This window comes from Drosophila gunungcola, unplaced genomic scaffold (genome assembly GCF_025200985.1).
Source record: "Drosophila gunungcola strain Sukarami unplaced genomic scaffold, Dgunungcola_SK_2 000053F, whole genome shotgun sequence".
NCBI lineage: Eukaryota > Metazoa > Arthropoda > Insecta > Diptera > Drosophilidae > Drosophila > Drosophila gunungcola.
The window spans coordinates 358495-502673 of NW_026453217.1; positions in this window are offsets into that span (position 1 = coordinate 358495).

Sequence of the window (144179 nt, forward strand, 5' to 3'; positions counted from 1 at the left end):
TGTATGGTACTATTTGCTGGGTTGATGTCGGCGCTGCTGGCCGTACTTCATATCTTCCCTGATTATTAGATTTTCTTAAAGGTATTTGTCTCAATTACAAGAATGTTATTACTTCGGTTTTAACCTATCTTTATGTACTATCTGCTGTTTATTTTTATTGTCTTTTATTTTTATATTATCTTTTGGATTGATTTCAATTACTACATAGGGTCCTAAATACTGGTTATCTAATTTATGATCTGTTTCGTTTTTTAATAAAACCTTATGTCCTACTTCTAAGTTAAAATTTTTAGTATGCTTGTCATATATTTGTTTTTGCCTTTTTATAGTTAGTTCAATCATTGATCGTGCTCTTTTATATGCATTCTCGAGTTTGAACTTTGATTCCTTGGCATAATCATCTATATTATATAGAGGTGTAATATTGTCAATAGTGTTAAATAAAATGTTTAATTTAGGCGTTTTACCAAACACAAGCTCATATGGACAGTAGTCATGTACCATAGAGGGTGTAGTGTTAAAACAATATGTAAAGTATATAAGCTAAACATCCCAATCTGTTTTGTCGAACGAAATGTATTATATAACGTATTCGTTAAATGTTCTGTGGCTTCTTTTGATTGTACCTAAAGTCTGGTGGTGGTGTGCGGTAGAAGTTATTTTTCAATGTTTAGATATTTACATAAATCATAGATTACTGAATTCTTATATTCGGTTACCATTTCCGTAATAAATGTATTCATTGGACCGTAAGTTAGAATAAATGATTCTAATATATATTTTGGTGCTTTTGAACTTTTATCCGGGATTGAAATGGCAACAAGATACATATTTTGTTAAGTCACAAATTAAGGTGACTGCGTATTCATTTCCTTGTTCTGATTTAGGTAATGGACCGATCGTATCCACTAACACTCTATCAAATGCCTTAAGAGGTGTTTCTGTAATGGTCAAGGGCGTTTTTGTATGTTTCGTTGTTTTGGCCTGTTGGCATTGAATAAATTTTTTCACGTGGTTTGCAACGTCACGTGTCATGTTTTTCCAATAATTAATGTTGTTTAATTTTTGCCAGCGTTTTCGTAATTCCTGCATGTCCACCTTGTATTGGATTATAGACAGTATAGCTTCTTTTATCATTTTTGTTATTTATTGTGGTCACCGGCTTGAGTAGCGCTATGCTTAAACCCATTAATATTTTGTTGCCCATATTTCTGAATATATCTATTGAATTAATTTCGAAGATTTTCTCGCTCGGTGCCATCTTAAGTTGGTTTATCTTATTTATACCGGCTGTTTTTTCAAGCATTTGGAAAAATTGATCTTAATCGAATATTCCATTGTTATATAGATCTTCAACTTTTATTCTTGCATATATCTTTTTTCCTTTTTTAAAGGAACAATTTGATGCTATTAAATGCAAGGTCACACTTTTTAACATCTTCATTGCGAATAACGTTAAAAATGTTGTGCTTAGAAGCTGTCGGTTGCTTTTGCAAATTCGAATCTGATTTTGAAACTGCGCAGTTTTTATTTTTCTGTCTACTTTGTAAACTTTTAGTGACTTTTAAAATTTGTCTATTAATATCTTTAAGTTCTTCGATGCTTATCCTTGACAAGCCATCTGCCACATAATGGTTCATCCCCTTAAGGTACTCTGCCGTAAATTGAAATTCTTCTAGATCTAGTCTCATTCTTGTTAATTTCAAAGTTGGGTTTTTCATTGAAAATAAATTTGTTAAGGGCTTATGATCTGTTTACCGTAAAAATATGGTCTGAAATGATTTACAGCCCAATGTATTGATTCTAATTCTTGTTCAGTTGTTGACTTATTATTTTTGCCTTTTGTAAATGGTCTAGAGGCGTATGCTATTGGGAGGTTTACCCCATCATATGACTGGGTTAAAACTGTTCCGCAAGCTTGCTTATTGGCATCTGTTGTTATACTGAATTCTTTATTGAAATCTTGGTATTGTAAGAGAGTTGGTTGAATTAATGCATTTTTTAAGATATTACAAGGCTTTTTGACATTCAGGTGTCCAATGAAATGTAACATTTTTTTTGCAAAGGTGAGTTAAGTGTCTTGAGTAGTGAGAAAAATTTGGTATAAAACGTCTGTAATGTTGCAAAAAGCTACGAATCTTCTTGATTTATCTGCATTAGAAGGGACAGGGTATTTAATTATTACGTAATATTTTTTATCATCAGGTAAAATTCCTCTATTTGTGAATTTATGACCCATGAATTTGACTTCGTGCATAAAAAATTAACATTTTACCGGGTGTAGTTTGAGATTGTGTTTTCGGCAGAGGTTAAATACGTTAGTAAAATTTTTGATCATATGATTTTAAGAACAACCTATTCCTACCAGGTCTTCCGTGTAAAGGAAAGCTTGTGATGGGTTTAGTATCGAAAAGGCTAGTGTCCATTCCTATTATACCATCAGGGTATTGGAAAGTCGTAATTAACTATTTGGAATTTGAAAGGGATTATAAATTTTCCTGTTTGTATTTCTATAAATGTTAAACCTTTTGATTTAAGAGTACCTTCTCCTATTCCAGACATTCTGACGTTCGAAAATTGAGAATTGGAATTCTCAACTTGAGGAATTACTCATTTTGAGTACTGATTTTGCCCAAAAACTCACATTAAGAATATTTGTCTGAGATGTCCGGACCAGGAAGCCAACACCCAAGGTTTTGAGGTTTCAAGTTCACTTCGAGTTGTGTGATTCTTTTTTTTTGTTTATCGTTGTTTTTGCTTATATTTTTTTAATGCTTATTTATGTAACTCTTTATCATTTTTAAAAAATACCGCAAATATTTTGCTTAATTTACGAATTCTTCTTTTGAAATAAAATAGTTGTGCGGCTTTAGCTAACTGACAAGTTAGAGCGGTTAAGGCTTAAGGTTAAGAGTTGCATGAAAAAATGTTAGTTACATTTTTGGCCGATTTATTTTTGTAGATTCTCATTTTCAGTTTTTTCATTCTTGAAAATTTGTACTCAAACTGAGTAAAATGGTCTCAAAGTGAGAATTTTTGCTCTTGGATTTTTTTTGAGTACGAATATTCTCAGATTGAGTGCAATATACTTGATTAATTTTCTCTGTGTAGTTGCTTTGTGTGGCCTTTTCTTCTTAAGGGAATTTTTTAGTTTTTCTGTTCGGTTTCAATAGATCTTATTTGAGCATTTGAGTTTCCTCTATTATTTGAGTTATTTCGGAAAGAACCTCGTTGGTTTCCGCTGTTATTATGTTGGTTTTGGTTTCCGTATTAATTCTGGTTTTGATATTGGCCTTGGCCATAATTTCCTCGATTATTATTATATTGGTAATATTGGCCTCTACCGCGATAATTTTCTTAGTAGAAGTTATTTCTACCGCGTATGAAATTATTACCTCGATAGTTTCTACCATTGACTCTAGAATAACTACCTCGGTTGTTTGTGTACATTACACTGTGGTTATTTGTTTGTTGGGTACTGCAGTTAATGTATTTAGTTATTGCGTCATTCATATTATTGAATGAGCTAGCTTTCAAAATTGTTTTGGTTTTTCCGCTTTCGTAACTCAAAGTTAATATTGCTTCTTTTGTTCTGAATTTGTCAGCCTGTTCTGCATTTAGCCCTTCGTCGATATAAGATGCTTCTAGTAATTTGCGAAGGTAATCAAGTTCGTTTGTGAATAGAGTGGCTGTTTTTTTCTCTCTCCTTTTTGGTAGATATTTGCCATTTTAGCTTTTAGTACCTCTGAGGTTTCCCCAATAATTGGAGTTTAGTGATTATAGCATCAATTGTAAGCTCATTTTGAACCTCGTAAGGCGTTGACCCAATTATTTTGGACTTAATTACTTCTATAGCAATTTGTTCGTATGGTCCCTTTGTCATGTTGACTAATTTTATTGTAATTATGAATCGCTGAAGATTTATTATTCTTCCATCGAATTCAGGTACTGCATTTTAAATATCTTTGATGTACGCCCTTTGGGCGGCTGCTTCGTTCGGATGGCGGTAATTGTTAGATCGTTTAAATATTTTTAATTTATTTCCGCGTTATCGGAATCAAACTCTTCTTGTTCCTCTAGGTCAATGTCTTCGGCTTCTATTGATTTCGGTTCTTGTTCCAAAGTCAGTGGTGTGTTTAGGATAGTCGGAACTGTTAAATCCAAACTATATTTTTTTTTTATACTTATCAAATTTGATCAAAAATGTAGATACTTGGGACCAATGTGCGTTTTCTAACTTGTCTCGTTGGTAATATATTAGTGAACAAGCTTTGTAAAAGCAAGTTAATAATATTTCTGCATGTTTGTTTATGGTTTTTTCTGAATCGACCTGTTATTCGTCATAGACTTATAAGATCTATCAAAAATATTTTTTTCTTCTCTTAATAATGAAAAAAAATTATAGCTTTGCTGTTTTTTAATTTTGTTTTTAGTTCTTCGACATATAGTAATGGTTAAATATTTCAGAATTACGGTTTAAATTTCATCAAAATCGGACGACTATAGCATATAGCTCCCATAGGAACAATCGGAAAAATAAAGAATATTTAATAGCTGCACGTGTATATGAACTTCGGCTTGCCGAAGTTGGCTTCCTTTCTTGTTTATAATGATTATAATAGGTGCTGTTTTTGTTCTGCAATATATTTTTTTTTAGATTTTGTCAAAATCTTTAGCTTTGCTTTGGATTCTTTTTATCAGGCATTTATTGTGAAACAAATATAATTTGCAGATCAAATTTTTGTAATTTTTGGGATGTAGCCCACGCTGGAGGTGTTGAACTGCTGAAGAGTAACCACTTTATGTGTGCTACCCATTATCGCACTCTACTCACTCAGATATTTTTCATTCCGTTCCATCCTGTGCCGTTTAATTTATCTTCTTCGAAGGTGTATAGATGTTTTATAGCCCAGCCGAAAATATTTGAATCAATTCCAAGTCATCTTCATAGGCTATGTTGGCCGGTGGCTTCTATTTTGCAGGGTTCTTCTATAGTTGTTACTCTGTCACGGTCGCCATGTTCACACCAAAAATATTGTCTAATGCAATTTTTTATATTTTATTGAAATTAGTTTTTTATTCTGTTTATCGATTCGATATCTTTCTTCGAGTACCACGCCTCTGTTCTTAGCTTAATTTAGTTTTGTCTTAGTTTAATTGTTGCAGTCGCCAACTTTGGGAATAAGCTGGCGCGACTTATCACTCGCTGATGGTGTGTGTGGTCAGATTACGTTTGCACTTGAAGAGTGCTGATCGTGCAGATTTGGCTAACATTGTTGCCGATGGTAAGTGTGTGTACTCGGTATGCATGCACACTACAAAATATTGTTACTGAGGACCCTGGAAATGTATCGCCGCGAGAGATAACAACCACTTACGCTTAAACCAATGGGACTAGACTCTGAAGTGCCGTTCTATATAAATTAGCAGCTATTCAAGGATATCATCTGATATTGTACTTTTCGCTTTTATTTTTTCCTATACCTTATAAAATTGTAGAGTTTTACACATTATGTCAACTGAGATTACTGAAAAGCAAGCACACGGTTTGACAATTATTCACATAACTTTCTATCAACAGAGTTGTCAATTCGAAAACCACATTAACAATTATATGACTCTGGTAATTTAACGGTCTATAATTTGTATGTATTCTCAACGTATCTTAACCATAAATTTAGTTTTTAAGCAATCTGGTATTGTACTTATCGCTTTTATTACTATTTTTTTATACCTTATAAAATTGTACAGTTTTTCTCATTATGTCAACTGAGATTACTAAAAAGCAAGCACACGGTTTGACAATTATTCACATAACTGCACAAAGCCTGGTTCCTAGATCCGAGATTGACATTATCTGCGTGTCAGAAGCCTGGTTAACAGCTGAAATTATGTCGTTTTTTCCACGGCGGACTAAGGTCACTTTAAAACGATATAAGTCCGCCACAAGCAGTTTTAAAAGGTCATAATTTCGCGCGAACTAATGTTGTTTAGCGGACTTATGGCGTGGCGCGGCTGGTGAAATTATGTCGGTTTAAAACGGCGGAATTAAGTCGTTACCCCCATCCTAGTAATATGTCGCATACATCTGCTAATTCGTTTGAATGTGTCAACCTTAGATTTGACCGCTAGGGTTAACACAAATCGCTAGTGGCGAGACATCATTCCCGTATCTAAGTTTCTGGACTTATATTCGTGACACTTCTCCCTTTGAGATAAATTCCTCATCGACGAAATTATCTCAATTACTTTGTTCATCGGGCTTCCAGTTTCGTCTTTGCCTATTCGCACCACTACTAGAAGACGGAAAATTCCATGCGGCAAAACCGTTAATCAAATCTCGGTTGTTTTTGCATACACAATTTGTATGCGGTGGCCGCTTACAAGAGTAAAAAGTCTACAAAGCAATAGATGCAGTTACTTTTTGGTACCGCACAGAAACAACGCACAAAAGAAACGTGTAAAAAAAACAGGTGTTTTGACACACGAGCTTAAAAAAACATTGTTTGTGTGCGGTGTACTTGTTGTTGCCGTGCACCAATGCTGATCTCTGATACATAACTTGATATGTATCGTATATTTGTTTTGCGCGCGAAATTCACCAGACTTTCATCAGTACGCCGATTGCAACGAAGTGTTTTTTTTGCCGATGATTTGGTGATTAATGGTTTTATTGATAAATATAAATCACATGCCCATATTAAAATGATCTCTATTTTGCATTTTGAGGATATTTCATGTATTGTCTGTATATGTATGAATGTATAAGCTAACACGGAACCCAAAAGTGTTGCAAGACCGGATGCAGTTCTCGAAATCACCGGTCTGTAAGAATAAAATACAAAACCTGAGGCGCTGAGTGGTAGGGGAATGCACCGGGCACGAGGCGCTAAGTCAGTCCCACGTTAGACCCGCTGACCTAGACGGGAAAGTAATGCAGCGGGCTATGCAGCGGATGCGAAGTACAAGGTTAGCACTCTGCCCATAGCGCTGCCGTCAATTCTGCTCATCGCTGCCGACGTCGGGCCTTCTGCCCAGCTTTCTTTGAGAACATTTAAGTTAGCATTAATTAGTTCTTAACAGGCTCGAAAGGAATCCAAACAGATAACAATAAACGGGAGTAGTTGCAAAAATACGGATTTCTAATTAATGTCAATCAGCGAACGGGAGTGATTCCAATAAATAAACATTAAAAATTCTAACGAAAAATAGTCTTGTCTTCACTTATATATCAAAATAAATAAATACAAATATGTTAATGAATAATAGTAAAAATTTTGAAGTGAAATTTACGTATTTTTATATATCCATCTATTTACATATACAATATACAATACAATATATAAATACATAAATAAATGTTGATAAATAATAGTAAAAAGAAGATGGATAAGTCAGGAAAACCGAAGTGTCGATTGGAAGTGGATTTTACGAAGCTTAACGAGAAAACGGTGAAGGATAGATAAGCCAGTACTTGATAAGCTAGGTAAGGCAATGTATTTTTCGGTATTGGATTGAGCAAGTGGTTACCATCAGGTCGATATGGAAAAAAAAGATATCCCAAGGACTGCATGTACTGCAGAAAATGGAGATTTTAGATACGTGAGGATACCGTTTGGGTTAACTAATGCTCCGGCTACTTTTCAAATTGTAATGAATAATATTCTGGGAGAGTTAGTTGAAAAAATCTGTTTCGTATACATGGATGATATAATAGTTTATTAACCGTTATTGCTGAGCCACATGCAAACGGTATTAAAACAATTTAATGAGGCAAGATTTAAATGACAAACAGACAAAACGGAGTTTCTCAAAAAGGAGATAGAGTTCCTGGGTTATGTATTGACTCAGGAGGGGGTTAAGCCAAGCCCAAGGAAGATTGAGGCCATAAGGTTTTTTCCATTACCAAAAACATGTTAAGCGGTAAAATCATTCTTGAAATCGATTGGATATTACAGGAAGTAAATAAGGCATTTCGCAAGAGTTACAAAACCCATAAAAAAAGGATTATAAAGGAAGCAACAAGTTGTTGTCGATGACGAATATATTCGGACGTTTAATTACTCCAAGACCCTGTTCTATAACTACTCCCTCCTAAAATACGCAGACGGATGCTAGCAATTTCGCCGTGGGTGTAGTCCAAAGAGGCATTGGGTAGTCCAACATTTGGCAGCAGAACCTAGAACGACGCAGATGTCAACTACTCCACGGTGGGAAAATAAATGTTGGCTATAGTTTGGGATATAGAGCATTTAAGTGCGTACTTGCTCGGTCACAAATTCACAATAGTCACAGATCACCAATTGCTAAACTGGTAAATGACCTTAAAGGAGCCCAATTCCAAGTTAGTGAGGTGGAAACTGCAACAATTGGAATATGATTATAAAGTGGCTTATGAGAAGAGTTCGCAAAATGTAGTAGCAGACGCTCTTATTAAATAGAGCTACAAATTAACAATAGTGAGTTGGACTCACTATGGTCAAATGTTGGTCTGAAGAATGAATTTAAGGGGCAGAAAAGACGCTGAATGATATTAATATTCAACTAATTTTTGAGATCGGTCCGAAATTAAATAGGACGGTAACATCACCCTTTAGAAACAAGACTAGAAGAGTGTGTTCGTTACACACTCATCGAGCGTTGTCCTTTCTAACACACTCTACATTTTTGACCGGCACGTTCAGGGAGAGTGGTGGTGTACTTATGAGAATGAGATGTGTTACAGAACTAACATTAGAAGACAAAAAAAATTATAGCAAAAGATAACAGGCTCAATAAATAAAATCGGACAAAACCGTGCACCTATCGAATATTGAGAACCAGATGCCTCATTCTACACACACCCTACTTGTGAAATCTAATTAGATTTAACCCGTTTACAACCACTGCACTTCATACCCGAAGGGTATGCCCTCAAAAAATTACAATACGAATTAATTCAGTTTAAACTTCATTTACTTAAGCAATTTAATTAATTTAGTATTAATTAATTATTTATTATTAATAAATATCTAGAAATTAAGCTTGCGCCCCTAATAAGTCTTAAACTTCAAAATGTTGGGTGAAACAGGTGGTTCCATAACTGGTAGCTTGATAAAAGTAATTAGCAATTTCAAAAATGGTTTAAAAGTTGCTCATATCAATGCACAAAGCTTATTAAGAAAAATGTATGAGTTTACTTCAATTTTTATTCAGTCAAATATGGATGTCATATGTGTGTCAGAAACCTGGTTTACGTCTGATATGTGCGACTCGTCAATTATGTGTGATGGCTTTCATGTTTATCGTGCTGATCGTGCTAGTAATTCTGGTGGTGTCGCGATCTATGTCATTAACAAACTTAATATAATTTTTACTAGTGGAAATCTCTGGCATATGTAATACGAAAACACTGATTGGCTGTATCTATCGACCGAACAGTACAATACCATACGATTTCGTGCTTGATTCCATTGCGGATTTATCAGCTTTTTTTGTGGTTTAAGTGGCCGCAACACCCGTAAGTGCCGTGGAGTTATTTGGCCGCCCTCGCGAACGTGGAAATCGCCAAGCTCTTGATTTGGTTACTGGTTAGTTATTCAGGTGCTAATCTTAATTTTTTCCAGATATTCAATTATAATTTGGTATGAGTTTGTTGGTTCGTGTTTAAAGAAATGGTAAATGTCGTGGTATTTTTTCAGTGTTGGGTAATTTTGTCTTGCAGAGTTGTATTTGGAACAGCTGAATATGATGTGCGATGCGTTATCGAAATCGTTGTTATTGTTTACTACGTGCATTTTGTTTAAAGTATAATTGTCAAAAGCGTTACCGCTCATTAATCTGTTTATGATTTTTATACCCGAAGGACTGAGGTTGCAGTTCAAGTTGTTAAACCAAGGTTTGTTTAGCGTTGTTGGAAAGAGTTCGCAGTAACCCCGCTGTTTACCACTAGCGAATTCGGCGTACTCCTTGTCCCAGTCCTCCTGTATTAATCTGTGTATTTCAGCTGTGGCATCTTTTATGCTCCATCCCACTACAGTGAAGATACCGTTTGAAGGAGCGTTTTTGGCAGCCAAGTCCACGAAATCGTTTTGAGGGTATGCCAGAGTGGCTGGGTATGTAATGGATTTCAACCGCCACTAGTTGAGGATGATTGGCAATTTTCTTTCTTATGTTGCAGCTTATGTAGTTGTCGTGACTGGACTTAAGAATTGCAATTGCGCTGTTTCTGCTATCCGCCATGAAAGCTACGCGAGTTATGCCCACCGAAACGACATGGTCGAGGGCCTTGTCAATCGCTAGCAGTTCGGCCGATAGCGACGACAAAATCTTGTTCGTATAGTAACTGGCTGTAAAATTCGAGCTATTTACTAGAAACGCTGCGCTTGAATACCTATCTGTTACTGACCCGTCTGTGAAAATGATGTCGAAGTTCCTATTCCTAAGAGATCCCATTTTTTTCCTTAAATATTTGTAAAATACTAGTTGTATTCATATCACATTTGTATTTGGCTGTTCCCTTAAAGAAATCTAGGTCTACCCTTATTTTACTATTATGTACAGGTAATGGATCACATATTTTGACTTGATCTAGGATATGTTTAAAGTCTTTATATAGTTTGGCACAACTAGTATTAATTTCACTATTGGATACAAGTGTATCTTTGGCTGGCAACTCATGGGCAAAAACTTTTATCAATTCTTTTGCCGTTTGAAAACAAATTCTGTACTCGGGCGGAAGCTCCGCTGCCATGTGATATACTATCGGTACCGGTGTACACTTTATTAAGCCGAGTACGCGTCTAAGACTGAAATTTGTTTGTACTTTTATTTTATCCATAGCTGTTTTGGACATTTTGCTAAATGAGGAACATGCATATTCTAGCCTACTTCTGGCAAACGCTTTGTATAGCAGAAGACCTTTCCTGGGATTTACCCCGAAAGTGCATCCACTAAGCAATTTTAAAAATGCACATGTTTTGTTTGCAGATGATATTGCGTGTTCAATGTGTGCGCATGGAGAATTATTGGCGGTTACTATTCGTCCTAGATATTTGATTTGCACTACATCTTTAATTGGGATTCCCTTATAAAAAACTTGAAGCGACTGTTTGCGCAGATTAAAGCGAATAACTCTGGACTTAGACGGATTAAAGGATAAATTTAGCTCACCACACTCTGTTTCAAACTCCGCTATTTTTTCTAAAAGTATATCCCTTGCTCCTGAAAAGGTAGCATCGAAGCAAACTAAAAAGAAGTCATCTGCGTATTGAAACAATTCGCAGTTTTCGTCATTCAAACTGTCAAGATTTGCAGTGTATAGATTAAAGAAAGTGGGGCTAAGGGAACTACCTTGGCAGACTCCTCTATCAACTTCAAGGCGAATTTTCCCCTTGACAAGCACTCGCTTCCTAAGGAAGTCAGTTAACCAGGCAACGTGATGTTGATTGAAGTTGAGATTTTGGAGTTTGGTCTCTAAGATTCCTATATCGACACAGTCAAAGGCTTTTTGCAGATCTAAACAAGCTGCCACTACCTGAAGTCCTTCTGCTTTTAAAGCTTGCACTTTGTTTATTAGATCATTTATGCACATGGATGTGGATCTGTGTTTCCTAAATGCATAAGATCTATTTGGAAGCAGCCTATTTTGTGAGATGTGGTGATCTAACTTGAGTTTAATAAGGACCTCTGTTATCTTAAAAAGTACGCTTAGCAAGCAAATTGGCCTATAGTTATTTATAACTGATGAGTCTGCGTTTATTTTTGGAATTGGTACCACGTTTATCTCCCTCCAGCTTTCTGGTATCTGGCCTGACAGCCATACATTGTTAATAAGATGAAATAATTCGGATTTCTTTCCAGGAGAGAGCATTTGTATCATTCGGTACGATAACTTATCTAGTCCCCTTGCTGAGTCAGGCTTTCTCGAAGCTATAAATTCCAAAAAGTCATCTAACTCAAACGGATTTCGGACATGGAATAGCTGATGCCTGTTAGGGTTGGGAGAGACTCCTATTGTAGATGGTGTATTTTTAATTGCATGTAAAAACTGTTCGTCTTCTTCTTCAGACCAAGTGTTGCCAGTTCGTTTTATCTGTTTATATTTTTTAAGATTTTTAATACTATTCCAGATGTTTGGGCTTTCCGAGATTTCATTATCAAATGATTGAAAATTGGATTTTCTTTTGTTACTTATATAGTTTTGAAGTGCCTTTTCTGCCTCTAGGGTTTTTCGGGCGTCTTCAAACTTTTTGGAGCGGTAGAATTTCCTGCCAAGCAGCATTTCTTAGACGAAAAAGTTTTTCAGCTTCCTTACACCACCATTTTTTGGGTTCGTAGTTATTTTTTCCTGTTATTTTCACAGTGTTTGACTTGATTGACGCTTCTAATGACTTGGTTATAGCTTCTATGCTGGTAAAGTTGGTGTTTTCGAAATCAATTGCCACTTTGTCGTGGAGAATTTTAAAAGTATTTACTTCAGTACTGACATTATTAATAACAATTTCAATCGGGAAATGATTGCTGTTGGTAATTTTAACTTTGGAGGAACTCCATGAGATATTTAAGTCCCTTCTGTTGCAAAAGGTGAGATCTAGTACCGAGAACTGAACAGGACTGAGCGAAAAGGTTGGCGAACCATCATTTAGGCAAACAAAACCAGTATCAAGGGATACTCTTTCCAATGTGTGACCCTTGGCATCACTGGTCAAGCTGCCCCATGTTGTTGACTTCGCATTGAAGTCACCACCAATAATGGTGGGGTTGGCCAATGTAGAAGCGTAGTTAAAAATGTTTTTAAGACCCTGTTTCAGATCGGATACTGTGGTGGTTGGGGGGATATATAAGCTAAAAATATTAACATTCCTCTTAAGGTTAAGAGTTTGAACGCCAATGTTTTCTATTAGATCAAATGATTTTAGAATTCTAAACTTGATGTTGTTGCGGATATAAATCCCAACGCCGCCATAGCCGTCATCTCTTGGTTTGCAATGAAATTTGAAATCTGGGATACTACAATCGGTATTATCCTTAACCCAGATTTCTGAGAGTAAAGCTATGTCAACGTTGTTATTTATTAGATACATATTAAGTAAGTGCTTGTTGTTAAGTTTGTTCAGGCTTTGAATGTTGATTTGAAGAATTTTCATTATGGTATTACAGTTTGATGGTGAGATTCAAAAGAACTGGCAATCTGAAGTGCATCCAAATCCGCGTTGCTTTTGTTCACGAAGTCTCTGATCTCAGTTAGAAATTTTATAACTATTGTGTTTGTACCTACTTCATTTCCTGTGTTACCAATAAACTCCGTGATTTTCTTGCATAACGCATTTAGTTTGTCCTGAGCTACATTGGAACAAGTCTGAGAAATGGAACTCAGATTGTTCATCCCGTTCCCTTTGGTTGTACTGGCATATGAGTTTATAGAATGAATACCCTTGGCTGATTCTGCTGATGAATTAAGAGTACTGTTTGCCTGAATTATTTGCCATGATGGCGTTGGGAAAGATAACTGATCTTCCATTGCAGGCGCTCCTCTGCGAAATAGGGATGGGTATTTCTTACGCGTCTCTTGTATAGTTAGGTTTTCTAAAGTCCTAGTTTTCTGAATGGCATACGCTTTCTTTCTGGCTGAACAAGATGGCGATGTAGCCACGTGGCTTTCCTTGCAATTAGCGCACTCAACTTTTGTGCATGCTTCTTCTTTGTGCACAGAACCGCACTTGAAACATTTCTTCTGTCCCTTGCAATGTTTTGCAGTATGTCCAAATCGGAAACACCTGAAACACTGCACGAAATACACATACGGCTGAACCTCCACCTTTGAGTACAAGAATTTAATCTCCTTTGCTGCCCATCAAAAGTTATTTTGACCCTGCCTGTGGGAACAAGTTCATTCTTGTTGTTTTTATCCTTTTTCATAATTCTGCAAACATCTAAAATAGGAATCTGTGAGCTAAGGAGATCTAAGAGCTCTTCATTTTTTAGATTGGATGGAATATTAAATATTATGCCTGTCCTGCTTGTGAAATGCTTAAAAATCTTCGGAATATAACCCTCTCCATCTAACTCATTACAGCTTGCTAGATTGTTCGCTGAAACGGCCGAAACACACGTGATCTTGCACCTCCCATAACCGATTCTGGCGACTTCCTCAATCCCGCCAATTTTTAACTTTTCCAAAGAAGCCGACAATTGGAATTGATTAATGGCTTTCCTTTCTGCAGTAATGCTTAGCTTGTCTATACAGACCACGAACGGTCCTTTATGATTTTCGTCGTAGCAGTTCTGAGAAAAACTTTTTGTTGAACTTACAGTTTGCTTTGGGCTTACACCCGGTTTTTTTCCAATCTTCTGTTCCCTTATAGTTTCCATTTTTGGGGCGGTTTTCACGATTTTCTTTAAATCCTGTGGTCCTTTGCTCCTTGTAGCAATAGTTGATGCGACATAAGTTGATTTGACTTTCGGGATGGTACCACTTGGTGGTGGCTTTTCGTTTTTCTTTGTCAATCCCATTTCAAAGGAATTTTAGGCGCGTTGGCTCTTCCAACGAAAGCGCGAGCTTCCTGGAAATCCAAGCGTTCTTGGAAAAAAAAAAACTGTCAGAAATTTGGCGGCCAAATAAATTCACACGGCTTTGAGTCAAGAGCGCACAACCTTCACCACTGACGGCTGAAACGCGAGGCGATAAAAAAAAATATAAAACAAATATAGGGACTAAAAAATATATAAAAATAAACATATACATTAAACTATTATAAAATTCTTTCAAATAAGATAGTTTATAGGTGTTAGTTTTAAGTCAATAACGGGAATATTTAATATTTTCATAGTATAATGACCAACAATAAGCATATGCTTGTAGCGCTGGGGTAAAATATTGAATAAAATAAAATAAATAAAAAAACGAAATTCATGGTGCTTAAATGTTTAACATTTACTAAGAACTTAAATCTAGTTAACGTTCTTTGTTTTGAACTGCTCTATTTGTGTGAGATTATATTTGTAGCAGTCTAGATAAACAAATTTTGCTTTACTTTGACGATTGTCGTATGAGACTACATTGTTTATCTAATTCTCAATTAAAAGTAGTGTATATAAAATAGGTTATATTTGTTGGTTTTAATGACAAAACTAGCGCTAGACCTACCTGAGCCCGGGAAACACTCCCTAGGGAATGCTTGTGTGATTAAAGTTGTCAAAAAAAGTTGTGTTATAAAGATTTAAAACCAACTATGACCTCGAGTTTTTCACTTCGATTTATGTATACAAAATATATTTTCCGAATTTACATATCGGAAAGCAGATTGCTTTCAAATAGGCAATGCATTTAATTTTCACACACTATAGAAGCTTTAACGACAAAAGCTGCATCTTAGCTAAGGAACAAAAAGTGTACGGCAACTCCAAAAATTGCAAAGCTTCTGATCTGAGCCTAAGAGAAGTCTTCTTCGTTCAGCCGCTGTACTCAGAGATAGCTGATGAGTCTGCGGTGACGTGCAGACGAAACTAGAGCTAGTCCTATCTGAGTTGTGTTATTAAGATTTATAACCAACTATGACCTCGAATTTTTCACTTCGATTTATGTAAAAAATAGTTACGCACGGTCCAACGATGTTCTCAGGACTGGCGACTGTTGAAGCTTTGCTGTAGATCTTAATAAATGCGCATACGAACACATAAAATGTAATGTCAAGAATGCAGACCAAGTTTTACACTTTATTAGGAGCCGAATTGGTTTATGAGTAAGAGTCCTTAACTATGTAAACACAGGAAATCAAATTTAAGCTACTCGTCGATATGATTACGCACGCATGAGCGTTGGTCTAGCAAACCAAACACTCCTCAAAGCAGTCGCGTGATGCCTGCAGTAGGGAGTGGCTGGATACTGTCTTTGAATGTATGCGGCGACTACTCCTGTTGTATGAAGATCGAAAACGGAAACGCAATGTGACTGCTCCTGATTCCTGCACGTGGATTGATCACGCTGACAGAGCCTTCTAATGTATAAGTTTCAAGCCCTGGCTGAGATGGTGAACCTAACGTTTCGATTCGTGCAAAGACTGCTCATGACTCCTGCACGCAGAGCGAGGACGCTGACAGAGCGGTCCTATGTATGCGTTACCAGCCATGGATGTGATGGTGACGCTGGTCTCTGCTGGCAATTAACATCTTACGAGTTCCAGGAATGTGCTTGAGGTTATGATATACGCGTTAGACATTGAATGCACCACAAGATTAAGTACAATTCTAGTTTTGAACATTTGGCAACTCTTCTTGGAAATGGTATATGATCTTGGTATGAACACTGACTTTAAAAAAATTTAAGAACAAATTAACTAGCTCGCAGCAAGCTTTCAAAAAAAGAGACCGGAAAAAGCCAACTCAGATGTGGCGGCTTTTTCATTTTAGTATTTATTGACTTATCTGGTATTTAGTCAATATCCGATCCTCGTTATAGCAAAGGGGTTTTAATAGGGATGCGGTTAACAGCACTGAATATAAGCACGGAGTTTCCAGACTTAATATTTTTTTTTCAAAAAATTTTGTGGGCGTGGCAAATAACTGCTTTATCAAATTTTGAAAAGCCACTATTTTTCTTATTCGACTCTGACAGAAATATACAGACTAATCTTAAAGACTAGGAAAGATTTAAAATTTGAAAACTGGAATGTGACCATTAGGAAATTTAGGACGAGGTGTTTTTTACGTTTAACAGTTCTATTTATGCAACTATTAAATTAAAGCCATTTGGACCCTTTTGTGGGTAGGAAATAAATATCCTTTGATACAGAACACGAATACTTAACAAAGCTTAATGAGTATCGAGAGGAGATTTATAAAAGAGTTCGGGAGCAGCTAGATGAGGTAAAGCAAATGAGAACGGATAGATTGAACAAAGAAACAAAAAAAAACCACTTGAGTTGCAGGAAAGAGATATTGTTTATAGAAAGGAACACAGAAGAAATAAGTCAACGCCTTGCGAGAGTTGTTGTAAAGTCAAAAGTATTTAATGATGTCATTAAACTTAAAGGTTGTGAGCTTGACATAGATCAGATGGAAAGGCAGTTCTGGATCTGTTGCGGTTAATTTATGAATTGTTCAATGGAAATAAATGGACTAACTTACAGTGACCAAACTGTATACAAAGGGAAGAGAGAATAAAATTAACAACGACAATTTTGAAAGAGTTAACCTTTAACAATACCAAAATGGACCTAAGTCTTGAGACCCTCTATCTCGAAGATATAAGACACACCAAGAATGTTATTGTTTTTCGAAGAAATCAGGAACGACATCTTTCTGCCTTGGAGTGCTTTGGAAAATCAGGAAGTCAAAGACCACGTTTGTTCCTAGCACCATACTACACAATGTCGCTCTGGATATACCACAGATGTGGAAATCGCTCCATTCTCGAGGGGTAGGAGTTACCGTATCGGTTCCTCCGCCTAAACCTCCACGAGCTACCTCGTATCTGGACGATGACCGGCAGCTAGCCGTTCATCGCCCCACATAACATTCTGGCCAAATTGTACGACGAACATTCGCTCTAGCAAAGACACAGAAAACACACATCAAGATTTCCGCGCTGAGGTTCCAATTGGACCGACACTCCACAATAAAATTATACTGAATTTCAATACTAATGAAGGCAGACGTTTATTTTAAATTAAAAATACATTAATTGGAAATCGAAGTTACCGCAATACATCTCTAAAGAGAACTGAAAGCTATTTCGCGGCCTTCGAGCACTGGGAATATTGCAGCGCTCCATTTCTAGTTGTATCCCAAGCATTCGATCGGACTTGGTTTATAAAATCAAGATCCTTCTGCCACACAACACTCACAGTTTGCTTGATTCGTATCTCACATGCTGACTCTTCCCTATAAGATGAAACACTTTTACAACTAACGATCATAACATCAAACTGGAGTACCCCAAGGAAGCGTACTAGGAACGATCTTTGCTGCTGACACTGCAATTTGCTGCCGACAAAAATCTCAAAAAACAGCAACCGAACCCTTAAAAAACCATCTCGTGGCTGTAAAAAAATGACTAGCTGACTGGCGTATACACCCATCTTTAGACCTCAATATAACACCAATTCCACAAGTAGACAAAGTCAACTATCTTGGTATGCACCTGGACAGGCGACTTACTTGGAGACAACATATAGAAGTAAAGAAGGCCTGCCTAAAACTGAAGGCCAGCAGTTTTCATTGGCCTTATTGATTCCCGCTCTCCGCTTTAACTTGAACACGAAGTATTACTTTATAACTCCAGTTTAAAGCCAATGTGGACCTACCGCTCTGAGCCAAGGGTCAATGCAAGCAGCAGTAACATAGGGATCATTTAACGAGCGCAATCTAAAATTCTCAGAACAGTCACTGGGCCCCCTCGGATATCCGGAACGCCACAGATACCTGAATATAACACCCGTTAAAGATGAAATAGAGAGTATAAAAGTTAACTACCAAACTGTCAATACATCTAAATCAATTAGCCAGACAGCTATGTCGGCTCAACAGCCATACCCGATTATAGCGAAACGTCCTTCCCCCCTTCCTAAGCTAATACCATTGCTATGATAAGATTTGAATATTTTTAAATTAAGTATTATAAAAAAACTAGAGAGAACGCTATAGTCGAGTTTCCGGACTATTAGATACCCATTACTCAGCCAACAAACTTCAAACGAAGTATTCCTCCAAGAAAACAATCGAAGTTTAAGTGGCGCCATCTGTCGAACTGCATAGACAACACTAGAAGATAAGTGCGTGCAGCACACCCACCCCCCGCTTGCAGTTCTTTCTTGCAGCGATTACCGGCAAGCAGCGGCCGAACAGCCAGAGTCACGGCAGAGCGACGGCAGAGGACTTCAAAACCCTGGTTTTGAAAATTTTTTAATGTCTAACATGTCTCAGACTGACAGTACATACGATTTGTGGGCGTTAGAGTGGGCGAGGCTCCATTTTGAAATAAGCTTGCGCTGCGTAGGAAGTACTAGAGTCTGCAAGCCAAGTCTGAAATCCTTAGCTCTAAAAGTAACGGGTTTAAAACACATATACATAATTTCCCCATGCTCGATTGAAATAGAAATTAGTGGCTTATAGCCTGATTCCATTGCCGCATTTATGGACTTTTTAAATGTGCCTGATTCCATTGGCGCATTAGCATTTAGCTAATGCTACTCCGACATGTGAGTGGCACGAGCAGCTGATCTGGGTTTGTTTACTTTTGCATTTTGGCAAATCCAAAAGAAATTAATCAAAATTAATGAACATGAGAGAGTTTACTAAGTAATGCATTGTGGTGCAGAATTTGCAGCGTGCGCTTAAGTTTTCAGTCATATTTTTACAAAATAGATTTTATATTCAAAAGACATCAAAGATTGCGCCAACCTTGCATATAGAAAACAGCTGTTGTAGTGGTGGCATGAACGAAATATCGTTCAACATCGGTATTTTCCGGTATTTTTTCCAAAAACGTTCGTGGCGAATGGTTTTTAGTCGCATTTAAAAATCGCATTTATTTTAAATGCGTCATTTAGCCTTATGGGATTTCCTGTGTAAATAAATGCGCATTAGGCTAAATGCGTTTTAATGCGCCAATGGAATCAGGCTATAAGTTAATTGCGAAAACCGTACTTCATACACCTCCATTTCAAAAATATAACACGAAGGAACGCCATAGTCGAGTGCCCCGACTATAAGATAATCGCTATTCAGCTTATCAATTTCAATACATTAAATATATCTGTCATGTATCTGTCATACTGACCTGATCTACGCCGAATTTTCGAGCATTGTAAAAGATATTTTAGTTCTATAGATGTCATCTGTTTATTAACGGTCTGCACGCTGTCATAAATTTTCGGTATGATGGTATTATAGGGTATAAAAACATCAACTTTCCGAAACTATATGCAGTTCTAGTATTTTTAAAAAGTTTAAGCAATATTAAAATATTTTTCTTAGGACCGCATGAATATTTAATAACGCAAAAACTAGTCTTAGAGTTCCATCTGTATTTCATGGCATACAAGTTTTTATTAAATTTTGTGTTTTGAATTTATAAATAAGAATTATTTAGACACTTAATCAGTTCCCGTATTTATAAAACGTTTAAGAAAAATTCAAATATTTTTTTAGAAAATATTTGAAATATATTTCATCAAACGTTTTAGGACCGCATGAATATTTAATGACGCAAAAACTGGTTTTAGAGTTTCATCTGTAGTTCATGGCATACAAATTTTTTATTCAATTTTGTGTTTTGAATTTATAAATAAGAATTATATACACACTTAAGTTAAGCTTTAAGAAATATATATATATTCCTGGTGGATTTACAAACTCCGGAACGTAATAATATATTTTAATTTACTTCTGATATTAACAAAACACACAGAAAATAAAGTCGTAAGAATCATTTTTGTTTAACAGTGAAATATCGAAATCGAGGTACTTGGCTGTTTTTTCTGTGTATCTCGAAAAGTGAGAACATTCTGGCAAAGATCTTCATTATCATCAAACGAGAACGCCGATCTCCATGGCCAGAACCATCTTCATCTCCTCCACTTCCACCGATGGCTTCCCATCAATATGTCGTTGTCATCGTCGAACATAGCGGCCCATAAAAAGTTTGCTTTATGCCCGCCGACCAACTTGCAGGTGGTCACATAGTTTAAAGCCGGGCAACCGCAAGATCACACACCGATCCCCCCTGATTTGTTGTCGCCATTCCGCATCGAAGATATATATGATATATATATATATATATTTATAAATGTATTATAATATAAACTATGGTAAAAAACATTTACGAAAACGAGTAACTAAGATAACCTTGGCAAGCCTTTGTTTCTATACCCTTGCAACTATAGTAGTAAGAGATGTAAGATATAGCCAATTAATTTTGGGTTCAACTTGAAAGATTGGCCATTGGTAACAATAACATAAAATACAAACAGCGAGACTTTAAAAAACCATCTCGTAGCTGTAAAAAAAATGGCTATCTAACTGGCGTATACACCCACCTTTAGCCCTCAATACTACACCAATTCCACATGTAGACGAAGTCAACTATCTTGGTATACACCTGGACAGGCGACTTACTAGGAGAAAGAAGTAAAAAAGACCTGCCTAAAACTGAAAGCCAGCAGTTTTCATTGGCTTATTAACTCCCGCTCTCAGCTTTAATTTGAACACGAAGTATTACTTTATAATTCCAGTTTAAAGCCAATCAAAATTAAATATTCTTGAAAACATTAAAATTATGATTTACTTGCGTATATGTTTAAAAGCATTGAAGCTATGATGATTTGCAGCTTAAAGTTTCGATAGTTCCTATAGCAGCTATATGAAATCGTTTTCCGATTTCAATGAAATCAAAAGCGTAACTCTGAACTGTCAAATTATTAATAAGTCAAAAAGAATTAAAAAAAATAACAAAATAGAAAAATTACATTTAATAACTACTTTTTTGTATATACATTTTATTGTTTTCATGGGAGCCATATGATATAGTCGTCCGACTGTAATTCTGAAATATTTAACCATTACTAGATGTCGAAGAACTATAAAAAAAAATTATAAAAAATCAAAGTTATACCCTTGCAGTGGGTATTATATTTTCAGTCAGAAGTTTGCAACGCAGTGAAGGAGACATTTCCACCCTATAAAGTATATACATCCTTGATCAGCATCACTAGCAGAGTCGATCTAGCCATGTCCGTTTGTCCGTCCGTTTCTACGCAAACTAGTCTCTCAGTTTTGAAGCTATCTGCATGAAACTTTCCCAAAAGTTCTGTTTCTATTGCAGGTAGTATATAAGTCGGAACGAGCCGGATCGGACGATTACAGCATATAGCTCCCATAGGAACAATCGGAAAAACTAATAAAAAAAACAAGAAAGCAAGCAAACTTCGGCATGCCGAAGTTCATATACCCTTGCAGCTATTTCAAAAACTAAATCCTCTTGAAAAACTAAATACTCTTGAAGCTATAACGATTTGCAGCTTATAGCCTGATTCCATTGCCGCATTAGTGGACTTTTTAAATGTGCCTGATTCCATTGGCGCATTAGCATTTAGCTAATGCTACTCCGACATGTGAGTGGCACGAGCAGCTGATCTGGGTTTGTTTACTTTTGCATTTTGGCAAATCCAAAAGAAATTAATCAAAATTAATGAACATGAGTGAGTTTACTAAACTCTGTAATGCTCAGCAGGACATCTATAATGCGACCGAGGCATTTGCTAACTTGGACGATAAGGAAGAGAAGCTGATTACGTTGTTATGACGGGTTTGCAATGGAGACTACCACAGTTTCAAAAAAGGGCTAGGATCCCCGTCTATGTGGGAGTTATTTTATGCCAGAGATCCAGCAGTAATGCATTGTGGTACTGCTAGCAGAATTTGCAGCGTGCGCTCTAGCTTTCAGTCATTTTTATACAAAATAGATTTTATATTCAAAAGACATCAAAAATTGCGCCAACCTTGCATATAGAAAACAGCTGTTGTAGTGGTGGCACGAGCGAAATATCGTTCAACATCGGTATTTTCCGGTATTTTTTCTAAAAATGTTCGGGGCGAATGGTTTTTAATCGCATTTAAAAATCGCATTTATTTTAAATGCGGCATTTAGCCTTATGGGATTCCCTGTGTAAATAAATGCACATTAGGCTAAATGCGTTTTAATGCGCCAATGGAATCAGGCTATTAGTTATAGGTAGTCGATAGTTCCTATGGCAGCTATATATTGTTCCTATGGGAGCTATATGCTATAGTCGTCCGATTTTGATAAAATTTAAACCGTATTTCTAAAATATTTAACCATTACTATATCTCGAAGAACTAAAAAAAAATTAAAAAACACCAAAGTTATAATTTTTTTTTATTTTTTTTTATGATTGTTCCTATGGGAGCTATGGGAATTTAAACCGTAATTCTAAAATATTTAACCATTACTATATCTCGAAGAACTAACAAAAAAATTAAAAAACACCAAAGTTATAATTTTTTTAAATTTATTTTTCCGATTGTTCCTATGGGAGCTATATGCTATAGTCGTCCGATCCGGCTCGTTCCGACTTATATACTACCTGCAATAGAAAGACAACTTTTGGGAAAGTTTCAAGCAGATAGCTTTAAAACTGAGAGACTAGTTTGCGTAGAAACGGACGGACAGACGGACAGACGGACATGGCTAGATCGACTCTCCTAGTGATGCTGATCAAGAATATATATACTTTATAGGGTCGGAGATGTCTCCTTCACTGCGTTGCAAACTTCTTATTTAATTTTTTTTAGCTCTTCGACCTATAGTAATGGTTAAATATTTCAGAATTAGGGTTGAAATTTCATTAAAATCAGACGACTATATCATATAGCTCTCATAGGAACAATCGGAAAAATAAATACAAAAAAAATTATAACTTTGCTGTTTTTCAAATTTTTTTTAGTTCTTCGACATATAGTAATGATTAAATATTTTAGAATTAAAGGTTTAAATTTCATCAAAATCGGACGACTATATCATATAGCTCCCATAGAAATAATAAAAATATTTAAAATAACTATCTAATAATTGAGTTGCAAATCATCATAGCTTCAATGTTTTTATGCATATACGCAAGTAAATCATAATTTAAATGTTTTCAAAAATGTTTAATTCTTGCAATATCTGCAAGGGTATATGGACTTCGGCTTGCCGAAGTTTGCTTTCTTTCTTCTTTTTCTTTTTAATTCTTTTTGTCTTATTATTAATTTGGCAGTTCAGAATTACGCTTTTAATTTTATTAAAATCGGAAAACGGTATCATATAGCTGCCATAGGAACCAGCGGAAAAATGTGCTGCAAATCATCATAGCTTCAATGTTTTTAAAATTTACTTTACTTTTAGATTATGTTGTTTTCGAATAACATTCCTTATCTGAATTTAGTTATATATATGTCATCTATGTATATATATATATATACATAATTTTTTTTTTTTTTGCTTTTTTGTTTTTTGCCATAGTTTATATTATATTATATATATAGCATATAGCAATGTTTAATTATTTCAGAATTATGGTATAAATTTTATACGTCTATAGCATATAGCTCCCATAGAAATAGTAAAAATATATAAAATAACTATCTAATAATTGAGCTGCAAATCATCATAGTTTCAATGTTTTTCAGCACATACTCAAGTAAATCATAATTTAAATGTTTTCAAAAGTATTTAATTAATGCAATAGCTGCAAGGGTATATGAAATTCGGCTTGCCGAAGTTTGCTTTCCCTCTTGTTATACCCTTGCAGAGGGTATTATAATTTCAGTCTGAAGTTTGCAACGCAGTGAAGGAGACGTTTCCGACCCTATAAAGTATATATATTCTTGATCAGCATCACTAGGAGAGTCGATCTAGCCATGTCCGTCTGTCTTCGACATATAGCAATGTTTAATTATTTCAGAATTATGGTATAAATTTTATCAAAATCGGACGTCTATAGCATATAGCTCCCATAGAAATAATAAAAATATATAAAATAACTATCTAATAATTGAGCTGCAAATAATCATAGTTTCAATGTTTTTTTTTAGCACATACTCAAGTAAATCATAATTTAAATGTTTTCAAAAGTATTTAATTAATGCAATAGCTGCAAGGGTATATGAACTTCGGCTTGCCGAAGTTTGCTTTCCTTCTTGTTTTTTAGATTATGTTGTTTACGAATAACATTCCTTTAGCTGAATTTAGTTCTATATATGTCATCTGTCTATTAGACCGTTATTACGCTGTCATAAATTTTCGGTATTATGGTATTATTAGGGTATATAAACATTAACTTGCAGAAACTATAATCAGTTCCCATATTTATAAAACGTTTAAGCAAAATTAAAGTATTTTTCTAGAAAATATTTGAAATATATTTCTGGGAAAAGTGAAAACTGGAAAATTTATTTAGTTAGCGTAAAAACTAGACCTTTAGTTATATTCGTATATGCTGACAACCAATTTTTTCACATATTAGGCGCCGGATTTTTATACCCTTGCAGAGGGTATTATAATTTCAGTCAGAAGTTTGCAACGCAGTGAAGGAGACGTTTCCGACCCTATAAAGTATATATATTATTGATCAGCATCACTAGTAGAGTCGATCTAGCCATGTCCGTCTGTCCGTCCGTCTGTCCGTCCGTCTGTCCGTCTGTCCGTCCGTTTATATGCAAACTAGTCTCTCAGTTTTTAAGCTATCTGCATGAAACTTTCCCAAAAGTTGTCTTTCTATTGCAGGTAGTATATAAGTCGGAACGAGCCGGATCGGACGACTATAGCATATAGCTCCCATAGGAACAATCGGAAAAATAAATGAAAAAAATTATAACTTTGCTGTTTTTTAATTTTTTTTTAGTTCTTCGACATTTAGTAATAGTTTAATATTTCAAAATTATGATTTAAGTTTTATCAAAATCGGACGACTATAGCATATAGCTCCCATAGGAACAATCGGAAAAATAAATGAACAAAAATTATAACTTTTCTGTTTTTTAATTTTTTTTTTTAGTTCTTCGAGATATAGTAATGGTTAAATATTTCAGAATTACGGTTTAAATTTCATCAAAATCGGACGACTATATCACATAGCTCCCATAGGAACAATCATAAAAGTAAATAAAAAAAAATTATAACTTTGGTGTTTTTAAATTTTTCTATAAGTTCTTCGACATATAGTAATGGATAAATATTTCAGAATTACGGTTAAAATTTCATTAAAATAGGACGACTATATCATATAGCTCCAATAGAAATAATAAAATTATATAAAATAACTACCTAATAATGAGCTGCAAATCATCATTGCTTCAATGTTTTTAGACATATACGCAAGTAAATCATAATTTTAATGTTTTCAAAAATATTTAATTCTTGCAATAGCTGCAAGGGTGTATAAACTTCGGCTTGCCGAAGTTTGCTTCCTTTCTTGTTTCAAACTTAAACCGATTTTTTGAAAGTGTAAAAACGATATGTCTCAGAGTGCCTGACTATATGTTTAACAAGAAAGATCGCTATAGCCAAGTTCCTCGACTATATTTACTCAGTTAACAAATTTCAAACCAAATATTCCTCTACAAGCTAGAACTTCCCGCTTACAGTTCAGAGAACGCCTCTCTACATCAGCGGTCACCGTTTGAGCAGCGAAACACAAACTTAAATTCTAGCATGTCCCAGAGTGATGTGAAATAATTTTCGATCTCTAGCTTGTATAGTTTCCAAGATCTCGACGTTCATACGGAAGGACGGACGGACGGACAGACAGATCGACTGGGCTATTGATCCTGACCAAGACTATGAATACTATATAGGGTCGAAAAAGATTACAATATACCCTTTTACACTTCGAGTAACTGGTATAAAATATCACGAAAATCTATATGATAAAACAACATTTAAATTTTATAAAAACTAAAATAATACAGCTACTGTTGGAACATTTGACAAATATTATTAAAATATTATTAAATATGTAAATGTTAGTTTTAAATACAAGTCAATTTTATTAATACATTGCATCTACATTCCTATTTAGTTCAAAGTAATTGGCTTAGCCTCAATGATTTTTAACATAAGTCAATTAAAGATTTAAATATTTATTAAAAAAACTGTTTTTTTGTAGCTAACGAAAAACAATTTCATAGTTGCAAAGCTTACAACAAATGAACTGAACTTTACAAAGGAATTCGAATTCTTCTTTTATAATTTAGTTATTGTACATATGTATTAATGTCTATGTTTGTATATACATCTGTGTCTGTAAGAAAGATTTATTTAAAATTATTGTATACATACAATTTATCTGGGGTTGCAACATTGCTAAAAAGTGAGAATCGATACGTTTTGAACGATTTAGACTAGTACTTGCTTTTTATTATTTGTTTACATCTACATAAATACGTTGATAAATTGTTATCCTACCTATTAGCAACCTATTTTCAATTTAAAATACACTTTTCAAGCAAATTTCTTACAGGTAGGTTTTGGTAGGCTATACCTTACAAGTAAGTTAGGAACAGCTTGAGGCCAGCGCTTCTTTTCCACAAAATAAATGTGCCGCTCGCCCCCAGGTACATGTTATGTTAATAATTTTAAAAAAGGGAAAAACTTAATCAATTTTTTTCTACATTTCAACAAAAATTCACTTTCAATTAAGTTTAATAATCTAGAACGGAATAATATAAAAACCGAATATTCATAAAGAGTTAATGAAACTTATAAGTATACGCTTCCATTGGTAGGCGCGCCACGAAATTCCATATTTAAGTTAAAGAGTTGTGTTGACCAACATGCATTTGCGTCTTTAATTCTTTTATAAGGAAAATTGCAAGGTATACCTCACAACATTGTACTAGTTGACTACTATTTTTACTATGTTTATAATGAGTCAACGTAAATTTTTTGATAAATGACAAATATTTACAAACATTTTCTGATGAAAGTTAAAAAAATAATATCTATATTATTCAAAGCAAAAGGTCAAAAGAAACAAACGTTGTCTTTCTATTGCAGGTAGTATATAAGTCGGAACGAGTCGGATCGGACGATTACAGCATATAGCTCCCATGGGAACAATCGGAAAAACTAATAAAAAAATGATAACTTTGCTGTTATTTAATTTTTTAGTTCTTCGACATATTGTAATAGTTAAATATTTCAAAATTACGGTTAAAATTTCATCAAAATCGGACGACTATATCATATAGCTCCAATAGAAACAATAAAAATATATAATTTTTTTTTTTAACGTAACTTTTCTTTTCTGTAATTATACCCTTGCAGAGGGTATAATAATTTCAGTCAGAAGTTTGCAACGCAGTGAAGGAGACGTTTCCGACCCTATAAAGTAAATATATTCTTGATCAGCATCACTAGGCGAGTCGATCTAGCCATGTCCGTCTGTCAGTCCGTCTGTCCGTCCGTTTCTACGCAAACTAGTCCCTCAGTTTTAAAGCTATCTGCATGAAACTTTCCCAAAAGTTGTGTTTCTATGGCAGGTAGTATATAAGTAGGAATCGACGGATCGGACGACTACAGCATATAGCTCCCATAGGAAATATCGAAAAAATAAATAAAAACAAATTATAACTTTGCTGTTTTTTAATTTTTTTTTTTATTATTCGACAAAAAGTTTTGGTTAAATATTTCAGAATTACGGTTTAAATTTCATTAAAATCGGACGACTATATCATATAGCTCCCAACAATCGGAAAAAAATACAAAAAAGGAATAACTTTGTTTATAAAAATTTTATTTAGTTCTTCGACCTATAGTAATGGTTAAATATTTCAGAATTACGGTTGAAATTTCATCAAAATCAGACGACTATATCATATAGCTCTCATAGAAACAATCGGAAAATAAATACAAAAAAAATTATAACTTTGCTGTTTTTCAAATTTTTTTTAGTTCTTCGACATATAGTAATGATTAAATATATTAGAATTACGGTTTAAATTTCATCAAAATCGGACGACTATATCATATAGATCCCATAGAAATAATAAAAACATTTAAAATAACTATCTAATCATTGAGTTGCAAATCATCATAGCTTCAATGTTTTTAAACACATACGCAAGTAAATGATAATTTTAATGTTTTCAAGAATATTTAATGTTTGCAATAGCTGCAAGGGTATATGAACTACGGCTTGCCGAAGTTTGCTTCCTTTCTTGTTTTTTTAGTTTTTCGACATATAGTAATGGTTGATTATTTTAGAATTACGTTTTAAATTTCAGCTAAATCGGACGACTATTTCATATAGCTCCCATAGAAACAATCGGAAAAAAAGTATAAAAAAATTATAACTTATCTGTCTTTAATTTTTTTCTTAGTTCTTCGACATATAGTAATGGTTAACTATTTCAGAACTACGGTTTAAATTTTATCAAAATCGGATGGCTTTATCATATAGCTCCAATAGAAACAATAAAAATATATAATTTTTTTTTTTAAATGTAACTTTTCTATTTTGTAATTTTTTTTTTAATTCCTTTAGACCTATTAATAATTTGACAGTTTAGAATTACGCTTTTAATTTTATTAAAATTGGAAAATAATATCATATAGCTGCCATAGAAACTATCGAATAATTATACTGCAAGTCATCATAGCTTCAATGTTTTTAAACATATACGCAAGAATATTTAGTTTTTGCAATAGCTGCAAGGGTGTGTGAACTTCGGCTTGCCGAAGTTTTCTTCCTTTCTTTTTTTTTCATTTAATTTTCCGATTGTTCCTATGGGAGCTATATGTTATAGTCGTCTGATCCGGCTCGTTCCGAGTTAAATACTACCTGCTACTACTACTACCTAGAAAGACAACTTTTAAGAAAGTTTCATACAAATAGCTTTAAACTGAGAGACTAGTTTGCGTGGAAACGGACGGACAGGCGGATGGACAGACGGACATGGCTAGATCGGCTTTCCTAGCGGTGCTGATCAAGAATATATATACTCGGGTCGGAAATGTCTCCTTCACAGCGTTGCAAACTTCTGACTGAAATTATTAAACCCTATATAAAAACAAGAAAGAACGCTATAGTCGAGTTTCCCGACTATTAGATACCCGTTACTCAGCCAACAAACTTCAAACTAAGTATTCCTCCTTCAAAACAATCGAAGTTTAAGTGACGCCATCTGTCGAACTGCATAGACAACACTAGAAGATAAGTGCGCGCAGCACCCCCACCCCCCGCTTGCAGTTCTTTCTTGCAGCGATTACCGGCAAGCAGCGGCCGAAGAGCGGCAGAGGGGTGGCAGAGTCGCGGCAGAGCGGCGGCAGAGGAATTCAAAACTTCATAACTTTTAAGATATTAGCTCGGTTTTGAACATTTTTTTTTTGCCTACCGATAGATATGGCCGAATCACACACACAGAGTCCAATACCTACGGTCTAGCATGTCTCAGAGTGACAAATAACGGGTATAAAACACATACATAATTTCCCCATGCTCGATTGAAATAGAAATTGGTGGCTTAGTTAATTTGCGAAAACCGTACTTCTTACACCGACCAGACGACTTTATCCCATAGCTGCCATTGGAACAATCTGGTAAAATTTATAATTGTTATATGTCCTTTTTTTTATTTTAATGGTTTTAATCGTTTCGGATCCATTCCTTGTCTATAAGGGAATTAAAACTTCGGCTTCCCATCGGACGCCTATCTCCCATAGCTATGAATAAAACGACTTAATATAAATTTTAAATTAAATTTTTAAATTTACTTTTTATACCCTTGCAGAGGGTATTATAATTTCAGTCAGAAGTTTGCAACGCAGTGAAGGAGACGTTTCCGACCCTATAAAGTAAATATATTCTTGATCAGCATCACTAGGCGAGTCGATCTAGCCATGTCCGTCTGTCCGTCCGTCTGTCCGTCTGTCTGTCTGTCCGTCCGTTTATATGCAAACTAGTCTCTCAGTTTTTAAGCTATCTGCATGAAACTTTCCCAAAAGTTGTCTTTCTATTGCAGGTAGTATATAAGTCGGAACGAGCCGGATCGGACGACTATAGCATATAGCTCCCATAGGAACAATCGGAAAAATAAATGAAAAAAAATTATAACTTTTCTGTTTTTTAATTTTTTGTTTAGTTCTTCGACATATAGCAATGTTTAATTATTTCAGAATTATGGTATAAATTTTATACGTCTATAGCATATAGCTCCCATAGAAATAGTAAAAATATATAAAATAACTATCTAATAATTGAGCTGCAAATCATCATAGTTTTAATGTTTTTCAGCACATACTCAAGTAAATCATAATTTAAATGTTTTCAAAAGTATTTAATTAATGCAATAGCTGCAAGGGTATATGAACTTTGGCTTGCTGAAGTTTGCTTTCCCTCTTGTTTTTAGATTATGTTGTTTTCGAATAACATTCCTTAAGCTGAATTTAGTTCTATATATGTCATCTGTCTATTAGTCCGTTATTACGCTGTCATAAATTTTCGGTATTATGGTATTATTAGGCTATATAAACATTTACTTTCAGAAACTATAATCAGTTCCCATATTTATAAAACGTTTAAGCAAAATTAAAATATTTTTCTAGAAAATATTTGAAATATATTTCATCAAACGTCTTAGGACCGCATTAATATTTGATGAAGCAAAAACTGGTTTTAGAGTTTCATTAGTAGTTCATGACATATACATTTTTATTAAATTATGTGTTTTGAATTTATAAATAATAATTATATAGACACTTTATTGAAGCTTCAAGAAATATATATATATATATATATATATATACATAATTTTTTTTTTTTGCTTTTTTGTTTTTTTCCATAGTTTATATTATATTTATATATATATCGGAAGTGAAAACGGAAACAGGTCTGGGAAAAGTGAAAACTGGAAAATTTATTTAGTTAGCGTAAAAACTAGACCTCTAGTTATATTCGTATATGCTGACAACCAATTTTTTCACATATTAGGCGCCGGTTTTTTTTAAACTTAAACCGATTTTTTGAAAGTGTAAAAACGATATGTCTCAAAGTGCCTGACTATATATTTAAAAAGAAAGATCGCCATAGCCAAGTTCCTCGACTATATTTACTCAGTTAACAAATTTCAAACCAAATATTCCTCTACAAGCTAGAACTTCCCGCTTACAGTTCAGAGAACGCCTCTCTACATCAGCGGTCACCGTTTGAGCAGCGAAACACAAACTTAAATTCTAGCATGTCCCAGAGTGATGTGAAATAATTTTCGATCTCTAGCTTGTATAGTTTCCGAGATCTCGACGTTCATACGGAAGGACGGACGGACGGACAGACAGATCGACTGGGCTATTGATCCTGACCAAGACTATGAATACTATATAGGGTCGAAAAAGATTACAATATACCCTTTTACACTTCGAGTAACTGGTATAAAATATCACGAAAATCTATATAATAAAACAACATTTGAATTATATAAAAACTAAAATAATACAGCTACTGTTGGAACATTTGACAAATATTATTAAAATATTATTAAATATGTAAATGTTAGTTTTAAATACAAGTCAATTTTATTAATACATTGCATCTACATTCCTATTTAGTTCAAAGTAATTGGCTTAGCCTCAATGATTTTTAACATAAGTCAATTAAAGATTTAAATATTTATTAAAAAAACTGTTTTTTTGTAGCTAACGAAAAACAATTTCATAGTTGCAAAGCTTACAACAAATGAACTGAACTTTACAAAGGAATTCGAATTCTTCTTTTATAATTTAGTTATTGTACATATGTATTAATGTCTATGTTTGTATATACATCTGTGTCTGTAAGAAAGATTTATTTAAAATTATTGTATACATACAATTTATCTGGGGTTGCAACATTGCTAAAAAGTGAGAATCGATACGTTTTGAACGATTTAGACTAGTACTTGCTTTTTATTATTTGTTTACATCTACATAAATACGTTGATAAATTGTTATCCTACCTATTAGCAACCTATTTTCAATTTAAAATACACTTTTCAAGCAAATTTCTTACAGGTAGGTTTTGGTAGGCTATACCTTACAAGTAAGTTAGGAACAGCTTGAGGCCAGCGCTTCTTTTCCACAAAATAAATGTGCCGCTCGCCCCCAGGTACATGTTATGTTAATAATTTTAAATACGGAAAAACTTAATCAATTTTTTTCTACATTTCAACAAAAAATCACTTTCAATTAAGTTTAATAATCTAGAACGGAATAATATAAAAACCGAATATTCATAAAGAGTTAATAAAACTTATAAGTATACGTTTCTATTGGTAGGCGCGCCACGAAATTCCATATTTAAGTTAAAGAGTTGTGTTGAGCAACATGCATTTGCGTCTTTAATTCTTTTATAAGGAAAATTGCAAGGTATACCTCACAGCATTGTACTAGTTGACTACTATTTTTACTATGTTTATAATGAGTCAACGTAAATTTTTTGATAAATGACAAATATTTACAAACATTTTCTGATGAAAGTTAAAAAAATAATATCTATATTATTCAAAGCAAAAGGTCAAAAGAAACAAACGTTAATAATTGGATTTTTTAAACCCTCAATATTCACTTAGTCTTATATGCACGTGCGTTTTTGGTAGATTTTGATTAGTCTCAACTGTAATTCAAAAATTTAGGCAAATATTTTTTCACACATTATCATCCCTCGAAGAAAAATTTATTCCTGACGTCTGGTGGTGTCGTTAAGCATTAGGTGAAATGATTGGGCAGCAACAACAATGTGAGTATTAAAATCAAAAGCGATAGCAACGCTCTGCTTAAATAAATATACTTACCCCCAAATTGATGCACGTGGCGAAAGACACGTGCGCACAATTCAGGTTAAGCCTACGATTAAATTAATCGCTGATTAGTTACGGACAATATTACAAAGGAGTTGTAAAATGCTCAGTATAATAAACAAACACAGTCAACAAATTAAATCGTTTTCAGTAGGCAAAAGCAATAAAGTAGTGGTAAAATTATGAGCAAGTATAAAAAAACAAAACAAAACACTTATTAAAACTTAACTCAATTTATGGTACAGGAACGTATTTTATATTAGATTAATTTTGTAAATTAGGTAAAAGAGATGTCGCATTATAAAACGGTACGTACTCGGATCCGACTGTTATCAGTTATTCTCTTTGCACTATTTTCTGTTGAAATTATACTTTAAGAACTTTTTTGTGTTTCCTTATCTCAAGTTTCAATCAATTTTATGCAATCGTCTCAAGCAGGTGACCGAAAGTGAATTTTCCTCAATTTGAAATTTAATTGGCTTTGTAAAAAAAACACTTTTATCGCTAAAAATAATTTACAATATTATTTTTATTCTTTTTTTCATAATAAATATAAATTGTCCATGGGTAAGCATCTAATGTACTATTTTATGCAAAAATCGTTAAATATTTTACAACTAGGGTTTAAATTTCATTAAAATTGGGCGAATATATCATATAGCTCCCATGGGAACAATCAGAATATTAAAATTTTTTTAAAATAAAACTTATCTTTTTAAATTTATTTTTTTTAATTCTTTTGGATAATGATTCGCTAGCTTAGATTTACGATTTTAATTTAATTCAAATCGGACAACGGTATCATATATCTGCCATAGGAACGATCGAATAATTGAGCTGAGAGTCATCATAGCTTCAATGTTTTTAAACATATGTATACTTGAAAATGTATTTCCTTTGTATTTTTTACACCTCTGATATCCATATGAGCAATTTGCAGTTGCCAAATGTGAGGTTGGGATCTGAAAAGTGAAATTTTAGTGAAATCGCGCAAAACTGCACTTTTATACTAAAAAACAGAAAGAACGCTTAAGTCGAGTTTCCCGACTATTAGATACCCGTTACACATTTTCAATTTTCAAACAAAATTCCCCCATTAACAATCGGAGTCTGTGTGGCGCCGTCTGTCGAACTGCATAGTCAACACTAGAAGCTAAGAGCGTGCAGCACCCCCACCCCACACCTAACAGTTCTTTCGTTCTCTATCTCTCGCTCATATGCTACCATTAGCAGAGCAGCGGCCGATTAGTGGCTGAGCAGCGGCAGAGGGGCGGCATAATGGAAGAACTAAAATCTGCATGCCAAGTCCCAAATCTCTAGCTTTTATAATTTCCGAGATCTCGATTTTCACACAGACGGACAGACAGACAGACTTGGCTAGATCGACTCGGCTATTGATTCTGATAAAGAATATATATACTTTATAGGGTCGGAAATGTTTCCTTCTACCCGTAACATACTTTTCAACGATTACAATATACCCCATTACTCTACGAGTATATATATAGTGACATATCCATAATCCCATATAACTCTATGCCATGTCCACACGCCCATACACACCCTTAGTACCCCAATTAGCCAATATCTAATTGCAAATATATCCAAAACTTAAACTAAACATCCAGAACGAATCAAATTACATTATCAATCCTTCCCACACTTTCGGACCCTCAATGGAAAATTACCATGCGAATGAATCCCCAAGATTCTAGACTAAACAATCGGATTGAGTAGCTGGTGCATTATCAATCAACAATCCAAAGGGCAACAAAAATCGAGTTTGGCCAAAGAATCTAGTCTAATTTTCGCACGCAGAAACAAAATAAAGAAGATCCAATTCGGTCAATACGCGCATAAAAATTTAAAACAAAAAGTGTCAATATTGAAAACAACAAACAAAGAACATTAGACATGGCAAATCCACCAGTGCTACCGCAGTTGTCTGAGACTGATCTAAATCAACTAATCGGACAAATCAAATAGCTACCTTATTTCGACGGAAATCCATGGGAATTAAGCCGCTACATTTCCAGAGTAGAGTATTTACTGCAACTTTACCCTACTCAAGATGCTCGTCAAATCCACATCATCTATGGAGCTATTGAGTGGACCATCATCGATTCCGCGTACGCAGTCATCGAAGAGGAAAAATCTAATACATGGGGAACAGCAAAAGTGGCCTTAATTAAAGCTTTCAAGGATCACAGGCCATACGAGGACATCATACAGCACGTTCGTGACACTCCTTATCAAGCAAGCATCAGTAAGTTCGTAAACAATAAGTTAGAATTAGAATCAGATCCATTACATCAAAATTATTATTATCAGAGGAATAATTCCCATTCTTATAGCTATCCAAGAAACAACAATAATAATTATCCAAGAAATAAAATTAATTCAAATTCGACAAATCCTCAAAGTTCACCAAAATCAGGGAAATTATCATGAGTATATGAGGAACCTAGATCAAGGTAGGTCCCAAAACCCCTTAAATTTCCAGGCATCAACTTCCAAAAAAAGGAAAACTTCTTAGAGCTATGATAGATACAGGGTCATGTATTAATATTACGACGAAAAATTTAGCAAATAATGAAGAACAAGATGAGAAATTAAAAGTATTCTTTATAAATGGATCACTGGAATTAAATAAAAGTATAACATTGGATTCATGCAAAATCTGCCCAGTTTTAATTAAATAAATTTTCTGAGAATTATGACATTTTAATAGGTAGAGATTATTTGAAAGAAAGTAAAGCGAAAATAAACTATGTAGAAGAAACAGTGACGTTTAGAGACACATTACTCTGCATAAAATATGGTGAAAATAATATGGAAAAGGACAAGACCGCAGTAAAATGCCACCATCAGTTAAAAAAGAGTATGAAGAGGATAAGACCGCATTAGAATGCTTTAAGCCGCCCTTATCAAAGAATCAAACATTTAAATTTGCCATTAAAATTGAATTAAAAGAATGAAATGAATACAGATTAGAACATTTGAAAGAAGAATAAAGAGAAAGTTTAAAGAAAGTTTTATTTGAATAAAATGAAATACAGTACCAAGAATGTGAAAATTTGACTTTTACAAGTACTATTAAACATTCAATACAAACAAAACATGAAGACCCAGTATATAGGAAGCCATACAAATATCCTTTGATGAAGAAGTTAATAAGCAAATAAACCAAATGATTGAACAGGGAATAATTCGTAAATCAAAATCTCCATATTGTTCACCCATTTGGATAGTTCCAAAAAAGAGCGATGCATCAGGCAAGATGAAGTGCGCAAGAAAATAACGAGAACTATATTTCCATAACTGAGAGACCATTTAATTATTTTCTCGACAAGTCGAGTTAATTAAAGGAGATGAGGATATAACAGAAGTAACGCATTATTTTTACGAATTAAAAATTAAAATTATTTATAAAGAAATGACTGAGTCGATATATATTCATAACGATTCAGACTTCCTTTTATTCCAAAACGCTTATGTGGAAATTATAAATGCAGGTCACTTGACGAAATTCGTAAGATGTACGGCAAAACTTGAAGGCATACTGGCATATGCAGACTTTAAAGAAAAAATATTGAAACGACAAAAAGAACTACCAAATGGTTTAGAGAAAAATATTATTTCCCCGACTAGCAAAAATTAATTCAGAATATAATAAATGAATTTAAAACTTGCAACATTGCTAAAACGGAACATAGAAATACCAAATACCAATACCATTTGGACTTACTCAAGAAATTCAAAATATAAGAGAGATATATACCTTGGATTTTTATATGGTGGGTGATCACCAATTTTTATTATGTATCGACGTATATTCAAAATTTGCTACCCTAATAAAAGTCACAAGTAGGGATTGGTTATAAGCTAAAAGAGCTATCATGCAAGTATTTAACTAAATGGGAAAACCACGGGAAATCAAGGCAGATAAAGATTCAGCATTTATGTGAGTAGCTTTACACAATAGGTTAAATTCAAACGGTATATCAGTCGTGGAAAGATTTCATGAAAAGGTTAATGAGAAATTGCAAATTATAGGAAGTGAACCAAACATTGAAAATAGGTACACCTGTAATAAGTTAACATTATTAGTATATTATTGTTTAGTATATAAAGTTAAAATACCATTTTAGTATATTACTATCGATAACTATTATTATTATATAATTAGGAATATTGTGCCACACTTGATAAAAGCAGACGCGCCACGATATCTAAAACGGATATCTTGTATTTAAAACAGAATCAATAGATATCCCGATTAATTATGAATATCATTATCTAAGTGTAAACATAACAAAAACTGAACAAACCTTCGAAAGTCTTTTTGAAAGAAGCTAGTGAATTTAGTGACAATAAAAATCTGATATCTAGTAGAAAAACTTAAAAGAGAAATCAGTGGAATTACTTTAGCAAACGCAGTAAGAGAGGTTTATTCAATATTATAGGATCAGTTTATAAATACCAATTCGGAACATTAGAACAAAGATGATAAAGATGAAATGAAAGAAAAAATTAATACTTTAATAGACACTAGTGTTCAGAACACCGATTTAAACATGGTTATCGATGTCATAAATAATGGAATTGAGGTAATCAATAAATTAAAGGCAGACGGAGAAAGGGAACAACAAGTCAGCGTTTTAATATTTAATTTACAACACTTTACATAATATGTAGAAGATATTGAACTAGGAATGCAGCTGACAAGATTAGGTTTATTCAATCCAAAATTATTAAAACATGATTATTTGAAAAACGTGAGCCCTGAGAAATTGTTGAAAATCAAAACCTCCACTTGGCTTAAAACAGACACAAATGAAATTTTGATTCTTTCCCACATTCCTTCAGAGATAGTTAAAGCTCCCGTTTTTGAAATTATTCCTTATCCCGATGAAGATAATAATATAAAATATTTTAATAGAAAATATATTCGACAAATATTTCTTATATGACAATAAAGTATTTAATAAAGAAACAGAAAAAATTGTATTTGACGAATGTATAAATGGAATAATTAAACAAGAAAATACTAAATGCAAATATACCAAAACATATAAAAATTTCCAAATTAATTATGTTGAACCAAATATTTTATTGAGCTGGAATATCCCTAAAAATTATTAAATCAAAATTGTATTAATAAAGAAATTTCTATAGTTGGAAGTAACCTTGTTAAATCCTTAATTGTTCAGTATGCAATCGTCTCAAGCAGGTGACCGAAAGTGAATTTTCCTCAATCTGAAATTTAATTGGCTTTGTAAAAAAAACACTTTTATCGCTAAAAATAATTTACAATATTATTTTTATTCTTTTTTTCATAATAAATATAAATTGTCCATGGGTAAGCATCTAATGTACTATTTTATGAAAAAATCGTTAAATATTTTACAACTAGGGTTTAAATTTCATTAAAATTGGGCGAATATATCATATAGCTCCCATTGGAACAATCAGAATATTAAAATTTTTTTTAAAATAAAACTTATCTTTTTAAATTTATTTTTTTTAATTCTTTTGGATAATGATTCGCTAGCTTAGATTTACGATTTTAATTTAATTCAAATCGGACAACGGTATCATATATCTGCCATAGGAACGATCGAATAATTGAGCTGAGAGTCATCATAGCTTCAATGTTTTTAAACATATGTATACTTGAAAATGTATTTCCTTTGTATTTTTTACACCTCTGATATCCATATGAGCAATTTGCAGTTGCCAAATGTGAGGTTGGGATCTGAAAAGTGAAATTTTAGTGAAATCGCGCAAAACTGCACTTTTATACTAAAAAACAGAAAGAACGCTTAAGTCGAGTTTCCCGACTATTAGATACCCGTTACACATTTTCAATTTTCAAACAAAATTCCCCCATTAACAATCGGAGTCTGTGTGGCGCCGTCTGTCGAACTGCATAGTCAACACTAGAAGCTAAGAGCGTGCAGCACCCCCACCCCACACCTAACAGTTCTTTCGTTCTCTATCTCTCGCTCATATGCTACCATTAGCAGAGCAGCGGCCGATTAGTGGCTGAGCAGCGGCAGAGGGGCGGCATAATGGAAGAACTAAAATCTGCATGCCAAGTCCCAAATCTCTAGCTTTTATAATTTCCGAGATCTCGATTTTCACACAGACGGACAGACAGACAGACTTGGCTAGATCGACTCGGCTATTGATTCTGATAAAGAATATATATACTTTATAGGGTCGGAAATGTTTCCTTCTACCCGTAACATACTTTTCAACGATTACAATATACCCCATTACTCTACGAGTATATATATAGTGACATATCCATAATCCCATATAACTCTATGCCATGTCCACACGCCCATACACACCCTTAGTACCCCAATTAGCCAATATCTAATTGCAAATATATCCAAAACTTAAACTAAACATCCAGAACGAATCAAATTACATTATCAATCCTTCCCACACTTTCGGACCCTCAATGGAAAATTACCATGCGAATGAATCCCCAAGATTCTAGACTAAACAATCGGATTGAGTAGCTGGTGCATTATCAATCAACAATCCAAAGGGCAACAAAAATCGAGTTTGGCCAAAGAATCTAGTCTAATTTTCGCACGCAGAAACAAAATAAAGAAGATCCAATTCGGTCAATACGCGCATAAAAATTTAAAACAAAAAGTGTCAATATTGAAAACAACAAACAAAGAACATTAGACATGGCAAATCCACCAGTGCTACCGCAGTTGTCTGAGACTGATCTAAATCAACTAATCGGACAAATCAAATAGCTACCTTATTTCGACGGAAATCCATGGGAATTAAGCCGCTACATTTCCAGAGTAGAGTATTTACTGCAACTTTACCCTACTCAAGATGCTCGTCAAATCCACATCATCTATGGAGCTATTGAGTGGACCATCATCGATTCCGCGTACGCAGTCATCGAAGAGGAAAAATCTAATACATGGGGAACAGCAAAAGTGGCCTTAATTAAAGCTTTCAAGGATCACAGGCCATACGAGGACATCATACAGCACGTTCGTGACACTCCTTATCAAGCAAGCATCAGTAAGTTCGTAAACAATAAGTTAGAATTAGAATCAGATCCATTACATCAAAATTATTATTATCAGAGGAATAATTCCCATTCTTATAGCTATCCAAGAAACAACAATAATAATTATCCAAGAAATAAAATTAATTCAAATTCGACAAATCCTCAAAGTTCACCAAAATCAGGGAAATTATCATGAGTATATGAGGAACCTAGATCAAGGTAGGTCCCAAAACCCCTTAAATTTCCAGGCATCAACTTCCAAAAAAAGGAAAACTTCTTAGAGCTATGATAGATACAGGGTCATGTATTAATATTACGACGAAAAATTTAGCAAATAATGAAGAACAAGATGAGAAATTAAAAGTATTCTTTATAAATGGATCACTGGAATTAAATAAAAGTATAACATTGGATTCATGCAAAATCTGCCCAGTTTTAATTAAATAAATTTTCTGAGAATTATGACATTTAATAGGTAGAGATTATTTGAAAGAAAGTAAAGCGAAAATAAACTATGTAGAAGAAACAGTGACGTTTAGAGACACATTACTCTGCATAAAATATGGTGAAAATAATATGGAAAAGGACAAGACCGCAGTAAAATGCCACCATCAGTTAAAAAAGAGTATGAAGAGGATAAGACCGCATTAGAATGCTTTAAGCCGCCCTTATCAAAGAATCAAACATTTAAATTTGCCATTAAAATTGAATTAAAAGAATGAAATGAATACAGATTAGAACATTTGAAAGAAGAATAAAGAGAAAGTTTAAAGAAAGTTTTATTTGAATAAAATGAAATACAGTACCAAGAATGTGAAAATTTGACTTTTACAAGTACTATTAAACATTCAATACAAACAAAACATGAAGACCCAGTATATAGGAAGCCATACAAATATCCTTTGATGAAGAAGTTAATAAGCAAATAAACCAAATGATTGAACAGGGAATAATTCGTAAATCAAAATCTCCATATTGTTCACCCATTTGGATAGTTCCAAAAAAGAGCGATGCATCAGGCAAGATGAAGTGCGCAAGAAAATAACGAGAACTATATTTCCATAACTGAGAGACCATTTAATTATTTTCTCGACAAGTCGAGTTAATTAAAGGAGATGAGGATATAACAGAAGTAACGCATTATTTTACGAATTAAAAATTAAAATTATTTATAAAGAAATGACTGAGTCGATATATATTCATAACGATTCAGACTTCCTTTTATTCCAAAACGCTTATGTGGAAATTATAAATGCAGGTCACTTGACGAAATTCGTAAGATGTACGGCAAAACTTGAAGGCATACTGGCATATGCAGACTTTAAAGAAAAAATATTGAAACGACAAAAAGAACTACCAAATGGTTTAGAGAAAAATATTATTTCCCCGACTAGCAAAAATTAATTCAGAATATAATAAATGAATTTAAAACTTGCAACATTGCTAAAACGGAACATAGAAATACCAAATACCAATACCATTTGGACTTACTCAAGAAATTCAAAATATAAGAGAGATATATACCTTGGATTTTTATATGGTGGGTGATCACCAATTTTTATTATGTATCGACGTATATTCAAAATTTGCTACCCTAATAAAAGTCACAAGTAGGGATTGGTTATAAGCTAAAAGAGCTATCATGCAAGTATTTAACTAAATGGGAAAACCACGGGAAATCAAGGCAGATAAAGATTCAGCATTTATGTGAGTAGCTTTACACAATAGGTTAAATTCAAAACGGTATATCAGTCGTGGAAAGATTTCATGAAAAGGTTAATGAGAAATTGCAAATTATAGGAAGTGAACCAAACATTGAAAATAGGTACACCTGTAATAAGTTAACATTATTAGTATATTATTGTTTAGTATATAAAGTTAAAATACCATTTTAGTATATTACTATCGATAACTATTATTATTATATAATTAGGAATATTGTGCCACACTTGATAAAAGCAGACGCGCCACGATATCTAAAACGGATATCTTGTATTTAAAACAGAATCAATAGATATCCCGATTAATTATGAATATCATTATCTAAGTGTAAACATAACAAAAACTGAACAAACCTTCGAAAGTCTTTTTGAAAGAAGCTAGTGAATTTAGTGACAATAAAAATCTGATATCTAGTAGAAAAACTTAAAAGAGAAATCAGTGGAATTACTTTAGCAAAACGCAGTAAGAGAGGTTTATTCAATATTATAGGATCAGTTTATAAATACCAATTCGGAGCATTAGAACAAAGATGATAAAGATGAAATGAAAGAAAAAATTAATACTTTAATAGACACTAGTGTTCAGAACACCGATTTAAACATGGTTATCGATGTCATAAATAATGGAATTGAGGTAATCAATAAATTAAAGGCAGACGGAGAAAGGGAACAACAAGTCAGCGTTTTAATATTTAATTTACAACACTTTACATAATATGTAGAAGATATTGAACTAGGAATGCAGCTGACAAGATTAGGTTTATTCAATCCAAAATTATTAAAACATGATTATTTGAAATACGTGAGCCCTGAGAAATTGTTGAAAATCAAAACCTCCACTTGGCTTAAAACAGACACAAATGAAATTTTGATTCTTTCCCACATTCCTTCAGAGATAGTTAAAGCTCCCGTTTTTGAAATTATTCCTTATCCCGATGAAGATAATAATATAAAATATTTTAATAGAAAATATATTCGACAAATATTTCTAATATGACAATAAAGTATTTAATAAAGAAACAGAAAAAATTGTATTTGACGAATGTATAAATGGAATAATTAAACAAGAAAATACTAAATGCAAATATACCAAAACATATAAAAATTTCCAAATTAATTATGTTGAACCAAATATTTTATTGAGCTGGAATATCCCTAAAAAATTATTAAATCAAAATTGTATTAATAAAGAAATTTCTATAGTTGGAAGTAACCTTGTTAAAATCCTTAATTGTTCAGTACAATTAGAAGAATTCACAATTTCAAATACAACGTTTGATTACACACAGAGCGTTTACGTAAATAATAATGTAACAAAGATAGAACCATTATCTTATATTCAAACAAAAGTAATAATAGAATCACAAACAAAATATTATAATGTATTCCAAATAATCACTTTAACAACTTTTGTAATCATTGCTATAAGCATTTTATTGTACTTATTGTATAAATTTAAGAGCATTCCAAGAAAACTTATTGTAAAATATGTAAAATCAAAGAAAGAAACACAAAAAAGTACAGAAATTGTAAACGATCTACCAAACTCAGTTAACATAGAAGAAAATGTCATGTTATTTCCAACCCTTTCCACCTGAGGACAGGCCAAATTCAAAGAATGGGGGAGTGACCTATCCATAATCCCATATAACTCTTATGCATATTTCATACCCCAATCAGCTAATATCTAATTGCAAATGTACCCAAGCCTTAGACTAAACATCCAGAACGAATCAGCCGATATCTAATTGCAAATGTACCCAAGCCTTAGACTAAACATCCAGAACGAATCAAGTTACGTTATCAGTTCGTTCCCACACTTTTGTATCCCAATGGAAAATTACCATGTATGATCGTCAAAGAAGTTTAAGTTAAGAAGCGAGTTCAGTTTAAGACTTGTTTCAAGACAGTCAGTGTTCTTCCAAATAAAAAATTATTGTAACCAGTTTAAAATAAATTAAATAAAGTTTTTTTTATGTTAAACTTATGGTTCGGAAATTTAATTATATATATGCAATTCTTAATCCTCTAAAGCCCATGATCCAGGGCGTCGAGATCTCATGGCCGGATAAAAGGGGAAGTTTATCAGAGCACAAGTTATATTATATGTACGTAGAGATATTTAATTCCACAACAACACTGGTTTTCTTATTTCTCACTAACTTCTTATGGAGAAGCACACGACCTTCCTCTGCTGAAACTCATTCTCTTGCAACGTTCTCTGTTAAAGTTATGTTAATAAATATGGTATGCTTAAATGCAATTCTCTGGCGTTGCCAATCCTACATTCGGCTATTCTGACAAATGATTCGTCCCGTATGTGGATGACCTCAAATTCATGAACTCCGCAGCAGTGTTAGTTTTAAAAGGACCTTCATCATTGCCTCCCTTTTTGACAAGATATCTTCCGTGTCTCACTTGCGAGTAATTGCATAGGGTCCTACAAAATTATTTTTCAGCTTCAACCCGGCTCCAAACTGTGTTCGTTAAATAGCGACTAAGTCACCGATCTTATCAAGAAAAATTAATCAAGTCGGTCCAAAAGCAATTTTATTATTTGCTCTTTGACAGCTGAATTGGGACCCGGTGACCCGTTTGCCACCTTACTCGTCAAGGTTAATGTTAATTGATTTAAAGTCTTTAAAACATCGTAGAATGAGCAGCGGAGTAATTTTTTTGCATAAGCTTCTCATAGGTGAGGTGAACTCTGGGGTCCTCCTTAGCTATATTAACGTCGCTGTTCCCTCAAGACTTACTCGTACTTTTCGCCCTATTCACTTGCCAATTTGTAGATCCAACTTTGCTCTTTATGAGCCCTTTCGGATGCTTTGTTCAAATTATAATGCAGTATATCCTGTTAGTTAGCAGTTCATTGTTAACTACCAATCAATAAATAAAAAAATTATACTCGGATTTTCTAAATCTTTATCATATTAAGCCTCATGCTCTTTCCAATTACAATCTTGTACGGCGCTAGCCTCGACTTACAAGTGCTAGATATTATGATCTGTAGAGGTTCGTCTGACCTGTTTATTGTATTAAGATATCCCTCTTTCTTCCCGTACTTCCCGTATATCACCAACTATGCACTCTACATATAACCTGACGTTAGCTTGAGCTCTCACTTCTTGCTCCAGGATATAATAATCACGCAGCACCATATAAATCGTTTTCTTGACGCTAAAGTGTCCTTGACGATGGGCTGTGCTGATAATTTCGCCTGTCATTGCTGAGGAAATCACTATAAGTTTTTTTACCGGCTTCTTATGAAGAATATCATGCTTCAGATAGAAATAGTCGTAGGTGTTTGGGTCTAAAACCTTAGAAATTGCCTTGATCCACTCATTCTGAAGTTCAGCCTGATTGTTTTATTTTTTATATATAATTTAACACCCCAAATAATACAATTTCCCAGACAGAAGAAAAGAGTAAGCATCGATTGCACGGCAATGCCCTCAATAATACAATTTCCCAAACCGAAGAAGAAAGCATTTACTGCACAACTAACAGCCCTCAATAAAGCTCAAACGAACATAGCCACGTGCGCTGAGCTTGCACCTTTTGGTCAGCGATCGTGGGAATGCAGAATAGCCAATTTGCAAAGTTGATCGAACTTAACTAAGTGCATACAATAAAAACAATAATTAAAATGCACTGGCCAATTACAATTAAGTTTGGTCAACGGCAACGGAGACCAAGAGCAGCAACCAATAATATGAAAGAAAGTCAGCAGAATCACCAACAGCGGCAGAGACGGCGGCAGCAATGGATCGAGGCGTAGCTATAAAAAACAGTTGTTTAACCTAAGTAAATCAGTTCTTAATCCAACTCAATAAAGAAAAGTTTAATTTTTTTTTATATCAAAATCATAATCAATCTTTTAACTGGCGAAACCGCGAAAGGATAACAAGTTCCGCATCTCGCGAAGTTCAGAAAGAAAAAATTCTGACGTTTCGTTTCGAATCTCCGCCTAATCAGTGAGAAGTGGAAAACCAAAAATCTCGAGATTCGGAGCAAAAGTGCCGTTTAAAAAACGCCGCAAATTGTCACTCCTGAAAAAAACAGGACTTGTACCCGGTGGAATGATCAGGCAAAATTTTATCGCCGTGATCCCTTTAGTATTTGTTCGAAGGGAACGTGAATTAAGGTACAGAGAGGCCCCTTAGTAAACTCACACTCAGGAGAGATCGTTGCAGTGTGGGATAAAACGGAATCTGCCGAAACTGTCATCACGAGAGCACGCCGAGATATGTTACTACTATTATTTTTACCAACATGCTTGGGGATAACTACAGTCCTCGACTATTCCAATTCACAAATCATCTCACTCGAAACCGGATTAGCGGCTAAACAAGACGGAACATTTAAAATCATCCACATCTGTAACCTACAAAGCTATGAAGAAACTTTGGCGAAGTTAGAAGAATCATATCACCTTTCTGCACCTTTGAATAAAACGAAAAACCCACACGAACACTCTCAGAAGCTTCAGGTGCGACGAAAAGGACTGTGGCGCGAAGATCCAGGAAAGAGTCATCCAACCGAAATTAAAAGTAATCTTCAACCGGTAACCAAACCACGCCAAGGGTCTTAGTTACGTCTGAGTCTGCCATAATTGGCATTACAGGGCTATCAGATGCGGATAACTCTGGGCAGTTTGAAAACCACTTTGCCAATTCAAAGCCTGCCTCTTGCAAGACCTGAGAAACTTCGTCTCGAAGGCTTCGCAGGTCCTCAACGCATCCGGCGCCAGTCAACAAATCGTCAACATAAAACTCAATCTGAATAATCTTTGCGGCTTTTGGATGAGTTGCTTGCGCCATCTCTCCTAGCCGCATTAAACACCGAATCGTCAAAAAGGATGCTGGCGAAGTTCCATATGTAACGGAGTTTAAATTAAAGAATTTCAGGGACTCGGAAAGATCTCGTCTGCATACTATAAGCTGGAAGTTTGGGTCAGCTTCGTCCGCCATCACTCGGCGATACATCTTTTTGAACGTCCGCAAGGGCAAACTTATGCATTCTAAACCGAAGCAGAGTACAGCTCCTCTTGGATAGTTGGGCCTACCATCAAGATGTCATTCAACGCTACATGCGTGGAAGTACGGCTCGATGCATCGAAAACTACTCTCAACTTAGTTGAAGTACTTTGTGGCCGTAGAACGCATTGGTGCGGAATGAAACGTTCCGTTACGTTCCGAAACTTCGTATGACGAACCAAGTGTATTTGGGTCAGATTTTAACGGCAAACGAACCGAAAATCTACCGGACGACAATTTTTGAGTATTTTTCTCAAAGTCTTGTTTACAGAGTTGTTGCTGAGGAGTATGGACTTTAGCATTGGGCGGCAAGTCCTCCACAGACCAAAATTTCTTCAGGGTTGTGTCAATTGACTCCAAACGTTTCCTCCAGGCAGCTGAGATGTTCCATTTTTTCAGTCTTTACTTTATTTTCAGAGGCATATCTCCTTGACACTATCCAGCCGAGAACTGTCTTTTGTAAGATGGGGAGTTCAGGCCCCTGCTTTATCTGGCCAATAGATAAAAGTTCAAAGAACGTATCAGCGCCGATAAGCTTATCTATTTTTTTGGGGCTTGAAGAAGAATGGATCTGCCATATTTTCAGGCACCCTCCACCCGCTGGTGTTCACCACTTGATCCGGATGATAATCAGAAATATTTTCCATAATCCAAAAATCGGAAGATCACTGGCTGTACCCTACTCGCGAATTCACAATCGTGTGTATTTTTTTTGTGGCTTGGGCATTAGTTCCACAAATGCCTCGCAAGCTCATGCACACGCCCTCTCTTGTAATTTTGAGCCTCTGCGCGAACTCATCGGTTACAAAGTTTATTTGTGAACCAGAGTCGAGCAACGCTCGAGCAAATACAAACTCGCCGCTTTTGGTTTGGACGCTCACAACAGCAGTTGCAAGAATGCATGCAAGACATGTGAAGTGGATGGAGTCTCCTGGATGAGCGTGCGCTAAGACGGAGATTTGTGTTTGGGGAATATATGAGTAGCAACGTTAAATGTGAGGAATTGCACACTCTGCATATGTTCGATTTGCATTTTTTGACCGTATGACCCATTCTTAAGCAATTAATGCACAAGGGTGCTCTTTTCGCGAAATCGAATCTTTGCTGAACTGTTAGGGCTGGGAGGGAGTTTGAAAACTGATGTTCAGCTGAGTTGCAATTCACGCATTGAACAGGGTCGTTCCTGCAGCGACAAACGAAAAAATCCTATTTCCATTCTTCTAAGGCTTAGATTGGGTCTGCTAAACAGTTTTGGGCTTGGAAGCATCTTCCGCTATCATGCGTTGGTATCGCCTTTTGAGAGCCGTCTCACATTCGCTCCAAAGTGGAAGCGAAGTATAATTTAACTGTTCTTCTTCCCATTTTCTTTTAGTTCCTGCATCGACCTTGCTCATTACCAGATGTATTAAAATAGCGTTAGTAATGCGTCTATCATCTCCAATAGACAGCAAGGAGTCATACAAGGCTCTGACTGTGTCGATGAGGGTTCTCAAGGCTGAAGGATGGGAATTTGTTGTAAATTAAACAGTGTCGACATGTTTTTTTAAAAAAAAGACAATCATTATCGTACACCCGCTTCAGGCTAGCAAGGGCTTTGGGATAATTGACCGCAGTGACTTGAAAGGCCCTAACTGTCTCAAGCTAAACACGAAATTAAATGATTGAATTTTTCAATATCGGGTAAGGTGTCGTCTTTGTCAACAAAAGTTTCGAAAAGGCTTATAAAATTTTTAAATTCGGACTATTTTCCGCGGCGGAATTGAGGCGGGCGATTTGCTGGCGGAGCGGATTTCTCGATATTATTTTGTTTGCACTTATTTAAAATCGAAATCAGCAATGACTTTGTCATTACGGCCCTCTCTCTCTCTTGCGGTATACATCTTTTGTATCTTTCACTTCTAATTGGTTTTGCAAAAGTGAAGCATTTTCAATGTGCGTATTTGGAATCTCTAATCGACACTCAAGCTCAACCGGATTCACAGATAGTTCAGCTTCTTTTAAATTGCGACACTTTCGGTTAATGCTTTTCATGCAAACATCTCGTTGGTGTTTAAGCTCTTCAATATCTTTGGTTGCCATTTGTATTTGTTTTATTGGTATTGTATTTGTATTTGTATTTGTTTTGTTGGTATCGAAGAGGTGGTAAATATTTATATTATGTTTATTTATATAATTATAATATAATAATTATTTATTTGTTAAATAAAATAAATAAATAAACCCTGCGACAGTAATATGCCGCACGCACGCAGTGTAGGGAAGCGAACGCTTAAGCTCAAGCATACCGAAAAAACGAACAAGCGTTTAAGCAGACCGAAAATTGCACTGCTGCAGCGATCGATAACGAAAACGACCAAAAAAAAACTCGAAATAGCGGCAGCGGTGTCGTTGTGCGTGTGTATGTGTACGCGGCTAGCGGCTTTTCCTAGGCAAATGCTAACGGAGAATGATACACTGACCGATTACTAAGGGCAACGAATATATAAGCCTGATGCCGAAAGGCGCTTAAAATTTATGAAAAGCGCGGAAAAATTGTAAAAGCACGGGAAAATTCTAAAAGCGCGGGAAAATGTTCAGACAAACTGCGGCGAAAGTTTTTGCCGCTAATTTTTGACAACTACACTTTTCACAATTTGCACTTTTTTCCAGCTGGTTTATTTATACCTAAAATTGGGGGAATTAAGTTGGCACTAATTGGGTCGACGACCAATATTTTATTTGCTTGTTTATGGGCCAAATATATTATGTTTATTGCAGAATTTTGGTTGCTAGTACATGCAAATTTTTATTTCTTGTTTAGAATGCTCACTATCTACCGATTTTTACATGAAAGCGAACAGTTGAAAGATGGGCCAAAACGCAATTAAAAAAACGCCACGGATTAACTTTCCACTTTTAGCACTCCATACCTGGTTGGCCGACTCGATAATTGCAACTTCCTTTTTTACATCCATGTTCCAGCGGCAGCAGCAAATTTAACAATTAAAGTTGCAGCGGCGGAAGAAACGTCTTGGGCAACAACCAAGGAACGGCAGAAAATTTCCAGCGACGAAATTTATTTCGGAATTTAATTTTTTGGCCGAACCGACATAAATTGTTTTTGTGAGTTTGTTGGTAATTGTTCTAGTTTTTCACAGAAAATAATTGGTAAACAAATCGCGAACTCTACTGCGATCACGTTGGGTCACCATGAAAATGTAATACTATTTTGTATTAACAAACGCGAAACTTGTGTGACTGCAGTAGGATTTGAGATAATTTATTTGCGATAACTTGTGTAAAACTTGTGCGAATTCGCAAAAGCGAACGGACGAAAGCTTTCTTGGCTCCCGCTCTCGCCCTATAACTAGTGACTTAAATTTAAATAAAAGCGCCAAGTACGCAAACACCCATATTCCTTCAGAAATAGTTAAATCTCCCGTTTTTAAAATTATTCCTTATCCCGATGAAAATAATAATATTTTAATAGAAAATATATTCGACAAATATTTCTTATATGACAATAAAGTATTTAACAAAGAAACAGAAAAAATTGTATTTGACGAATGTATAAATGGAATAATTAATCAAGAAAATACTGAATGCAAATATACCAAAACATATAAAAATTTCCAAATTAATTATGTTGAACCAAATATTTAATTGACCTCGAATATCCCTAAAACATTATTAAATCAAAATTGTATTAATAAAGAAATTTCTATAGTTGAAAATAACCTTGTTAAAATCCTTAATTGTTCAGTACAATAGAAGAATATCAAATACAATTTTAGATTACACAAAGAGCGTTTAAGTAAATCATAATATTACAAAGTTAGAACCATTATCTTATATTCAAACAAAAGAAATAATAGAATCACACACAAAATATTATAATGTATTCCAAATAATCACTTTAACAACTTTTGTAATCATTATTATAAGCATTTTATTATACCCTTGCAGAGGGTATTATAATTTCAGTCAGAAGTTTGAAACGCAGTGAAGGAGACATTTCCGACCTTATAAAGTATATATATTCTTGATCAGTATCAATAGGCGGGTCGATCTAGCCATGTCCGTCTGTCAGTCTGTCTGTCCGTTTCTACGCAAACTAGTCTCTCAGTTTTAAAGCTATCTGAATGAAACTTTCCCAAAAGTTGTCTTTCTATTGCAGGTAGTATATAAGTCGGAACGAGCCAGATCGGACGACTATAGCATATAGCTCCCATTAGAACAATCGAAAAATAATTTAAAAAAAATATTACTTTGCTGTTTTTAAATTTTTTTTTTAGTTTTCGACATATAGTAATGGTTAAATATTTCAGAATTACGGTTTAAATTTCATCAAAATCGGACGACTATATCATATAGCTCCCATAGGAACAATCGGAAAAAAAATACAATAAAATACAAAATTATAGTTCTTCGAAATGGTTAGTAATGGTTAAATAATTCAGAATTACGGTTTAAATTTCAGAAAAATCGGACGACTATATCAAATAGCTCCCATAGGAACAATCGGTAAAAAATACAAAAAAAATTATAACTTTGCTGTTTTTAAATTTTTTTTTTAGTTCTTCATATAGTAATGGTTAAATATTTCAGAATTACGGTTTAAATTACAACAAAATCGGAGGACTATATCATACAGCTCCCATAGAAATAATAAAATTATATAAAATAACTATCTAATAATTGAGCTGCAAACCATCATTGCTTCAATGTTTTTAGACATGTACGCAAGTAAATCATAATTTTAATGTTTTCAACAATATATAATTTTTGCAATAGCTGCAAGGGTATATAAACTTCGGCTTGCCGAAGTTTGCTTCCTTTCTTGTTTTGTTTTTAAAACTAAACTACTTAAAACTATTCATACACTAGTAACATATCTCGGCGTGCTCTCATGATGACAGGTTCGGCGGATTCCGTTTTATCCCACGATGCATCGATCTCTCCTGAGTGTGAGTTTACTAAGGGGCCTTCTCTGTACCTTAATTCACATTCCCTTCGAACGGGTACTAAAGGGATCACGGAGATGGAATTTGGCCTGATTATTCCACTGGGCATAAGTCCTGTTTTTAAACGGCCGTTTTTAAACGTCACTTTTGCACTTCCAGGTCTCTGGATTTTTGGTTTTTCACTTCTCACTGATTAGGCGGAGGTTCGTAACGAAACGTCAGAATTTTTTACTTTCAGAACTTCGCGAGGCGCGGAACTTGTTATCCTTTCGCGGCTTTAATCAGGTCCCTGTTCGGGCGCCAGTTTTTTTGACACGTCGTTAAAGACTTGTATTGGAGTATCGTTGAGTGACCTACTTCTGGTGTGACAAACAATACAGAGTGATCTGTATACGTTGCTTATTCGCTTTCGGACCTTAAATATGCCATTCCTGTCGATGTTGTCAAGATGTTTAGACAGGTTTTAATTTGGAGAGACTCACCAGAAAAGTATTAACTGACGTATTATCTTTCTATGCGCAGCATGATCTATCTGGCCGACTTGTACGACATTGTTCTATATGGACGATTTTCTTTGTGGTCATGATACCGTAGACTGACTTAAGTTACTGACTTTTTGAATGGGGTTGTTTCGAGCGATTTTTTACTTGAAAACTCTGAGCATCGAACAAATTACGGTTACGAGTACGCTGGCTATAAATTGGATCCAAACAGATGATGTATTTCTTTTTGAATTCACACCTAAAAACCCAGTTTCGACCCTCTGGGATTAATTTCGCCGATCATTATAACAGCAAAGATTTCATTACAGGAGTCCTAGTTGATGAAGCTAAACTGAGATAAATCGGTTCCACAAAGAATTGAACGTGGATGGAAATCATTCATGAAAGGTTCCCAGTGCCTAGATATTGCTTACTGCCAAATCAGGAAGGATTGGAGCTGCATGGACTTAGCGATGGCTCGATCCGAATGGCAAGGTTACTGTGAGATTGCTTACATCGAAATGCAGAGTGGCTTTGACCCGAAAACTGTCTTTGCCAAAATTGAGATTGACAGGGGCACATCTTTTGGCGAAGCTGATCTCAAGAATCCGTGATCTCCTTACAAACCATCGGTACAAAATATTTCTATGATCGTTCTGTATTGGATTGGACAGCACTCTGCTGCATTATGACCAATTGTGGAAAACCGTGTGTTCGAGATACAGGAGCTCACTGCTGATTGTACTTGGCGATACGTTCCGATTAAGGTCAAGCCGTCCATAGGTCCATAGGGTGCACCCTTTTAGAACCCTAAGACCATCTAATTTAGAGCAACCAATATATTATTGGCGAAAGGATAAACGTGGTCAGGTAGATGACGAAGTAGTCTCATTCGAAGCAAAAACAGATGACAATTCCGTGCACAACTTAGTGGAAAACACTAGCTCTCATCTCCGTTGCTTTCCTATCCTCATTAGAGTGGGCGTGGCTCCGTTTTGAAGTAAACTTGCACGGCCTATGAACTACTAGAACCTGCATGACATGTCCCAAATCTTTAGCTCTTATAGTTTCCAAGATTTCGACGTTCATACAGACGGACAGACGTATAGACGAACGGACAGACAGACAGACTAGCCATAACCGTCTGCCCCTCCGCCTGCCCCTCCGCCTGTCCGTCCGCCCGCCTGTCCGTGAGATTTTACGCAAACAAGTCTCTTAGTTTTAAAGCTATTTGCATGAACCTTTCCCAAAAGTTGTCTTGCTATTGCAGGTAGTATATAACTCGGAACGAGCCGGATCGGACGACTATATAATATAGCTCTCATGGCTGTTAGCTGTTTTTAATTTTTTTTTATAGTTTTGGAATTACGGCTTAAATTTGATAAAAACCGGAAGACTATATCATATAGATCTCATGGGAACAATCGGAATATTAAAAAGAAATGGTAATTTTATAAATTCAAATTTTTTTTATTCTTTTGGACATAGAAATGGTTTGGTCATTCAGAATTACGGTTTTTGTTTTATTAAAATCGGAAAACGCTATCATATAACTGTCATAGGAACGATTTAATAATTGAAGTGAAATTTTAGATGTTTCATTTTTGCAATAGCTGCAAAGGGATCAGTATTCTTCCTGTCTTCTTTTTGTTTAATTTCCCGGTTGTTCTTTTGGGTGCTATATGATATAGTCATCTGATGAAAGAGTTCCGACATATGTACTAACTTCAATAGGAAGACAGCTTTTGGGAAAGTTTCATGCAGAAAGCTTTTCGACTTTACCAGTAGCTTAAGGACAATTCTTATTTAGCTCTCATCTTCGTTACCTACCCATCGTCGCATGGATTCTTCGCTTCGTATATATATCAAGAAAAATACCACATGGGTCCAAAGGCACTAGTGGCTATCATTCGACTTCGTTTTGGATTGTAAGTGTTCAAGAAGCAGCCAAACGTGTTGTTAGATTGCCTGCGTTATAAGCCAAACTTGCAGCGACAAATCTTTTCCCATGATTTTCTTCCGATGGAGCGTCTAACAGTTTTAAGACCATTTGTACGATGCGGAGTTGACTTCACTAAACCAGTCACATATACATGCGTGACGAAGGGTTATATATGCTTCGTAAGCTTCGAGGTCTTTGATTACTTATAAAAATTTTTCTGCGACATGGTAAAATCACCAAAGGTCTTCCGCGACATTCTTAAATTTCATTTCGCAAACAAAATTTGATGGCACTTGACTGCTCAATTAAATCAGCCATTGTAAAAATCTAAAAATAAACTCTACATCGTTTGGTAAACACAACCGTAAATATATTACTAATAATGACATTGACATGATATTTGGGCCAAATGTCACTAGCAGGCCTGAAAACTTAAGAAAAAAAAAAGAAACAGCCCGAAATGTTAGGCCAGCGAAGTTTAAATTGAAAATTCACCTTACCTAGTAAAGTCTTGGCTATATAAGAAATCTTTAGAAATCTGCTTTTTTTTCGTGTTCTTTTGTGTTTTATTCTGACATCTTCTAATGAAAGCAAAAACGCATTCGTTGATTTTCCGAAACAAATTCGTTATGAAATGCCTTTGATGAAACGCATACAAAGATCGCACATCGCTGCGTAAAGATTAGTTTCATGTTAAAATTCAACATAAAGTTTGGTCAGTGGATGTTTCCTGGGTAACAAGGCAAGAAAATTTTCCGTCGAGCGATGTATCAGCTTATGCTAGCTTTTCCCCAACTCTCATCACACACTCTTCGACCACATTGAACAACAATTTCTGTAAAATGGCTGTAAATTCTAACTCCTTTGCAGTGCTACAATTTCAGAAGTATATAACTCTTGCCGAATTGCTAAGATAATTTCGGTTTGATAAAGTAAATGGAGTATGTTCTCAACCTTTCCCTATTGTTCCTATGGGAGCTATATGATATAGTCGTCCGATCCGGCTTGTTCCGACTTATATACTACCTTATGAGAAAGTGACCAAATTTGATTTTTTGAACCCCTTTAACTTCCGTAAAACTTCGAAATTCTCAAAACCGGTCCAAATGTATTTTTGTTGTTGTTTTGAGCCCAAAAAGCCAAAAGGTTCCATGAAAATCTGACCTTTTAGTATTATGTGGCAGATTTTCACTCTTAGGCAATTAAGAATCTTTATAGTAAATTCACATGATATAGCTTTTGCACACATAACAATAAAAAAATGTAACAAAGAAGCTCTACAAATATATGAGAGCCATGTTAAAAAACTAAGGAAATTCCAGCGTTATCCGTCGTCGAATTCTTAGAGCAACGATTAAGTTCGTTGAGTTCAGTTCAAGATGAAAAGCCTGTTAAAAGAGTTTTCGTAACAATATGAAATAATTGTCTACTAAAAATTCTCCTATGTGTAAAAGTATATATAAATTATAGTTCTAAACAAAAATTTAAAAAAAGTTTACACTTGCATGACGGCGGAAGAAGCGTTGCGTGCTATAGCACGCGGCCAAATTAAATCCTTAATTGGAGGTTTTTCAAATTGTAGAGCTTTAAATGTCAGTGGTTCTCAAAGTACAATAATTTCAGAAAAATCTACGCTGATTCTGAAATTACCAAAACTCGATCTGAAACAAAGATCAGTGGAGTGTCTTCCACAGAAAAGTGTATCTTAAAGCACAAGATAAATATTTTAGTTAAATGTAATGGTTTCCAAAAAAATATTAAAGTTGAAGAAAACTTCCAAAGTTAATGAGAGCTCTCCCATTTTATACGGTAAATTTTGACAAAACAAAATGGGAAAAGTAAATTTTGGACGACCCAGACTTTAATAAGCCGGGTCGTGTAGATTTAATCTATACACATTCTGCAGAGTGAAGAGGTCAAAATAAATGGACTCCCTGCCCAAAAAACCGATTTCGGGTGGATTGTCTCTGGGTGCAAAACTCGTAGCAAACACCAGAGAGTTAAAAGATATAGATTAATATTAGGAAGTCGAAAATATTTTCACAAAAATTACAAAGATAGATTCATAGGGGCGATATATTGTGTCAACACCATATAAAAATGACTTCACCTTAGGAGATTCAAAGAAACAAGCGATAGCTCGTTTCATAAACCTAGATAAATAATTAAAATGAAATAAAAAACTAAGGGTAGACTATAATAAATTCATGAATTAATATATGGATTTAGGACATATAGTCGAAGTACAGAACAAAGGTAAGTATTTCTTAACGCACCAAGATGTAATCAGAAATTCGAGTCTGACGACCAAATTAAGATAAGTTATTGAGGCTTTAGAAAAAACTACTAAGAACAAAAATTTGAACGACATAATGTGGAATGGTCCACGAGCTTAAAATTATAAATTATAAATTGACAACAGTCAAACATGGTACAGCATTTGCAACATATTTAGCTACCAGAGTTCTTAAGAAATTGCTGATAAATGTCTAATCAAATATCTTAGTTAAATAATTAGGAATGAAAATATCGCTGCGGTGACCGAAAGTATCGATGACAATCCGTCGACGTCAACTCGGCACCGTGCTCAAGAGTTGGACACTTCGCGCACTTCACTGCTACGGATTTTAACCAAAGACCTTTGTCTAAGGCCATATAAGATTCAGTTGGTTCAGCAGCTTAAGCCGCATGACCATCCAATGCGTTTTCGGTTCGCGGAATGGGCTCAAGAGCGCTTAGTCGAAGATGACCATTTTTACCGAAAAATCGTGCTTTCTGATGAAGCCCAGCAGAACGGCGCTACGTGCCACACAGCCAACGTCACAATCGATCTTTTTCGCGGTACGTTCGAAAATCGCATAATCAGCCGAAACGGCTATGTCAAATGGCCGCCTCGCAGTTGCGATTTGACCCCGTTGGACTATTGTTTGTTGGGGTGCCGTCAAGGATAAGTGTTTCGCCAACCACCCAGAGACGATTGACGACTTTAATGGGAACCTCAAAAGGATTTATATGAATTTAAAGTCCAAGAAATACTAAAAAAACAATAGTGTCATCGACATAATCAAAAATATATGATCCCTCAGGAAATGTTTTTATTCCAAAATTTTGGATAAATAAGAATTTCTTGGCTTAGGAAGTAGTAATTGAACAACTTAGTAGTAAAAAACTGCTAAATGAATAACATAAGCATAAAAAACCGAGACCATGGGCGCTTCTTTAAATTCAGTTTTAGAATGGAATCGAAGAAAATGAAATTTGGGAATAAATTTCAATTTTAAATATTTATAACACAGGAAAACAAAATGGGACTTTGTAAAAAGTGGAAGCCTCTTTGTACAAAAAAATTTTAGTATTGACTTTAGCATATGTGAATTTTGCATCATATGTTAAGTAAAATCAAAGTTTTCAATATTTTAATAGATGTGTTCACCTCTTTTCCCAAAGCATTTCAAAAGGTGAACAGGTTTCAAAAAAATATAGAAAATTGGCTACAAGTTAATATTTTACATACGTGAAGAGACGAAGATAACAATCACCATTTTCTCAAAAAGTGACAAATTTTAAGGACCCAGGAGCCAATGCTTTTTACACTCAAATATGAGCGGGCTGTTGAAGGGGTATTCTAAATGATTATTCATGTAAAATATTATTGAATCTTTACACGCATGTAAAATATTTGCATGTAGTTATTTGTCTTTATATTTTTCAATGCCTGTTTACCACATAAAACGGTTTGTGATAAGAGGTGTTTCACTTAAGATATGATGGGAAATTCAATACAAATATAAGCAATTACATCTAAGAAATTTAATTTTAAGAGTCACAAATTCTTTAGCAATTTTAGCAACTTAATTACAAACGCGCAATATTTAATTTTTCGTAAGCATTTTTTACTTTTTTTATACCTTTTTGAAATTGCAAATATTACGATTAATAATGGTTCACAACTGTGTGCTTGGGTTAGGATGTTTTTTTGACAATTGTTACAAAATTTGAGGCAACTTTTTTCCAAATCTAGCCATTTTTGCTTCGTGTATTCTGGCAGCACCGCCTGTCACTGGATAATTTGTAGAACAGCCCGGTGGCTCAAATGATTTCAGCCAACTGTTTCTAATAGTACTGCGTGTTCTGGAGTACTCCCTTCATCAGAAATTCGGAGTAAAAATGTTCAAGGGGTTTAAGGTTGGTGGTGGTAAAAATAGTCTTTCAGTTGTTACCAAAAGAAACAAATATTTGTTTCTCGATTTACCCCCGAATCCACATCTGATGATGTTATGGAGTTTATTCAAAAAAAAAAAAAAAAAAACATCTTCACACATAACAGTTGAACAACTTAAATTTTCTTACGCTCGCAAGATATCCTCTTTTAAAATATCTGTTCCTCCAGAAGCTTCTAACGTTCTAAATAATATAAGTTGTTGGCCTGATGATGAATTAATAATAAAATAATTTGTTCCTAAAAGACAAAGAAATAAAAACCGGCCTCCGATTTTCAAAAAACTGAACATTTCTATATTTCAAGTCTATCAATATGTAAGGGGACTTAATATGGAGTTACCTAGGCTGTTTGTTGACTCCTCTGCATTTAATGTCTTCACAGGAAATTGGCTGAAACCAACTCCGAAGTTTTTCCAAACAACATTAACATTTATAGAAATGATTGAAATTTGATCTGGTATTTGTTTTTGATCAGTCTGAGGTCGTTGTATCCAGAATTGACTCTCTGCTTGTCCCAGAGGACCTTTACCATCTTACAATGGAATTGACAATTTCCCTGCCTGGCTGTGATACCTGTTCCCATTTAGTTTCTCAAACTAAAACGGAATGCGTCCGCAAATGTGACTTTAATAAGCTAAGCTACTTGATTTCCGAAGTCAAAGTGGAAAGTGTCACTGCAATATTCTATAGCGATTTCAACATGTTTTTAATGATTGCGTTCCTGACAGACTTCCTGCAAGACATAAAAGACCTCCTTGGTTTACAAAAGACCTTCAAAGACTTAAAAACCTCAAAACAAACACTTATAAAAAGTACAAAAGGACGGGCAAGCCATCTGACTTTTTGAAATATGTGGTCGGATTATAATGCTCTTAACAGTCAATGCTATTCTATGTATTTGAACTGGTGTAAAGTGGAATTTCCAAATGAGCCGGAGCAATTTATTAACTTTGTTTATGTCAAGCGAAAAAAATTCCGCCTTGCCTTCATCACTACGATTAAACTCAATTTAGGCGTCTACTGACTCTAAAATTGCTGAAATATTTGCCAAGTTCCTCCAAACTACCTACAGAGCGGATTCTTGTCTAAATTAAGTTTACCCTTACAAGTTAAACATATCAAATTGTATTTTTTCCCCGGTTATAACAGAATGTCCTCTTCTAAGGGATTTGGAGACCATAACATACTCTCTATGGCCGGACGGCTTCCTGGGTGCTTGCATAAGTTTTGTGATTTGGGAGATTTTAGTCTCCAAGATATATCCCGGATGTAACAGAACCTATCATTACAACAAATTAGATTTGTCCGTAACTGTTTTAATAGGCAATTAGATCTGGTATTTGTTTTTGATCAGTCTGAGGTCGTTGTATCTAGAATTGACCCTCTGCTTGTCCCAGAGGACCTTTACCATCTTACAATGGAATTGACAATTTCCCTGCCTGGCTGTGATACCTGTTCCCATTTAGTTTCTCAAACTAAAACGGAATGCGTCCGCAAATGTGACTTTAATAAGCTAAGCTACTTGATTTCCGAAGTCAAAGTGGAAAGTGTCACTGCAATATTCTATAGCGATTTCAACATGTTTTTAATGATTGCGTTCCTGACAGACTTCCTGCAAGACATAAAAGACCTCCTTGGTCTACAAAAGACCTTCAAAGACTTAAAAACCTCAAAACAAACACTTATAAAAAGTACAAAAGGACGGGCAAGCCATCTGACTTTTCGAAATATGTGGTCGGATTATAATGCTCTTAACAGTCAATGCTATTCTATGTATTTGAACTGGTGTAAAGACTAATTTCCAAATGAGCCGGAGCAATTTATTAACTTTGTTTATGTCAAGCGAAAAAAATTCCGCCTTGCCTTCATCACTACGATTAAACTCAATTTAGGCGTCTACTGACTCTAAAATTGCTGAAATATTTGCCAAGTTCCTCCAAACTACCTACAGAGCGGATTCTTGTCTAAATTCAGTTTACCCTTACAAGTTAAACAGATCAAGTTGTATTTTTTCCCTGGTTATAACAGAATGTCCTCTTCTAAGGGATTTGGAGACCATAACATACTCTCTATGGCCGGACGGCTTCCTGGGTGCTTGCATAAGTTTTGTGATTTGGGAGATTTTAGTCTCCAAGATATATCCCGGATGTAACAGAACCTATCATTACAACAAATTAGATTTGTCCGTAACTGTTTTAATAGGCAATTAGATCTGGTATTTGTTTTTGATCAGTCTGAGGTCGTTGTATCTAGAATTGACCCTCTGCTTGTCCCAGAGGACCTTTACCATCTTACAATGGAATTGACAATTTCCCTGCCCGGCTGTGATACCTGTTCCCATTTAGTTTCTCAAACTAAAACGGAATGCGTCCGCAAATGTGACTTTAATAAGCTAAGCTACTTGATTCCGAAGTCAAAGTGGAAAGTGTCACTGCAATATTCTATAGCGATTTAAACATGTTTTTAATGATTGCGTTCCTGACAGACTTTCTGAAAGACATAAAAGACCTCCTTGGTTTACAAAAGACCTTCAAAGACTTAAAAACCTCAAAACAAACACTTATAAAAAGTACAAAAGGACGGGCAAGCCATCTGACTTTTCGAAATATGTGGTCGGATTATAATGTTCTTAACAGTCAATGCTATTCTATGTATTTGAACTGGTGTAAAGACGAATTTCCTAATGAGCCGGAGCAATTTATTAACTTTGTTTATGTCAAGCGAAAAAAATTCCGCCTTGCCTTCATCACTACGATTAAACTCAATTTAGGCGTCTACTGACTCTAAAATTGCTGAAATATTTGCCAAGTTCCTCCAAACTACCTATAGAGCGGATTCTTGTCTAAATTCAATTTACCCTTACAAGTTAAATAGATCAAATTGTATTTTTTCCCCGGTTATAACAGAATGTCCTCTTCTAAGGGATTTGGAGACCATAACATACTCTCTATGGCCGGACAGCTTCCTGGGTGCTTGCATAAGTTTTGTGCCTTAACTATTTGTAAACCGATTCTTGAACTGTTTTAGTTGTCTACCTCAACATAAGTTTTTCCAACTATCTGGAAAGATTCTTTTATTATTCCACCCCATAAAAAGGGAAAAAAGTCGGATGTTCAAAATTACAGAGGTATTTCTAAATTGTCTGCAACACCTAAAAAATTTGAGCGCATTATTACTTCTCATTTGCAAGAATTGTGTTCCTCGCTAATATCACCTTATCAACATGGTTTTGTTAAGCGAAGGTCAACTACCAGTAACCAACTTGAATTGACATCTATTGTAGTTTAAGAATTTCATAATAAAATGCAGACTTATGTTATATATACATATTTTAGTAAGGCTTTTGATTATGTAACCATTCTCTTCTTTTATTTAAATTAGATCAGCTCGGGTTTTCGAATAACCTATTAACTTGGATTTCAAGTTATTTGAATGGAAGAACTCAGAGGGTTACTTTTATAAAAGCAGTTTCCAATGTGATTAACGTTACATCTTGAGTGCCTCAGGGTAGTCATTTGGGCCCATTGGTATTTACTTTATTTATCAATGATCTTCGTTCTGTCATAGCACATTCTCGAGTATTAATGTATGCGGATGAGGTTAAACTTTGTTTGCCTACAATAAACTACAATCTGGATTCGGCTTACAGTTTGATATTGATTGTTTTCAGAGATGGTGTTAATCAAATTTAACTCTGAATTGCCTTAATGTAACGTATTGACTTTTTATAGGGGTACGATTTATTGTATATGCTATTCTCTTCATAATATGCCACTGGACATGTATATTCGGTCAACGACTTAGTTCTTGTTGACCCAAAATTAAAATTCGACTGCCACATAAATTATACTGTTAACAAGGCTAGGAATATTTTTGTTTGAAAAATTTCACGATCCCTATACAACCAAATTATTATTTACTTCTCTTGTTCGTCCTAATTTAGAATATTGAGCTCCCGCTTGGTGTCCCCAATATCAAGTACACATTGATAGCATTGATAGTATCGGCAAGCCGAGGTTCATATACCCTTGCAGCTATTGCAAAAATTAAATATTCTTAAAAACAAGAAAGGAAGCAAACTTCGGCAAGCCGAAGTTCATATACCCTTGCAGCTATTACAAAAATTAAATATTCTTTAAGACATTAAAACTATGATTTACTTGCGTGTATGTTTAAAAGCATTGAAGTTATGATGAATTGCAGCTCTATTATTTAAGTTCCTATGGCAGCTATATAATATCGTTTTCCGATTTTAATAAAATTAAATTAAATAATCAAAAATAATTAAAAAAAAAAACTTACAAAATAAAAAAGTTACATAGTTTTAAAATTTTTATTATTTATATTTTTTATTTTTTCTATGGGAGCTTTATGTTATACTCGTCCGATTTTTATAAAATTTAAACCGTAATTCTAAAATATTACTATATGTCGAAGAACTAAAAAAAATTTAAAAAACAGCAAAGTTATAATTTTTTTATTTATTTTTCCAATTGTTCCTATGGGAGCTATATGCTATACTACGATTTTGTTGAAATTTAAACCGTAATTCTGATATATTTAACCATTACTATATGTCGAAGAACTAAAAAAAAATTTCCGATTGTTCCTATGGGAGCTATATGCTATAGTCGTCCGATCCGGCTCGTTCCGACTTATATACTACCTTCAATAGAAAGACAACTTTTGGGAAAGTTTCATGCAGATAGGTTTAAAGCTGAGGGACTAGTTTTCGTAGAAACGGACGGACAGACGGATGGACAGACGGACATGGCTAGATCGACTTTCCTAGTGATGCTGATCACGAATATATATACTTTATAGGGTTGGAGACGTCTTCTTCACTGCGTTGCAAACTTCTGACTAAAATTATAATACCCTCTGCAAGGGTATAACAATACAACTATATGTATAAAAACATTGAAGCTATGATGTTTTGCATCTCAATTATTCGTTAGTTCCTATGGCAACTATATGATATCTGTTCGGTCATTCCGCAATCTAAATAAATTCTTATAACGTAAAATCTTCACGTAAATTAAGTTCCCGATTTTTGCTGTTGCTACTCCTTTTTGAATTCCTTTCGCAAATCGTCGCCTGGTTTGTACTCGCTCGCTGAAGGCACGTTCGCAGATCGCCTGCTCTATTCCTTTCGTTTTACTTTCGCTAGTTAAAAGGCACAGACAAATCGGTCTGCCTGCCCAACCAACAAATCCCAAATATAAACATTTAAACATTGGTGGCATTTAGAATAAACTTAGCGCTTATTTAATTAGAAATTTGTACGGTTTTATTTTACAAAGGTTAGCGTTAGTAAAAAAGCTCACTGGCCCAACGTGATTTAAAAACAATAAAAACTAATGTGCAACCAAACAAATAGTATAATTATTTTCGTTTGTTTGATTCATCGCGCAAATACATAGCCTGCGAGTTCTATGCACATAGGCGCATGCGATAACACATAAACTCCGATAGAAACTCACATCGCCCCCGCGCATCGCAAGAAATATTTCGGTTTCCTCTTTATGCCTTCGTTCCCGCTTTTGAAAGTTTTACAGCGGCGACGAAAAGTTTTGTTGCACCCCTTTCCACACATTCCGTTAGTTTTTCGGTGGTCAAGAGTTTTGGTACTGCACAGTGGAATTTAATTATTTACAAGTGATAAAAACCGAAAATAATTAAATAAATATAATAAAATGTCAACCTAAACAACTTTAGCTGCTCCAGTTCAGGGAGTGAAGCATTTTATATTAAAGGCTGAATCAATGCTTTCTAAGGCTAAAGCCTCTAAGAAGGCCTTGGCGGTTGAGAAGCTCCAGGCATTGATTCAAGAAGAATTAGAGCTTCGTGTTAAGCTCTCAGAAAAGAATAGGGCTGCATTTACACAGGTCCATAACATGTCTTGAATAGCTGGATTTTAATGAAATCGGCATCGGGTTCACGATGATACAAATCAAGCTAACCGTTTCAACAATAAGCGTCTATTTTTCCAATCTCATATAATGGCAATTTTGGGACTCCCCAAAGTGGACATGCGGTCCGCAATGAAGCTGGGAGATATGTCCGATAAAATAAATGCTAATCTTCGTGCTATTCAGTCAATGGGTTCGGTTGAGCAAATTTCAAACTGCATTCTTGTTCAGATAGCAAAACTCAGGCCAATTGGGAAGAATCTGCAACTATTAATGAAATTCCATCGATTGATCAATTTACTAAATTTTTGTCCAAGCGTTGGCAAAAATTGGAAAATGTAGAGCACACTGCAGCATCGTACTCGAATAGTTCACAATCGAGAAGAAGCCGCAACAAAAGCATTAACACTTTGGGATATGGATGCGTTGTGTGTGATAAAAGAGGCTTATATATTTTAGCTGTGGTCAATTGGCCAATCTGTGAGTACAGGAGCGTGTTCGAAAGGTAAAGGAATTAGCGCTTTGTCTTTATTGCCTAAAGAAGGGGCATCAAATGCGCAATTGTAAGACAGCTGCTGTCGAACTTACTGGTCCAAGCATCACACCCTTTAGCATCTTGTCACTCAGTCTTCGACCCAGGTTCTGCAAGCTCCCGCTGCAGAACAAAGTACGCCAATTTCAATTACTTCAAGCCTTTCTACCTCTTTGGTGGCTCAGAATATGAATTCAAAGTCGATCATGTGCTTGGATCCCATGCCGTGCGCTGCTAGACTAGTGACTCGCTCACCAGATGCAATTGCATAAAACGAAGTTTCCCGTACCAGTTACCGGTCTTAGAGATGCTCGATTTGTTTTTGAAGGAGTCTCCGTTTGCATTAAGTTAAAGTCGCGAGCCTCTGATTACTTCGCAAGCCTGATTTCTGACAATCAACCCAGTTTGACCGTTAAGCCCGATGGTTGGAAAATTCCCTCGAATATTCAATTAGCCAATCCTGAATTCTATAGATCTCAGCGAATAGATATTCTTATTGGCCCAAGCAAGTTTTTTGAGCTATTATCTGTAGGGCAGATTAAGTTAACTGCTGGGCTATCCCTATTGCAGAAAACGATGCTTGGTTGCTGCTGAATTACTGGGTGAATCGTACAATCAAGCTTATCGTCGGTTTCTCAATTTGGAGATCAAGCTAGAGCGCATGCCAGAAGTCAAGATCCAATATTCAGCATTCATTCGTGAATATTTGATTTTGAATCACATGACCGTGGTGTCCAGAGGCTCCTTGAGTCCTTGCAAATATTTTCTGCCTCACCACTCCCTTTTCAAGGAAGACAGCACCAAGAGCAAATTGCGAGTCGTTTTGGATGGGTCTGCCAAAACATCAGCGGCAGAGACAGTGGCAGCGATGGAGTGACGCGTAGCTATAATCAATAATTTTTTGACTTAAGTAAATTAATTCTTAATCCAACTCAATAAAGTGAAGTTTGATTTTTTTTATATCAAAATCTTAATCAATCTTTTAACTGGCGCCCGAACAGGGACCTGATTAAAGCCGCGAAAGGATAACAAGTTCCGCGCCTCGCGAAGTTCTGAAAGCAAAAAATTCTGATGTTGCGTTTCGAACCTCCGCCTAATCAGTGAGAAGTGAAAAACCAAAAATCCAGAGACCTGGAAGTGCAAAGGTGCCATTTAAAAACGGCCGTTTAAAAACAGGACTTATGCCCAGGCCAAATTCCCTCGCCGTGATCCCTTTAGTATCCGTTCGAAGGGAACGTGAACTAAGGTACAGAGAAGGCCCCTTAGTAAACTCACACTCAGGAGAGATCGCTGCAGCGTGGGATAAAACGGAATCCGCCGAACCTGTCATCATGAGAGCACGCCGAGATATGATACTAGTGTATGAATAGTTTTAAGTAGTTTAGTTTTAAAAGCAAAACAAGAAAGGAAGCAAACTTCGGCAAGCCGAATTTTATATACCCTTGCAGCTATTGCAAAAATTAAATATTTTTGAAAACATTAAAATTATGATTTATTTGCGTACATGTCTAAAAACATTAAAGCAATGATGATTTGCAGCTCAATTATTAGATAGTTATTTTGATGAAAGTTAAACCTTAATTCTAAAATATTTAACCATTACTATATGTCGAAGAACTAATAGGAAATTTTAAAAACAGCAAAGTTATAATTTTTTTTGTATTTTTTTCTAATTGTTTCTATCGGATATAATATATGATATAGTCCTCCGATTTTGATGAAATTTAAACTGTAATTCTGAAATATTTAACCATTACCATATGTCGAAGAACTTATAGAAAAATTTAAAACACCAAATTTATAATTTTTTTTTATTTATTTTTATGATTGGGAGCTATATGCTATATTTTTATATGGGAGCTATATGCTATAGTCGTCCGATTTTGATGGAATTTAAACCGTAATTCTGAAATATTTAACCATTACTATATCTCGAAGAACTAAAAAAAAATTAAAAAACAGAAAAGTTATAATTTTTTTTCATTTATTTTTCCGATTGTTCCTATGGGAGCTATATGCTATAGTCGTCCGACCCGGCTCGTTCCGACTTACATACTACCTGCAATAGAAAGACAACTTTTGGGAAAGTTTCATGCAGATAGCTTTATAACTGAGAGAAACGGACGGGTAGACGGACAGACGGACATGGCTAGATCGACTCTACTAGTGATGCTGATCAAGAATATATATACTTTATAGGGTCGGAGATGTCTCCTTCACTGCGTTGCAAACTTCTGACTGAAATTACAATACCCTCTGCAAGGGTATAAACATACAAATTATTTAAAAAAATTTCAAAGAACAAAAGGTTTTAGCCAAATGTAAAGTGTAGAAGACACATTTTAGTAATTAAAAAAAACCCAAAATATAGGGAAAATAAAATCCCCACACAATAATTACAAAAATCTACCCCATAACAAAAACAATTTCACACTCTAATTCTTAGAAAACAACTTCCGAATTCTGAATAACTTAAATTAAAAGGAAATTTAACTTTTCCCTGCTCGTATACCCATACCCAAAATGACCGAACTAGATTTGGCAGAGAGACTCGCGAATCTTGCCGGACCCTCATCACACACAAATAAATCCGCGAATCATGACCGAGAAGGACATTGAGGAAAAAATAAAAAGAGTCTTAGAGCCAAATCTCAGTATCCTAGAAAAGGAAATACTTAATCCATTTAAAGATTTTTTCAGATATACAGATCAATCAATTAAAAGAGAATTAACGCACAATCTTAGTGAGTTAGATAAATTGCTCGGACACTTAGAGACTTTTCAGGAAACAAAAGTAAATATTCGTCATGAAAGAAAAGTGTCGAGGGGGGTTTAAAAATCTATGAAAACAGAATTGGTTCACCAAAATATTATGCAATTCTTTTAGCAATCCGTAACAAATTTACTGGTCAAGCGGACGTAGTACTAGAATCCCTTAGATTGGACAGCTATTTCAAAATGCCAAACAGCGCATTTCGCCGACAAGCGCGACTTATAGACCTTAGAATATCAACTCTATGCTCTTAACCAAGGTAACAATACTATAGACGAATATTATCAGACAGCTTATCAACAACTATCACTATTTCTGAACCAAATTGACAGCTTAGATGCCTCACAAGAAACTATACAATCTCTGACAGCCATGCACAGGGAAAAAGACTTAGTCAGAGGCCTTAATGGAAACCTGCCACAATTGCTGGCCATTAAAGAACCACATGACTTAGGACACGCTCTACATTTATGCAGTCTGCTAGAGAACCTAAATACTAGGAATAACCAGACACCTATGACTCCGTATTTAGGGAGGGCACCCATGCGAACAACCAAACCCCAACAACCATATCAGATGGTAGCTATCAAACAAAATTTCCATCCGCATTTCTACCATAATCCAAACCAAATACATTTAGTACTTGCGTCTGGAAAAACCCCAATTAGCCAAACTAATCAATTCAAATCTTATAGTCAACCTTATACAAACCAAGCCGGTGCAGTAGCACCCTATAGCACACCAAAACCTCCGCCACGACCACAACCGAAACCAGAACTTATGGACGTCGATCAGTCAGTTCGATCGCGTCATATTAATTATATGAACAAACCAGCAAATAACGATTATGCAGGGAAAAGACCTCTCAGCACCGCTAACGTCCCAAATAATAACAAAATGCCAGGACCGTTCCATATTCAACGAGAGACAGAAAGTACCGCGCAGCAAAATTCAGATGAAGCTACATCAAATTCAGAACAAGAGTATTATCAGCTGGTAGAAGAAAATAAAGTAAACGAGCTTCAGGAACAATATGTATGGCAAAGCGATACCGAACAACAAGAATACATACATATTTCAGAACTTTATTTTTTAGAATAAACTGTTTCTCAGTACCTTACTTTAAAGTAACCACGGAAAACGGAAAAATTCTAAAATTCTTAATCGACACTGGCACAAATCAAAATTATATTCAAAACCAATTAGTACCAAAACCAAACTTTTTCAGTTAGTTCAGTCGGAGGAAACACTAAAATAACACAACACGCAATACTTAAGTTCGCTAATATTTCGAAAAATTTAATACTATTTTGTATTAACAACGCGAAAACTTTGTGAACGCAGTAGTTCGAGACGATTTTAATTTGCGAAAAATTGTGAAACTATGTCGAAAGCGCGACGAAAAGGAGTGGCTACGATGATGTTCGATGGATCACTAACAATTATATTTCAATAATTTCTCTTAGAACCTAACTTATGCTACGGTGGCGAGAGACGGGGCGAATTCGCAAGAGCGAACAGACGAAAGCTTTATTGGCTCCCGCTCTCGCCCTACAACTAGTGATTTAAATACAAGCGCTGAGTGCGCAAACACCGCCCCCTCTGAAGGGACGTCGTTCTTCAGCCCAGAACGGGCAACAGGGCCAGTCGGTGGACAGCTCGCCGATATTCGCCGTCCTGCGTCCTGACGTCCGCCACGCGAACCTTGCTATCGGCGCCGGCGTGCACCGCTACCACTCGTCCGATCCTCCACTGCTGGGGCGGAAGATTGTCTTCTGCGACGACGACGAGCGCTCCCACGACGAGGTTGGGCTCCCCCTGGTGCCACTTGGACCGCTGCTGGAGGCTGGAGATGTACTCCCGGGACCATCGCTGCCAGAACCTGTGCCTGAGAGACGAGACACCTCGCCATCGTCGCAAGCAGGTCAGGCTGATCTGGTCCGGGAGCGCCGCTGATGGTGGGGCCAGAAGAGGGCCGCCGATGAGCAGATGCCCGGGGGTCAGGGCCTCGCCGTCGTTCGGGTCGCTGCTTAGAGCGCCGAGGGGCCTGGAGTTGAGCACGGCCTCCACGCTGGTGAGCAGAGTTCCGAGCTCCTCCGCGGTCAAGAGGTCTTGGCCTACCGTCCGAAGGAACAGGTGCTTTGCAGACTTCACACCTGCCTCCCATAGTCCGCCGAAGTGCGGTGCTCTGGGCGGTATGAACGCAAACTCGCATCCTTTTTTTGATGCGAATGTTTCGATACCGCCCCCCTGCACCTCCAGACGGGCTCGGAACTCTCTCATGTGGCGATCTGCGCCGACGAAATTGGTGGCGTTGTCGCACCACACCTTTTCCGGAATCCCGCGACGACTCACGAACCTTTGAAATGCCAACAAGAACGCATCAGTGGTTAGGTCAGACACTAATTCTAAGTGGACCGCTTTGGACGCAAAACAGACGAACAAGGCCACGTACGACTTGTACGGTGGCTTACCACGGATACGATACGTTGTGCTGAAGGGACCACAAAAATCAACGCCACAAATATTGAACGGGCGGAGAGCTCGAAGTCTATCTGCTGGCAAGTTTCCCATAATTTGCGTCAAAAGTTGCGGCTTACAGCGAAAGCAGCGCATGCACGACCGAACTGTTCGTCGGCAGACTTCTTGAGCATTAACTAGCCAGATTTTCTCGCGCAGACGACTTACGAGAGCTCGTGGGCCAGCGTGACAGTTCGTAACGTGCAGGTATGACACATAGGATCTGACGAACTGTGAGCTTTTAGACAGCAACAACGGGAATTTGGCTTCGTACGGGATAGGAGCATTCAATAACCGACCCCCAACTCGTAGCAATGTCGAGGAGCACCAATCCGATTTATTTTCCTGAAGAAAAGGGTTTAACTTTTGAATATTCGTTGCTACCGGTTTATTCTTCCGAATTTTACTTATGTCGTCCCTGAACTCGTGAAATTGGACAACTTCGACAATTTTATCAAAAGCGAAATCCAGTTCTCTTGGCGAAATACTTTTTTCAAAGGGCTTCGACACCTTTCTGCACCTTTGAATAAAACGAAAAACCCACACGAAAACTCTCAGAAGCTTCAGGTGCGACGAAAAAGACTCTATTTTCTGAAGCACATAATTTGGCTCTGGGCTGACTACGAGAGCTATTGCCGATTTGCGTAGCTCCATCGACATTACATCAGCCGGCAGTTCGAAATGTTTATTTACAGGCCAATTATTTTCTGAGTCTAGCAAGAACGAAGGCCCACCGAACCAAATGGACGTTGTAAGCTCCTCTACGTCACATCCTCGGGACACTATATCTGCTGGGTTGACTTTCGTGGGAACGTGTCTCCAAATTGCTTTCTCCGACCACTCCTGAATATCTGCAACCCGGTTCGAAACAAAAACCGACAACGACGAGGGATGGGTTTTAATCCAGTGTAAAGTGATCTCGGAGTCTGTCCACAGGAAAACATTCTCAATGGGAGAATTTAGCAATGGCCTGACACGATTATAGAGATCTGCTAAAAGGTGAGCTGCACACAGCTCAAGGCGAGGCAAAGTTTTCGTCTTGAGGGGAGCTACTTTCGATTTGGCGGTCAATAAAGACACTTTCAAACCTTCAGCAGTTTGAGTCCGAATGTAGATGCACGCTCCATACGCTCGCATGGAAGCGTCAGCGAAACCATGTATTTGAATCGGGACTTGTGGATCTGTGTTGACGAATCGCGATACCTTAATTTTAGGCAGCTGCAGAAGCGTCGCTTTAAACGTCTCCCACGACGTGAGCAACTGCATCGGTAGCGACTCGTCCCAATCTAATTTTCGAAGCCACAGTTCCTGCAACAACATCTTTGCCTTTGTGACCAAAGGACACAAGAGGCCAAGTGGGTCGAAAAGTCGAGCAGTCACCGACAAAATATTTCGTTTTGTCGCGCGAAGATCCAGGAAAGAGTCATCCAACCGAAATTGAAAGTAATCTTTAACCGGTAACCAAACCACGCCAAGGGTCTTGGTTACGTCTGAGTCTGCCATAAGTGGCATTACAGCGCTATCAGATGCGGATAACTCTGGGCAGTTTGAAAACCACTTTGCCATTCAAAGCCTGCCTCTTGCAAGACCTGAGAAACTTCGTCTCGAAGGCTTTGCAGGTCCTCAACGCATCCGGCGCCAGTCAACAAATCGTCAACATAAAAATCATTCTGAATAACCTTTGCGGCTTTTGGATGAGTTGCTTGCGCCATCTCTCCTAGCCGCATTAAACACCGAATCGCCAAAAAGGGTGCTGGCGAAGTTCCATATGTAACGGTGTTCAACTTAAAGATTTTCAGGGACTCAGAAGGATCTCGTCTCCATACTATGAGCTGGAAGTTACGATCAGCTTCGTCCACCATCACTTGGCGATACATCTTTTTGACGTCGGCCGCAAGGGCAAACTTATGCAATCTAAACCGAAGCAGAGTCGAGTACAGCTCCTCTTGAATAGTTGGGCCTACCATCAAGATGTCATTCAACGCTACCTGCGTAGAAGTACGGCTCGATGCATCGAAAACTACTCTCAACTTAGTTGAAGTACTTTGTGGCCGTAAAACGCATTGGTGCGGAATGAAATAGTGCGGAGTATTCGGAATTTTGTCATTGGTGGAAGACATGTGGCCCAGTGAAACATATTCCTCCATGAATTCAATATACATCTTCTTCAGCGAAGGGTCCTTTGACAATTTCCTTTCTAGCGACAAAAATCTACGTTCGCAACTTCGTATGACGAACCAAGAGTATTTGGGTCAGATTTAAACGGCAAACGAACCGAAAATCTACCGGACGACAATCTTTGAGTATTTTTCTCAAAGTGTTGTTGACAGAGTTGTTGCTCAGGAGTATGGACTTTAGCCTTGGGCGGCAAGTCCTCCACAGACCAAAATTTCTGCAGGGTTGTGTCAATTGACTCCAACGCTTCCTCCTGGCAGCTGAGATGTACCATTTTTTCAGCGTTTTTATTATTTTCAGAGGCACATCTGCCTGACACTATCCAGCCGAGAACTGTCTTTTGTAGGATGGGGAATTCAGGCCCCTGCTTTATCTGGCCAATAGATAAAAGTTCAAAGAATGTTTCAGCGCCGATAAGCATATCTATTTTTTGGGGCTTGAAGAAGAATGGATCTGCCAACTGAATATTTTCAGGCACCCTCCACCCGCTGGTGTTCACCGCTTGATCCGGATGATAACCAGAAATATTTTTCATAATCCAAAAATCGGACGACAATTGGCTGTTCCCTATTCGCGACTTCACAATCGTGTGTATTTTTTTTGTGGCTTGGGCATTAGTTCCACCAATGCCTCGCAAGCTCATGCACACGTCCTCTCTTGTAATTTTGAGCCTCTGAGCGAGCTCGTCGGTTACAAAGTTTAATTGTGAACCAGAGTCGAGCAACGCTCGAGCTAATACAAACTCGCCGCTTTTTGTTTGGACGCTCACAACAGCAGTTGCAAGAATGACTCGATCCGATGCATTCGCATGCAAAACATGCGAAGTGGATGGAGACTCCTGCATGAGCGTGGGCTGAGAAGGAGGTGGCAACGCGAGATTTGTGTTTGGGGCATATATATGTAGCAAAGTGTGATGTGAGGAATTGCACACTCTACATCTGTTCGATTTGCATTTTTTGACCGTGTGACCCTTTCTTAAACAGTTAATGCATAAGGGTGCTCTTTTAGCGTAATCGAATCTTTGCTGAACTGTCAGGGCTGCGAAGGAAGCGCAGTTTCCAATCTGATGTTCAGCTGAGTTGCAATACATGCATTGAACAGAGTCGTTCCTGGCAGCGACAAACGAAAAACTCCTATTTCCATTCTTCTTAGGGTTAGATTGGGCCTGCTGAACAGTTTTGGGCTTGGAAGCCTCTTCTGCTACCATGTGTTGGTATCGCCTGTTGAGGGCCGCCTCACATTCGCTCCAAAGTGGAAGCGAAGTATAATCTAACTGTTCTTCCCATTTTCTTTTAGTTCCTGCATCGACCTTGCTCATTACCAGATGTATTAAAATGGCATTAGTAATGCGTCTATCATCCCCAATAGACAGCAAGGAGTCATACAAGGCTGTGACCGTGTCGATGAGGGTTCTCAAGGCTGTAGCTGAAGGCTGGGAAATTTTTTGCAAATTAAAAAGTGTCGATATGTTGTCAAAAAAAATAAGACAATCATTATCGTACACCCGCTTCAGGCTAGCAAGGGCTTTGGGATAATTTTCCGCAGTGACTTGGAAGGCCCTAACTGTTCCTAAAGCGTCTCAAGCTAAACACGAAATTAAATGATTGAATTTTTCAATATCGTGTAAAGTGTCATCTTTGTCAACGAAAGTTTCGAAAAGGCTTATAAAATTTTTAAATTCGGAGTGTTTTCCGCTAAAAGTTGGGAGTGCAACGCTCGGCAGACGGCATTGAGGCGGGCGATTTGCTGGCGGAGCGGATTTCTCGATATTATTTTGTTTGGACTTATTTAAAATTGAAATCAGCAATGACTTTGTCATTACGGCCCTCTCTTCCAACTCTTCGCGGTATACATCTTTTGTATCTTTCACTTCTATTTGGTTTTGCAAAAGTGAAGCATTTTCAATGTGCGTATTTAGAATCTCTAATCGACACTCAAGCTCGACCGGATTTATAGATAATTTAGCTTCTTTTAAGTGGCGATAAGTTCGGTTAATACTTTTCATGCAAACATCTCGTTGATGCTTAAGCTCTTCGATATCCTTAGTTGCCATTGCGTTTATTTGTATTTATTTAGTTGGTATCGAAGAGGTGTTAAATATTTATTTTTATTAAATTATTTTTTTTTTTTTTGTTAAATAATAAAATAAAATCAACGATCGCACACGGTGTAAGGGAGCTAAGTGCCGAGAGAATTACAGCGAAAAATCTAAATAGGGTTTTTATATTTTTTTTTTATATAAACCCTGCGACAGTATATGCCGCACGCACGCACTGTAGGGGAGTTACCGCTCAAGCTCAAGCGTACCGACAAAACGAACAAACGTTTAGGCAGACCGAAAATTGCACTGCTGCAGCGATCGAGAACGAAAACGACAAAAGATAACTCGAAATAGCGGCAGCGGTGTCGGTGTGCGTGTGTATGTGTACGCGGCTAGCGGTTCTTCCTATTCAGATGCTAACGGAGAATGATACACTGACCGATAACTAAGGGCAACGAATATATAAGCCTGATGCCAAAATGCGCGCAAAATTATGAAAAGCGCGGAAAATTGGAAAAGCGCGGGAAAATTCTGAAAAGCGCGGGAAATGTTCGTACAAACTGCAGCGAAAGTTATTGCCGCTAATTTTCTGAGAGCTTCAATTTTTACAATTTGCACTTTTTTTTTTTTTTCCAGCTATTTTTATTTATACCCTAAATTGGTGCTCACTACGACGAAAGTTGGGGGAATTAAGTTCGCACTAATTGGGTTGACGACGAGTATTTTATTGCTTGTTCTTTGGCCAAAGCGATTCACATATGTATAATTCGAAATAGATTATGTTTATTGTAGAATTTTGGTTGTTAGTACATGCAAATTTTTATTTCTTGGTTAGAATGCTCACTATCTACCGATTTTTACACGAATGCAAAAAGTTGAAAGATGGGCCAAAACACAATTGACAAAACGCCACAGATTAACTTTCAACTTTTGGCACTCTATACCTGGATGGCCGACTTGATAATTGCAACTTCCTTTTTGTCTTCCATTGGCGGCAGCAGCAAATTGAGCAATTAAAATTGCCGAAACGTCAGGCGCAACTTCAAGAACGGCAGAAAATTTCCAGCGACGAAATTATTGAATTTAATTTGTTGGCCGAACCGACACGAATAAATTGGTTGTTGTTGGTATTGTTTATAGTTTTCACCGACAAAAAAAATTAAAACTCGCGAACTCTACTGCTGATCACGTCGGGGTCACCATGAAAAATTTAATACTATTTTGTATTAACAACGCGAAAACTTTGTGAACGCAGTAGTTCGAGACGATTTTAATTTGCGAAAAATTGTGAAACTATGTCGAAAGCGCGACGAAAAGGAGTGGCTACGATGATGTTCGATGGATCACTAACAATTATATTTCAATAATTTCTCTTAGAACCTAACTTATGCTACGGTGGCGAGAGACGGGGCGAATTCGCAAGAGCGAACAGACGAAAGCTTTATTGGCTCCCGCTCTCGCCCTACAACTAGTGATTTAAGTACAAGCGCTGAGTGCGCAAACATACACCCATGAAAGTTTTTCTTACTAGACTCATTGAAAACCTTTTACGGTATTTTGGACAATGACACAATAAAAAGCCTAGGAGCAATAATAGATGTAAAAAATGATATATTAACTCTCGGAAATAAATTCCCCAGTTTTTGGAAACATTACCCATACCCAATATCACTCAAACAGAAAGTAGAAAAACAAATAACAGAGATGCTAAGAGATGGTATTATAAGACCTTCAAGATCACCATATAATTCACCAGTCTGGGTAGTTCCGTAAAAGTCCGGTCAGTCCGACCGGCTTGGGGACAACAAGTATTTTTCGGTATTAGATCTTAAGAGTGGTTTTCACCAAATACCACTGAAAGATAGGGACATAGAAAAAACAGCATTCGTGGTAAATGGGGGACAATATGAATTTACGAGACTCCCATTCGGTTTGAAAAATTCCCCATCCATTTTTCAAAAAGCATTAGATGACATATTGAGGTAATACATAGGGAAAATTTGCTATGTGTACGTTGATGATATTATAGTCTTTAGCAAAAACGAAGTGGAGCACGGCAAAAATTTGGAAAGAGTATTTTTAACGCAACAAAACGCAAATATGAGGGTTCAAATAGAGAAATGCCATTTTTTTAAAAACGAAGTAGACTTCTTGGGGTACACAATATCAGAAAATGGAGTAAAAACCAATATAGATAAAATAAAAGCGATTACAAAATTTCCAGTTCCAAAAACATTAAAAGATCTCCGTTCCTTTTTGGGCATGACATTAAAAATTACGCCAAAATAGCAAAACCTCTAACCATTCTTCTAAGAGGCGAAGAAGGCCGTATATCTAAGACCAAGTCAAGCAGAACTGCTATCAGCTTGAGCAAAGACGCGATTACAGCATTCGAGAAACTTAAAAATACTCTCGTCTCCAGGGAGGTTATCCTTGCCTATCAAGATTTCGGAAAAGAATTTCAATTGACTACTGACGCTTCAAGTTACGCAATAGGCGCAGTATTGGAACAAAATCATAGGCCAATACCGTTTATTTCGCGCACCCTGTCAAAAACTGAAGAGAACTACGCAACCAACGAAAGAGAGATGCTCGCGATCGTTTGGGCGCTCCAAAGTTTAAGACAATTTCTTTACGGGTATTCAAAAGTGGTAATGTACACGGATCACCAACCCTAGAGTTTTTCGAATAGCGTAAATAACCTTAACGCTAAGCTTAAACGCTGGAGAGACCTCATTGGCGAGTGTAACCACGAGATGAGGAACAAACCCGGAGTAGCTAATGTGGTAGCGGACGCGTTGTCCCGGGCCCCCGCAGAAATTAATTCAATCAGCTCCTCAGCATCAGCCCATAGCGACGGAAGCTCGTCACACAACCTCATATTTTCAGTAGAAGCTGCAATTAACGCATTGAAAAACCAATTATTTCTACTTACTGCCGATACAGATTCCTATAGTTTCGAAATGCCATTCCCAACATACCACAAACACATAATTACACAAACATCTTACACAGAAGAAAAACTTATTGCAATTTTAATTAGTAGACTTGACCCTAAGCTTATAAACGGAATTATTACATCCGAAGGGGGGGGGGATGGAAGAAATCCAACCGACCCCCTCATCCAGGAGAAATAGTTACTTATATATTTATATAACCGAAAAACATAGAGATTTAAAGGGAATTGACAAGTTTTCAAAATATGTTCAAGTAAAAATTTTAGAGTCAAGAGCATCTGAAGATATTAAAAATCCGTTGAGGGAAATGTTAATTGCTTTCGGTATGCCGAAATGGATAAAGTTTAAACAATAAAGTTTTTGTTAGAAGATGAGCTAAAAAATATCAGTACACACCACTTCTCCGTACGCATCGACAAGTAACGGACAAATATATGGTTTCATTCAACCCTATCTGAAATCATGCGGTGTCTCAAAAAAGACAATGGGAGCATATCATTTGAGGATTTAATCTTTAAAGCAGTTTAGTAATATAATAAATCGATACATTCTGTAACAAGAGAAAGACCCATAGACATATTTTGCAGAAGCACAATCTCTAGTTCAACAGAAGATATAGAAAAAAACGAAAAGAAATAAAAAATAAAATTAAAAATAAACAAAAAACCGACCTCGAATACCACAATCAAGAAAAATCACTACCAAAACTTTATAAGCCAGGCGAAACTGTACACGTGAAAATAGATAAAAGGTTAGGAACTAAACTTACAACTAGATACAAAGCCGAGAAAGTAGCGGAAAACAAAACAACCACTATTAAAACACAGAACGGAAAAATCATATATAAAAATAACATAAGATTATAATTTTTCAGATTATTTTTATCAACATGCTTGGGGATAACTACAGTCCTCGACTATTCCAATTCACAATTCATCTCATTCGAAACCGGACTAGCGGCTAAACAAGACGGAACATTTAAAATCATCCACATCTTTAACCTACAAAGCTATGAAGAAACTCTGGCGAAGTTAGAAGAATTATTTCATTCAATCACCTCGTCTCATCCATTACACCCATATCTTTCTTATGAACTAAAACAGATCCAAAAGATTTACGCATACTCCAAACTAAAAAGAGATAAAAAAGGGCAATAAAAGCAATAGGGCAATAGGTTTCGGCATCCTCGTGCCCAATGTCCGTGATTGCCACACCGTCTGCAGGCTTCGTGTGGGTTCACGACGTGTGCCTTTGACCTTTGGGCTCTCGGTGCTGCGTTGGGTGGTCTCTAATTGATAGAAGGTGGCCTCCATAACGTGTTCTGGTGATTGTAGTTGTTCGGAGTCCATTTGCGTGGTCCGTCGATGGGCGCTTGGTGTACTCCGTTTTCTTCGCATCCTCTACACGTAATTTATTGGGGCTCTGTTGATTTGTTTCGCGAGTATTTGTTTTCTTGTATAAATGCTTCTCGCTCTTTCTCGAGTTCTTCATACTCATCAGCCAGGACCATTAGAGACTCCAGATCGTTCATCTTCCCAGGGAAATCCTCAGATTAGGAGTGCAGTTGTCCTTTATCAGCTCGAAAGTTTTCTTTTTGGTCTGCATGTCGACCATATAGTCCTTGAATTTGCTGTTCTGGTCGTTTTTCTTGACTTGTATCCCTGGATATTCCTGCCTCCTTCATGCTCTCCACGCCCAGGCAAACTATGAGCTGTTCGGCGTCTGGGACTTGCAATTTGCCGCTTGAGCCTGGTTTGTCATAGATCTCCTCCAGCGCAGCCCAAATTTACGCCATTCTTGGGTCGTTTTGGTGTTTTGTGACATATTCCGAAAGGGCTTTTCCCATGTCCTCCGACCTGCCCTCCACGATGATGCCAAGCTTAACTGCCACTTTTGAGAAATCCTCTTTCTTGAGGAGATAGATCCATTCTTTCCCCATTTCTGTTTGATGCTGAGTTTCACTGTTATGACAATCACGTTTTGGGCGCCAGATGTAACAAACTCGCCGAAATCCGGTGCTGTCGCGTTATTTACTTTTGCGCACGGCCCTTTGCTGCTGCCCTATAATGCCGACTCTTTCTGACTCTTTCACTCCTTGCCTAGTGCTCAGGGCACCATTCTCTTTTGCCGTACTACCGTTACTACGGGCAAATGCGACGCGTAACTGGTAACTGATAGGCCACTGCTTGCATGCGTTTATTCTGCTTGCTTTTTAATTTGTGGGGAGCTATTCAACTTCTTACAGTGTAGTTGTAAATTATCTCAAGGGAGACAACCAATGAAATTTGGAAAAGTGGCTCAAGACGATTAACACACCCATATGGACCCGTCTACTTCGAGGGCATGGTCCTAACAGATCAATGTACATCCGCTGAAAAGGTCTCGTTGATTTTGCCTAATTTCCCATTGGTTATATAAAAATGAAGTCTAATAAGCTCTAAGGCTTTTGGTATTTCCCCTTTTTTGCCAAATCTTCGCCGACTTGAGGAGATATATCCATCCTTTCCCATTTCTGTTGGATGCAGAATTTCACTGTCATGACAATCACGTTTTGGGCGCCAGATGTAATGAACTGATTTTGCTAATTATCTGCTCGCTACGAATATCGTGCGAGTAGCTCAGAAAATGTATGTGCTCCTCCCACATTGATCAGAGAAAAACGCACAGAAAGATTAGGAGTATACAAAGGTACGATTCAAGTATCCTGTGAGTGTTTTCCGGCAGTAACGTTTTGATTTTATGCATAAGGCCATCGAGCCAGACTCGGTCGAAAGCCTGCGCAACGTCAAGGAATACCGCACTGCAGTATTCCCGATGCTCGAATGCAGTTCGTATTTCTGTTGTTAATTTATTGACTTGCTCTATTGTTTCATGGCTTTCTCGAAAGCCAAATTGATGTGCCGGAACAAACGTTGTGCTCTTTCAGATATGGGATTATGCGCGTCAAAAGGCACTTTTCGAGCAGCTTTGACAGACACGATAGTAAACTTATCGGTCTGTATGAAGCTGGTATTGTGTAATCTTTTCCTGGCTTTGGGATCATTATGATTATAGACTTTTTCCACTTTTTTGGGAAGTAGCCAAGTCGTGTAATCCCGTTAAAGAGTTTACAAATTACCTCAACTGCACAGTTAGGAGTTATTGCTCGCTGATGACTTTTGCAACTTCGTTTGGTTGAAACTGGCGCCGTCTCAGTTCCAATTTGAATTGACGGCGACGGTAGTGTGAATGAATTATTTGCAGGGTTTGTCTGAAAAACATTTCGAAAGTGTAAAGCAAATGTACAAGCTCTGTCTATGTCGCTTCTGGCCCAGCTGCCTGAAGAGTCTCTTATGGGAGTTACTGTTTTGGCCGGCGCACTTAGATTTGGGTGGGCCCTCCACAAGGGATGCTTGGTGCTGGTGGGTGAAAGTTTCTCAATGTACTGGCGTTGTGCTTTTTCGTCTTCGTGCCTTAGAGTCCTTGTAAGTCTGCGACCAGCTTCTTTGAGACTATATTTTGAGGATGGCGATCTGCTGGTTTGCCAAGCACGCCTCTAACGTCTTTTCTCCAAAACAAGCTGTTCGATTTCAATGTTAGTTTTGTGTTGGTGAGAGTGCCCATCCCTCCCTTGCGGTGTAGAGACTTTGGCTGCTGGGACGAGTACAGACTTCACTGCATCGGCTTAGGAGTCGATGTGTTCCTTGATATTGAGCTGCGGAGTTAGTTCAATGTGGGAACTTACGTACTTTTTGAACTTCAGCCAGTTGGTTCGATGCGACGTCGGCCTGCAAGGATGCTCGATTAATTCCAGGCTTTGAAGAAGAGTTATTGGCACTGGTGAGTAGTCCGATGATACTTGTAGATCCAAAAGCGATTTGGCAGATACTAGGATCTGTAGGCCAGTATGTATGACTGCCTGGTGACACGTAGTCCAGTTTGTTGCATGTTTTGATGAGTGCATTATATAGTTATTTTCCTTTGGGGGTCACAAGGCGGGATCCCCAGTGTGTGCGCTTGGCGTTGTAATCACCTGCTGCTTTGAATCGCTCTCCAAGTGAATTTGAGAAGTCCATGAATTGGTCTTCGGAGACTGTAAAGCGGGATGGGCAGTAGACAGCGGCAATTGCAAGGTTGCAGTTGCCCAACTGAAATTATATCGATGTAGCTTGCAAATAATTTTTTGCAAACCGTTGGTAAAAGTGGTGTTTGATGCGGACTCTTATTAAGATGCCGGTACCGCCATGTGCTTTACCATCTGGATGATATAACGTATGCCGTAGAACGTGTATCCCCGCAAAGTTATATTTGCTGGTGAGATGCGTTTCTGCCAGCAACATAGCGTCGATGTGGTTTTCGTTCAGAAATTGAGTTATTTCAGGTATATGCCGTTAAACACCGTTGGCGTTCCACAGAGTTATTCGAAGGCTAGGCATAACTTTTTTGGACTGCTGAGCAAGCATTTGTAACAAGATATTTAAGTTTTGCATTTGCATGGTGGTTTTCATGAAGGACATAAAATCTGTCTTATTTTTTTGCAAACTTTTGAAAACTTCCGGTTTCGTTTGTGATTTCATGTAAATGTTCTGGCGTGCCGTTGTCGCTCGTTGCATCTGACTTTTCAACTCCTTGTAGACTGGACTTTTTAGTGAGAGAGTCTTCCTTGTTGGCAGGGCATGGTTCGGAGCCATGGCAGTTTCCACAAGCTACAAAAACTGACCTGAGGGTCCAGTAAGCCCTGGTGTTTCCGTATTCCTGTCAATTTGTGCATTGCACTGGTCCGTTCCGTTTGTGCGGCTCTTTTATGTAATCCTAGATCGGGTGCAGTGCGTTTTATTCAAAGCTTTGAAGCTGTCTGGCTCCAGCTCGACATTGAAAAGTGGTTGCAGCTTCTTGTTTATGTTCATAATGTTTATAACATTTTTTGCGCAAAAACAGTTTTCTTTTAAAGCCTCTTTAATTTCGGAGGGGGTCACATCGGGTTCTATTCCCTTGGGTAACTTGTAAGCCATTGCAACTTTTCAGATAGCACGTGTAGTAATTCTTTTTGACATCGTTTAAGTACTTCGACACTGCTCGGAAATCATCTTCGGTTTTGGTTTGAAGTTTGGTTTCGCTTATATTCCCTTTCATAAGCGGAATTATCTTTTCCGACAAGCTTAACGATTTTGTTGACTAGGACGTTGGAGATCTTCTCCCGAATAAAGATAGGTCGAGGCTTAAGTTTCTTTGAAGCTAATTCTTCAGACTCTGTTTCCGGCTGCGCCAGAACGGAAAATCTATTTTCATTTGTTGGGGTGTTAGCTTGCGCTTGGAAATATTAGTGTAGCGATCCATGCCTGTCTGCATGACCGAACCCGCTTGCGGAATTGTCATTTCTTCTGCCGTAGCTTTGTTTTTGCAGTTTGTCCCGATTTTTGCACTTGGTTGTGTTGTTGCTTTACCCGCTGCAGAAGAAAAGAGTGGAGTCGTTGTTGCATTTTTGGCGACAGAGACCGTTGTAGTTGACGTTGTAGTTGCTGTTGTTGGTGCACTAGTTGGCAGAAGCTCGGTTAGAGTTTTGCATTGCTCACTCCATGGCGTTTGAGCAGTGAAAAGCAGGGCGGGAGAGCAAAAACTAGCTCTCTGGTTTTCGGCGGTCAGTAAACTTGCACTTTCTTGCACTTTCGGTTCTAGAGTATTACTCGTGAAAGAGAAAAAAACATTGTTACGGGCCAAGGAGAGACGACGTTTATCTTGCTCTCTCTGAGTTTTTTCACGGGCTTCGTCTTGTTGTTTTTGGCGTTGAGTGCGCTGATCTTACCTTTTTGTTTATTGATAGTGCGTTAAGATTAATTAATTAATTAATTAACACTTTAGTTTACGATATGCGAATTAGCATCGCGAATCGCAAAACCTCGCGCTTATACATTTTTTCGAACGTTTTCGACTGAGTTACTCATTGCTTTTCCGGAGCGTTAAGAAAACACCTCTACACGCGACCGAAGTGCAAGTAAGTTGTGCCACTTAATAAAAAACTTTTTTTTTTAGTTTCTATACATAGCGACAATCGTACTAATTAAGAATCATTCTTATGTTTTATTTATCAGATGACGACATCATAACGACATCCCCTCTAATTCAAGAACGCATACTCGATAAAACTATTTTTTTTTGGTTTTATTTTGTTATATTTCTAGAATACCCCCTTAAATACAGAGTTACAAATTTTAGTAAGCCATATTTATAAACAATTTTTCAAACTTCAATCTTAGCAATCTGCGCATTTGTCTTTGCCTTTGGCTTTGAGGTCCGCTCTTGGTTCCCCAGCCGAGATAAACAATTTAAACTTAAAGTATATTTGCCTTTGGCCTTGCGGTCCGATCTTGGTTCCCCAGCTAAGTAATCAAATCAAAATTAAAGTAAACATCAGCTTCCGTTCTAAGCTCAATCAATTGCGCCTTTTGCGTTTCAAGTTCCCACCAAATCGCATCAGTGAACATAATGGAATTTCACAATTGGATGCGACTTTTCCGTCATGAAATAAAGGAACTTTTTGAAGCTACAGAAAAAGCTTCTGACCAAAGTTCTTGGAATTAAATTTAAGATTTGATCAGCAGTCGTATTTTAAGTTTTACTTAAATTAAGAAGTTTCTTGTGTAAAATTAATTTTAATAAAAGTTTAACATCATATAATTTATGGAAATAAAATGTATATTTTTTTCTATAAAATTCCGGTGAAATATATAATTTGCACACTGTCATAGCAATGAGTTTTTTTTTGGTTCAGCTTTTCTTTTATGGTTTTTGAAATTGTGCATGCTTGAAGAGTAATTGCGGACGACGGATCTACGTTTGGAACATTCGGGAAGATAAGTTTGTTCGCTGGCGGATGAGGCTTAAAGATATTTTTTAAATGACAGGCAAAGATTGTAGCCTTTCCGTCGTCGCTGCGCGCATATACAACTGTTTGTGATATTAATGGTAAGGCCGCTTCCATCGGTGGCTGTATGGCTGGGTGTGCTCTCCAGAGTGGAAATTTGTTGCAGGTGGGAGAAAGCTGTACTATGTAGGCTCGATGGGCTTTGTTTTTTTCTTTTAATAAAGCTTGTGACAGTTAACGACAAGCTGCCTTCAGTCTGTCATTGAAGGCTGAAGGCCGGTAGGCCTGACATTCTCTGCGGAGTCGACGCTTTTAAAGAAGGAGTTTGTCAATATGTATGTTTGGGCGTGTGTTTCTTGCGATGGTATTGGCCAAGGGCTCCAGCGTAAAGTGTTTGACAGCGGAAAACATACCTTGTTTCAAGTGTTTGAGTGAGTTTTCAATTTCAGGCTCGCAGGTTATTTTTGGTTTAAGCTCAATATGGGAGCTTACATATTTGCAGTACTTCAACCGGTTTGTCTTGTTCGATGAAAGAAACTGGGATCGGTTCAGAAGCTGAGGCTTGTCGGAAACGCACTGGAGAACAGGTGAATGGTCAGATGGCAGAGCTGCGAGTATTTCAGGGCTCATAAGACTTTGCGGAAATCTTTCTTACTTAAAAGCTGTTACCTAGAGAGTTTTCTGTTATACTAAAACGTGGGAACAGGTAAGGCCGATATTGCGAGTGGGTCGCTAGTTAGTTGCAAGCCTTTCTAAAGGATGAGGCTCATACGCAGCTTTATTAGGATGCCGGTGCTCCCGTGCGCTTGCCTTCGGGGTGCCACAACCAAACTTCGCGTGGTATTCAATGCTTTTAGCCCTTCAGCAAATGGGACAAGCTTGAACGATATTCTTCATGCTGGTCCAGTCCTACAATCTGATTTAACCATTCAGATCTTGAAGTGGCGTTATTTCCAGTACGTGTTCAGTGCAGACGTTACAAAAATGTACCGTCAAATCTGGGTCGATCCCAAGCATAAGCGGTTCCAAAGAATTTTATTCCGGAATAAAGAAGGAGAAGTAAGCGATTTCGAGCTAAAAAACCGTCACCTTTGCTGTCAACTGTGCACCGTTTCTGGCACTACGAGTACTTCAACAATTGGCAGACGGCGTAGAAACGGATTTCCCTAAAGCAACCAATATTATTCGGCATTTTATGTACGCAGACGACGTCCTGACAGGGGCCAATTGCATACAAGATGCTCGACTTGCTATCATCGAGCTTTGCCACATTTTTAACCTCGTTGGGTTCCCGTTGAGAAAATTAACAACTAATCAGAATAGCATACTCGAAGTTATTTCTAACGAGCACCTTCTCCAGGATGACTTTCGTGATATCAATTTCGAAAGCACTTGCAAAACACTTTGTGTTCGCTGGAATGCGACCTCGGATGAGTTCTATTTTGTTCCACCGCTAGCTTTGATTTGAAGCTAACCGAGTGACAAAGATTACTCAGTTGTCGAGCGCTAAGCATTGGGCGCATGTGCGATCCGAGCACAATTCCGCGGACCTAGCCAGCCGAGGCGTTTCGCTGCGGGAGCTGGTTCATAGCCAACTCTGGTGGGAAGGACCGGACTGCTTACAACAGCCAAAAGGCAAGTGGCCAACACAGGGGCTTGCGAACCCAGTTACAGGCTTAGAGCAGCGTGATATGAAGGTCAATTTCGCAAAAGTTCTATCCGACGATTTTCTGGAACGATTCTCCAAGTTGGACAAGGCTCTGCGGGTCCTTGCGTTGGTTTTACGGTCCATTCAACGCTGCCGCACGATACCGAGGGGCCCAGCTGATCGGTTTACAAAGGCGGAGGTCTGAGAAGCTGAAAGATCCCTTATTCTATATGCTTAAGAGCTTAAATTCCTAAACAATAAGCCTCCCATTCCAGTGTCCAGCCCGATAGCCAACCTGTTTCCATGTGGCATGTAGTCGCACTACTGCCTCAACGGCCCTTCAGTATGACAAGCACCATCCTATTATACTCTCATATAACTATAGGCTATCTCGTCTGATCGTACTTTTTTCACACCAGATTTCCCTGCATGGCGGCAACCAACTAGTGGTACGCCTCGATTGAAGTATTGGATTCCTAAAATCAAGAATCTGGTAAAAGCTGTGCTAAACTCCTGTAAGGTGTGCACTATTTAGAAGAGATTACAGACGCAATTAATGGGCGATCTTCCGATCGAGTTTCCTTTTTCAGGCCATTTACATGTACTGGCATTGATTATGCAGGCCCATTTGAAATCAAAAACTATACAGGCAGAGCCTGCCGCATTACCATTTGTGTGTTTCTCCATTTAGAGCCAACTTCCGACCTTACAACCGAGAAGTTCCTCGTGGCATTTGCCCGATTCGTTCATTCGGATATTGGCAAAACCTTTGTGGGGGCAGCGACTCTCCGTTCTCCTGATTTTATGCAAGCAATCAAGGAGTCTGTGACTGGTGCCTATAGTCATCAGGGACTTTTGTGGCGTTTCATTCCACCAGGAGTGCCTTCTGTCCTCATGCTTTAAAATTAGTTCACAATTGACACTAAATGTACTTATCATTTTTTTTTTTTTTATGTTAAAAAAAAAAATCTGGATGACAGACGTTCCCGAGGTACTCGATCCTAGCGCTGCCGAGTCTGTCGGGGAATCCATCCGCTACGGAAGTGCAACCTTTTTCTGAGGCTCAGCACTGAGAAGCGGCTCCGCGTTGCTCCATATGCACGAGTCTTCCAGTTCTCGTCGCCGATCAATTTCTCCGGTGCGACCTTCAGCTTCCGGCTCAGGCTCTCGGGGTCCAGGCCGAGGCGCCAACTGCAGCTCCATCTGTGGCATCTCGTTTGCAGCATCGGAGTGTGCAAATCATTCCGACGGCCATCGTGGTTCTCGACCCTGGAACCAAGAAGTACGAGACGGGTGCCCTGATCGACCTATGCCACCCGGTGAGCACCATCGATAGATCGCTTGCCGCGGCGTTTCGTCACCCCACTACGAGCGTCGGAGACTAGACGGTCTGTTCGGCGAGTCTTCAAAATCGACGAGGCGCTTAAGGTCAGCCCCAACTTCTCCACTTGCACTCCCATCCGTGCCCTAGCCGACGATGTTCGCGCTAAATGCAATAATATCCGTCTTGCTGATGAACAGTTTCATCGCCCGGCGACCATATCCATGTTGCTGGCGACCATATTGTGTTGCTACGTATGTCGTCGCATGGGGTGGAGAATGTCCGCGCTAAGGAGGGGCCACTGTCGATGTTATTTGTTAACAGTCGAGAGCAGTTATGTCCAGATAAACTCTCATCTCGCTCTCGGTTTGTTAACAGTCTCCACCCCCGCTCTCCTAGCATTAGATTTAAGTAGAGTTAGTTAGTTACAATTACGAAGGCTAAAAGTGAAGTTGATGATTGTGATAGTTGTACAGAATAAAAGTGGAATTACAACTTGAACCAGCGAGTCGCCATTTATTACGTTCACATTCTACGGGCAGAAATCCGACACCCTTACAACTCCTCAGATAGTTTGGAGGGTATCTACTTTAACACTTTAGGCTTCTTCGCTCTCTACTACGGATATTAGTTCGTTAATGTATGCTCTGTATGTCTTTTTTGTAGCCGTATGTATGATCGTCGCTATAACTGTCGACACGATGGGCCCTCGTATTTTGGTGCTAGCTTGGCTGCAAACCCAATAGCTGCTTTTGATAATTAGTGTTGTCGTTTCCATGTTAGGTCTCCTACTTTGGCTCTCTAGTCTCTTTTCCGTATGTTCCGATGTGCGAACTTGCCTATTTCTATTATGCGTTGCAAACTTGCTTCGATCGTTTCTTTACTATTCCGGATCCGGGTGTGGTTTCGTTGTACAGGCTCCCAGATAGTCGAATTTCCCGGCCGAATAGTAAATATCCAGTTGACTCCGACCTGCTGCTGTTGATAGCCATAGATATATCAAGTCGTCCCGCGTGTGTTCTTTTGTCTTTATAGTCCTATTTGCCCTCTCAGCCGGGATCTTTTAGGGGGTGTATGGAGCTGGGCTTTACAATTTTTGCTTGTAAACTGCACCCCGTTGTCCGAGATGAATTTTTTTGGTGCTCCATATCGTGTGAGGATCTGTTCTCGAAATACTTTTATTACGATTTCCGTAGCTGCTTTCCTGACGACTGCTAGCTCCACTTATTTAAAGAACTTGTCAAACACACGAGGTTAGACCTCGGTAGTGGACCAACGAAGTCTATGCAGAGGGTTACCCAGGGTGCTTTTGCTATCTGTGTCTGCATTTTCCGTGCCGCCTATTGCTGTGAGGTCTTGTACCGTTGGCATGTTTCACAGCGTCTTAAGAACTGCTGTATATCTCTGTGCATCCCTTGCCAGTATGCTATGGTTTTCTTGTAGAACTCGTTCCCGTTGGCTATTTGCCACGCATAGCTTCCACGGTTGCGTATCCTCGTCTGCGGCCCATGACGGTAGATGTCAATACAATTTTCCTTCTATTATCGCGTAATCTGGCCATGTTTATGGATCTTTTAATATTGCAAGGAGTTTCTGTTTCATTCACTCGCCTTCCTCGATTTCGGATCCGAGTATTGCATTCGGGATTATGCGTCTGCCACGATGTTAAGCTTGCCTTTGCGATAGCGAATAAGTATGGCTGCATTGCCAACGCCCATCTGAAAATCCGCCCTGATGGGCTCTTGATCGAGTCGAGTCATTTAAGAGATTGGTGGTCAGTGATGACGACGAAGTGGTATCCCTCTTCGTACATCCTCAACTTTAGGATGCCCCAGTGGATTGCCAGGCACTCTTTTTCGGTAGCCGATTATTTTTGTTCTGTCTTCGTAAGTTTCCGACTGGAGTATGAAATAACGTGTTCGCCGTTTTCATCCTTTTGGGGTAGTACTGCTCCTAATCCGCAGTTACTGGCGTCCATCTGAGGTAGAAAGGTTATTCCAAAGTCAGGGCAAGTCAGGACCAGTGCTTCCGTTAGGGCTTTCTTTAAATTTTTATGGTTGCCTCTTCTGACTCCTCGGTCCATTTAAACTTCGTTCCTTTCTAAAACAGGTTGTATAGCGGTTGTGCCAGTTCCGCGAAGTTAAGAACGAGTCTTCAGTACCAGGAGGCCACCCCTAGGAAGCTGTGTACCTGCTTCGTTGTCTGTGGGTTTGGCATTTTGAGGATCGCGGCTATCTTTTCCGGATCAGTGTGTATGCCTCTTGCGCTGACTACGTGCCCTAGGTATTTTAGCTCTGCCTTCCGGAGTCGTCTCACCACTTCTTCCAGTTTCTCCAGGTGTCCCAGTTTCTTGCGTCCGATGACCACTATGTCATCCAGTATGCAAACGCGAATGGTTCCATCTCTGGTCCGATGACTGAGTCTAGAGCTCAATGGAAAGTAGCTGGAGCTGTGTGTAATCCGAAAGGCATTACTTCTACTTACGTCTCGCTCAGAGAGCTCGTTTAACTGTCTATAGTCTCCATTTTTTGTTTTTCTTCTCCACGATTACCCCTGGCGAGCTGTAGGCGAAGTGCGAGGGTTTTATGTCGTTTTATGCTATGAGTTCGTCAACTTCTTTATTTATTATTGATTGCATTGCTGGGTTTCGAGGTCAGTAACTCTGTTTAATTGGTTGGTCGTGCTTCATAAAGATTTTGTGGCTTGCAATGTGACTAACTCCTTTGAATTGGCTCATCATCTCCAACTCCCTTTTGAGGGACTCATGGATCTGTGACTTTGTTAAATCGCCTGTTTCTAGTGATCCGATGCCGTGTCTGTTGTGTTTTTTGCTCCTGCGTTGGTTCCTCTTGTTCGTTTTAATTCTCGCTGTGTTGCCTCCGCATTCTAATGTGGCGTTGCATTGTTCAATGAAATCTATTTCCAAGAATAGGGCTCCGATCATCCACGTGCTATGTATCCCATTGCTTTGCATCTCGAGCATCTATTGTTAATGTCAGAAGATCATTTGACGCCTCTGTTAAGTACTTGTGGCGGCTCTTGGGGCCTCCACTAGTTCCTTGGTGGTCTCCAGTAAATTCCAGGTGGTTGGTGTCCCCAGTGAGTTTCCGGTGTTTGTTGTGTTCTCTGCTGTGCTGTGTGCTCATGTGATTGGTGAGCCTCGAATTCCTCGGCTAGTCGGAGGTATTCCGCTAGTGTTTGGCATTCTCGCGTTTATCATATCGTTCTAGATCTAGATCTATTTACCTCCCTTTCCGCAAAGAATAACACCAATCGAACGCTTCAGAGCATGGTTATGTTTGATAAGACGGTTGGTTGGGGCTACGTTTATAATTATAATTATCTCGGCGCTATGGGAGAGCTGAGTGTGGTACTACTTGCTGGGTTGATGTCGGCGCTGCTGAAGGGCCGTGGCTAGCACTGCTTGTTGAATTGATGTCGGCGCTGCTAAACGCCCGAGTATAGGATTGTTTGCTGAGTGATACCGACGCTGCGGATGGGCCGAGTGTATCACTGCTTTCTTAGTGGTGTCGGCGCTGCTGAGTGCCGAGTGCAGGACTTCAAGCTGAGTGATACCGACGATGCGGAAGGGCCGAGTATATCACTGCTTTCTGAGTGGTGTCGGCGCTGCTGGAGGGCCGAGTCTCGCACTGCTTGACATCCGAGTGTTGCACCGCTTGGTTTGCGGGATTGGAACTGCGGAAGGGCCGGTTGCGCGCTGCTTTGTTGTGTCTCGTCGTTGGAGTACGACGGGTACGTAGTGTTCTGGGTCGTTTGGGAGGAACGATTTACTTTGCTTTTCTAGTGGGATGTGGGAGTGTAGGGCCTGCCGTTTATTCCGTATCGTTTCCCATATCGTCTCTCTCGAATGCAGCACTAGATGAAATACCAAGTCCACGACTTATGATAAAATCAGCATGTTCAACAAAGCCATTTGGACAACAAGGGCGCTTATCTAAATAGGCACCGCTTGGCCACGGATAAAGCTAGTTTCTGTTTTTTTTTGGGTAGCGAAAAGTTTTACCATTTCTCTTGTGTTTTAATTCGATGAATCGTTTCGCAATTTGCATTGGAGGATAATTTTGACTGCAGGCAATCTAGTTTTTTTTTTATTGGCTCCTTTTTTTGCTTAGCATTTCTTCACTCAAGTTAACCATTTGGTTCACTCTTTGTTTAAATCTGATCTTGAGATCTTCTTTTAGTCGCTTAAGAGAAATGTTTAGTGTGCTGTGCAAGGGAAGCAAAACGAATCAGCTGTTTAGCTGTCGGCGGTCATTAGCCCCGTAATCAAGCAAAACAAAAAAAATAAAACTAATGCGAATATTTTAATGTAGGGGTGCTCAAAACTGCCTTATGGCAGTGCATTTGCCAACACATTTAAACAAGATCACGAACCCAAGTAACGAATTCAGTGCAGAGTCGAGGAAAAGACAAAAACAAATAATTTGACTTTGCCATCCAAAAACAATGTTTTTGTTGTTGCCTTCCCTCGGTCTTATCAGTAAAGAACTGGACCGCAAGGAAAAAACGAAAAATTTCACTCCATGTGCATAGGCGTGATCACCCCTGTGTTAATGGGAAATTAGGCATCTAAAAATGGAGATATATACTGGCACCCAATCTAGAGGGAGATGCCTTGAATGCTCAGGCAATGGAAGCCCCGGTTCTGCAAGCCCTAAAAACAATGCAAAATAAAGAAAATATAGAGATTCACGAACAGACGTAGATATTTGGAAAGCAATAAAAGACAGTAAGCAACGCGAAAAATAACCCTTTGACTACTTTCATGACGCCCTTATGCATATAATGGACGGTGTTGAACGCCAGCGTTCGAACGACCCATTGTGGAAACACTACTTAGCAATCTGGGTTGCGAAATCAGGCATGAGATTCTTAACGTCGAAATAAATTCAGTAGAGCAACTGAGAGAAATCTGACGTCTAAGAGAAGACTTTCTCGAAAATGTCAAGAAAACTCATAGATACCAAAAGGTAATAGCTTTCAGGTGTCAGGGTTGGAAGAGGAAACCCATTCAGATGATGCTTTTGAGTTTTCGGAAGCTGAGGCAGAAGTAGACGTTGCAGCAATGGCACTGATATGATATTCCACTAGGAAGCACATCGCTATCACGATTGTGAAAACAAAATATTAATAAATCGGTTGGGTTTTTAATAATTTCTATTTTTATTGGCGGTTTCCAATGATCATATTAACCATATGCTTAAAAGGTTTCATAGCTTATTGAACCTTTGTCGGTACTTTTGTTGTGCCCTGCACAGAACATATGTTTTTCGATTGCAATTAAAAAAAAACGTACTAACAGTAATATATGTATGTCAGCGCACACTTAGTGTGTGTGGATGTTGGTATGACTGTATGGGTATACAGTCAGAAGTGGGATCTGGCTCGTTACCTAACGCATAAGATGGACCATGGCGAATTTTAATGGAAATGCAAAACCAAAATTTTTTCGAGCTTATCAAAGCTGTACAATCAGCGACACCTGAAACAACATTAAAAAAAACAATTGTGCTACCAAAATTCAACGCGGACCTTGATGGCGCTGACGCATCGGCGTGGTGTTCTACAGTAAATATGATTTTGGCAGAAAATACCGAAAGGCAGCGCGTTGGAGATGGCTTTGAGTGCATCGTTGGAAAGTAGTGCGTCGCAGTGGCTTGCACAAACATGTTATCCTGATATAACTTGGGACGAATTTAAAGAACTTTTCGTGCAGCGTTTTGGCAGTGTAGAAACGCCAGCGGTTTCTGTCAATGTTAGCTAATTGTCCGACCGCTGGCGAATGTCTCTCCAATTATGCTAGCCGAATGATGACTTCACTTCTCACGAAATGGCGTGACATGAATGATGGGGAAATTGCAGTTTCTGTGACGCTTGCCAAGATGGCTCACGTTGATAACAGATTGCAGCGCCTAACCTTAACTTCAAATATGCGCACCACAAAATGATGGAATGTCGAGCTTAACAGCAGCAAAATCAACCTTCGTCTCATGGACATTCTTAAACAGTAGCGACAGGAGCGCACTTGGTCACCATAAAAAAGCGAATTTAACCTGCTTTAAGTGTGGTGAACTTGGTCATATTTCAACACATTGCTCTAAGTTCAAGATGGATAAACACAAGTATGCACACCAGCTGAAAAGAGTGGAGCTATGAGAAGTGGTTGAGCCCAAAGGAGAGATGGTTCATCCAGGCAAGACGTTCATAACAACGTTCGATTCTGATAAGATAATTGTCAAATTAGTTGGTAAAAGAATTAACAATGTAGTGATGTTGAAGTGTATTGGTAGTGGAGGCATATGTAGCACCTTACAAATACTTAGCAACGTAAAAATTAACCAACACTTTATTGAAGCGTGTTTCATGTTTTGGACAATAAGTATTTGAAGAATGATATTATTATTGGTCGAGAAGTACTGTTCCCTGAATAAATTTAGTGGCAGAAGTAGGAACATAAGCAGGTCTAAATATTTCAGCTGCAGCAATATATAACAAGGAGCAATTTGATAAAAACAAGGCTAAAATTAAGGTTGCGAGGTTAGAGATTTCGTATTGTTAAAAAATGAAGAGAGGCGTCAAACAAAGTTAAGTCAAAAGTTTAGGGGGCCGTTTCAAATAAATGAATTGTGAGAGGGGGATTGATATATGCTCAGGTCTTTGACAACTAATAGAAAATATAAATCTGCTCATGATGACATAAGAAAAATGCCGAATGCTCAAAAACCAGTTGAATTTGAAAGTTGTAATAAGGATTTAAATAATGTAATTGAAACAGAAACTGTTGAAAGAAATAGTAATGAAAAAGTTGAATCAGAAACTGTTAAAAGAGACAGTAATGAAATCATGTAAAAATAAACTGTTGAAAGAGACAGTACAGTTGTTTTCAAGAGTTAATAATGAAATCATGTAAAAATAAACTGTTGAAAGAGACAGTAATGAAAAAATGTAAATGGATTCTGTTGAATGAGACAGAAATGAAATAGTTGAAAGACACTGTTGAAAGAGACAGTAATGAAGTAGTTGAAAAAGATACTGTTGAAAGAGACAGTACTGAAATCATGTAAAATTAAATGTTGAAAGAGACAGTAAAGTTGTTTTTCAGAGTTAATAATGAAATCTGTAATAATAATGTAAACACAAGTGCAAAACAATTGTTTTGATCATGGCGTGTGGCGCATTAGGTAATATTATGAGAAAATTGAATGGTTAATGATACTGTAAAAATGAGCTGTACCATTAGGAATATGATATTTATAATGGATATAATAGATTTAGATGAAAAATTAAAAGTTACATTTGAATGGTAACAAAGCATTTTTGGTAAAATTGCACGAGGTCGTGTCATGGTCGGGATGGCCGTGTCGGCGCACACTAAGAGTGTGTGGATGTTGGTATAAGTGTATGGGTATACAGTCTCTGAAATTTCACCAGAAGACTAATTTCATCATTATAGTGATATTGCATCATCCTCTAACGGTACTGTGTTTGGTTGTCTGCGTGTTGTCGCTTAAGAAGTACCGTTTTAGCGGGGCGACAGCGTTGTGTCTCTGTTGCCGAGTGTGGTTCGGTGGTAAGAACAGAAAGATGAAGGGATGACGCTGGTAATTGCGTTAAGGATTTCGTGTGTGTGAAACCGAAACACGCTGCGCTATTACAATGGCGGAAAATAATAACAATGCTGCAACATGTACATCTTACACTCAAACTTTTTTTCATCAAAGATATGTAAATTCTTAGTCAATATATAGTTTTACATTTGTGAAAACATGAAATTTAAGCTTTGGAGCATTCAAATAGCGATAAGTGCCTAGAGACACTCTTGGGCCTTTGAACGTGTTTTTTGGCGAAAATATTTTACTGCGACATGACACTCTTACTTAGAAAGTTTTGTTAGCGCGCAAGTTGAATGCACAGAAGGAGAGGAAATGTGTCAAACAAAGCGAAAACGTTACCAATTGTCGGTTTTGACCGTGCCACCGCTTCAATGCTGACAATGAATTTTCGATCGAATCAAGTGACGAGGATGGTGACGACCTGGATTTGGAAAAATCACTTATTAATGCACTAAATGATGTTCCGGCTGTGAACTTGACCCTTGATACTAACTAAGGCACAGTATGCCTAAAAGGGACTCGATCGCTCTTGCCATCATTTGAAGATGGTTCACCCATACCTTTGTTTTCTTCTGGTGGCTTCAAAGGTTTGGATACCCCTGCAGAAGGTTATATAATTTCGCTCAAGCCATGTCCGTCAGTCCGTGCGTCCGTGGCTTACCTATACCTTTGCTTTCTTCTGGTGGCTTCAACTGGTTTGGGTACCCTTGCAGATGGTACTGTTATGATTTCAGTCAAACGTTTGCAACGCATTGAAGGAGACATCTAAAGTGTATATATTCTTCATCAGAATAGGAGATACAAAACATGATAACAATAGAAAGGTCTGCGAATCTGAATGGAGATTTTGCAAAGTTTTTTTCAGTATACTAAGAGGGTGCTAACACCCACCGTCACAATATATAAAAATTCAACTTTCACATTAAAGCTTAAAAAGAACATTCAAATACTGGCCTTTTATTGTTCAAACGCGCGCCCAAAGCCAACAGCACCCGGTCACATTTATTCGATGAAGTTATCGATTGCCGATAATCATCGCCCAATAAACCCGATTACCCAAAGCGGGATTATCAACATCGCCCGATCTGGTCACACTAAGAAGCGCCTTTATAAGCGGAGACACAGCCCCAGACCAGTCACTTGCGCTCCGACGACTCTCGAGGAAACAACAACAAGGAGGAATACCCGGGTAAGTGTTCTGGTAGTTAGTCTTGTTAGTGGTGGTGGATCCGTAAGAGTTCGGTTTGAATTCGGCTCTACGACCTGGTGAGGATCACCGACGCCCGGTGTGGTTTTGGAATACGCACCCAGGCCCGGTCGTGATCGCTGAGCCCGGCACTGTTTTCGTAACTCCGGCCCATCTCAGTGTGTTCCTACCAGAAGTCACGTTTCCGGCTTCCGAATAAAACGGCAGATCGAAACTAACGGTGCCCCACATCCCACTAGAAAAATCCAAGTAGTTCGTTCCTCTAAAACGACCCAGAACACTACGAACCCGACGTACTCGAACGACGAGACACGACGACGCCAAGCAGTGTAAAATCGGCCCTTCCCAAGCACCGACACCAAGCAGTGCACGCAGGTACAGTGTATCGTAAACACCAAGCAGTGCATAATCGGCAATCCCGGAGCTCCAAAACCAAGCAGTGCACCAAGCAACCGCACAACGTCGACAACAAGCAGTACACTCAGCCATCACACATCGGCAACGCCAAGCAGTTCCTCGAACCATTGCGCAGTGCCTGCAACAAGCAGTGCAACATACGGTCCTTCCGTAGCGCCGATCCCGCACACAAAGCAGTGCGATACTCAACGAGCTGCAATATACTCGGCCCTTCCGCAGCGTCGATATCAACCAGCAGTACCACATTCGGTCCTTCAGCAGCGCCGACTTATCAAGCAGTATCACTCTCGTTTTAATTATCGTTAGAAAACGTAGTCTAATCAATCGTACTATTAAAATATAACCATACTCTGTAGCGTTCGATTTGTGTTATTCTTTGGGGAAAGGGAGGTAAACCGATCAAAGGAGGAAATAAATTTCTGTCTCGAACCCTGGCCACGGCGAGCTATACCGCCTCCCAAAACAGGGTCGTTACAGAGGCGCCCGAGCAAATTGAACACAAGAAGACAGTATCCTCAAATAGAATCACCAAAGATCGTTTACCCTTTTCCTCAACACAACACAAAATAATACAATGGCAGACAAATTAACTCGAGGCTGGATAAGCAATGCCAATAAAGCCCAACTGGAAGCCTATCTAATAGAATTCGAGGTCAAACCAGAAACACTGTGCGAGGACATGTTAAGACAAATGTCAGATTTTAAAAAGAACGGCAACCACGGCGAGGAAACTATGAAACGCCTTTTAGAACTGGCTCAGAAACACGCAAGAAGCCCATCACCAGCACTTAAAGGAAAAGGAAACCAACCGAAAGGCATAAGTGGGACAACCGACACAGAGGAACACATCAAGGAAAAACATAAATACCTGCAAGTGCCGAACCCGAAGGAAAACCTGGACCTAAGCCCACACGGACAGAAGGAAATAAAGTGGCCACGATGGGAGTAATACGAAGTTGGGGAGAAGAATACGACGGAACTGGAAACCCGGAAGAGTTCATTAGTAGAATAGAGGAATTAGCAGAGGCATACGGCATAGATCTCAGGAAAATCATGCGATTTACTACGCTCACAGAAGAAAAACAACTGGAGTGGGTGTACCGAAACAGTCGAGTGGAGTTCAAGCGATATGCTAAACGTGGAAAATGCCAAACCCTAGCGGAATACCTCCGACTAGCCGAGGAATTCGAGGCACTACAACCACATGGGCACACAGCACAGCAGACAACGCAACAAACACCGGAAACTCGCTTGGGACACCAACCACCAGGAAGTTACTGGAGACCACCAAGGAACCAGTGGAGACCTCAAGAAACACAACCAATACTTAACAGAGGCATCACAAGATCTTGGGACGTGAGCAATAGATGCTCGCGGTGCAAAAAAGTGGGACACATAGCACGTGGATGCAATAACCAACCAAGACTGTTTTGCTGGGTATGCGGACAGGATGGAATACGAACGAACGAATGAAACGACGGGAAACGGAAGACGCCCATGGGATCAGAGCGGACACCCAGGGCACACACCACACCCGCAACATCAATAAAGTTCAACGGTCGACGTCTACTAGCACAAGTCATCATAGGCAGCACAAGAATTCGCGGTGCAATTAACACAGGAGCCACACGGAGTTTTATCGGCCAAGAACTAGCCAGCAGAATACCCAGACATTGACAAAGAAAACAAGTAATTGAAGCCATAAGACTTGCAGACGGAACAAACAGAACGGTCACAGAGGCACTAGAAGTACCAATACAACTCGGGACACAAACAAACACAACAACACTATTAGTCCTCGACGAGGACGAGGCATCACAGCGAAAATTAAAAAGAAGAAGAGGAACCAACGCAGAAGCAAGAAACACAAGAAACACGGCATCGGATCACTAGAAACAGGGGATTTAACAGACGCACAGATCCAAGAGACCCTCAAAAGGGAGTTTGAGATGATGATCCAAATCAAAGGAGTAAGTCTCATTGCAAGCCACAAAATCTTCATGAAGCACGACCGCCCAATTAAACAAAGGTACTACCCTCGAAACCCAGCAATGCAGTCAATAATAAACAAACAAGTCGACGACCTCATAGCACAGAACCTCATAGAACCCTCGCACTCCGCCTCCAGTTCGCCAGTGGTAATCGTGGAGAAGAAAAATAAGGAATGGATGCTTTGCATAGACTATAGGCAACTGAACGAGCACTCTGAGCGAGACGCATACCCAGTACCACGAATGGATCACATTCTCAACCAACTCCGCGAGGCAAAATACATGAGCACACTGGATCTGAAAAGTGGCTACTGGCAGATACCGATGGACGAAGACAGTAAACAGTACACTGCCTTTACGGTACCAGGACGCGGACTGTTTCAGTGGAAAGTAATGCCCTTCGGATTACACACAGCACCTGTGACGTTCCAAAGAGCGCTAGACTCAGTCACTCTGGAGAAGCTACAGGAGGTAATGAGGCGACTCCGCAAGGCAAATCTTAAGATCAACACAGAGAAATGCCACTTCTTTAAGGAAGAACTTAAATACCTAGGACACGTAATCAGCGCAAGAGGTATACACACCGATCCAGAAAAGATAGCCGTGATCCTCAACATGCCAAGTCCACAGACAACAAAGCAAGTACAAAGCTTCCTAGGGGTGGCCTCCTGGTACAGAAGATTCGCCCCGAACTTCACTGAACTAGCGCAACCGCTGTACAACCTGGTCAAGAAGGGAACAAAGTTCAAATGGACCGAGGAGACAGAAGAGGCGATCAAAATCCTAAAGAAAGCCCTAACCGAAGCACCGGTCCTGGCTTGTCCGGACTTTGGAAAAACCTTTATACTTCAGACGGACGCCAGTAATTACGGACTAGGAGCATTACTGACCCAAGAGTACGAAAACGGAGAACACGTTATTTCATATGCCAGTCGGAAGCTCACAAAAACAGAACAAAACTACAAAAAGAGTGCCCGGCAATACACTGGGGCATCCAGAAAATGAGGATGAGGCTACCACTTCGTCGTTATCACGGACCACCAATATCTTATCCAATATCTTAACTCTATCGAGAGCCCTTCAGGACGGATTGCCAGATGGGCATTAGCAATGCAGCCATACTCATTCGAGGTACGCTGTCGCAAAGGCAAGCTTAACGTCGTGGCAGACGCATTATTCCGAATACTCGAGGAAGAAATACACGGAGCCGAAGTAGAGGAGGACGAGTGGATAAAACAGAAACTCCTTGCAATAGAAAAAGAACCAGAAACATAGCCAGATTACGCATTGATAGAAGGATAACCAAACAGACATCTACCGTCATGGGCCGCAGGCGAAGATACACAACCGTGGAAGCTATGCGTGGCAAAGAACCAAAGAGAACGAGTGCTACGAGAAAACCACAGCGAAGCTACAGAAGGCCACCTAGGGGTTAGGAAAACGAAGCATCGGGTAATGGCATCGTACTATTGGCAAGGGATGCACAGAGACATACAACAGTACGTACGTCGCTGTGAAACATGCCAACGGTACAAGACCTCACAGCAGCAGGCAGCAGCGAAAATGCTAACAGAAATAGCAAAAGCACCCTGGGAAACACTCTGCATATACTTCGTTGGTCCACTACCGAGGTTCGACAAGTTCTCCAAGTGGGTGGAACTGGCAGCCGTCAGAAAAGCAACAACAGAAATTGTATTAAAAGTCTTAAGGGAACAGATCCTCACACGATATGGTACACCGAAAAAACTCATCTCGGACAACGGGGTACAGTTTACGAGTAATAAGTGTAAGTCACAGTTACAGAAATGGGGAATCGTCCACCAGTTAACAGCGCCATACACCCCGCAAGAGAACCCAGCCGAGAGGGCAAATAGGACAATAAAAAGCACATCGGAACATGGGAAAAGCAGCACAAGACCAAGCCAGGTCATACAACCTACGGAAAGACCCAAAGTAGGGTCTCAACTTTCACATTAAAGATTAAAAAGAACACTCCAAATACTGGCCTTTTATTATTCAAACATATAAGCAGAGACACCGCCCCAGACCAGTCACTTGCGCTCCGACGACTCTCGAGGAAACAACAACTGGGAGGAATACCCGGGTAAGTGTTCCGGTAGTTAGTCTTGGTAGTGGTGGTGGATCCGTAAGAGTTCGGTTTGAATTCGGCTCTACGACCTGGTGAGGATCACCGACGCCCGGTGTGGTTTTGGAATACGCACCCAGGCCCGGTCGTGATCGCTGAGCCCGGCACTGTTTTCGTAACTCCGGCCCATCTCAGTGTGTTCCTACCAGAAGTCACGTTTCCGGCTTCCGAATAAAACGGCAGATCGAAACTAACGATGCCCTACATCCCACTAGAAAAATCCAAGTAGTTCGTTCCTCTAAAACGACCCAGAACACTACGAACCCGACGTACTCGAACGACGAGACACGACGACGCCAAGCAGTGTAAAATCGGCCCTTCCCAAGCACCGACACCAAGCAGTGCACGCAGGTACAGTGTATCGTCGACACCAAGCAGTGCATAATCGGCAATCCCGGAGCTCCAAAACCAAGCAGTGCACCAAGCAACCGCACAACGTCGACAACAAGCAGACCACTCAGCCATCACACATCGGCAACGCCAAGCAGTTCCTCGAACCATTGCGCAGTGCCTGCAACAAGCAGTGCAACATACGGCCCTTCCGTAGCGCCGATCCCGCACACAAAGCAGTGCGATACCAAACGAGCTGCGATATACTCGGCCCTTCCGCAGCGTCGATATCAACCAGCAGTACCACATTCGGTCCTTCAGCAGAGACGACTTATCAAGCAGTATCACTCTCGTAACCAGCCACCGTACAACGTCGACAACAAGCAGACCACTCAGCCATCACACATCGGCCACGCCAAGCAGTTCCTCGAACCATTGCGCAGTGCCAGCAACAAGCAGTGCAATATACGGCCCTTCCGTAGCGCCGCACACAAAGCAGTGCGATACTCAACAAGCTGCGATATACTCGGCCCTTCCGCAGCGTCGATATCAACCAGCAGTACCACATTCGGTCCTTCAGCAGAGACGACTTATCAAGCAGTATCACTCTCGTAACCAGCCACCGTACAACGTCGACAACAAGCAGACCACTCAGCCATCACACATCGGCCACGCCAAGCAGTTCCTCGAACCATTGCGCAGTGCCAGCAACAAGCAGTGCAATATACGGCCCTTCCGTAGCGCCGATCCCGCACACAAAGCAATGCGATACTCAACGAGCTGCGATATACTCGGCTCTTCCGCAGCGTCGCTATCAACCAGCAGTACCACATTCGGTCCTTCAGCAGCGCCGACTTATCAAGCAGTATCACTCTCGTTATAATTATCGTTAGAAAACGTAGTCTAATCAATCGTACTATTAAAATATAACCATACTCTGTAGCGTTCGATTTGTGTTATTCTTTGGGGAAAGGGAGGTAAACCGATCAAAGGAGGAAATAAATTTCTGTCTCGAACCCTGGCCACGGCGAGCTATACCGCCTCCCAAAACAGGGTCGTTACAATATTTTGTTTCGTAAAAATTAATTATTTCAACAATTAGCCACTTTTTTAAGTTAACAGTCAGATTATATCTTACTTTTTCTACGGCAGCCTGAGTTTAGTGGTTGGAATTTGGTAAACGTCGTTAAGTAAATGCATAATTGTGTTCAATCGTACTAGCTAAAATATTAAACACCTTTCATCAATAAATAAGTCCGCTTTCGTAATATGATGCTCATTAGGAAAATAGTTTTAAAATAATATTTTGATTGAGAGTTTTAATATAATTTTTTTATTGAGAGTTCTGTAAGGTCTACGTAAATTTGTTATTACAAGACGTTTTTGCATTTTTCCTGCAACGGTATTGATAATGTTTCGATTTTATTAACGCCAACGTATATACTTTTAATTCCATTATTGCTGTCCTTAACGCAAATAAAAAATCTAGTGGACGTGTTACTATAAGATTTTGAGATTTCGTAATTTGCCAAACCTTTCTATTAATTATAGGTCCAAGGCCATCGACCGCTCTTTTTCATGAGACGTAGCAAAATAGTTCAATTCAATATTTTTGAAGCCAAAATGTACAAATTTATACCCGTTACTCGTAGCGTAACGTTTCCGACCCCATGAAGTATATATATTCTAGGACGAGGATCTGTCCGTCTGAACGTCGAGATCTCGGAAACTATAAAAGCTAGAGATTTGGGATTGGGCATGCAGATTCTAGTCTTTCCTAAGCAGCGCAAGTTTATTTCAAAACGAAGCCAAGCCCACAAAACGTAAAGGGATTATAAAGGGAATACTTAGATTGAATTTTGTTGGCCGAGTAACGGGTATCTTATAGTCGGGAATCTCGACTAGAGCTTTCTCTCTTGTTTTAAATTACGAGCTGTTGTCATCAGAAAATTTAAAGATGTTTTTACAAGTTCCATTCGGTTGCTTAATTTCTATTATACTTTTGGTTAAAAGGCACAAAAACGTCGAATTTTTGGTCATTATACCAAGTGAAGAATAATTATCATTTTTTAATGAACGCAATATTATAACAACAAATAAGAATATGGTAAGGCTCATCGATTGTTATTTTTCTAAATGAAATCAGAATTCAGACGCGACACACTTTAAAAAAAAAAAAACAAAAACATTTTATTAATTTTTTTTATGAAAAAATTGTAAATAACCTTTAACTGAAGACCTCGCTTTAGGCATAAAAGCGCAGATGTGTTTGGTAACCAGTAAACCACAAAAAAAGGCGACGTTTAAAAATAACAAAAGTGAGTTATTTAAGTTATTTACATTTTTATCTAAAAACCTTGGGCTAAAACTTAGATACGTGATGTTTTGTTTGATCCAAAAGCATCCACAGAAGCCAAAACATTTAATCAAAAACGAAACAAAATGTTGCTGAGATAGTTATTTTTGCTTCTGTTCCAAAGGTCTTATATCTTAGAGAAACATTATAAAACGGACTTTGATTAGCAGTCCAGCAGTTCCGTCAATCATACCAATAGGAATCCCCACATGATTTATGATGTCTGCACCATGCATTAATATCTTGTGGACAAAAGATAGCATGTATTACCATGGATATAAGTCGTCAAACATTTCAGCTGTTTTCATGGCTTATGAACTGAATGCATCGATATTGATTTCATATCCACAAGTTAATGCACGTAAAATGACACTAAACTTGTAAATAACTGCCTCGCTATCTCCTGTAATGCGAGCTACCAAATCGGGTTGACTGAAAAAGTCTATTAGTATTACCATTGTTGTAATATGTCGACTAATATGCCAATTTCCATCCTATGCTCGACCTGTATCTGGCTTATCTACACCAAGAGCTTGCCATTACTTAATACTAGATAATCCGTATTTCAAGAAATTTAAGTCAACCGGGTAACGTTTTATCAAATCCAAGTTGTTCATATATTTTAGTACTGCTATACAATTAATAAGAATGGTATGGAGTATGGAGTATGGTAAACGAGTTGGGAGTCGTTGGCTTGATGAACAATATTTGGCTCTTTACGTTGTCAGTTCCCAAACATATTATCTCACTTGATTCTTTCTGACAAATCAGTCTTATAGCCTGACAATGGCGGGTTGATGAAGATCGCGTGTTTTTCCACAAAGTTGTAGAAGCAAGCTGAACTTAAAAGGGACCACACCTGCCTCCCCATTTTGAAGCTTTTAGCGATAGGTAGCGTGGACACTGCTTCCATCTCAGTTCCATTTATATGTTGCAGTCAAACTTCTCTTGTTATTGTCCTCAAAATGACTTTCAAAAACCTGCGAGAGAGCATTTAAAATGCGGTTTACAGTCGAATACTCGGTTATTTTTAATTCATCTGGGTAGCACATAATCTTAGCTCTTTGAAGATTATGATAGTCGGAGTGTATATCTGCGTTCTTCTTCTTTGCACTTATCCGCGTTAGCTGATATGTATATTTTGTGTGGCCAACAATTCCATAATGTGCAAGCGCTTCTTCAGGTGACATGGGAAATTTCACTGGTGTGTCCAACGACCGTTTTAATTTTTTGCCAGCAGTCAGGTCTGTATTTCTTGTAGAAACAATTTTCGAAACGGTTCGCATCCCAGGTTTATACAAGCTGGAGCTAGTGAATTTATACAAAACGAGCGGCATGTCAAGCCATTTCAGATTTTGTCTCAAAATACTTGACATTATAATGGCAAGCCTTCTATTGCTCAGTAAGCCTGCTTACAAAATTAGCCAATTTTTTTTACATCTTTAATGTCATTTTCTGCTAAGTTTCTGTTCTTCAATTCTTTAAGCACTAACCACTTTTACGATGCGACATTTTTGCCGAGATACAATGAAAAAGGAAAACTCTCTTATATACCCTTGCAGCTATTGCAAAAATTAAATGCTGTTAAAAACATATAGAATTCTATTTATATGCGTATATTTTTTAAAACTTGGAAGCTATGATGATTTTCAGCTGAATTGCAGTCAGCTTTAAAATTGAGAGACAAGTTTGCAAACGACGGAGGGACGGACGGCAGACGGACGGACAGACGGACATGGCTAGATCGAATCTGTTAGTGATGCTGATCAAGTATATATTTATATAAACCCATTGCCGAAGACTTTTTAGTGCCATAAATCACTTCTTGTCTGCGTTGCTGGAAGATTGGTCAACATCGCATCGATGAATTTCTTTTCACAGGAAATATTTTTTGTGAGCAGCAATGCATTATTTTTTATACAAAAATATATGGGACTAAACAATTTAAATTTAGAGAGGCATTTAAATAATTGCTATGCTAGATTGAAAATGTCACAATAATTTTAAAATAACTCTAGCAGCAATGTATTTGTGTTTTATTGCATTGGTATTGGTATCTGTCAAAAGCAATGTTTGGGCACTGCTTTATAGGGTCGGAAATGCCTCCTTCACTGCGTTTCAAACTTCTGACTGAAATTATTACGCCCTCTGCAAGGGTATAAAAACCACCTGCAAAAAATTTCCTCTCTGGAGAGCTTACCCAGACATACAGCCACCAATGGAACCCGACTTGCTATTAAGATCCCAAGCAGGTGTATGGGCGCGCAGGGACGAAAAAAAGAATACAGTCCTTGCCTCTCATTTACAAAATGTTTTAAGCCCACTCCGCCACCGAACAAATTCAGTCTCCCGAACTTTCCAAACGTAGAACCTTCGTCCGCATTAACTCTTTAAACATGATCAATAATTATGACTTAATTTCGCCAAAGATGATAACCTAAATGTGCAGCTATATGGCTAACTACAATTTCTAACTCTATAGTTAAATTGGGCTACTTTCCTCAAAAATGGTAAAAAGTCACTGTAACGACCCTGTTTTGGGAGGCGGTATAGCTCGCCGTGGCCAGGGTTCGAGCCAGAAATTTATTTCCTCTTTTGATCGGTTTACCTCCCTTTCCCCAAAGAATAACACAAATCGAACGCTTCAGAGTATGGTTATATTTTAATAGTACGATTGATTAAGACTACGTTTTCTAACTATAATTATATCGAGCGATATACTGCTTGCAAAGTGGTGTCGGCGCTGCTGAAGGTCCGAATGTGGTACTGCTTGTTGGTATCGACGCTGCGGAAGGGCCGAGTGTGGTTCTGCTTGGTGATATCGGCGCTGCGGAAGGGCCGAGTATATCGCAGCCGAGTAGATCGCACTGCTTTATGTGCGGGATCGGCGCTACGGAAGGGCCGTATGTTGAACTGCTTGGCGTTGCCGATGTGTGGTGGCTGAGTGTACCGGGTGTTGTTGACGTCGTGCGGTCGCTGGGTACACTGCTTGGTGTCGATGATGCGCTGTGGCCAGGTGTACTGCTTGGCGTCGGCGTTTCGTCGGTCGAGTACGTCGGGTTCGTAGTGTTCTGGGTCGTTTTAGAGGAACGAACTACTTGGATTTTCTAGTGGGATGTGGGAATGTAGGGCATTTTGAGCTGCCGGGCATCGTTAGTTTCGAGCTGCCGTTTCATTCCGTATGGTTTCTGGGTCGGAAGCCGGAAACGTGACTTCTGGGAGGAACTCACTGAGATGGGCCGGAGTTACGAAACCCGTGCCGTGCTCAGCGATCTGGACCGGGCCTGGGTGCGTATTCCTAAACCACACCGGGCGTCGGTGATCCTCACCAGGTCGTAGAGCCGAATTTCAAACCGAACTCTTACGGATCCACCACCACTACCAAGACTAACTACCAGAACACTTAGCCAGGTATTCCTCCTAGTTGTTGTTTCCGCGAGAGTCGTCGGAACGCAAGTGACTCTCCGCTTATATAGGCGCTGCTTAGTGTGACCAGATCGGACGATGATAATAATCCCGCTTTGGGTAATCGGGTTTATTGGGCGATGATTATCGGCAATCGATAACATCGTCAAATAAACGGACCGGGTGCTGTATTTCGGTGCTAACTTTGCTGCAAACCCAATAGCCTTTGACAATGGGTGTTGTCGTTCCCATACGAGCTCTCCTACTTTGGGTCTCCAGTCTCTTTTCCGTAAGTTGTATGATCTGGCTTAATCTTGTGCTGCTTTTCCCATGTTCCATTGTGCTAGTTTGCTCGTTTCTATCATGCGTTGCTACGTTGCCGCTATCGTTTCCTTTACCATTCCGGATCCAGGTGTGGTCTCGTTATACAGGTCCCCGGGTAGTCGTATTTCCCGTCCGTATAGTAGGTACGCCGGGCTGTATCCTGTTGATTCTGACCTGCTGCTATTAATGGCCAGTGCTATCTCGGGTAGCCAGTCATCCCACCGTGTGTGTTCGGTTCCGGAGAATTGAGCTATCATAGTTTTTACTGTCCTATTTGCCCTCTCGGCTGGGTTCTCTTGCGGGGTGTATGGCGCTGTTAATTGGTGGACGATTCCCTATTTCTGTAGCTGTGCCTTAAACTTATTACTGGTAAACTGTACCCCGTTGTCCGAGATGAGTTTTTTCGGTGTACCATATCGTGTGAGGATCTGTTCCCTTAAGACTTTTAATACAATTTCTGTTGTTGCTTTTCTGACGGCTGCTAGCTCCACCCACTTGGAGAACTTGTCGAACATCACTAGAAGCATGTTATTGCCGTGACTAGACCTTGGTAGTGGACCAACGAAGTCTATGCAGAGTGTTTCCCAGGGTGCTTTTGCTATTTCCGTTAGCATTTTCCCTGCTGCCTGCTGCTGTGAGGTCTTGTACCGTTGGCATGTTTCACAGCGACGTACGTACTGTTGTATGTCTCTGTGCATCCCTTGCCAATAGAACGATGCCATTACCCGATGCTTCGTTTTCCTAACTCCTAGGTGACCTACTGTAGCTTCGCTGTGGTTTTCTCGTAGCACCCGTTCTCTTTGGTTCTTTGCCACGCATAGCTTCCATGGCTGTGTATCCTCGTCTGTGGCCCATGACGGTAGATGTCTGTATAGTTTTCCTTCTATTAGTGCGTAATCTGGCCATGTTTCTGTTTTTTTTCTATTGCAAGGAGTTTCTGTTTTATCCACTCGTCCTCCTCTACTTCGGCTCCGTGTATTTCTTCCTCGAGCATTCGGGATAATGCGTCTGCCACGACGTTAAGCTTGCCTTTGCGATAGCGTACCTCAAATGAGTATGGCTGCATTGCCAATGCCCATCTGGCAATCCGTCCTGAAGGGCTCTCGATCGAGTTAAGCCAGTTAAGTGCTTGGTGGTCCGTGATAACGACGAAGTGGTAGCCTTCCAGGTACATCCTCATTTTCTGGATGCCCCAGTGTATTGCCAGGCACTCTTTTTCGGTAGCCGAGTAGTTTTGTTCTGTTTTTGTGAGCTTCCGACTGGCATATGAAATAACGTGTTCTCCGTTTTCGTACTATTGGGTCAGTACTGCTCCTAGTCCGTAATTACTGGCGTCAGTCTGAAGTACAAAGGTTTTTTCAAAGTCCGGACAAGCCAGGACCTGTTCTTCGGTTAGGGCTTTCTTTAGGTTTTTGGTCGCCTCTTCTGTCTCCTCGGTCCATTTGAACTTTTTCCCCTTATTGACCAGGTTGTACAGTGGTTGCGCTAGTTCAGTGAAGTTCGGGGCGAATCTTCTGTACCAGGAGGCCACCCCTAGGAAGCTGTGTACTTGCTTCGTTGTCTTTGGGCTTGGCATGTTGAGGATAGCGGCTATCTTTTCCGGGTCGGTGTGTACACCTCTTGCGCTAATTACGTGTCCTAGGTATTCCAGTTCCTCCTTAAAAAAGTGGCATTTCTCTGTGTTGATTTTTAGATTTGCCTTGCGGAGTCTTCTCATTACCTCCTGTAGCTTCTCCCGTTTCGTGCGTCCGATTACCACTATGTCATCCAGGTATGCGAACGCGAATGGTTCCATCTGGTTAGCCACTTTTCAGATCCAGTGTGCTTATGTATTTTGCCTCGCGGGGTTGGTTGAGAATGTGATCCATTCGTGGTACTGGGTATGCATCTCGCTCAGAGTGCTCGTTCAGTTGCCTATAGTCTATGCAAAGCCTCCATTCCTTGTTTTTCTTTTCGACGATTACCACTGGCGAACTGTAGGTGGAGTGCGAGGGTTCTATAAGGTTCTGTGCTATGAGTTCGTCGACTTGTTTGTTTATTATAGACTGCATTGCTGGGTTTCGAGGGTAGTACCTCTGCTTAATTGGGCGGTCGTGCTTCATGAAGATTTTGTGGCTTGCAATATGACTTACTCCTTTAATTTGGCTCATCATCTCTAACTCCCTTTTGAGGGTCTCTTGGATCTGTGCGTCTGTTAAATCCCCTGTTTCTAGTGATCCGATGCCGTGCTTTTTCGTTTCTTGCTCCTGCGTTGGTTCATCTTCTTTTTCTTAATTTTTGCTGTGATGCCTCCGCATTCTAGTGTAGCGTTGCATTGTTCCAAGAAGTCTATTCCCAACAGTAGGTCTCCGATGACTTCGTCGAGGACTAATAGTGTTGTTGTGTTTGTTTGTGTCCCGAGTTGTATTGGTACCTCTAGTGCCTCTGTGACCGTTCTGTTTGTTCCGTCTGCAAGTCTTATGGCTTCAATTACATGTTTTCTTTGTCCATGTCTGGGTATTCTGCTGGCTAGTTCTTGGCCGATAAAACTCCGTGTGGCTCCTGTGTCAATTGCACCGCGAATTCTTGTGCTGCCTATGATGACTTGTGCTGGTAGACGTCGGCCGTTGAACTTTATTGATGTTGCGGGTGTGGTGTTTGCCCTGGGTACCCGCTCTAAGCCCATGGGCGTCTTCCGTTTCCCGTCGTTTCATTCCTACGGCAGCAATTAATTGTTAGTATTCCATCCTGTCCGCATACCCAGTAAACCAGTCTTGGTTGGTTATTGCATCCACGTGCTAGGTGTCCCACTGCTTTGCACCGCGAGCATCTATTGCTCATGTCCCAAGATCTTGTGACGCCTCTGTTAAGTATTGGTTGTGTTTCTTGGGGTCTCCATTGGTTTCTTAGTGGTCTCCAGTAACTTCCTGGAGGTTGGTGTCCCAAGCGAGTTTCCGGTGTTTTTATTTGAGGATACTGTCTTTTTGTGTTCAATTTGCTCGGGCGCCACTGTAACGACCCTGTTTTGGGTTCGAGACAGAAATGTATTTCCTCTTTTGATCGGTTTACCTCCCTTTCCCCAAAGAATAACACAAATCGAACGCTACAGAGTATGGTTATATTTTAATAGTACGATTGATTAAGACTACGTTTTCTAACTATAATTATATCGAGCGATATACTGCTTGCAAAGTGGTGTCGGCGCTGCTGAAGGGCCGAATGTGGTACTGCTTGTTGGTATCGACGCTGCGGAAGAGCCGAGTGTGGTTCTGCTTGGTGATATCGGCGCTGCGGAAGGGCCGAGTATATCGCAGCTTGTTGGGTATCGCACTGCTTTATGTGCGGGATCGGCGCTACGGAAGGGCCGTATGTTGCACTGCTTGCTGATGGCACCACGCAATGGTTCAAGGAACTGCTTGGCGTTGCCGATGTGTGGTGGCTGAGTGTACCGGGTGTTGTTGACGTCGTGCGGTCGCTGGGTACACTGCTTGGTGTCGATGATGCGCTGTGGCCAGGTGTACTGCTTGGCGTCGGCGTTTCGTCGGTCGAGTACGTCGGGTTCGTAGTGTTCTGGGTCGTTTTAGAGGAACGAACTACTTGGATTTTCCAGTGAGATGTGGGAATGTAGGGCATCGTTAGTTTCGAGCTGCCGGGCATCGTTAGTTTCGAGCTGCCGTTTTATTCCGTATCGTTTCCGGGTCGGAAGCCGGAAACGTGACTTTTGGAAGGAACTCACTGAGATGGGCCGGAGTAACGAAAACCGTGCCGGGCTCAGCGATCTCGACCGGGCCTGGGTGCGTATTCCTAAACCACACCGGGCGTCGGTGATCCTCACCAGGTCGTAGAGCCGAATTTCAAACCGAACTCTTACGGATCCACCACCACTACCAAGACTAACTACCAGAACACTTACCCGGGTATTCCTCTTAGTTGTTGTTTCCGCGAGAGTCGTCGGAACGCAAGTGACTGGTCTGGGGCTGTGTCTCCGCTTATATAGGCGCTGCTTAGTGTGACCAGATCGGACGATGATGATAATCCCGCTTTGGGTAATCGGGTTTATTGGGCGATGATTATCGGCAATCGATAACATCATCAAATAAATGTGACCGAGTGCTGTAGGCTAGGGCGCGCGTTTGAATAATAAAGGGCCATTATTTGGAGTGTTCTTTTTAAGCTTTAATGTGAAAGTTGAATTTTTATACATTTGTGACGGTGGGTCGTCACATCGCTTACAACAGGCAAAGATAAAACTCATCATCTTCGTACAGACCAATCAGCCTACTCCCTTGCCTATCAAAACTTTTCGAAACTTCTCTTATCACACATACGGACACAACTTGAAAACAGAAGCTCGATTCCCACGCACCAGTTTGGTTTTAAAGAAAAACCATGGAACTGAAGAGCAGGTAAACCGCATAACATGTTAAATAAGCCCGGCCTTTGAGCACAGGGAATATTGCAGCGCACTATTTCTAGATTTATCCCAAGCATTTGATCGCGTTTGGATCGCCGGCTTGTTTTATAAAATCAAGATCCATTCCTACAAGCCATCAAACGGTAATATTAACCTTTGCTGATGACACTGCAATTGTCTGCCGATCAAAATCTCCAAAAACAGCAACCGAACATATAAAAAAACCATCTCGAGGCATTAAAAAGGTGGGTAGCTGACTGGCGTATACAAAAAAACGAGCAAAAATGTAAGCATATCACGATTACGCTCAACCAAAACACCTGCCCACCTTTAGCCCTTCATAATACACCAAATCCACATGTTGATGTTATCTTTATTGGTGTACACTTAAACAGGCGACTTACTTTGAGAAAAGATATAGAAGCAAAGTAGACCTGCCTAAAACTGAAGGCCAGCAGTTTTCAGTGGATTATTTACTCACGCTCTTTTATAATTCCTGTTTAAAACAAATCTGGACCTACGGATCTGAACTATGGGTCAATGCAAGCAGTTGGAACATAGAGATCATCCAACGAGCGCAATCTAAAATTCTGAGGACAATCCCTGGTATATTTGCAAAGCCAACATCCTGTTTATAAAATCGTTAACAAAATAGAGAGTAGAAAAGTTAATTACAAGGCCAGAAGTCAATACATCCAAATCAACTAGTCAGACAGCTATGCCGGCTCAGCAGCTACTACCGATTACCTTCCCCCACCAAGGGACAATAAAGCAAAGTAAATAGTATAGCTTAGTTAAGATTTGAATACCTTGTATAAGTCTCTTAGGCAACGAGAGAAGATCCAACAATAAAATTAAATATTTTAAAAAAAATAGTTCTTAAGCTTAGGTTTTAATACCCTTGAATAGGGAATTATAATTTCAGTCAGAAGTTTGCAACGCAGTGAAGGAGACATCTCCGACCCTATAAAGTATAGGCAACGAGAGAAGATCCAACAATAAAATTATATATTATTAAAAAAAATAGTTCTTAAGCTTAGGTTTTAATACCCCTGCATAGGGTATTATAATTTCAGTCAGAAGTTTGCAACGCAGTGGAGGAGACATCTCCGACCCTATAATGTATATATATTCTTGATCAGCATCACTAGGAGAGTCGATCTAGCCATGTCCGTCTGTCCGTCCGTCTGTCCGCCCGTCTGTCCGTCCGATTCTACGCAAACTAGTCTCTCAGTTTTAAAGCTATCTGCATGAAACTTTCCCAAAAGTTGTCTTTCTTTTATGTTTAAACAGCTTATGTTAAACACTAGAACCGTAACTATAAATCAATTAAAAATCAGTGAAATTGTTTTTTTTCATATATTTTTCTGATTGTTCCCATGGGAACTATATGAAATAATCGCTCGATCCGTTTCGTTTCGACTTATGTGCAATAGAAAGCCAACTTTAGGACAAGTTTTATGCACCTTTTAAAGAATCTAGATTGCGTAGAAGCGACTCTCTTAGTAACGACCGGATTTACTATATCTTTCTTACTACGTAAGCGTTCTGCTAGCTTAAAGAGGCTTTAAGTTCGTTCCAAGTTGAAGTTTCTTTGATTCCTTAAATATAGCCTTTTCGCGGCTCTCTACGGCGCCGCTTGACTGCTGGTTGGTGTCAGAATCGTGATGGCTCTACCGATACTCTGGAAGTTATGCGATCTTTCCTATTTGGGCCGGCAAGGTGTATCGCCTAGCAGGTAAAACTAGGTTCCTCCTTTTCGATAAGCCACCTATATCGCAGGCTCCCGAAGTCGGTCCGGATTTTGTAAAAAAGGTGTATCGCCTAGCAAGCATAACTTGGTTTTTCTTTTCGCCCAGCCATTGCAGACACCATGCAAGGACTCCTTGAGCTCGATTTAACCACGACCTATCTCCGTTGGATTTCAGCGTTGAAACATCAGCCTTGTAGAATAGTCATCGTTGGGCGTCTCCACTTTGCGATCTTGATCCTTGCACTTGGCACGTGATTAACTTGCTACTGGTCTCGCGTACACTTACTCGCTCTGATTCTTTTACAATTACTTCGGGCTGGGCTGCCCTTGCTTATGGTGGTCCCGTTAGCTTTCTCCTCCAGTTCACGTGGTGGTGTCCAAGGTCCACTGCACGACCGTCAGTTCACGGTGCGTCCTGGTTGCCTTTGCCGTTTGAGGGTCCATGGTCCAATGTCGTACCGTGTAGGGGTGTGGAATTTATTAGACCCAATTTAATAATTTAATAATATTGAAGGAGGAACTAGGGCTTACTAGTTCCGCAATAGTCTGCCAGCCCCGTTATCTCAGCCATAGCCATTTGCGCTTTCGTTCTTCCAAATCTGGGCATTCGTAACACGTGTGCTTTGTGTCTTACCTTTTATAAGTGTTCTTCACCAAGCCAGAACTCAATAACCGCCTAACTTTTGCGCCAGCTTCAACTGTTATTAAATCAACAAGGAATTTGACGGGACAGGCGAGATTTAGAATGGATTGGTAGTCAACGAGGTTTTGATCGCGGCCCTCACCTCTAACGAGTCGTATTACCACGAAATAAAGTGAGCAAATGAAAATTTTGGATTTCGTCTACTAAACGGAAACGTAGTAGGAACGCCAAACTTACGTGAAACGGTATTGCCTTTAGTTTTTGTGGGGATCTTGGCGGCCATCGGGTGGAGCCGGCGTGAACCTCGAGTAAGGCGGCGCATCAATTTCAACCCCCAAAACCGCACCACTGATCACTGCGAGTTGCCCTTGCAGAATCTTGGCTGCTACCGCGGGAGCCGACCTTAACCTCGAGTCGAACCGCGCATCAACTATAACATCCAATACGTTTTGAATAATCCTGCTCAGCGAGCACCGCCGTGAAGGGCAAGCTGTCGTCTCCGCTCAAACCCAGTTTGGAAAATTCTGAACCACCATATATCTTTACGTTACGCAATCTGCATGTCTCCGTATAACCAGATACGTTGTTTTCTAATTACTTTGTACTCCAATCCTAAAATAATACTAATCAATTAGAAATGTTTTGTCGATAGAAGGGTATTGTATGTATGTATATTTGGCCTTAGATTGAAGCTATTTTTACAATGGTATGTATCCCTCAAAGCAATTAACAGCTAGTCCACAGGCCTGTATACTACGTTGGAATTTCAGCTGTCAAAAAAGGTTAGGGCATAACCGTCTTTATGAAAAACCCAGTCTAAGCCAAATAGCATAACGTACTAAATTAAAAACCCAATTATTGACTATCGACTCACTTTGAAGCCATTTGAAATATCTACTGCTTAGTATATTTAAATGATCTTGATTCTTAATTAATTTTTTTATGAAACATTTTAAACTGAAATGGTTAGATCTGCCACGGTCCAGCTAACAGAAATGGATAAATTAACGTTAACTGTATTATAAAATATAAAAAACCAGCATCGATATGAAGTAAATCCGTTCTGATTTGGGACACCTAAAGTAACTGTTGCATTAAATTATAACGGGCATTGATCAGAAAATTCAAGCGGACCTATGCAAGGCTGGGAGGGTATTGAAGAGGAATTAACCAACACCTAAAATTCCTCACACCTAGTAAAAATTTGAATTCTTTGGGTTTTGTCTAGTTTAGCAATAGTCCCTTAATTCTGTCTACAATTCTAGTTTATGTGAAGGCAGAACCGTGCACAGGTAGCACAGAATTTGAATTTCCCGCTCAGACAGTACCCTGTGTTGAAACTCACCATTTTGTTTCCCATAGTCTGGCCACTGTACTGATCTCGCCCCGATCGCGTTTATCGTTAGCGGGGTTCAGCATTGCCATCGTCGATTTCAATATTGTTGTCGTTAGTCCAGTGTGATCGCTCTTTGTGAAATCCTGTATTTTCGTGTACCCAACGTGTATCGATCGACCACCTGTCATTGAGGCGCCCCGACTTTACTTTTCGCAATGGGCTCGTTGTTGCGCGTAAAAGCTAAAAACACACCTTCTCTTCCTTACAGCTTCGCCATGCCGATGATGCCCCTGCCATGTTTAAGGGTGCTGACCCTGGCCAGCGCTCCTCGGGCGACCCTTGCTGCAGCAAGTGACGCCCCTTGCCTGCGTGCTTGGCTCGCAATCCGCCCCTGCTCTGCTGCGGATGACGACCTTTTTGTTTCCGTGTGACCTGTGTTGTGCCCCAAAACGAAATTAAACGCCGCTGTATACGGGGAGAACTGTTTATTGTGCCTTAAAGACCCTTACGAAGCCCCCGGCCATCTTTTCGTGATCTGCCTAGCTGAGTCGTGTCTCGTCAAAAAACCGTCTCGACCGCCTCTTGCCTCCGAGTCTATTCCTCCGGTTCGACGGGCGCGGTTCACATCACCGACTGCGAGATCTGGCCCGCCGATAACGTCTCCTCGTCAGCCTCGCTGACCGGTAACGGGGATCGCGACACCTGGGGGACGCCAGTAGCGGGAGGAAGGAACCGGGGTCCCGCCTTCATTTTGTCTGTGGCTATTCCGTGCTGCGCTCACCCCTCGCCTTGCGCTCCAACAGCTCGTTGCTGCTGCTGTTGCGTGCGTTCATGACGATGTGATCTTTTGAAAAGACATGCTCCGTGCAGCGCCGTCGCTGACGAAACCTCGCGCTTTCTTGGTTCCGTTATTTGCGGCCATTAACATCGCGTTCCCGTGCTTCGACCGAGGAAGTGGCCAAACGAAATTGGCGCATACTGTGGCCCAGGGTTTCTCTAAGATCTGGGTGAGCATTTTTCCGGCCACCTGAAGGTGACTGGGCTTGTATATGGGGCAGCTGTCACTTTTCCGCACATTCTTCCTGATGTCGCGGTGCATGCCAGACCACCACGCTGCCACCCTCGCGATAGTTTTCCGACCGCCCATGTATCCGGCCGTCGGCATATCAATGTTCTCAGCGATGACTCGCTGCCTTGATCCGAATAGTACACATAGCTTCAATGCGATCGTCGACCGCTCTGTGAGGAATGTGCAGGTAAAGCAGGTCGGCCTCTACTATGTGGTCCGAATATTTTTGGGGGTTCTGACCTATTTTGCTCCTTAAGTCCCTTATCCAACTACATTCGGCTTGTTCCTTCTGTTGACCTGGCGACTTCGTCTTTACCCTTCGGAAAGTTTCAGGCAGGGGCTGTCCCAATGCCTTGGTCAGTAATGCGATGCCCAAAGTATTGAAGTTCCTTCCTGTAGAATTTACATTTATCAGGCTCGCCGCTTGCAGTCTTCTAAATACTTCCTTGAGTTTTCGCAAGCGTCCGACCGATGACGATAATATTGTCCCGATACGCAAAGTTGTTCGGCATCATTTCGGATCTTTTAACTTGGTCCAACCGAAAGGCATAATTTTTCATTGAAACAGGCTTTTTCCTGGCATTGTAAAAGCGGTGTACTGCCTGCTGGTTGCCTTCAACAGTATCTGACAGTACCCGTCTTTTAGGTCGAGGTGCTAATGTATCCGCGGTAGGTTCAGAATATAGTTGATCATGGGCATTGGCATCCTTCATGGACTTTGAGTTTATTTGCCTGAAATCCACACATAGCCTCCATTTCCTGGTCTTCCTCACTGTGACTATTGCTGTACGGACTCCTTGACGGCTCGATGCAGCCTTTTTTTGAACAGCTTATCTACTTTGACGTTTATCTCGCCCACATTCGGATTCTTCAGGTAGTACCGCTGTTTGACCGGCTGATCGTCCTTCATTGTGATCTTGTGTACTGCCACGTTTTCAGTGCCTTGCTGATTTTCCAGATTTTCCAACTAGGTATTGCAATGCTGACTCACATCCTTTTCCAAAAATCCCACGATTGCCACCGATAGTTTCTCAGCCAGCCTCGATGTCTGTCCTTTGCCGGAATCGCAACTTATTTCACCTCGGCTCCAATTTTAGTGAAGAATTTCCATTCTACCACCAGGGCGTCGATCAGTTCTGGATTAGCAGCTGTACTTGCCTTCTCGTGGGTCCAACCTTTCTTGCCGCCTGCAGCCTTTTCGCCAAATCTTCGCTGATGAAGCTATGGTAGACAGTTGCATTTCTTCCACCTTGACGTCACTCGTTATTTTCTAGAGGGAGCACCTTACGATCCCTGGACGCCCCTCGGAGGCTTGGGTCGTTGGGCGTTTTCCGAACAGCACTGCACCGTTCTGACTCCTTTCTTGCCGCATCGCCAGCAGAATGTGAGTCGCCGATTCCGGCACTCCTTTTTCCAATGATCAACGCCCCCGCATCTGCGGCGAGCATTATGTCGAGGCTCTAACTGCTACAGAAACTCCAACGGCTTATCGTTGCCATCATACCGAAAGTCGCTGCCTGCCGTCGCTTGTCATGCTCTGGACATCCAGGCTCGATATTAACCCTTCGACACTTGCGGTGGTTATCTTGAATTTTTGGGAGTGGCAGCTTCCAGAATTTCCTCTCCAGACCCGTTAACAACTCCGCCATGTCCAGTTCTGCTCATCGACAACGTCTCCCAGGGTCTTCCTCGTCGCCTCGAGATTTAAAATCCAGGACTTTCCAATCTTGAAACTTTTGTTATCTTATGGGCGCCAGATGTAACGACCTGATTTTCTATATCTTGCTCGCTACGTTAACGTGCGGCTAGCTCAGAGAGGTTTTGAGTTCGTTCCACGAAATTTATGTTAAGTGATTGCGTTTAACCAAAAGATAACGCAAGGGTTTTTTCGGGATCGTTACGCTTTATTTGTCATCCTATTTAGCCTTTCGCGGCTATTCTGCTACTGCTGCAGCTGTAATCTCCTCACATAGAGATGCTGATCAAGAGTATACTTTTTTGTCGAGAACGACTTCTTCTAACTGACATTAAAATACTATTTGCAAGGCCATAAATATTAACGAGGAAGTTGTCTGGCTCCCAATAAAACATTTAATTTTCAAAACATCGGTATTTTCAAGATATTTGCTTACATCCTGCTCACTTTTAGAAAAGTATCTGACTTCATATAAGTTTGCTTAAATTAGAAAATTATTTAATATATTAAATTAATTATTTTTTTTTTTATTTCTTTAATTATTAAATTATATTTTACAAATATTTTTTTTATCTTTAACTTAAACTTTTTTATAACCTTTTCCCCACCAAATGGTGATGATGAAATTCTTGCCCAGGCATCGCTAGCTGTTCTGAGCTGCGAAACGTTTTTGTTCCTTCAAAACTGTTAAAACACAAGGAATATCAAGGGCTATATGGGTAATAGCCTTGTTATACTTACGCACGTCTCCTACCGATATCGGAATAGACGCAATGACGCAGAATAGGCTGTTACACTTGACAGAAGTGCTTTATTGCGTCTGAACAGCTGTTCTTTGATTCTTTGATTTGTCAAGGAAAATTTTGTTGTTTTCGGTCGTTAGTGGTGGTAGTTCCTCGCGAAATTATATGCTTGCTGGTGTCGTGACAGCAGATTTTATCGGCAAGGTGTATCGCCTACAGGTATAACTTGGTTCTAGGTCCGTTGGATCTGAGCGTTGTAGCCTCAGCTTGTAGATTAGTTTTCGTTTGGGGTCTCGACTTTGCGATCTTGATCCTGGTACTCTACACTCGATGAACTTGCTATTGGTCTCGCGTACACGCACTCGCTCTGATTCTCGCACTATTACTTCGGGCTGAGCTGCGTTTGAGCCGCCCTTTTTTGGACCCGGTATCCATCTCCTCCAGCTCACGTGGTAGGGTCCAAGGTCCACTGCCTTATGGTTAGTTCACGGGGCGTGCTCTATATGGGGTTCCGCAGTTCGCCCATTTACCGTTTTACCTGATTGCCCTTCCCGTGTGAAAGTTCAAGGTCCACTGCCATACTGTTAGTTCACAGTTTAACCTGGCTGCCCTTGGTTTCTCCGGCATTCTCGGCTTCTTCGCTGTTGCTAAGCAGCTCTCCCGCATCATGATTTGTGGGGAGTTTTAAGCTCCTCACATAGAGAAGCTGATCAAGAGTATACTTTTTGGTCGGGAACGTTTCCCTCTGACAGAAATTATAGAGCCATCTGGCTCCCAATAAAAAATGTATTTTTTAAACATCGTTGTTTTCAAGATATTTATTTACATCTTGCTCACTTTTTTTGAAAATTAAAAAAAAAAATTTAATTAATATATTTAAAAATTAAATTATATATTACAAATTTTTAATGAAAACTTTTAGGATGAAATTCTTGCCCAGGCAGCGCTAGCTGCTCTGATCTGAGAAAAGTTTCCGTTTCGTTCTTTCAGAAAAACGTTTGATATACCACAAGGAATATCAAGGGCTATATAGGTAATAGTTGTATTTACTCACGTCTCCTACCGATATCGGAATAGACGCATTGAAGCAAAATATGCTGTAACACTTGACAGACGTGCTTCATTGCGTCTGAACAGCTGTCCTTTGTTTCTTTGATTTGTCAACGAAAATTTTGTTGTTGTTTTTGGTCGTTAATAGTGGTAGTTCCTCACGAAAGTATATCGATATGTCAAATATAGAGTAAATATCTAGTAAACAGTGTACTTTTTTCCCATTTCTATCTGCCTATACAAAACCTTTGTAAAAAAAACTGCGTCTAGGCTCAGACAAAATGTCGGAATAAAGCAAATCCAAGTGTAACTAAAAAATAAAAAAAAATTTTGTTTGAGACGTTTTTAAATAATTTGCAAAGAAACTTTAAATAAATTAAAATTGTTCTTAAAGTATTGTATTTAGACGAATTATGTGATTAGCTTTCGTCAATACTTTTTTAACGACAACCCTTATCCATAGAAGTTGTGGGTGTGTTTAAAATTGAACAAACTTTCCTTGTCAAAACCTGCCCAACTCAAAAAAAAAAAATCTAAAACAAGCTCCTTAAATTTTTTGAAACTGACAAACAGGCACCCAAAAATTGTAATTTTGAGATATACAAAAAATTAGTATTTTTTGAATAACTTTTGAACGAATCGGATCCAAGAAAATTGTGTGCCATTCGATGCGTATTTTCAACAAACTTTAAACTGTGCTAAAAAGGCCCAAGAGCGACAATTTAAAAAATTTTCAGTGCGTCACTTCCACCGTTCTTTATTCTAAGCCAATTAATTTTTATAAACTCTTGGTATGCAATCCCTTTTTTTTAGCGATACTTTTCGATTGGTGTATCGTTACTATTGGTCCATCACAGCAGATTTTCAATTCTTCGGCTATATATAGTAGTCTTCTCTACACAGGCTCTTGGTGCTCATCGTCTCTAATTAATTAATTATTAATTATTTTGATAGTTTAATAAAATTCAGTTTAAATTATTATTATTCATCAAAAAAAAAAACCAAAACCAAATGATTGTTAATGTTTTCCTAACCACCTATAGCTTTATTGCGTCTATGGCTTAATGCAGTTTTTTTTACATAGGTTTTGTATATCACCACCATGAAGCACGAACAATAACAAAAACAGGTGTGCGACAACAATAATATTCAATATGGAGGATTGCCAACTGGATGGTAACCTCCCGACAGAGCTCCAAAAACATAAACCACACTGTGACTTTGGCCACGCCAAACAAAACTCCCTATTTTCAGAGGATCCAAACGCTTACAAAGCAATCTTGCAAAAGCTTGGAATGCTCGCCTAGTAGGATATGGAACGCAGCTCTACCAATGCGATATTGTTCCTTCAAACTCGTATGAGTTTTGGGAACATACTCCTCTCAGAATGATCCGCTCCGAGGCTATTTGAATTGGATGTATTAATAGAATTGTAATGAAAATCTTTAAATACTTTATTGACTATTACTTCATAACTCTTCGAGGAAGCTTTTCCAAGCTTTGCAGCAGCTGTAAGGTTCCTGCAGACATTCCCGCCAAATCCATCATTGCCATTATTGTAGTAAGGAAGAGAAGAGGGCATATCTGTCTGATTCAGGGGCTTATTGAAATTCGAGGCTTAAAATCGGGTAAAAAAATATGTGTATATCTCATTTCCAGAAATTTGTTTGTGGTTTAGAAAGATATTGGCGCCTATATTGCCAAAATCCTTGTAATAAATTTACATCGCTGCTTTATATATCAATCAGTCAGCGCCAATCTTAGTCGCAGAAGGCACTACCTTGGCCACTCCGTATAAATATGGGTACTGTACACCATATATTTATTTCCAGGTTCATTGGTTTTGGGCAATTTATGTTGATTTCAGAAAAGCCTTCTGCTTTATCATCCATATCTACCTGATTTGTAATTCCGAAAAATGTTCATTTTTAAATTTTACATTCCGACAAATTTGTTTCCAAATCAAAATTTAAAAAATGCCGAATATATATAATTTGTTTGCGACCCATATTAAGACCCGAAAGATAAAGTAGTTTGGCTTTTAGGAAACGTATGTAATAATATCTTAGTTAAATTGACGTCGTTTGCCTTGATCTGTCTGATATAGTTGAAACTTTTCATAGGTGAGCGAATAATATTCTTACAAAACAATAAGATTGTATAAAATATAAGCTTTATTAACTTTAATTTATTTTTTCTTATTTCCTGGTGCTACACTTTCACTAAGACGGAATAAGCAAGTGATAATTAATTGTTGCCCACTTACTAATATTTGACAGTTCCACGTTACATATAGCTACAAAGTCTAACATTGTACCTATAGGATAGCAAACATTCATTTGAACATCGTCAGCATATAACAGCATAACAGCATAACAGACGATATTGTCGCTAAATTGTTCGCATACATTGAAAAAAAAAATAGACCTAGCAAATTGCCTTGTGGCACGCCCCGCTGAAAATTCAGTGGTTATAAACACCCAATGTCAGTAAAAACACCCACTCAAGTATGAATTTGTAAGTTATAAGCGCGGCCAGTAAAGTTAAAGAATTTTAAAAAGTTTTGTGAATAGGATTTCGTGGTTAACCGTGCTGAAGACCAATAGAGCTATGTACATATGTTATCTGATTAGTGATGATTTTCTGTCTGATGTTCTTAGCTATATCTAATATCGCAGTTGTACAGCTTCTAAATTTTCGAAAACCAGATTGGTTATTGCACAGTAATGAATTTTTACCTAAAAATTAATAAATCAGTTTTGCGAATAATTGTTCAAGGAAATGAGAATATATTAGTATTTGAATATTCTATATTCATCATTAGTCTTGGGGATTGGGAATAATTTTTGCCATTTGCCAGATATAAGGAACGCAAGAGGTCGTAAATACAATGTTGAACACAAAAGACGGGCAGATGAATATGGCTATTTCAACTCGTCTGGTCATGTTGATCTAAAATAAATATAATTTTTAAGGTTTTAAATGTGTTCTTCACTGCGATACAAACTTCTAACCACTTTTAAAATGAACAAAATTATACCTTTTCTGTTTTTCAATTAATTTAAATTTCTTTGATATATATTACTGGCTTATTAATTTAAAATTATATAAAAATCAAACAAAAATATCATATAGCTGCCATAGAAACGATGGATTAATTAATCGAAAACTATAATAGTTTTACTGTTGTTAATAATATTGGAACATTTAATATATTAAATATTTGGAATAGTTATTTGACAAAGCTAGCTTTCTTTCTTGTTGTTCTTGTTAAATTTTGTTTTGGTAATCTTGATGAATAAGTTTATAGCCGTTTATCAGATGAAATAAGTGGCATTAAATTTTACTGCAGCTCCCTTCTAATCGAAAGGCAAGTGCAAAGCCTTTTGTTAAATTTAAACAGATCAACAGTTGTTAATCTATGGCCTAAAATTTCAATATCATTCCGAGTACTGAAGGGCACTCTTAAGCAAATCAATAACTAAAACTTTGTATGTTACATAGTTTTTAAATAATTTCCAACACATAAGCGGTTAAGAAGGTTGGTACTCGTATAATAAAGACAGAAACATGTTTTGATAACAAAAACCCGTCGCTTTGTTTTGTTTAAGCAGTTAAAAAATATTAAAGACTAAAGCTCGTTTTGAATTTATTTTGTTTCTTTAGCTCTCAAATTGCATTCGAAAGCGACACAAACCGTATCAAAAAGAGGGCGTTGCCTTTCGGTAGCCAATAGCTGTTCGTGAATAAGTAATCCACCCCGAAGCTCCTCCCTTGTATACTAATAGTAAAAGCCTATGTTATGTGGAATTGCAAGTTCGTGTAAGTAATACAGGGAGCCAATAAAAATCTGGCTGTCAGACAACGAGATATTTATCTGAAGACGGATAACAAAATAGGTAGCAGCAAAAAAATACATTAAGTATTCAAACAATTTAGTTTAATGGACTTAAATCTTTATTTTCCTGAATAGATGTACGACTTATGGTCACAAGGCACATTTTTTTATATTCTTACCATCGCAGAAGTTATTTAAATTTAACAAAAACCATCATCGCTGGACAGTCGATCTAGCCATGATTATCTGTCCGTTTGTTCGTCTAACCGTCCGTTTCAACGCAAACTAGTCTCTGAAAATTAAAGCTGTCTGAATAAAAAAAGGTTGCAAGTAGCATATATTTTGAAACAAGCTAGATCGGACGACTACATCATATCCATTTTATTTACCATGAGGTAATATGATGGGAAAATTTTAGTCCAGAACGCTACCGAAGTTTGTAAAAGTTTTTTTTCATGATTTGGTTAAAACCTTATGAATGGTTTGAACATTCTTTTTGCTATTTAAGAAATAAGGAGAGACATTTACATATGTAATGATACTGTTAATATTTATTAAAACAGATAATACTTTTTTCACTTTATGAATTTTATTTCAAATAATAACAGATTTTAACATTAATTAACCGTACACAACAAATTAAATTTCGGCGAGGCGAAGTATTTACGACCCTCCCAAGTACAATAAATACGTGAAAATATCAGGTGCGATTACAGATGTTTGTACGTCTAAAAAACATTTTTTAATCTTTTATCTCGATTAGTGTTCAACCATTTAGCTAGTTTATGTTTAATTTTGAGATCATCTGAGCCTTGTAGACGATAATGATTAAATAAGTAACTCCAGTTTTAAACTCGTCAAAGTGTCTGCATTCTTTTACTGTTCATAACAAGTTTCCGAAGGACTTTAAATTCGAGATATCAACTTAAATTACCAATTAAACTAACTTATACAGCAAAATGAAAGTGATCTATCAACTGTTCCTAAAGTCCTTTAAAACAACTTTGTCTCCAAAGAAAAGTTGAAATGCCACGCGTATCCGACTTTTACAAAAGTTTCCACCAAGGCCTTAAAAGAATTTTTGCCTCCAAGCTAGCTAGCTTATTTTACTTAAGTAAAATCCTTACTTGAGCAAAATTAAACTATTTGAATTTCTGAACAGCGTAAAGAATCATATTGATTTAGCGTCGCTTGCGATATGTTGTATTTACATATCTTGTGCTCTGTGTTCTTGTTCTTGTTTTGAATAATTTCTGAAAGTACTGGTGATTTTCTTTTACCCAAGCTTAGCTTAACTGCATTGTGTGTGTTTGGAACTAGGCTTTTCTTATAATTCTGTGCACACAATTTAATTCAATTTTAAATTGTCTTAACCCTGTGCATTTTTATTGTGATTTTATTATCTTGTGCATGCTTTGTCAGTGCTCCTAGTATTTGTTTTTGTAAAATTGCACGAGTAACTCTTTATAATCATTTTATTCTCTCCCTCCCGCTCTACTTCTTTCGCCTTATCTAAATATATACAAGCGACGCTCAGTCGATAGAAAAGTTTTTCTCTCGCGCTCTCCCGCTTTTGCATTTACACGCGTTTCTTTGACTGTTGTGTTTTTGGGTTTATCATTGTTAAATTGACTAAGGTATTTACATATTTGTTATTTTTATTTTTTGAGCAATAATTTCCATTATTGCTTATAATTCTTATTATGAATAAAACAAATATTAATGATTATGTCTGTTACCTGTGCCAAGAAAGGTTGCCGGCTTCCATATACATCAAAAGTGGTCTTAAGCGGTCATATGAGTCCTGCAGGGAAATGGAACTTGAGTTGAGTGGCTTTATGAGGCAGACTCGTGACGGTTTTAGGAATCTTTCTGGAGTATAAGAGCAATTTAGTATTAAAAAACTGTGAGTCCCTAAGCATTAAAAAACAAAGTCTATGGCAAAGGGTTCTACTTTAAATTCTTTTTTAGAAAAGGAGTCTGTCCCAATTCCAATTTTAAATGTTTATAATAGGTCTTTACCGGCACCTAGCTCATCAGCTCATGTCACTGGAGAAGTTGAAGAACAGCCCGGTGCACAGTGGGTCCAATAGTCATGCCAGCGAATTTTTATTAATAACTTGAGTAAATGAATAGATATTTTAATGAAACTTTGTACGAACAGTTTTTAATCTATTTTACGTAATTCCTCTACATTTGAACGTGTTACGTTAATTATTTCCCACAGCTCCCACAGTTTTAGTTATATTTTTTTAATTTTAACAAATGTTTAAGTTTTCTTACACATGGACAATTCGAGGGCTTCCTAAAAACTTTAACCTTAAAAATAAGAAGGTTTTTTTTATTTTTAAATTTTTGCTTAGGATAGCTCCAAATCATCTCTACCAATAGTAAAAAACTTGGCTGAATATATCATGTAACTTCTTTGAATTACAAAAATAGATAAATTTCAGACGCGGCAAAATAGAACAACAACTTACAAAACACGATGACAACACAAAGGTCTGCGAATCTGGATGCAGGTTTTGAACATTTGTTTTTAGTATACTAAGAGGGTGCTAGCAATCATTTAAGCAAGTTTTATTGAAAAATTTTCGGAATTTTTTTTTAAAGAATATAGGTTGCGGACACGAAAAATTACAATTTTTTTCCCCGAAATTATGCAGAGATATATTTTGTTTCGTTAAAATTTATTATTTCAAGAATTAGCCACTTTTTTAAATTAACAGTTAGATTATATCTTACTTTTTCTACGGCAGCCATATGAGTTTAGTGGTTGGAAATTGGTAAACGTGGTTAAGTAAATGCATAATTGTGTTCAAGCGTACTAGCTAAAATATTGAACACCTTTCATCAATAAATAAGTCCGCTTTTGTAATATGATGCTCATTAGGAAAATAGTTTTAAAATAATTTTTTTATTGAGATTTTAAAATTAATTTTTTTATTGAGAGTTCTGTAAGGTCTACGTAAATTTGTTATTACAAGACATTTTCCTGCAACGGTATTGATAATGTTTCGATTTTATTAACGCCAACGTATATACGTTGAATTCCATTATTGCTGTCCTTAACGCAAATAAAAAATCCAGTGGTCGTGCTACTATAAGATTTTGAGATTTCGTAATTTGCCAATCCTTTCTATTAATTATAGCTCCAACGCCATCGACCGCTCCTTTTTTATGAGACGTAGCAAAATAGTTCCATTCAATATTTTTGAAGCCAAAATGTACATATTTATACCCGTTACTCGTAGAGTAAAAGGGTATATAGTATTCGTTGAAAAGTATGTAACGTTTCAGACCCCATGAAGTATATATATTCTAGGACCAGGATCTGTCCGTCTGAACGTCGAGATCTCGGAAACTATAAAAGCTAGTGATTTGGGATTTGGCATGCAGATTCTAGTGTTTCCTAAGCAGCGCAAGTTTATTTCAAAACGAAGCCACGCCCACTTTAACGCCCACAAAACGTAAAGGGATTGTAAAGGGAATACTTAGATTGAATTTTGTTGGCCGAGTAACGGGTATTTTATAGTCGGGAATCTCGACTATAGCTTTCTCTCTTGTTTTAAATTACGAGCTGCTGCTATCAGAAAATATAAAGATGTTTTTACAAGTTCCATTCGGTTGCCTAATTTCTATTATAATTTTGGTTAAAAGGCACAAAACGTCGATCATTATACCAAATGAAGAATAATTATTATTTTTTAATGAACGCAATATTATAACAACAAATAAGAATATGGTAAGGCTCATCGATTGTTATTTTTCAAAATATTCTGATTTCAGACGCGACAGACTTTAAAAACAAAACAAAAATATTTTATTAATTTTTTTGTGAAAAAATTGTAAATAACCTTTAACTGAAGACCTCGCTTTAGGCATAAAAGCGCAGATGTGTTTGGTAACCAGTAAATCAAACAAAAGAGAGTTATTTAAGTTATTTACATTTTTATATAAAAACCTTGGTCTAAAACATAGATACGTGATGTTTTGTTTGATCCAAAAGCATCCACAGAAGGCAAAACATTTAATCCAAAATGAAACAAAATGTTGCTGAGATAGTTAGTGTTGCGTCTGTTTTAATGTCTTATATCTTAGAGAAACATTAAGAAACGGACTCTGATGTTATCGTGATGTTATTTTAGTGTTTCTTTAATATTTACTTAAAAAAAATTTTTTTCTCATCGTTTGATTGATTAGCAGTCCAGCAACTACGTTATCAAAATTAATAGTTTTTGCCGGCTTTGTTGGTATCAGAAGATACTAGAAAGGCGTGCATGGCATCTTCCATTGTATTACATCTATTATTTTTTCGAGAATGATTCTTCGGCATATTCTGCCTATCTTTATTTCTGGCTTCAAGAGCTTCTTCAGACAGCAACCAATAGGAAGACCCACATGATTTATGATGTCTGCACCATGCATTAAAATCTTGTGAACAAAAGATAGCATGTATTACCATGGATATAAGTCGTCAAACATTTCAGCTGTTTTCATGGCTTATGAACTGAATGCATCGATATTGATTTCATATCCACAAGTTAATGCACGTAAAATGACACTAAACTTGTAAATAACTGCCTCGCTATCTCCTGTAATGCGAGCTACCAAATCGGGTTGACTGAAAAAGTCTATTAGTATTACCATTGTTGTAATATGTCGACTAATATGCCAATTTCCATCCTATGCTCGACCTGTATCTGGCTTATCTACACCAAGAGCTTGCCATTACTTAATACTAGATAATCCGTATTTCAAGAAATTTAAGTCAACCGGGTAACGTTTTATCAAATCCAAGTTGTTCATATATTTTGGTACTGCTATACAATTAATGAGAATGGTATGGAGTATGGAGTATGGTAAACGAGCTGGGAGTCGTTGGCTTGATGGACAATATTTGGCTCTTTACGTTGTCAGTTCCCAAACATATTATCTCACTTGATTCTTTCTGACAAATCAGTCTTATAGCCTGACAATAGCGGGTTGATGAAGATCGCGTGTTTTTCCACAAAGTTGTAGAAGCAAGCTGAACTTAAAAGGGACCACTCCTGCCTCCCCATTTTGAAGCTTTTAGCGATAGGTAGCGTGGACACTGCTTCCATCTCAGTTCCATTTATATGTTGCAGTCAAACTTCTCTTGTTATTGTCCTCAAAATGACTTTCAAAAACCTGCGAGAGAGCATTTAAAATGCGGTTTACAGTCGAATACTCGGTTATTTTTAATTCATCTGGGTAGCACATAATCTTAGCTCTTTGAAGATTATGATAGTCGGAGTGTATATCTGCGTTCTTCTTCTTTGCACTTATCCGCGTTAGCTGATATGTATATTTTGTGTGGCCAACAATTCCATAATGTGCAAGCGCTTCTTCAGGTGACATGGGAAATTTCACTGGTGTGTCCAACGACCGTTTTAATTTTTTGCCAGCAGTCAGGTCTGTATTTCTTGTAGAAACAATTTTCGAAACGGTTCGCATCCCAGGTTTATACAAGATGGAGCTAGTGAATTTATACAAAACGAGCGGCATGTCAAGCCATTTCAGATTTTGTCTCAAAATACTTGACATTATAATGGCAAGCCTTCTATTGCTCAGTAAGCCTGCTTACAAAATTAGCCAATTTTTTTTACATCTTTAATGTCATTTTCTGCTAAGTTTCTGTTCTTCAATTCTTTAAGCACTAACCACTTTTACCATGCGACATTTTTGCCGAGATACAATGAAAAAGGAAAGCTCTCTTATATACCCTTGCAGCTATTGCAAAAATTAAATGCTGTTTAAAACATATAGAATTTGATTTATATGCGTATATTTTTTAAAACTTGGAAGCTATGAAGATTTTTAGCTGAATTGCAGGCAGCTTTAAAATTGAGAGACAAGTTTGCAAACGACGGACGGACGGATGGACGGAGGGACGGACGGCAGACGGACGGACAGACGGACATGGCTAGATCGAACCTGTTAGTGATGCTGATCAATATATAAACCCATTGCCGAAAACTTTTCAGTGCCATAAATAACTTCTTGTCTGCGTTGCTGGAAGATTGGTCAACATCGCATCGATGAATTTCTTTTTACAGGAAATATTTTTTGTGAGCAGCAATGCATTATTTTTCATACAAAAATATATTGCATTGCATTGGTATTGGTATCTGTCAAAAGCAATGTTTGGGCACTGCTTTATAGGGTCGGAAATGCCTCCTTCACTGCGTTTCAAACTTCTGACTGAAATTATTACGCCCTCTGCAAGGGTATAAAAACCACCTGCAAAAAATTTCCTCTCTGGAGAGCTTACCCAGACATACAGCCACCAATGGAACCCGACTTGCTATTAAGATCCCGAGCAGGTGTATGGGCGCGCAGGGACGAAAAAAAGAATACAGTCCTTGCCTCTCATTTACAAAATGTTTTAAGCCCACTCCGCCACCGAATAAATTCACTCTCCCGAACGTTCCAAACGTAGAACCTTCGTCCGCATTTACTCTTCAAACATGCTCAATTATTATGACTTAATTTCGCCCAAGATGATAACCTAAATGTGCAGCTATATGGCTAACTACAATTTCTAACTCTATAGTTAAATTGGGCTACTTTCCTCAAAAATGGTTAAAAGTCACTTACAACAGGCAAAGATAAAACTCATCATCTTCGTACAAACCCATCCGCCTACTCCCTTGCCTATCAAAACTTTTCAAAACTTCTCTTATCACACATACGGACACAACTTGAAAACAGAAGCTCGATTCCCACGCACCAGTTTGGTTTTAAAGAAAAACCATGGAACTGAAGAGCAGGTAAACCGCATAACATGTTAAATAAGCCCGGCCTTTGAGCACAGGGAATATTGCAGCGCCCTATTTCTAGATTTATCCCAAGCATTTGATCGCGTTTGGATCGCCGGCTTGTTTTATAAAATCAAGATCCATTCCTACAAGCCATCAAACGGTGATATTAACCTTTGCTGATGACACTGCAATTGTCTGCCGATCAAAATCTCCAAAAACAGCAACCGAACATATAAAAAACCATCTCGAGGCATTAAAAAGGTGGCTAGCTGACTGGCGTATACAAATCAACGAGCAAAAATGTAAGCATATCACGATTACGCTCAACCAAAACACCTGCCCACCTTTAGCCCTTCATAATACACCAAATCCACATGTTGATGTTATCTATATTGGTATACACTTAAACAGGCGACTTACTTTGAGAAAAGATAGAGAAGCAAAGTAGACCTGCCTAAAACTGAAGGCCAGCAGTTTTCAGTGGATTATTTACTCACGCTCTTTTATAACTCCTGTTTAAAACAAATCTGGACCTACGGATCTGAACTATGGGCAAGCAGTTGGAACATAGAGATCATCCAACGAGCGCAATCTAAAATTCTGAGGACAATCCCTGGGACCCTCTGGTATATTTGCAAAGCCAACATCCTGTTTATAAAATCGTTAACAAAATAGAGAGTAGAATAGATAATTAAAGGCCAGAAGTCAATACATCCAAATCAACTAGTCAGACAGCTATGCCGGCTCAGCAGCTACTACCGATTACCTTCCCCCACCAAGGGACATTAAAGCAAAGTAAATAGTATAGCTTAGTTAAGATTTGAATACCTTGTATAAGTCTGTTAGGCAACGAGACAAGATCCAACAATAAAATTAAATATTATTAAAAAAAAATAGTTCTTTAGCTTAGGTTTTTAATCTTGATTCAGAAACAAAAGCATTTTTATAAACTGTCCCATTAAAAAACCAAAACATTTTTTTATATTTCCGACTCAGCGTTTATAAATTTTAAAAAACAATGTCGAAAATAAACACCTTATATACGTGCTTTCTGGATGTTTTTTTGTAAGTAATTATTAAATAATTCGAAAAAACCATATAACTCCCATAGAATCAAACGAAATATTAATATATAAAATAAAACAATTTATAACTTCGCTGTTATTCCATTTTTTTCGAAAAAACTCGGTGCAGGAGAGCTGAATAGCAAAAGCAAAGGAAGCAAGAATAACAGAGGAGTCAAAGGCAGCCAGGTCAAACTGTAAACAAAGCAAAGCGAAGACACTGTGAACTAACGGAATCGAGGTGAACATAGAACCCTCATACGGAAAGGGCACTCAGGTCTCCTAGTGATGCTGATCAAGAATATTCCTTGCGTTGCAAACTTCTGACTGAAATTATAATACCCTCTGCAAGGGTATGAAAACAAGAGAAAATGCTATAGTCGAGTTTCCCGACTATTAGATAACCGTTACTCGTCCAACAAAATTCAATCTAAGTATTCCCTCTACAAAATATTCAAGGTTTAAGTGGCGCCATCTGTCGAACATAGACAACACGTGAAGCTAAGTGCGTGCGGCACCCCCACCCCCCGCTTACAGTTCTTTCTCTTTGTCTTTCTGCTGCAGCGACTACCGGCAAGCAGCGGCATAGCAGCGGCATAGCAGTGGCATAGCAGCGGAAGAGCGGCTGCAGAGGTCTTCAAAACCACATAACTTTTAAAATATTAGCTCGATTTTTAAAATTTGTGGCTACCGATAGATAGACCGAAACACACGCATAGAGTCCAACACCTACGGTCAACTATGTCTCAGAGCGACGTGACAGACGTGTTAAGTGTTAGAGTTTGCGTGGCTCCATTTTGAAATAAACTTCCGCTGCTTAGGAAACACCAGAATCTGCATGCCAAATCCAAAATCTCTAGCTTTTATAGCTTCCGACGTCTCGACGTTTATACAAACCGACAGACGGTCAGACTGATAGACGGACAAACAGACGGACATGGCTAGATCGACTATTCTTGATCAGGATCAATAGCCGATATGGCTAGATCGACTATTCTTGATCAGTATCAATAGCCGAGTATATATATATATATATATATATATATATATATATATATATATATATATATATATATGGGGTCGGAAACGATTCCTTTTACCTGTTAAATACTTTTCAACGAATTCAATATACCCCTTTTACTCTACAAGTAACGAGTATAAAACTTTTAACTTCGCTGTTTTAATATTATATATTAATTAATATTAATACTATATTATAAAACTACCATGAAAATAATCAAAATATTTAAAAAAAATAAAATTAACTTCTGTGTTTTTTTAATTTTTTTAATTTTTTTTTTTGACATAGAAATAATTTGATAGTTCAGAATTGAGCTTTTAATTTTATTCAAATCAAAAAACTATATCATATAGCTGCTATAGGAACGATCGAATAATTGAGCTGGCAATTGTCATATGTTTTAAAACATATACCCAAATAAGTCAACACTCTGTAAATTCTGCCAAATTGACGGTTTTCAACCATTCCAAAAGTTCTAGGTCATTGTAGATAGGACCCACTTAAGAAGATTAAGTGTTAATTTGAAACCGATCGATAACCTTGCAGTGGAGTTATGATGTCAGCAGATTTCAAAAATGTAGTTTCGAGATAAACGCTTTTAAAGTTTCAGGTGCAGCGGTGAATGTCTACCAGCGGTCTTTCGTTGTAACGCTACTATTTAAAAACTATTTTAGATACGACCTTGCCGCATTCAAGTGACATTTTTGACATTATAAGCAATCGATAAGGCCACACAAAAATCGATTTTGAAAAAAATTAAACTAGTATAGCCCTTTAACTTGTTTTAAATATGTGAATTGTGCGTAAAATGGTTTGGACTCAAAAGTCATTACCCGGCTCAATGAAAAAAAGATTTCCAAATTCACTAGCCACCAAGCATTCAAAAACCCATAACGCGTGCTTTACGGTTGGGGAAAGGCTTTGGATATCAAGTAGGGATCGTAATCATTATAAGTACAGTTAGATAAGCTATTTCTTATTTATAATATTCACAAAGTGTAATCTTTAAGTAAACCCCGCCAGGTAGGCTTTTTGTATTTTCTGCCCGTGAAGAGCGACTGTTCCAATAAAAGGGGTCCCTCCGCTGTCCCTGCGCTCTCCTGCTCCAACTCTCCGCCAAATCTCCGCTCCGCTCTGGAGCTTGCTACATAAGTTAAGCTTAAGTAATTATAGTTCCGATTTCAAGTGATTGAATAAACACCCGCATGTCGCGCAACTTCCAAAATTCTCGAGTTCTTTTATTGTTTTCGATTTCCTTGGTGGGAATCGGTTACCATTAACTGTTCCAGCCTAAAAAAACAACCCTTCACCCCAACATTTGGTCCTTTGAGCCGGAATTTCGATTCCATTCGCGGGGTTGTTTCGTTATACACTAGCAGCTTCGATAGCTTTAGAAAAGTGATATCCAATATATTAGTGCCGGTCATACAGTCAGTTTTCCGAAGCTCATTTCTCTGGAATTTCTGTATGATTTTGTCAAGGTCCAAGTGCGATTAATCTGACATAACGGCATCTTATATTCATAAGCTTTCCATTTTTCTTGTGCTAATATTTTCGAACACTCAACAACTTTTAAGTGCAGTTTACCAGAACTATTCCACAATATATATACATCTAATACCAAGTGTGTAATAAAAATTATACCCCAGCCACAATACTCCAAACTCATTTTTTCGACCACATTTTTGTTTACTGTGTTTCCGCTGTGTGCGTAAGCTCATACATATACCTATACAGTCCAATATTCAAATAATTTGTTTGAAAAAATTAAATACCTGCCAACAAAACAATTTTTACTTAATTGTGCATTTCATTAAAAAACTCCCAGCTATAAGTATATTCTTTAGTTCTGCGCAACTTCAACTCCTTCTCCAATTCCGTAATTCGCGATCTTACTTACATATGCCGCACAGTGGTTCAAGGGCACACTATAAATTCTATTTTCAAATAAACAAAATTTTTTCCCCAATATTTACAGATTAACTCCAACTAACTACTAGTAACTATTTAGAAAACGGTCAAAATTCCACCCATGCGTCAGTGTGACCATATATACTGGTCAGATCCCTGAAACGAAATTAAATAATTATTTTTGTTGGGTCCGTTCTATCATATTTATTAATGAAATTATTCCGAAATATTAAATAACGCTTCCGTAATTCCAGAGGGGCCGGATATACTTACGAATTTAATTTCCTTCCTAAATTCCAAATTCATCGAAAAGTTCCAGTGTGTTCTTACAAGTTATGTTTGGCACCACCGTCTAAGATTAATATATTCTGCGATTCAAAACATTTATTGAAAACAAAATCCCGTTTCTTAATTTTTAAGTCCAGACATTATTAATAAATTTTATCGCCATGGCAACCGCTGCTTTAAATAAGTTTATTTCAATTTTCAATCGTCTGAGCCAGTTCGGTGCTTATCAAACTGCAAGGTACACCGCGACCAAGTAAATCTCTCTCAGTACAAACAAGTGGCTCTTACGAGTGCTTGTTACGCGCGTCCCCAGAGGGGACCATAAAGGAACGGACGGACTAATTCAAAATACATACAAACATGTATCCTACTTACTGATTTCGTGCTAGATACAGACAAAAAAGTATGTAAAATCAACAATCTAGTTTCCCAACCTAGGAAAAATTTTTAATTTCCCATTAAATGGGAATTTTTGCAGGAAAAAGTTAATAACACAAAAAATAGTTGCACTACTATTAATAGTGGCAAAAAAATTTATGTTGACTCTATAACCGTAACAATTATACACAGAGTCATTAACAGAGCAGCGACAGAGCATGTTAATAGTTTGTGAGCCGACCTATGTATATTTAATTACATTCTTGAAAAGGAGGTGTCTCTGGAATAGTAGGGGGAGGAAATGTTAATTATTTTATAATTCAATTCATATTTAGTATTTCCTGATAATTAGTAAATTCTGGTAACATTTTTAATATTAATATTTATTGTTGCCGTGGGCGAGATTCGAACCGCGCGAGAATTGAGCAGCGCAACACTACGCTATGCTGCCAATTATTTCAGGTATGTCTAGATTAATGACTGTTTCATGACCAGTTATGTTAGGCAAAGCGTAGACAATCAAAATATAAACCCAAATTACCATGGATGTTGACCATGATTTTAAGAATCATTCTTTCAGTTAAATCTAATCCAGAAAAAAATAAAAAAGGACAATCCAGCCTCGGGATTCAAACCTGCGTTGCTCAAATTTATTGCCAAGCGTCTTATAGCCTGATTCCATTAGCGCATTAAAACGCATTTAGCCAAATGCGCATTTATTTACACAGGGAATCCCATAAGGCTAAACGATTAAAAATCAATCGCCCCAAACATTTTTAGAATAAATACCGCAAAATAAATATTTTAAAGATATTTCGCTAGTGCCACCTCTATAGCTGATGAGTTTTATGCAAGGATGGCGCAATATTTGATTTCTATTGAATATAAAATCTATTTTGCGTAAAAATGACTGAAAACAAATGCCTCGATAGCAAAATGAATGACCTGCTGAGCACTAAAAATATCCGTAAACTTGCTCATATTCATGATTTTTAATTTATTTTGTTTTGATTTGCGACAAACTAAAATCAAACCCAGATCAGCTGTTCGTACCTCTCATATGTCGGTGTAGCATTATCTAAATGCAAATGGAATCAGACATTAAAAAAGTCCACAAATGCAGCAATGAAACTAGGCTATTACCCGCTGACCCACGCGCCAGCAAGCTGGGGTGATTGCCAGTTGCGACGTTAACAGTCATTAAAAACTTTTTTTTTTTTAATTTTAATAGTAATTTTACTATAAAATTGGCCTGGTTCATATACCCTTGCAGCTATTGCAAAAATTAAATATTCTTGAAAACATTTAAATTATGATTGACTTTCGTATATGTTTAAAAACATTGAAGTTATGGCAGCAACTGTCAAATTATTAATTAGTCAACGAAAATTAAAAAAAAAAATTCAAAATAAAAAAGTTAAATCTTTTAATATATTTTTTTTTAATATTTTGATTGTTCCCATGGGAGCTTTATGTGATAGTCGTCCGATTTTGATGAAATCTAAACCGTAATTCTGAAATATTTTACCATTACTATATGTCGAAGAACTAAAAAAAATTTAAAAAACAGCAAAGTTATAATTTTTTTCCTTTATTTTTTCGATTGTTCCTATGGCATAGCATATGCTATAGTCGTCCGATCCGGCTCGTTCCGACTTATACACTACCTGCAATAATAAGAAAACTTTTAGGAGACTAGTTTGCGTAGAAGAGACGGACGACGGACAGACGGACGGACAGACTGACGAACAGACGGACGGACAGACGGACATGGCTAGATCGACTCTCCCAGTGATGCTGATCAAGAAAATATATACTTTATTGGGTCGGAAACATCTCCTTCACTGCGTTGCAAACTTCTGACTGAAATTATAATACCCTCTGCAAGGGTAAAAAAAATTACACAATAGAAAAGATATTTTTTAGAAACTAATCTTTTTTTATATAAATTTTATTGTTTCTATGGGAGCTACATGCTATAGTCGTCCGATTTTGATGAAATTTAAACCGTAATTCTGAAATATTTAACCATTACTATATGTCGAAGAACTAAAAAAAATTTGAGTAACAGCAAAGTTATAATTTTGTATCCTTTATTTTTCCGATTGTTCCTATGGGATCTATATGCTAAAGTCGTCCGATCCGGCTCGTTCCGACTTATATACTTGCAATAGGAGGACAACTTCTGGGAATGTTTCATGCAGATAGCTTTAAAACTGAGAGACTAGTTTGCGTAGAAACGGACGGACAGACGGGCGGACAGACGGACAGACGGACATGGCTAGATCAACTCTCCCAGTGAAACCGTGTTAACTCCTCCCTTACTTAGATGAAGGATGTCCTTGGACTTCTTGAAGCTGTCAATGATAGCTTGAAGGTCACGCTGACGTTGATCTCGCTGGCATCTCTGATAGAGCTTGTAAGTAGTAAAGCAGATGACCAAGAAGGCGATCGTGCAACTCCAGATATTATAGGCCGTGTTTCCAGCCCCTTTTCTATTTCGCCAATGTAACGTAGGTATTTAATATTTCATTTTCACCAGCTGGGGCTGGTGATTTCTTAACGTAGCTCTTCGAGTTTTGGTATACGGTGTTATTTATTTTTGCCTCGTCGTCGAATGTAATGAGGAACGTTCCGGTTACCAGTTGTCCATTGATTGTAGCTGTTCCGTCATTGAGAATGATGATGCCATCATCGATGATTGTTAGGTGTTCAAGGTGGCTGATGCGAGTCGAGCAGTGTGCGTTGCCTCCTGAGTGAAGTTGCTGTACGCAGGCTGTGTAGGGAATTTCTCTGCAAAATGTTGTTGTAAGGGCGGTGCTGCAGTTTCCAATCGGCATTGTTACCGCAGTCAGCTATAGTATTGTCTTCAGCAAAATTAAGTATAGTGCCGTTGTTTTCAATAGGGTGCAAGATTATCTTCTTACAAGCTACATACGGCTTAGGATATTTTAATATAAAGTGTAAAAAATTATTATTTAATAAAAATTTAATTTGAGCAACTTCCATTAGATCAGTAACAGTAACATTTGTAGGATTAAATTTTGTAAATCATTTGAATCTAAAATTGCGGGGTTGATTATTCCAATTTTTGCAAGTGTAACTGACAACATTAAGGCTTCGACTTCGGAAATAATTATTCTATTTCTTGATAACAGTTTTTCATACAAATATTCTGTATTTATATGTTCTACTTTTGCGTTTTTTACTAAAATGTTTACTGTGTTTGTTAGGATATTTATTTGTTCCTGGATCTTGTGTTAATGTTTATCTGCTTATTTTCTGATTCTATGAGATTTTCCTGCGTGAATTTAATTTTCTCGAAGTCATCGAAATCTGGAGTACCGGCTACGATTTTTAATGCGGTGCCTAATAAGTTGATGCTTCTAACTGTACCTATGAAAGTTCTAATGTGTCGTAAATCCGAGTCTAATATCTGCCTCATATGTGACCGAGGGAAATGTTCTTTCATTTTTTCCGTGTCCTTTACTATCTCCGAATACATTGTTAAACTGGTCGAGTATTTTAGGTACTGGAGGTCTTTCCAAATGGTCACGTCTCCGTCTATGATTGGTATGTAATTTGAGGCAGTGAAATCGGTAATTTCGGCTGTTATTGATACGGCGAGAAGAAGTATCGTCCAAATCCTGGCGTGTTGAAAATAAAAGAACAGAAGAAAAATAAATATTATAATTACCTCAAATAGTCCTTATGGACCACCCTCCCTTTTATTAAGACTGTGGTCCACAAGTCTGTTTCTATGGTTTCATCGGTGTACAATTTGAAAAGTTTGTTTAATAAGAGGTTGGGTCTTATTTGATTTTACGAGAACTTTGCCTCCTACTTGAAAATTTCTGTCTTGTCTAGTTTTATTTAATCTTTGTAGTTGTTTGTTCTTTATGGTTGATGAATGAATTATGTCGATGGGTCGTTTATTAGTTAGAGAGTGAATTGTTTATTGTATTCGTATAGCCGCGAGGAGTATTAATTCAACCGTGTCCTCAATACCTCTTTCGATTTTTAAACACCGTGCTATTTCTGTTAGTGTACTGTGGAATCTTTCCATTTGTCCATTCGATGTACTCTAAAGCGGCGGTGCATTAACGATTTGCACGTTTAACCGGTTGCTTAAAAGAGACCTAATTGTTTCGGATTTTATAAGTTGTAAAATCGCGGTTTGCACGTTTGCAATGGTTCCGGAAGCGATTGGTTGGACAATTAAAAATTTTGAAAATTTGTCTACGCAAGTTAAAAAGTATTTTTTGTCTGTTGAAAATATGTCAATGTGTAGGATTTCGCCTGTGTACGAGGGAATGGGTGTTTCTCCGAGAATCTGTTTCTGAGGGTGTCTATCGTATTTTGCCTTCTGGCATATTTTACAATTTGCGACCACCTCATTAGCCATATGAGTCATTTTGGGAAATAAAATAGTCTTGCAAAATCTGTTGCGCGTAACATAAAATTGTATTGTAATTGTATTATATTGTTATGCCTCCGCGTGAAACCACGAAACCTAATTACTCTACATTTTCTTTAAAAAAATTAGATTTCTCGCGCGAAACTCTCATGTTGGCCTCATATAATTTGTCTAAGACCCATGCTATGTGTTTCACATGCTCGTGGATATTTTTTGAAATATTCTTCAATCCAAAGGGTAGTCTACAGAACTCATATTTCCCATTTCCTAGTGAAAAGGCCGTTTTTTCTATTTCGTTTTGGCGAGTAGTATCTGGTGAAAACCAGACTTTAAATCTAATGTCGTAAAGTATTTTGCCTTTCCTAAATTTGCCAAGATAAAAACTACGTTCGGGATAGGGTATTTGTCATTTATTGTCTTCAAATTAAGCTTTCTGAAGTCTATTACTAGGCGATTTTTTGTGGTTCCCTGTTCATCGGTCCCTTTTTTATCTACAACCCAAACATTGTTGTTATATGGAGCCCGAGATAGTCGGATTATGCCGCCTCGTAATAATGCTTGTGTTTCTGTATTTATCTTCAGTTTTCTGTCCGGATAGTACCAATAATGTTAGTATTGTACGGCGGCGCTTCGTATGGCTCTGCAAATACACCCGTACGGTTTCCTAACATTTCCTGAAATTTTTTCAATATTTCCAGTGGTATTACTTTATCCTCAACTTTTGTAAAATTAGCATCTACACACTTCACAAAATTTAATTTCCTCCGAACTGCTATTAGTTATTTACTTTTTTTCTCTTAGATCAAGGACGATGTCAGGTGTCGCTGGCCTTGCATTATTTTATTCGGTTATGCATGATCAGCTTGGAACTTCCGTGTTGCTGTGAAACTGTGTTAATTATATACTTTATAGGGTCGGAAACGTCTCCATCACTGCGTTGCAAACTTATAATACCCTCTGCAAGGGTATAAAAGTGGATGGGGAATTTTTCAAACCGTATGAGAGTCTCGTAAATTCATTAATTCCGCCATTTACCGCAAATGCTGTTTTTCTATGTCCGTATCATTCAATGGTATTTGGTGAAAACCACTCTTAAGATCTAATACCGAAAAATACTTGTCCCTAAGCTGTGCAATAATTTCGGAAATTTCGGGAATGGGATACCGATCTGAGATAGTAATTTCATTAAGTTTCCTATAATCAATTACTAATCTGTACTTTTATTTATACTTTAATCCGGAGTTTATCGGTACTACCCACACTGGTGCATTATATGGTGATCTTGAAGGTCTTATAATGCCATCTCTTAGCATCTCTGTTATTTGTATTTCTACTTCCTGTTTTAATGATATTGGGGAGTGTTTTCCGTAAGCTGGGGAATCTGATGAAGTTCTGATCTCAACTACTACTTTAGATGTGTATGCTAACTTTGTATCGGGGTCTGCAAAGAGGGTTTTGTGACTTTGTACATGGAGTTGTTTATTGATTTATTTGACTACGTCATGTGGCTGGTTCAATTGTATTTACTGCTTGTGTCGCTTTGGTGTCTGATTATTCCTAGTATTTTGGTTCTGTAGCAGACTGCAGAAATGTAGAGCATGTCTTAAGTCATGTGGTTCCTTAATGGCCAGTAATTGTGTCAGGTTTCCATAAAGGCCTCTGACAAAAGTAAAGAGCTTTTTCTCTGTACATGACCTTACGGAAATTGTACAGTTTCTTGTGAGGCATCTAAGCTGCCAATTTAGTTCAAAATTAGTGATAGTTGTTGATAAACTGCTAGGTAATATTCGTCTATAGTGTTGTTACCTTGATTTAGAGGATAGAGCTGATATTCTAAAGTCTTTAAGTCGCACTTGTCGGCGAAATGCGCTGTTAAGCATTTTGAAATAGCTGTCCAATCTAAAAGGGTATTGTATGATTTTAGTACTACGTCCGCTTGACCAGTTGTTGTAACGGATTTCTCAAATAATTCCATAATATTTTAGTGAAGCAATTTTGTTTTCATAGATTTTTAACACCTCTCGACACTTTTCTTCTTTGTTACCTGAAAAGTCTCTGAGTATCCGACCAATGTCTGGTAATTTATCTAATTCACTAAGATTGGGTGCTAAATCTTTTTTAAATGTGCTATCTGCATATTTGGAAAAGTTTGTATTTGGATTAGGTATTTCCTTTACCAGGCTGTTTTTATTTTTTTCTCAATGTCCTTCTCGGTCATGATTGTGCGATACCGACTGATGAGGGTCCGGCAAGATTCGAGAGTCTGTCTGCCAAATCTTATTCGGTCACTTTGGGTTAAGATATATGAGCAGTGAAAGCTTCAGTTTACTTTTAATTTTATTTACTCAGAACTCGGAAGAAATAGAAATAGAGTGTGATTTTTTTATTATGGGGTGGATTTTTGTGATTATTGTGTGGGGACTATATTTTCTCTACATTTTGGGTCTTTTTTAATTACTAAAATGAGTCTTCTACACTACAAAATCGGCCAGCGAAGATAATCGCATGTGAAAACCTCCGTTTCAATAGGAGGGAGACGACATCCAGGCGAAATAGAATTTTTGGAAATGATCTGCTTGTAATGATTGGGAGGAGCCCAATTCAAATTTTAGTTTGCATCACGTAATTTTTATAACCTTGCAGAGGGCATTATAATTTAAGTTTGAAGTTTGCAACGCAGTAAAGGAGACGTTTCCGACCCTATAAGGTATATATATTCTCTATCAGCATCACTAGGAGATTCGATATAGCCATGTCCGTCTGTCCGTCCGTCTGCCCGTCCGTCTGTCCGTCGGTCTGTCCGTCCGTCCGTCTGTTCGTCCGATTCTACGCAAAACTAGTCCCTTAGTTTTAAAGCGATCTGCAGGAAACTTTCCCAAAAGTTGTCTTTCTATTGCAGATAGTATATAAGTCGGAACGAGCCGAATCGGACAACTATAGCATATAGCTCCCATAGGAACAGTCGGAAAATAAATGAAAAAAATGTTAACTAAGCTGTTTCTTAATTTTTTTTTAGTTCTTCGACATTTAGTAATGGTTAAATATTTCAGAATTACGGTTTAAATTTCTTTAAAATCGGACGACTATAGCATAAAGCTACCATAGGAACCATCGTAAAAATAACTGAAAAATATTATAACTGTTTTTTTAAATTTTTTTTTAGTTCTTCGACATATAGTAATGGTAAAATATTTCAGAATTACGGTTTAAATTTCATAAAAATCGGAAGCTCACATAGGAACAATAAAAATAAAAAAAAAAAAATAAAAAAAGTTAACTTTTTATTTTGTATTTTTTTATGAAATTTTTGTTGACTAATTAATAATTTCAAAATTAGGCTTTTAATTTTATTAAAATCGGAAGACGATATCATATAGCTGCCAAAGGAACTATGAAATAATTGAGCTTCAAATCATTATAACTTTAATGTTTTTTAAGCATATACGCAAGTCATTCATAATTTTAATTTTTTCACGACTATTTAATTCTTGAAATAGCTGCAAGGGTATATGTACTTCGGCTTGCCGAAGTTTGCTTCCTTTCTTGTTTATTTTGAAATATTTTTTAGAAATTCTTTTTGATTAATTGCAGGTAGTATATAAGTCGGAACGAGCCGGATCGGACGACTATAGCATACAGCTCCATAGGAAAAATCGAAAAAATAAATTTAAAAAAATTATAAGTTTGCTGTTTTTTAATTTTATACCCTTGCAGAGGGTATTATAATTTCAGTAAAAAGTTTGCAACGCAGTGATGGAGACATCTCCGATCCTATAAAGTATATATATTTTTGATTAGCATCACTAGGAGAGTCGACCTAGCCATGTCCGTCTGTCCTTCCGTTTGTCCGTCCGAGAATACAGCTCCCAAACGAACAATCGGATAAATAAATTTAAAAAAATTATAAGTTTGCTGTTTTTTAATTTGTATACCCTCGCAGAGGTTATTATAATTTCAGTAAGAAGTTTGCAACGCAGTGAAGGAGACATCTCCGATCCTATAAATTATATATATTCTTGATCAGCATCACTAGGAGAGTCGATTTAGCAATGTCCGTCCGTCTGTCCGTCCGTCTGTCGTCCGTCTGTACGTCCGTCTGTCCGTCTGTCCGCCCGTTTCTACGCAAACTAGTCTCTCAGTTTGAAAGCTATCTGCATGAAACTTTCCCAGAAGTTGTCTTTCTATTGCAGGTAGTATGAAGTCGGGACGAGCCGGATCGGACGACTATAGAATATAGCTCCCATAGGAACAATCGGAAAAATAAGGGATAAAAATTATAACTTTGCTGTTTTTAAATTTTTTTTAGTTGTTCGACATATAGTAAATTTCATCAAAATCGGACGACTATAGCATATAGCTCCCATAGGAACAATCGAAAAAATACATGAAAAAAGTGTAACTTTGCTGTTTATACCCTTGCAGAGGGTATTATAATTTCAGTCAGAAGTTTGCAACGCAGTGAAGGAGTCGTTTCCAATCCTATAAAGTACATATATTCTTGATCAGCATCACTAGGAGAGTCGATCTAGCCATGTCCGTCTGTCCGTTCGTCTGTC